General features: G+C 46.5%; 6 protein-coding genes across 8 annotated transcripts in view; 2 read left to right on the top strand and 4 right to left on the bottom strand.

Annotated features, from left to right (window-relative positions):
- EDEM2 (ER degradation enhancing alpha-mannosidase like protein 2) overlaps positions 1-13,798 on the bottom strand; it is a 24,761-nt gene extending 10,963 nt beyond the window's left edge. The window contains exons 1-8 of the mRNA XM_081255212.1: positions 13,590-13,798; positions 13,271-13,381; positions 11,402-11,441; positions 9,303-9,408; positions 6,487-6,612; positions 4,299-4,510; positions 1,963-2,104; positions 186-310 (exon numbers count right to left, since the gene is read on the bottom strand). Of these exons, the coding sequence (XP_081111338.1) occupies positions 186-310; positions 1,963-2,104; positions 4,299-4,510; positions 6,487-6,612; positions 9,303-9,408; positions 11,402-11,441; positions 13,271-13,381; positions 13,590-13,696 (969 nt within the window). The 5' untranslated portion in view covers positions 13,697-13,798. The remainder of the gene's footprint in view (positions 1-185; positions 311-1,962; positions 2,105-4,298; positions 4,511-6,486; positions 6,613-9,302; positions 9,409-11,401; positions 11,442-13,270; positions 13,382-13,589) is intronic.
- Positions 13,799-33,103: 19,305 nt separating this feature from the next.
- PROCR (protein C receptor) lies at positions 33,104-39,891 on the top strand. Of its 2 annotated transcripts, XM_081255214.1 has the most exons (5): positions 33,104-33,224; positions 33,345-33,495; positions 35,695-35,946; positions 36,338-36,616; positions 36,871-39,891. In XM_081255214.1, the coding sequence occupies exons 2-5, from the start codon at positions 33,417-33,419 to the stop codon at positions 36,987-36,989; spliced, it is 729 nt and encodes a 242-aa protein (XP_081111340.1). In that variant the 5' UTR covers positions 33,104-33,224; positions 33,345-33,416; the 3' UTR covers positions 36,990-39,891. The 2 variants fall into 2 exon arrangements, with proteins under 2 accessions (XP_081111340.1, XP_081111339.1); XM_081255213.1 differs by having other exon boundaries at positions 33,104-33,495.
- Positions 39,892-77,494: 37,603 nt separating this feature from the next.
- Positions 77,495-123,391, top strand: MMP24 (matrix metallopeptidase 24; the record flags this gene model as incomplete). Its single annotated transcript, XM_081256268.1, has 9 exons — positions 77,495-77,719; positions 98,408-98,556; positions 104,477-104,593; positions 106,256-106,560; positions 114,168-114,329; positions 116,414-116,628; positions 119,045-119,183; positions 120,595-120,861; positions 122,810-123,391. 9 exons carry the CDS (start codon positions 77,495-77,497, stop codon positions 123,145-123,147), a joined length of 1,917 nt encoding a protein of 638 aa, XP_081112394.1. The 3' UTR covers positions 123,148-123,391.
- A 1,446-nt stretch (positions 123,392-124,837) lies between these two features.
- Positions 124,838-127,115, bottom strand: MMP24OS (MMP24 opposite strand). Of its 2 annotated transcripts, none has more exons than XR_014017652.1 (2): positions 125,849-127,115; positions 124,838-125,433 (listed from the first exon to the last, which is right to left on the bottom strand). XR_014017652.1 is itself a non-coding variant. In XM_081256959.1 (2 exons), exon 2 carries the CDS (start codon positions 126,416-126,418, stop codon positions 126,188-126,190), a length of 231 nt encoding a protein of 76 aa, XP_081113085.1. In that variant the 5' UTR covers positions 126,419-126,421; positions 126,496-127,115; the 3' UTR covers positions 124,838-126,187. The 2 variants fall into 2 exon arrangements, 1 of the variants encoding a protein (XP_081113085.1); XM_081256959.1 differs by having other exon boundaries at positions 124,838-126,421; positions 126,496-127,115.
- An 83-nt stretch (positions 127,116-127,198) lies between these two features.
- EIF6 (eukaryotic translation initiation factor 6) lies at positions 127,199-133,732 on the bottom strand. Its single transcript, XM_081256958.1, has 7 exons — positions 133,589-133,732; positions 133,194-133,312; positions 132,974-133,059; positions 131,067-131,242; positions 130,351-130,527; positions 129,982-130,163; positions 127,199-127,482 (listed from the first exon to the last, which is right to left on the bottom strand). The coding sequence occupies exons 1-7, from the start codon at positions 133,700-133,702 to the stop codon at positions 127,473-127,475; spliced, it is 864 nt and encodes a 287-aa protein (XP_081113084.1). The 5' UTR covers positions 133,703-133,732; the 3' UTR covers positions 127,199-127,472.
- A 2,251-nt stretch (positions 133,733-135,983) lies between these two features.
- FAM83C (family with sequence similarity 83 member C) lies at positions 135,984-141,159 on the bottom strand (the record flags this gene model as incomplete). Its single annotated transcript, XM_081257154.1, has 4 exons — positions 140,601-141,159; positions 138,280-138,543; positions 137,939-138,063; positions 135,984-137,424 (listed from the first exon to the last, which is right to left on the bottom strand). The coding sequence occupies exons 1-4, from the start codon at positions 141,069-141,071 to the stop codon at positions 135,984-135,986; spliced, it is 2,301 nt and encodes a 766-aa protein (XP_081113280.1). The 5' UTR covers positions 141,072-141,159.
- Positions 141,160-142,615: the final 1,456 nt, after the last annotated feature.

Below are 142,615 nucleotides of genomic sequence, written 5' to 3'. Positions count from 1 at the left end.
TAAAGCTCCCCTTGGAAAATTCAGTTTGTCAGAACTTTAAATCTGTCTCACCCTAAGCCCCTCTCCTATCCCCAATCCACCCCTCCAGAAAAAAAGTACTCGAGCACTTTTTTGACTCATACATTAGAATGAGCTTGCTTTGTCGGTTCCATAGAAAAAGGACCACCCTCTCTGATCGTTCCTACCTGAAGACCAGGCCAGTAGGCCTCCAGAGACTGGAAGACTGGCATGGACACAGTCCCCTTGTACATCTGCACCCACAGGTACCAGTCATCGAAGCGGGTGTAATTCCGAATGGCTTTGTTATATTCTGCAGAGGAGATAAAATGATGGACACATCAGTGATGAGGGACACAAAAAGCAGGCTTTGGCAACAGAAGAATGGACTTAAACATTTTCAAGACCCTAGGGTGGCCCAGCCTCAAAGCAGACTAGGATGCAAGGAGGCACAGAGGAAGGAGCATGGGTTCTGGAGGCAAACTTCCAGGCTCAAATTCCAGCTCCAGCTTTACCACTTGTTAGCTGTGACGTCAGGGGAGTTTTTCCCTCTTAAGCCTCAGTCTTATTATCTGTAAAGTGAGGAGAGTAATGTTATATACCTCATGGGACTGTGCAGTCATTTATTCACTCAACAATATTCACTGAGTGCCTACCAGGTGCCAGGCACCTGGGGGGTGGCAAATAAGACAAAGTCCAGCCCTCAGGGAGCTGGCATTCTAGTGGGAACTTGAACTTTTAACTCCCCTTAGACTGTAAATCTATGAGAGCTAGGACTTTGTTTTGTTGATTGCAGAATCCCCAACATGAAGATAGTACATAATAAGTATGCACAATAAGCATTATCTGAATGAACAAAGTACCAAAAACATGCAAATAAATAAGACAATCTCAAACAGTGTTGTAAGGATGAAATGAAATAGTCCATGTTCAGTGCTTGGCACAAAACTTAACACATCAATGGTACTCAGTAAATATTTGCTGAATAAATGAATGGTAGCTGTAATTATTATTAGGTGCCCAACAATTCCTCAATATCATTACTACTAGTGTCTAAGGGCCTGAAGGGTAAACTGCTTTTATTCAACAGGCATTAATCTACAGCTACCTCCTGCAAAGCACTGTGGGGACTACAGATGAATAAGGCCTGGATGCTGCACTCAGTTAGAAGAGCTATAACTGTGATGACAGCTGACTGCAAAAATGATGCTGGGCTTCCCTGGTGGCGCAGTGGCTAAGAATCCACCTGCCAATGCAGGGGACACGGGTTCGAGCTCTGGTCTGGGAAGATCCCACATGCCGCGGAGCAACTAAGCCCATGCACCACAACTACTGAGCCTGCGCTCTAGAGCCCGCGAGCCACAACTACTGAGCCCACGTGCCACAACTACTGAAGCACGTGTGCCTAGAGCCCATGCTCCGCAACAAGAGAAGCCACTGCAATGAGAAGCCCGTGCACCACAACGAACAGTAGTCCCGGCTTGTCACAACTAGAGAAAGCCCGCGCGCAGCAACGAAAACCCAACGCAGCCAAAATAAATAAATAAATTTATATATTAAAAAAAAAAAAAAAAAAAAAAAAAGATGCTGAAGGCCCTAAAGTCTAAGGAAGAGTCAAGCTATTTCCTGGGCAAAGTGACATTTAAGCTGGGCCTTAACGGGTGAACAGAATTTGGACACATAAAGGCAGGAGAAAAGGTATTTTAGGCAAAGGAAACACTATGTGCAATGGCCAGGAAATAAAAAATCCAGGGCTGCATACAGAGAAGCCAGCATGGTTCAGCTGGCTCTTGCAGGAAGGCATGAAAAGGTGTAGTGGGCCACAAGTGGGCAGTTTAAGTCCATGGTGGTTTTGAATGCAGAGCTGATTCTGTAGGCACTTGGGAGCAACTGAAAGTTTATAAATAGACTACATGTCAATAGGGAAAACCATGGGGAAAAACCCCCTTACCCTGCCATTTTTACCTAGGAACATGGCCATGAGCTTCTTATCCTGAAGCAGGATGGCTCCTTTTACCAGGTACTCAAAGTAGGAGTCCACGCCAGCCCCGATGCCCGCGTCCTGGGCCACCCACTTGCCAGTGAGCACGTCGATGTGGTTGCCGACCTAGGAGAGAGACATGTGGTGTCAAAGGAGGACCCAAGGCCAAACAAGGATGTCCCCACACCCCTGAGTGTCCTGTGAGATACAAGGCAGGCACCGCAGTGCTTCTTGGGAGACATGCAGGCTATCGGGGTACAGGGTTGGGGGCAAGGCTGGATCATGGCCAGCTCTCTTGCATATATGTACAGTGGAGACATATCTCATGCACATTTAGGAGGCCTTAATTATACCCACTGGTCAAAAACTGAAAAAAGAACAATGACTTGGAGTGTTCATGCCCTGTCTAGAGTGAGTGTGAGCTGGGAGATGAGAACGTGTTGTTCCCACAATCTGTCTCAGACTTCTCAGCCTGAGAATCTGCATGCGATTCCAGTGTCTAAAGACCTAAGATATACTTTCCGTATTTCCATAAATCAACTTGGGAAGGACATCCAAGAAACTGATAGAGTAGTTGCTTGTAAGGAGAGGAACTGGGTAGCTGGAGGACGGGTCACAGATGTCACTGGGTACTTTTTTGTATCCTTTGACTTGTGAACCATTTAAAAATAAATTTTAAAGATTTAAATGAAGAGATATGTTGTCCATATAACTTAGACCCCGATGGAAGCTGATAACTTCGCCTGGTACTCATTCAAAGAAACAGTTAATTGTCCTGTGTTAGTTTGGGCAGAGCCCCAGCAAGGAAGACAGGAAGTAGTTGATTTGGAAGGTGAGTCCCTGGAAACTCTGGAAGAGGAGGGAAAAAGTGAGGCAGGGCAGGCAGGCAGCCCACAAAGGGTGTGCTGTCAGGCAAGTTACCACCATGGGAAACGGAGCTCCATCCCACCGGGCAGCTCTGGGAGTCAGTGTAGAGCACGAGCCTCAGCACGGTCCCACCCGAGGGCCGGGGAACAAGGGTGATTGTCCATAAACTCCCATCAGTATCAGCCACTGATTGAGAACTGCTCTGGGGTAGCATTTAAGACCTGGCGTTTCCAGCCAAGGGCAAGCAGAGCAGGATCCAGGCACCAGAAAAGGCCTGTAGCCAAAGAGACATGGGTGATGGCAACTGGAAGACAGGCCAGTGTGCACGGAAATGATAAAGGGCTGAGAGGATGTGGGCAGGGTGGTCACGGAGCCACTATGGCTCCCGAGCTGGAGAAAAAACTTCCTGTGTCGGACACTAAGGGAGTTATTCTAGGTCTCCAGAGTGGCACCTTCTTAAGGGACTGTCAAGGAGTCCTCACACAAGTTTCACTTTTCAAGCTGACTTAGAACCAGACTTTGCATAAAACGTGCCTCCACCTGAATCACTTTTGGACAACACAGTCTTTATAAGTCATAATGATTCAGCAAGGAGGTATTAATCCATCAGTATTATTGCTGAAGTAACTGCGGATCAGAAAGGTTGAGTAACTTGTCCAGGGTCACACAGTTTCAACATAGTAAGGCTGGGGCTCAGTCTCAGTTCTGACTAAATCTAGTGCTATTTCCTGGACAGCTTTGGCTCAATTACTGTTAGTTTCACTGGATCATCTAGTTTAGGAGCCGAAACCGACCTTAGAGATGATCTGGCCCAAGGTGTGTTAAATTTCCATAGGTGAGTAGGTTTGGAGGGGAAAGAAAAGCTCTGGGGTCAAATAAGCTTGTGAAACGTCGAGTTAAGCAAAGTTAAATAGATGAATTTATCATAGGATTTCATAACCTTTAACTTGCTCATGTTCATTATGACTCTCCAAAAAAAAAGGACACTATTTATAGTGTTGCCCAAATTTAACTGACCAGTAATCATTTTCTCATGGAACAGCCATTCAACATCTCTCAAATCTTCTGGTTCTAAGAAACACAGTTTTACAGACAAAAATATGTAAAAACGAGGGCCAGACAGGCTGACGATCTAAGGTCACCGAGTGAGTCAGGGGCATGAAGCATACGACCCATTCCCTAGAAATCAGAGAAGCTCAAGGAGCCAGAGCTTATCATGGCCCCTTTTCCTGCCAGAGGATGTGCTCTCATGCTCTCCTCCCCTCTGTGCCAAAGCATGAACTGGAGGCTTGGTCTACTTTCGGTGTTGTGAGCCTAAGTATTGGACCACTCCTGAGGTCACCCTTAGTTTCCTTCGGCTGGACTGCAACTTGCTGCTCAGAGCCCTGAGCCTCATAAGCAGGGGACAAGGTGGCCAACTTGAGCTAGACAGGAAGAGTGGCAGCAGACCTACCAGCCCAATATCTGACCGGCTCTCCCAGAGGCGCATCAGGGCCACTCTGGCCACATCTTCGAACACAGGGTCACCGGTGAGGCTGCTCAGGGTGGCAAATTCCACGATGAAGGTCCCAATCCCTGCTGTGCAGGTGACAGGAGTCTCTCCCGGGTTCACGCCGTGAAGCAAGTTCACCGTTCCATACGGCATGCCAGTGGGGGTCTGAAAGGCTGAACGATCGCAAAATTAAGACCCCAGATAGGAGCGGGGAGGTGGGCATGGGCGGACACAGGACCAAAGCCTGAGGCCTTGGCCAGCACTTCCCTTTTGTCTCCTGGGTGATCTGCCAGAGACTGAGCCAGAGAAGGATAAATGTCACAACTGGAGGGCCCTCAGTGGCCACCTAACCCAGATGCTGTCAAACACTGCTCCTCATGCCTTGGGCTCTTGCCTGTGGTGAGCAGGGAAGCAGCAGGCTGTGCCCTGGGGTATCACACTCCACACATGCTCACTTTAGCTAGAGCAGCTCTACTTTCACTTATTTTATATGATGCCTCAGAGGCCAGGCAAGTAACTTAGTGTGAAGCAGGCAGGGCTTAAGCCATAGGCAGTGGGGGAGCTGGTGGCACAATGAAAAAGCCATTCATCTACTTCTTAAAACACCATCCTGACCAAATGAAACACATCTGAAGACTGTAAACAGTCCCAGAGCAGCCAGTTTAAGATCTCTGCTTTAAATAAAGAGTTTCAGGGGCTATGTTTTTTTTTTTAAAAAAGGATATAAACCACGAAACTGCCAACGTGGTCCAACCCTCAATTCACAGGTAAGAAAGGTCAGGCTTGTAAAGAAGTGACTCAAAGATCACAGAGAGAGCCAAACGGAGCTGGGATGGGAATGACTATCACGTGCCCACTCCCTTCCCCCCCCCCCCCGCAACGGGCCCAGTGCCCTGTCCACCTCACCCCAGTGCCTTCCAAGTCAAGGCAAGGAACTAGACAGCAAGTCAGAGGCAGAGATTTCCTCTCCAGGCTGAAAGGTCAAACAACCCCAAAGCAGCCTGTGCGTCACCAAACTGTGAACAAAGTTGTCAAAACTTCCAAGAACCACAAGGCCCAGCAACTTTACTGTAAGAAGAGAAACTTGCTATCTGGCAGACATGAGTGGTAAGCAAGGAGGATTCAAGTCACAAGCAAGAAGGGCCCAAAGGGATAGTTCAGAAAAGTCAGGCAGTATTAAAAAGGGGGTGGGGAGGTGACAAAATCCTGTTTCTCATCGTGAATGCACTTTTCAATATGTATATTTCTCAATACAAAAAAATGAAGGGAGCAACCAGACAGAGTTCCCCCCCAGGGATGAGTCACACAGGACATGACGTTTGTAAGGAGACATTCAGGCCGTGAGTGAGACCTGAACCCAGTTCGCTCACTCTCCTCAGCTCTTCCCCAAGGATGAGAGGCAAGTCCTGGGTGAAGGGGAGAAATGAGATGGCCAAGAGGCTGGTGGAAAGCACAGTGTAACGTGTTTGGGTGTGAACAGCTCTCAGAGCCTCCACCACACCCTGAAGAGAACACAGCGTCCCGCTGATGCTGCCGAGCCCAGCTACTGCCCCTCTGGACAAACACTGCAGCTTGGCCTGCAGCCCTGGACATGGCTCAGCTACAAAACAAGTCCCTCTCGTGTCTCATTGGTGTTTGAGGTTCTCCAAGAACTTTCTCCTCTCTGACCTCATTTTACGTCTCCCCAGGGGGAGGCAGGAATTATGACTCCCATTTGATAGACTGGGAGATTGAACCAAGGAGAGGAAGAGCGGCTTGGTCAAGCTATTGGTTGTCAGAGCCGAGTCCAGAACCAGGGGTTCCGAATGCTCAGACCAAGGCTCTTCTCTGGAACCCTTTCATTCCAGTGGCGTGTGGGCCTGGGAGGGGGCAAAAGCACTCACTCAAATAAGGGCAAGAGCCTTCCAGCCACCAGGCTGGCCTTCAGCGCTCCTCACAAAACATTAATGAGGTCAGCTCAGCCATCCTAGTCTAGCCCTCAAAATGCCAGGGACTCTCCTGATTTCCAGGGTGGGCGCCAAGAGGTAGAAATACCAAGTGTTTGGGTGAGCAACACGAGCAAATAATTCTGCACAGCCACCCTCTTCTCCAGCAAGAGCAGCAGGACCTACCGGACTTCACCTCTGCCCCATCTCCATGCGGGTCTTACCTGGGAGGAGTTTCCGGGCCGCCTCCTCAGCCATCCTCAGGAGAGGTCCCGAGCAGGGCCATCCAGCCTCCACTTCTACCCCGGCCCTCTTTGATAGCAGGTGAGCAGACAGAAGTCCTCCTACTACTGCAGATGGTACAAAAAGCAAGTGTCAGAATCCTAAGGACCAGTCTTTCCCTTGTACAAATTAAACCTAATGCTCTGTTCAGTGGCTCACTGGGAAGGGGCTGGAGCCACGTAGCAAAAGAAGAGTCCTTAACCTCCCACACTGTACAGTGTTAAGCTCATGAAGTTTCTTTTTCTCTTGGTGGGTCACAAAAATAATGGTTATCGGGCTTCCCTGGTGGTGTAGTGGTTGATAGTCCGCCTGCCAATACCGGGGACACGGGTTCGTGCCCCGGTCTGGGAAGATCCCACATGCCGTGGAGCGGCTGGGCCCGTGAGCCATGGCCGCTGAGCCTGCGTGTCCGGAGCCTGTGATCTGCAACGGGAGAGGCCACAACAGTGAGAGGCCCGCGTACCGCAAAAAAAAAAAAAAAAAAGCTTTTGCACAGCAAAGGAAACCATAAACAAGACCAAAAGACAACCCTCAGAATGGGAGAAAATATTTGCAAATGAAGCAACTGACAAAGGATTAATCTCCAAAATTTACAAGCAGCTCATACAGATCAATAACAAAAAAACAAACAACCCAATCCAAAAATGGGCAGAAGACCTAAACAGACATTTCTCCAAGGAAGATATACAGATTGCCAACAAACACATGAAAGAATGCTCAATATCATTAATCATTAGAGAAATGCAAATCAAAACTACAATGAGATATCATCTCACACCGGTCAGAATGGCCATCATCAAAAAATCTAGAAACAATAAATGCTGGAGAGGGTATGGAGAAAAGGGAACCCTCTTGCACTGTTGGTGGGAATGTAAATTGATACAGTCACTATGGAGAACAGTATGGAGGTTCCTTAAAAAACTAAAAATAGAACTACCATACAACCCAGCAATCCCACTACTGGGCATATACCCTGAGAAAACCATAATTCAAAAAGAGTCATGTACCAAAATGTTCATTGCAGCTCTATTTACAATAGCCTGGACATGGAAGCAACCTAAGTATCCATCATCAGATGAATGGATAAAGAAGATGTGGCACATATATACAATGGAATATTACTCAGCCATAAAAGGAAACGAAATTGAGTTATTTGTAGTGAGGTGGATGGACCTAGAGTCTGTCATACAGAGTGAAGTAAGTCAGAAAGAGAAAAACAAATACAGTATGCTAACACATATATGTGGAATCTAAGAAAAAAGAAAAAGAAAAAAAGGGTCATGAAGAACCTAGGGGTAAGACGGGAAGAAAGACACCGACCTACTAGAGAATGGACTTGAGGATATGGGGAGGGGGAATGGTAAGCTGTGACAAAGCGAGAGAGAGGCATGGACATATATACACTACCAAATGTAAAACAGATAGCTAGTGGGAAGCAGCCGCATAGCACAGGAAGGTCAGCTTGGTGGTTTGTGACCACCTAGAGGGGTGGGATAGCGAGGGTGGGAGGGAGGGAGACACAAGAGGGAAGAGATATGGGAACATATGTACATGCATGACTGATTCACTTTGTTATAAAGCAGAAACACACCATTGTAAAGCAATTATACTCCAATAAAGATGTTAAAAAACAAACCAACAAACAAACAAACAAATAAATAAGGGACTTCTCCAGTGGCTCAGTGGTTAAGAACCCGTCTACCAATGCAGGGGACACAGGTTTGAACCCTGGTGCAGGAAGATCTCACATGTCGCAGAGCAACTAAGCCCGCGAGTCACAATTACTAAAGCCCATGTGCACAGAGCCCGTGCTCCGCAACAAAGAGAAGCCACTGCAATGAGAAGCCCGTGCACTGCAACGAAGAGTAGTCCCCACTCGCCGCAACTAGAAAAAGCCCACCCGCAGCAACAAAGACGCAACGCAGCCAAAAAAAATAAACAAATTAATTAATTAATTAATTAATTTTTTAAAAAAGAATCACTTGGTCAAAATTCATTGAAATGTGTAGATCTGTGCATTTCAGTATATGTAAATTTACCTCAGTAAAATGAATGATTCATTAAAAAAAAAAGATTCATTGGGAACCTGCTAAAAATACTGACTGTAGGACCCAACCCAGAGATCCCAATTCATTAGATTTAGAGTGGAGTCTACATAGCTGAACTTTTTTAAATGTCCCAAATGCTTCTGATGGGCAGCCAGGTTTGGAAACTAATACCCTAGACTTGCACTATGTAATACAGTAATTAGTAACCACATGTCACTATTTAAATTTAAATCCATTAAAATTAAATGAAATTAAAAATTCAGTTCTTCAGTTGCAGTAGGCACCTTTCAAATGTTCAATAGCCACATGTAGCTAGTGGCTACTGGACTGGACAACACAGATATAAAACATTTCCATCAACAATGCAGAAAGTTCTAACAAACTTTCAATAGGCAATAAGCTACAAGAAGGCAAGGATTACATCTCTCTTCCTCTTGGCTGAAAGCCTGGTACCAAATATATGTTAAATATGTGAGTAATCCTGGCATATTTCTTTTCAGTCTTTTCTCTGTCCCCTGCTCACTTTCATGTCTGAAACTGATGAGGGATCCCGAGACCTCCCTACCCAACCAGAGCTCTGTCAATCTGGCTTGAGCCAAGTGCCCTGGCAAGGCTGGCGCTTAAGATCCTGTTTATCACCTCTTGGTTTACACAGAAGCCAAAATTCCACATTCTCCTTTCTTCCAAGGGCCCTAGAAGGCAGCCCTCACCTCGGATGTTGGTTTCAAACACAGAGGCGTTCACATCAATATCAAAGTCCACGTTGTCCTGGAGCACTTCAACCACTCTTTGGAATTCTGAGACATTCCCCAAAATCTGAAGGAAAGAGAGACCTGACAGTGAGGCTCTAGGCTTGTAGGCACTGAAGATGCTAGATTCAGAGTCTAGGATCCTATGCTGGTGTGACTCCCACTTATTCAACTTCAGACCTATAGTTTCTGTTCTAGGACTGCTGGTAACAGGAGAAAACACTGAGAGCTGGAAATCACACAGACCCAGTATCAAGAGACTGGTAAAGTAAATTCTTTGGTTTCAATTTAAGAATTTTTATGTACTCATTTAAATGAAACCAATATAAAGACTGTAGACCACATAAGGAAATCTTAGCTTGACATTTACAGTGGATATTTATTGTTTTTAACCTTGTCACATTCATCCTTATGGAAAATACTGCAGGTTGGTTGGCCCAACATTGATTCTCAATCTTCTTTACCCTTGTAGCTCCCAGCCATAGAGGCTAGAAATCCACATATTTGCTTTCTCAGTCTCATTTGCTACTGGGTGATTGTGTTACCCAGTCTATTCTGAGCTTTGTAAAGTCTACTAGGGGCACTTCTCAGAAAGCTCCTGTTTTCCTAATAGAAAGGGACAAGACACAATTGGCATGGCTTTTACTCTTTTTCTTTCTGCTTTGAAAGCAGACTTGATTTCTGGAGCTGTGGTAGCCATCTTAGGCCATGAGGTACTAAGCATGAGAATGAAAGTCAGTATACTAATGATGGTAGAATGGAAGGATACAAAGAGCATGGGGTCTCTGATGGCACAGTTGAGCAGCTGATCCAATGCTAGAAATTACCTTCATTCAGATTTTCTTATACTTGAGAAAATTAAACCCTTTTGTTTAAACCATCAGTCAAATGCAATCCTGATGCCTTTTATTCTGATATCAGTGTTCCAATTTTCCCTTGAGGAATCACCCTTCTTCCACAGTCACTCCTGTAATTTAAAGAAGGTGACTCCATCCCTTCAGCTGCAAGAATGGGCACTTCACCTGGACCAGCCAACGTACTATATCCCTTGGCCAACTGATTCATTCAGGGATAGATGTGTAACCCAAGCCAGATCAGTGAGACTCAGTCCACGGAATTAATGGAAAAGGACTAATTCTCTCCACACACAGGTTACTAAATGAGTGGGATGTGAGTCTGGAGTTACCATTGGCTACCCTGCCAGCTTAAGGAGAGCCTGAGAATACAGCCAGCAAAGAAAGCAGAAATAAGAGATGGAGAAAGAGATTCCTAATTATGTTATTTAAATGTCTGGAACCAGCTGGGTTTGAGGTCAGTCTTTACCTGGACTTTTTAGTTATGTGACTCAGTAAATTTCCTTCCTGTCTAAATCAGTTTGATCACTTGCAGCCGAAACAATCCTGACTATCTCAGCATTCAAAGCCCTCTATGATTTAGACCTAATCTATCCTTCTAACCATGTCTCTCACTGTTCTTCTGTTGACTTCAGTACCCACTATTCCCTGATTTTCTGCCCTCAGACATGCTGTTCTCTCTACCAGAAATCTCACCCTATGTCTTCCCATTTCCAAATCCAACCTATCTTCGATTATCTAAATGTCACCTTCTCTAGGAATCCTTTGATTCCTCTAGCTGAAATTAACCTCTTCCTCCTTTAAAAGACTCCAGCAAGTTTATCCCCACAACTCTTAGGGCATCTAGTTCTTTCCACATTATAAGAATCTTTGCATAGGCAGGAGCCTCACTCATTCCTGCACTCCCCCAGAGGGCTGAGCACAGTGCATGAAGCAATTACTCAAAAAATGTTTGTTAAATGATGACATGAATCTTTCTCCACATTGTAGCCAGTGATCTTCTCAAAACAGGAATCTCATTTCCTACCCTTTTCTTGAAAAAATTCCACTGGCTTTCCAATGCCCCCAAATTAAAGATCAAAATGAAAGATGAAAATAAAAAGCCCAGGTGAAGAATTCATTTTTCACCCACAGTCAAGCTACCAAAAGAAGAAGGATATTGGTCATGCAATGTTGGAGAGGAAAAGGGACAGATGAGACACTTACCAACAAGGTGTCCAGGGCATCAATAAGAGTCAGAGAAAAACTGTAAAAGGACAAAAACCCCAGCTGCTTAGTAAGAAAATCAAACACCAGTTATTAAGGCTGCGCCAGATCAGAGACCCCAAAAACTAATAAGTGAAGCACAGCGATGCCTCTGCCAGTCCCACTTGAAATCACAACAGAGAAGCCATCGTGAAAATCGCCGGGAACCTCTGACCCATTTAACATACCTGGGAGGTGGGCTGATGTATAACATCTTATGCAAATAGCTCGACTGCAGTTAAACACATTGCCTATATTCTCTGGCATTCTTCTCCACCATAGGGAGGCAGTATAAGATTGTAGCTCAGAGCGCAGGCTTTCTACATCTAAGAATTTATCTCGCAGTGCACAGAACTGTAGCCTTGAGAATGCTCATGGCAATATTGTTTTTAGAACAGCAAAAAGCTAGAAATAACCCAAATGTATACCAGTTGAAGTGATTAACCAAATTGTAATACATTCAAACAATGCGAAACTATGAGGTGGTCAAAAAGATTGTTATCAAGAGTTCTATGGGCTAAGGGGAAGACATTCAAATTATATAGTTAAATGAAAAAGACAAGGTACAGAATAGGCAGTGTCGTGTGTCGTATTCTAACTGCATTTTTCAAAAAGAGACAGAAAGCAGATTAGTGGTTTTTTGGGCCAGTGGTGGTGGAGGGATTAACTATAAAGGACCACCAGGGAACTTTCCAGTGTGACAGAAATGTTCTCTATCCTGTGATGGTGGTTACTACACACTTAAAATGGGTGCATTTTATATAAGTTTCACCTTTAAAAGGTGATTTTAAAAGATACACATATACATACCTATATGATGGTATAAGCCAAAAATCCTTCTGGAAGGATACACAAGAAAGTTAACAGTGGTTGGAGTTCTAGGGTATGGGAGATATTTATTTTATTATATGATATTGTACTGCTTGAATTTGCCATTTACTTGTATTACTTTTTTCAACTAAAAAACGAAAACCAGCACAATTTGTGTTGAGCTTAATTTCTCCAGTCCTTAGCATATTCATTTGTAAAACAGAGATAACAGCAATTAACTCCTAAGGGTGTTAATTAAATGAGATGACACAAGTAAAATGCTTAGCACAGTGTTCAATCAAGGTTAGCTTCAGCTAAATGCAATGATTCTTCACTTACTCAGCAAGGAACAAGACAGAGAATTCCATCTCTCACAGATTTTTATTCTAGTGGAAGTGAGAAAGACAAACTAACACATAAGTGAAAATGACAGTATAAGAGTGAGAAGTGCTACGAAGAAAATAAAAAGGGTGGTTTGTGAGAGTGACCTGTACGGGGTGGGTATTTAGGGGAACTGATGCTAAGGTGACAGTTTGAGCTGAGATCTCAAGAAGCAGTCAGGGATGTGAGGGTAATGGGGGAAGTGGGTTTCAGTTACACTAACAACAAAGGCTCTGAAATTTCATGTTTAGGAGAGTTACATCCCCTCCTAGGCCTGTTTGCCCACTTATAACATGAAGGGGTTGGGTCTTCTGACTTTTTGAAGCCCTTCCACATATCCTAAGCCTCCAGAGATTTGCCCAAGTCCCAACAGCTGGTGTCTGTCACTGCTGTGGCCAGAGCCCGGAGGTCCAGACCACCAGGCTAACCCAGCCTTTTTCCACTATGGGAATCCAACTTTCCAGGAGGCTGGGTGGATCCTGGTGGTGCTGGCCTGAATTGGGGGGAATGCGACCCCACCCTGGCTAGGAGGTTTTTCTGGAACGGTGAGATCATGAAGCCACCAGTTCCAGCATACCCGCCCGACTAGGACCGGACTGCCAGACCCAGGCCGCCTCCTTGCTCCTCCGCTCGCACTACCTGCCCCAGGTGTCGTGCCCGTCACAGGTGAGAGGTCGCAGCTCGTCGTAGGGAAAGGCATTCTCCAGGTAGCTGTCGTAGGCGTGGTAGAACATGGCCTTGACTCGCTCCCTGGTGCGGGGTACGAGAAATAAGGCAGAGGAAAGGACAAGAATTAGGGCGGAAAATGGTAATCACCACCTGATTTCTGCGAGGAGCCCAGTGGCGGGGTCCCAGCAGGTCAGGGTGGGGGATCTGGGATGGAGGGAATGAGGAAGGGACCAGGTCTGGGATTCCCATTCCCCAACTATGGAAGGGCGGGGAGCCTGACCCCCTTCACCTGTAGTGGGCGGGGTCGGGCGCGGTGCCATCCGGGCCGGGCGCACCATGGTGCAGGGGCAGCAGCGCACACAGGAGGCCAAACGGGACGAGCAGCCGGAAAGGCATAGAGCGCGTGCCCTGTCAGCGCCGCCGCTGCAGCAGCAGCCGCAGCCACCCACACATCCTGCGATCCTCTGCTGGTTCTTCCGGGAATTAGGAGCACTGCGCCTGCGGACCGATGAATCATCCACTCACTTCCGGACTACAAGCCCCAGAATGGAATGGGCGGTGGAACCCAAGCAAAGAGCATCTTGGGATATGTAGTCTCTGAAGCGGGGATCAACGTGTCTTAAAAGATAGTGACTAGTACAGCTACTATTATTAATTAATGTTTTAGCAACAGCATTTTTTTTTTTTTTTTTTTTTTTTTTTTTTTTGCGGTACGCGGGCCTCTCACTGTTGTGGCCTCTCCCGTTGCGGATCACAGGCTCCGGACGCGCAGGCTCAGCGGCTATGGCTCACGGGCCTAGCCGCTCCGCAGCATGTGGGATCTTCCCAGACCGGGGCACGAACCCGTGTCCCCTGCATCGGCAGGCGGACTCTCAACCACTGCGCCACCAGGGAAGCCCAGCAACAGCATTTTTTTTTTTTTTTTTTTTTGCTTTATAACAAATTAAATCAGTTATACATATACATATGTTCCCATATCCCCTCCCTTTTGCGTCTCCCTCCCACCCTCCCTATCCCACCCCTCCAGGCGGTCACAAAGCACCGAGATGATCTCCCTGTGCTATGCGGCTGCTTCCCACTAGCTATCTACCTTACGTTTGGTAGTGTATATATGTCCATGCCGCTCTTTCACTTTGTCACAGCTTACCCTTCCCCCTCCCCATATCCTCAAGTCCATTCTCTAGTAGGTCTGTGTCTTTATTCCTGTCTTACCCCTATGTTCTTCATGACATTTTTTTTTCTTAAATTCCATATATATGTGTCAGCATACAGTATTTGTCTTTCTCTTTCTGACTTACTTCACTCTGTATGACAGGCTCTAGGTCCATCCACCTCATTACAAATAGCTCAATTTCGTTTCTTTTTATGGCTGGGTAATATTCCATTGTATATATGTGCCACATCTTCTTTACCCATTCATCCGATGATGGACACTTAGGTTGTTTCCATCTCCGGGCTATTGTAAATAGGGCTGCTATGAACATTTTGGTACATGTCTCTTTTTGAATTATGGTTTTCTCAGGGTATATGCCCAGTAGTGGGATTGCTGGGTCATATGGTAGTTCTATTTGTAGTTTTTTAAGGAACCTCCATACCGTTCTCCATAGTGGCTGTACCAATTCACATTCCCACCAGCAGTGCAAGAGTGTTCCCTTTTTTCCACACCCTCTCCAGCATTTATTGTTTCTAGATTTTTTGATGATGGCCATTCTGACTGGTGTGAGATGATATCTCATTGTAGTCTTGATTTGCATTTCTCTGATGAGTAAAGATGTTGAGCATCCTTTCATGTGTTTGTTGGCAGTCTGTATATCTTCTGTGGAGAAATGTCTGTTTAGGTCTTCTGCCCATTTTTGGATTGGGTTGTTTGTTTTTTTGTTATTGAGCTGCCTGAGCTGCTTATAAATTTTGGAGATTAATCCTTTGTCAGTTGCTTCATTTGCAAATATTTTCTCCCATTCTGAGGGTTGTCTTTTGGTCTTGTTTATGGTTTCCTTTGCTGTGCAAAAGCTTTTAAGTTTCATTAGGTCCCATGTGTTTATTTTTGTCTTTATTTCCATTTCTCTAGGAGGTGGGTCAAAAAGGATCTTGCTGTGATTTATGTCATAGAGTGTTCTGCCTATGTTTTCCTCTAAGAGTTTGATAGTGTCTGGCCTTACATTTAGGTCTTTAATCCATTTTGAGCTTATTTTTGTGTATGGTGTTAGGGAGTGATCTAATCTCATACTTTTACATGTCCCTATCCAGTTTTCCCAGCACCACTTATTGAAGAGACTGTCTTTTCTCCACTGTACATTCCTGCCTCCTTTATCAAAGATAAGGTGACCATATGTCCATGGGTTTATCTCTGGGCTTTCTATCCTGTTCCATTGATCTATCTTTCTGTTTTTGTGCCAGTACCATACTGTCTTGATTACTGTAGCTTTGTAGTATAGTCTGAAGTCAGGGAGCCTGATTCCTCCAGCTCCATTTTTCGTTCTCAAGATTGCTTTGGCTATTCGGGGTCTTTTGTGTTTCCATACAAATTGTGAAATTTTTTGCTCTAGTTCTGTGAAAAATGCCAGTGGTAGTTTGATAGGGATTGCATCAGCAACAGCATTTTTAAAAGCTTTCTTAAATTATTTTTATTTAAGTATAGTTGATGTGCAGTATTATATGTTACAGGTATACAGTATAGTGATTCACAATCTATAAAGTTTATAACTCCATTTATAGTTATTATAAAATATTGGCTATATTCCCTGTGCTATACAATATATCCTTGTAGCTTATTTGATATGTAATAGTTTGTACCTCTTAATCCCCTACACTTATGTTGCCCCTCCCCCCTTCCCTCTCCCCACTGGTAACCACTAGTTTGTTCTCTATATCTGAGTCTGTTTCTTTTTTCTTATAGTCACTAGTTTATTGGGTTTTTTTAGATACCACATATAAGTGGTATCATACAATATTTGTCTTTCTTTGTCTGACTTATTTCACTTAGCATAATGCCCTCCAAGTCCATCGAAGTTGTTGCAAATGGCAAAAGTTTCATTCTTTTTTATGACTGAGTAGTATTCCATTGAATACATATACCACATCTTCTTTATCCAGTCATCTGTGATGGACAATTAGCTTGCTTCCATAACTTGGCAAATGCAAATAATACTGCTATGAACATTGGGGTGCATGTATCTTTTTGAATTAGTATTTTTGTTTTTTTCAGATATATACCCAGAAGTGGAATTGCTGGGTCATTTGGTAGTTCTATTTTTGTTTTTTTGAGAAACCTCCATACTGTTTTCACAGTGGCTGTACCAATTTACATTCCTACCAACAGTTTACAGAGGTTCCTTTTTTTCCACATCCTTGCCAACATTTGTTATTTGTGGTCTTTTTGAAGATAGCCACTCCTTCGGGTGTGAGGTGATATCGCACTGTGGTTTTCATTTGCATTTCCCTGATGATTAGCATTGTTCAGCATCTTTCCATGTGCCTGTTGGCAATCTGCATGTCCTCTGTGGAGAAATGTCTATTCAGATCTGCCCATTTTTTAACTGGGTTGTTCGTTTTTTTTGACATTGAGTTGTATGAGCTGTTTATATATTTTGGATATTAACTGCTTATTGGTCATATCATTGGCAAATATTTTCTCCCATTCAGTAGGTTGTCTTTTTGTTTTCTCGATGGTTTTCTTTGCTATGCAAAAGCTTTTAAGTTTGATTAAGTCCTATTTGTTTATTTTTGCTTTTATTTCCTTTGCTATAGGAGACTGATCCAAAAAAATATTGCTGTGATTTATGTCAAAGAATGTTCTGCCTATGATTTATTCTAGGAGTGTTATGGTTTCAGGTCTTACATTTATGTTTTTAATCCATTTTGAGTTTATTTTTGTATGTGGTGTTAGAGAATGTTCTAATTCATTCTTTTACATGTAAGTGTCCAGTTTTCCCAGCACCACTTACTAAAGAAACTGCCTTTTCTCCATTGTATATTCTTGCCTCCTTTGTCATAGATTAATTGACCATAAGTGTGTGGGTTTATTTCTGGGCTCTCTATTCTGTTCCATGGATCTATGTCTCTGTTTTTATGCCAGCAGCATACTATTTTGATTACTGTAGCTTTGTAGTATTATCTGAAGTCAAAGCAAATGATTCCTCCAGCTCTGTTCTTTCTCAAGATTGTTTTGGTTATCCAGGGTCTTTCGTGTTTCCATACAATGTTTAAGATTATTTGCTCTCGTTCTGTGAAAAATGCCATTGGTAGATTGATAGGGATTGCACTGAATCTATAGATTGCCTGGGGTAGTATGGCCATTTAAAAATATTAATTCTTCCAGGCTTCCCTGGTGGTGCAGTGGTTGAGAGTCCGCCTGCTGATGCAGGGGACACAGGTTCGTGCCCTGGTCCGGGAAGATCCCACATGCTGCAGAGCGGCTGGGCCCGTGAGCCATGGCCGCTGAGCCTGCACGTCCGGAGCCTGTGCTCCGCAACGGGAGAGGCCACAACAGTGAGAGGCCCACGTACTGGAAAAAAAAAAAAAGAAAAAAATATTAATTCTTCCAATTCAAGAACATAGTGTATCTTTCCATCTGTTTGTGACATCTTCAATTTCTTTCTTAGCAACAGCATTTTAAAGGACTTGTGTACTAAGACTGTATGGGTACCTTAAATATATTATCTTTTTTTAAAACCACCTTATTAAGCATGAAGGCAGAGACCAGTGGGGCCTCAATATTTATTAGTGGATGTATTTAAAGATGGATGAAGAATGTTCAGCCTTTATCATAATTAGAATTTTACTGAGTTTCCCAAAACGAGTTCCTTGCTAATCATGTAAGATACAACTTACTTCCAAAGCTGCTACTCTCAAGATTTTCAGAAATCCCTTCAGTTCTAGGAATTCATGAAATCTTGACATTCCTTTCCTCCCATTTGGGATATGGTCACATCATCATGGTCTCTTCAGTTTCGTCCCAATGCAGAAGCTACCCCCTCCCAATCCCCTGGACCATCTCAGCCCTGCACCTCAGGGCTGCAGCCCTGTAGGTTACCCCATGTGAGAATGAAGACCTGGGACACTATAGCTTTGAGCAGGTCGTGACCCATTTTTCCATTTTCCTTCTTGCAAGTTCCCAGAGTTCTGTCAGCCCTTTGGACCATAGCAACACACATGACTTTGGGCAGTGTGATGTGCAGTAGAATCAACCCTAGATTTGAAGTGCGACCAGGACTTCAATCCCAACTTTATCACGTAAAGCCTCTATATGTGACCCTAGGCAGGGCCCTCTCCTTCCGTGAGCCCAGCTTCTTCATATGTAAAATGAGGAATTTGAACAAATGGATCTCTGAGGTCCTTTTAACCTGAGCTTTCTGTGATGCTAGGATTGGCCATCCTCTTCTCTTTGCTAAAAAATGGCAGCTCAGTTCCTTGAGCTCTAATGAAGGCATGTTTGGTCTCCTTTGGTCCAAAGTCCTTGAAAATATCCCTCAGATATATATCCTGAAATTTCGCCAGTAGACACGAGAATTAAAACCTTGACTTACCGCAGAGATCTTGAGGTAGTACAGTACAGAAGTTAAAAGTGTGGGCTTTAGATTTGAGCAGACCTGAGTTGGAATACTAGCTCCATCACCTGTTAGGAGTGTGGCCCCACCAGCTTTTCTTCTGAGCCTCATTTTACTCATCTGTAAAATAGGAATAATATTAGTATTATATTCACCTAATAGGATTATGAGGGTTCAGTGAGCTACTGCATACAAAGTGCTTGTCACAGTGCCTTTCAGAAGAGACAAACAAAAGATATTAGGATGCTTTTGGAAACTCTTCTTGGAAGTGCCAGATGGAAGGGAAAGGAGATGACAGTAAACTGAGACTTGGATAACAACACAGGGGCACGGTGTTAGTTTTCTGCGATTATGGTAACAAATTATAATTACCACAAACTTGGTGGTTTAAAGCAACAGAAATGTATTCTCTCACAGTTCTAGAGGCCAGAAGTCTGAAATTAGTTTCACTGGGCCAAAATCAAGCTATTGGCAGGCCCGGAGCCTCTAGGGAAGAATCTGCTCCTTGCCTCTCCAGCTTCCCAGGGAAAAGAGAATGTTACTGACATTCCTTGGCCTGTGGCCGTGTCACTCCAATCTCTGCTTCCGTGTTCACATCACCTCCTCCTCTGTGGATTAGTATCATATCTCCCTCTGCCTCTCTAAGGACACTTGTGACTGCATTTGGGCCCTATCTAGATAATACAGGATAATCTCCCATCTCAAGATCCTTAACTTGATCACATCGGCAAAGACCCTTTTTCCAAACAGGGTACACTTAAAGATTCCAGGGACTAGGACCTAATTGTCTTTAGGGGGCCATTTTTTTTAGCCTAGCATAGGTACTAAGCATTTTTCGGGTCTGGGCCCTTCCATGCTATGAAACTCAGCCAGGACTGAGTGTCCTTCTCTACCTAAGTCCTGTCACTTATCTTCTTGTCTCCATTCAAAACTCTCATGTGGATTAAATGTTTGCAGGGAGAGTGGGGCCAGGTTGCCTGGATTTGGTAATGATGGGTCTCTTTTGATGAGCAAGATTGAAATACTCATAATTTTTCTTTTTCTTTTTCTAGCTTGATAAAAATGTGCATTTCCACATTGTCACAGAGTAAATACAATCATGACTTATATTTTCACAATTTATATGGTTGATTTCATGATTTTTCATGAGAAAAAACTCTCTTTTTTTAAAATTTTTAATCTTTTGGAATGTATTAGGTCTCTTCCTTCCCGGCTTTACCTCTCACTCTGTGATTATCATATTAGATTCTAAAAGGTTGTGGTCCATCAGAGAAATGTCAATCTTGAATATTTACTCATGAAGACTCAGAGTAACCTTAATTTCCTGATTCAAAATCTGGAAATTGACAATGCTACAACGGATGTCTGGAGATTAAATGGGATAGTGGTGAAAATTCTAGCACAGTGACTAGAACGTATTAATTTCTTAATAAATATTCTCTTCCCTGTGCCTCATTCCTCTTTTTTTTTAAAGTGGGGGTATGTTAATTAGTTCCATTTATTGAGCACCTGCCCCTGATAATCCCAGCTGTTATAGGCAATAATTTCTGCCCTCAAGAACTTGAAGCACAGTACTGGGTATACAACGAAGATTACAAATCAAGCCACAGAACTTTCCCTTGAAGTGCCTGAAATTTTGATAGAAAGGAAAGACATCTTTTGGAGAATACCTGGAATCACAGAGTGTTCAAGTTTTCCTGTGCATATTTGGAGGATAGGCAGAGTGTATTAATACCCCAGGTCAGTATTCTTGAACTCTGTGTCAAGTGGAGCAAGCCGTGGACTCGTGGTCAGAAGTCCTTCGTTCTATTACTGGTTTAGTCATTGTCTCTGTGTGATCTTGGACAAGTCACTTTCCCTTTTGGGGATTCAGTTTCCAAATCCGGAAAATGAGAGAATGAGATTACCTTTCAGTACAAGGAAAATGTTAACAGATTCATAGAGTTATTGCAAAAAATGAAGAAGCAGAATTCAATACACATTAACTGCAGAAATTTTCCCCCAGAAACAATCATGAAGCAGAATAAAACTATAGGATGACACTCCAAATAAAATTTGATTATTTCCCAACTGAATAATAATAATAAAGAAGAGGAGAAGGAGGGGGAGGAGGAAGAGAAGGGGAAGGCCAAAATGTATTGGTAATAGCAAGAATTTATATAGCATTTACTATGTCCCAGGCTCTGTTCTTGGGACGTCAGTCCTCACCACGATCCTCTGAGACAATACTATTATTATTACCATTTTAAAGATTTTAAAATTTGAGACACAGATTTTAAAAATTGAAGATAGGTTTAGTAATAATCAACATCTCACACTGAATAAGTTGTAGAGCCAAGATTCAGACCTCGTCTATATTCTACTACATTGATGAAATTAATGACAACTGTATAAATAAAAGTCCAAAACAGAATTAAAACGTGGGGATCTGATTGACTTCGGCAGTATCCTCTAACTTTAGCTTCATGTGATTCTACATTCACCATTCCCTTCCTTTTTGCTGGAAAGTCAGAATAAAAGGTGCGATTCCCTGAAGCTGGAAGCCCAGGCATTTTAGTTCTCCTTTGGCCCAGTACTCTTAACTACTTTTAGCAGGGAAGTATCTGGAAATTCCTTTTCTAGCATCTGGAGGTCATGTGGTTCAAGCAGATTCTCTCAACTTCCAGAGCAGAGCTTGCATACTACATACTTTGGGACTGCCAAGAGATAGCTAGTTTGTTCCTGGGAAATTTCCCATCTGTTGCTTTGTAGAAATGCCCGAATTCCCCTGTCCCCAGTATATACAAAATTTAGAGCATGTCAGAGCCCTAGAACACGCTTTTAATGCTCATATTCCATGTAAGCATTCTCTAGGCTAAATCTTCCTGGAGAAACTTAGTCATCCTGGTTGTATTTAGGCAAAAGTCCAAAATCAAGAAATGACCACCCACAGATGGTCTCATAGTCTGGTTAGTCCCAGGCCCTGAGCCAGATTATAATCTTTGAGATCTCAAGCCTTGAAAATGGTATCCATCCCTCATATGCAATTCAAAACAAAAATAATCTTATTCTATAAAATAAAGGGAGGTGATAGCCAAAAGAAAGATGGAAGCAATGCAAGCATCCATCAATGGATAACTGGATAAACAAAATGTGATATAAATACAATGGAATATTATTCAGTGTTAAACAGGAAGGAAATTCTGACACATGGTACAACTTGGATGAACCTTGAGGACATGATGCTAAGTGAAATAAGCCAGCCACAAGAGAACAAATGTTGTATGACACCATTTATATGAGGTACCTAGAGTAGTCAAATGCATACAGACAGAAAGTAGAGGGTGGTTGCCAGGGGCTGGGGGAAGGGCAATGTGTTACTGTTTAATAGGTAGAGTTTCAGTTTTGCAAGATGAAAAGAGTTCTGCAGATGGATGGCGGTGATCGTTGCACAACAATGTGACTGTACTTAATGCCACTGAACTGTACACTTAAAATGGTTAGGATGGTAAATTTTATGTTATATGTATTTTACCACAATTTTCTAAATTGAAAATTTGAAAAAAAAAAATGGATAGTGGTCCCCAAAATTTCTGATGTTTTTCCATGGTGATGTTTTTCCAGACTGCCTTTTTGGAAATATCCAGTTCTTTCAAAAATATATATATATGTTCTTATGAAAGGGAAGGATAGGTACCTGCTTTGCTGATGCCCAAAGCAGATACTTCTTCTGCCTATTTAATGAGACAAAATTAGCATTACAACACCCCAGGCTGAAGGAAGGAAGAGCATAGGGTCCTGCAGGGTTCCCCACTCAGTCTACCAGTTCTGTAGGTCGCAACTCTGACGCTGGGGAGAAGCAAAAAAGCCTAACAGAATGAAAATCCTTTCAGCAAATATTTATTGAGAGCCTTATAATAATAACAACAGTATCTACTAAACTAAACTTACCAGTGTTAAGAAAAACTATCTAAAACATGTTAGTAAAGTAAAAAGATGATTATGTGACCTTTTGATGTCACAATAAAGCATTGATCAGCAAGTCTACTTAAGAGTCATCTGCCTCTGAAGAGAAATTTAACATTATTTACACAACTGATTAGGGCCCAGACATTTCACAATTCTGTTAAGTAATAGGACGGGATGATTTCCTTTTCCGTCTAGTAGAGAAGATAATCCTTAAGGTTATGGTTTTATTACCCTGTAGGACCTTAATCCATTTGAACATAATTTAGCAATATCATTTCAATATTTTTCTTTCTCCTCTCATATTATATTCTTTTGCACCACCTTCTCCCTCTATCTGAAACAACTCTTCCCCACACCTTCTGCCCTTCCCCCACTGCCATCCCTCATTTGCTCTGCAGGACCACCTTAGGCATCACCTCCTCCAAGAAGCCTTCTCTGACCCCCAGGCTAAGTTAGAGGACTCTACTCTCATAAGCTCGATCCCCCTCATGCTCCCCAACCCCAGTCCTCCACCTCCCTGGCCCTCTCTCTTAACACTTCTCACATGGTATTATCACTGTCTGCCTATACGTCTCTCTCCCCTGCTTGATTGTCTGCTTCCTGAGGAGGGATCTTGTCTGCTTCAGGACCTAGTACACAGTAAGTGCTCAATAAATGCCCACTGAATGAAAGAATGAAGCAGCCTATGAACAGCTTTAGAGGAAATAAAGGAAGACGAGATGGCTCTCAGAAGTCCGTGGAAATAGGGAGTTCCCTGTTGGTCCAGTGGTTAGGACTCAGCATTTTCACTGCTGTGGCCCAGGTTCAATCCCTGGTTGGGGAACTAAGATCCTGCAAGCTGATCCCACACGGCACGACCCAAAAAAAAAAAAAGAGGATCCTCTTAGAAAATGAATTGTGAGCAGTTCAGAGAAAGGGAAGCATAGAGTGTAGTGGCAATTGCTATGGACTAAGATAGCAAAAATACTACATGCCCGGATCTGTACTAAGTGGTTCACTTATATCATTTCATTCTCACCACAACTCTATGAGACAGGTATTATTATTCTCCCTATTTAACTGATGGGCTCAGGGAGGCCAGGTGGCATGCCCTATATCTCACAGCTAGCAAGTGGTCAAGCTGAGATGTGAGCCCAGGCAGCTTTACCCCAGAGCCCATGGCCTCATCCTTGGTGTTACACTCAATATCATCTCTGCTCTGGGTCCTGGGAGGAGAAAGCAGGCTGAGAAGAGAGCACAAAGATGCCCTCCGGGGTTTACAGTCCAGGAGAGAAGACAAGGGGATAGCAGGTGACAATATAGCTGCAATGAAGCTACCAGGGGAGGCAATGTTCCATTGGTTTTGTGAGTAGAGTGAGAAGTCAAATATAGCTGGGGGCATACTGGAAGGCTTTCAGAAGGAAGTGGTATCCCAGCAGGGCTTTGAAGGAATGGAGAGGACATGGAGAAGTCTAGAGAAAAACAGAAGAGTAAAATATATGTAACAAGGATAGTACCTCATGAAGAATTGTCTTCAACAGCGCAAGGTTAGTTTAACACTAGAAACAATGCATTTGCCACATTAACAAATTAAAGATGGAAAATCATATGATCATTTCATTAGATGATGATAAAGGATTTGAAAAACTCAAAACATTTATGATAAAAACTCAGCAAACTGGGAATAAAAATAATCTTCCTAAAGAAAAAAAGAATCTTCCTTACTCCAATAAAGGGTACCTGGTTTTTTTTTCAATATAGCAAACATCATAAAAGCCTTCCTTTTTAAGCCAGGAAAATGAAAAGAACACTCACTTATATTTCCTTCATTTCTATTCAACATTGTACTAGAGATCAGAGCCAGAACAATAAGCTAAGAAAAAGAAACTGTATAAAAACTAGAAAGGAAGGAATAAAACTATCACTATCTACTAATGATGTGACTATGCATATAGAAAATCGAAAGAATCTACAAATAATTATTGAAATAAATAAAATAGTTAAGGTTTCTAGATACAAAATCAATGCAATAAAATTATCAGTATCTCTGTATACCAGGAATAAACAGAACATGAAATTTCTTGTAATTACCATTGTCAATAACATTTTAAAATATGAAGGACCTAGGGAAAAAAATCTAACAAAGGATGGGCAAGATGTCTACAGAGAAACTCATGTAACTCTGGGAGACATCAAAGGAGATAGAAATAAATGAAGAGATATACTCTATCATGTGTTGGACAATTCAATGTTGTGAAGATGTCAATTTTCCCCAAAGCCATTAACACATTAAATGCAATACCAACTAAAATCCCAACAACTTGACAAAATGATTCTAAAATTTATGTATAGAAATTCAAGATTCAAAAATAGCCAAGACATGGGAATTCCCTGGTGGCCCAGTGGTTAGTACTCCGTGCTTTCACTGCCGAGGGCCCAGATTTGATCCCTGGTCAGGGAACTAGGATTCTGCAGGCTGTGTGGTGTGGCAAAAAAAAAAAAAAAAAAAAGCCAAGACACTCTTGAAGAACAAGGTGGGAAGACTTGATCTGCAAGAAATGAAGATGTATTATAAGTCTATACTAATTGACAGACTGTGACATTGGTGTAGGGAGATAAGAATAGGCCACTGAAACAAAAGAAACACATTTACTGTAAGTCAGAGATGTCACTGCAGATCAGTAAGGAAGGGCAGACTTTCAAGAAGTGGTGCTGGGACAATGGGTTATCCACATAAGGGAAACTAATCTTTTCTTTTTTTTTAAATTTAATTTATTTATTTTTATATAGCAGGTTCTTATTAGTTATCTATTTATACATATTAGTGTATATATGTCAATCCCAATCTCCCAATTCATCCCAACACCACCACCACCCCACTTTCACCCCTTGGTGTCCAAACATTTGTTCTCTACATCTGTGTCTCTATTTCTGCCTTGCAAACCTGTTCATCTGTACCATTCTTCTAGATTCCACATATATGCGTTAATATACGATATTTGTTTTTCTCTTTCTGACTTACTTCACTCTGTATGACAGTCTCTAGGTCCATCCATGTCTCTACAAATGACCCAATTTCATTCCTTTTTATGGCTGAGTAATATTCCATTGTATATATGTACCACATCTTCTTTACCCATTCGCCTGTGGATGGACATTTAGGTTCCTTCCATGAACTGGCTATTTTAAATAGTGCTGCGGGCTTCCCTGGTGGCGCAGTGGTTGAGAGTCCGCCTGCCGATGCAGGCGACACGGGTTCGTGCCCCGGTCCGGGAAGATCCCACATGCCGCGGAGCGGCTGGGCCCGTGAGCCATGGCCGCTGAGCCTGCGTGTCCGGAGCCTGTGCTCCGCAACGGGAGAGGCCACGACAGTGAGAGGCCCGCATACCGCAAAAAAAAAAAAAAAAAAAAAAAAAAAAAAATAGTGCTGCAATGAACATTGGGGTGCATGTATCTTTTTGAATTATGGATTTCTCTGGGTATATCCCCAGTAGTGGGATTGCTGGGTCTTATGGTAATTCTATTGTTAGTTTTTTGAGGAACCTCCACACTGTTCTCCATAGTGGCTGCATCAATTTACATTCCCACCAACAGTGCAAGAGGGTTCCCTTTTCTCCACAACCCCTCCAGCATTTGTTGTTTGCAGATTTTCTGATGATGCCCATTCTAACTGGTGTGAGGTGATACCTCATTGTAGTTTTGATTTGCATTTCTCTAATAACTAGTGATGCTGAGCAGCTTTTCATGTGCTTCTTGGCCATCTGTATGTCTTCTTTGGAGAGATGTCTATTTAGGCCTTCTGCCCATTTTGGGATTGGGTTGTTTGTTTCTTTAATATTGAGCTGTTTATATATTTTGGAGATTAATCTTTTGTCTGTTGATTAGTTCACAAATATTTTCTCCCATTCTGAGGGTTGTCTGTTCATCTTGTTTATGGTTTCCTTTGCTCTGCAAAAGCTTTTAAGTTTCATTAGGTCCCATTTGTTTACTTTTGGTTTTATTTCCATTACTCTAGGAGGTGGGTCAAAAAAGATCTTGCTGTGATTTATGTCAAAGTGTGTTCTTCCTATGTTTTCCTCTAAGAGTTTTATAGTGTCCGGTCTTACATTTAGGTCTTTAAACCATTTGGAGTTTATTTTTGTGTATGGTGTTAGGGAGTGTTCTAATTTCATTCTTTTACATGTAGTTGTCCAGTTTTCCCAGCACCACTTATTTATTTTTTTTTTTTTTGCGGTACGCGGGCCTCTCACTGTTGTGGCCTCTCCCGTTGCGGAGCACAGGCTCCGGACGCGCAGGCTCAGCAGCCATGGCTCACGGGCCCAGCCGCTCTGCGGCATGTGGGATCTTCCCAGACCGCGGCACGAACCCGTGTGCCTTGCATCGGCAGGCGGACTCTCAACCACTGCGCCACCAGGGAAGCCCTCCAGCACCACTTATTGAAGAGACTTTTCTCCATTGTATATCCTTGCCTCCTTTGTCAGAGACTAGTTGACCATAGGTGTATGGGTTTATCTCTGGGCTTTCTATCCTGTTCCATTGATCTATATTTCTGTTTTTGTGCCAGTACCATATTGTCTTGATTACTGTAGCTTTGCAGTATAGTCTGAAGTCAGGGAGTCTGATTTCTCCAGCTCCATCTTTTTCCCTCAAGATCGCTTTGGCTTTGGCTTCCCTGGTGGCGCAATGGTTGAGAATCTGCCTGCCAATGCAGGGGACACGGGTTCAATCCCTGGTCTGGGAAGATCCCACATGCTGCGGAGCAACTAAGCCCGTGCGCCACAACTAAGGAGGCTGCGTGCCACAACTACTGAAGCCCACGCACCTAGAGCCCCTGCTCTGCAAAAAGAGAAGCCACCACAATGAGATGCCCGTGCACCGCAACGAAGAGTAGCCTCCGCTCACCGCAACTAGAGAAAGCCCGCACACAGCAACAAAGACCCAACCCAGCCAAAAATAAATAAATAAAATAAATACATTAAAAAAAAAAGATTGCTTTGGCTATTCAGGGTCTTTTGTGTCTCCATACAAATTTTAAGATTTTTTTTGTTCTAGCTCTGTAAAAAATGTTATTGGTAATTTGATAGGGATTGCACTGAATCTATAGATTGCTTTGGGTAATATAGTCATTTTCACAATATTGATTCTTCCAATCCAAGAACATGGTATATCTCTCCATTTGTTTGTGTCATCTTTGATTTCTTTCATCAGTGTTTTATAGTTTTCTGAGTATAGGTCTTTTACCTCCTTAGGTAGGTTTATTCCTGGGTATTTTATTCTTTTTGTTGCAGTAGTGAATGGGAGTTTCCTTAATTTCTCTTTCTGATCTTTTGATGTAGGCGTATAGGAATACAAGAGATTTCTGTGCATTAATTTTGTATCCTGCAACTTTACCAAATTCATTGATTAGCTCTAGTAGTTTTCTGGTGGCATCTTTAGGATTGTCTCTGTATGGTATCATGTCAACTGCAAACAGTGACAGTTTTACTTCTTTTCCAATTTGTATTCCTTTTATTTCTTTTTCTTCCCTGATTGCCACGGCTAGGACTTCCAAAACTATGTTGGATAATAGTGGTGAGAGTGGACGTCTTTGTCTTGTTCCTAATCTTAGAGGAGAGGCTTTCAGTTTTTCACCATTGAGAACGATGTTTGCTGTGGGTTTGTCATATATGGCCTTTATTATGTTGAGGTAGAAGGAAACTAATCTTGACCTCTATTTCCCACCATACACCTAAAGGTGAAAGACAAAAGTATAAAGCTTTTGAAAATAAATAGGAGAATATCTTCGTGATCCCAGAGTAGGGAAGGATTTCTCAAACAAGGAACAAATAGCATGAACTAACAGAAAAGATGATAAAGTTGACCGTCTTAAAATTAGGAATTTCTGTTTATCTAAAGATAAGATAAAGAAAGTGAAAAGATAACATTTGTGTGCTCTGTGTTCAGGAAACCAGAAGGAGCAGGTTTGGCTGAGACTGGAATACGTGGAAAGATAAGGCTGGAAAGATAAGCAGGTACCAAGCCAGGAATGCCAGGCTCCCACCAGTTGCTAGACAGGCAGGAGAGGGAATCATCCTCCTTTAGGGGCTTCTTTTTGTGTTTCCTAAGTTGGGGTGTGTGAGTGTGTACAGGGGGAAATCTTGAGGAAGATTCATATCTATTCCTTTGCCTCTCCTTCAGGAAATCCTACTTAATGTCTGCCCTCCATTCTTCCTGTTGCACAGTCAGTTCTGTTTGCTGCCCCCAAAGCCAAGTTCCTTTCTTATCTCTCCCACCTACTGAATAGTACTGTGTTCTGGCACTTTGTATGAGTCATCTCATTTACTCTTTTAGGATGGCCCGATAGTTAAGAAAACATATTTGGGATACAACTCACTTGGATTTGAGATCTGTCTTTACTAGTTGGGTGTCTTCCAGCAGGTCAAGTCACTGTTCTATGCCTCTGTGTCCTCAACTGTAAAACGGGAGTAATGGCTATGTCTTCCTACTTTTCACAGGGCACTAGTGAGAATAAAACACAAGTACTCTGCTGACTTAATACCATGCTTAGCACATTGTAAGCTCTCAATACATGTTATTGTTATTATTTCACATCCTAAGGGGTAGGTGATCTCTGAAGGGACCACACTCCGCTGTTATCTGTTGTTATCTGAGTTGGCCCTGGTTGCTTCAACTGCCTCTCTTCAGTAGCTAACAGGGAGGGAGAGGGCTGGTCCTGTGAAGTCCCGCCAGGCACTCTGCCAGTCCCCAGCTCAGCCTAGCTCCTACGGCCCTGGCAGGGCCTCTCCTCACCTACTGGGGCTGCACCGGCACTGGCCCCTGCTCAGCTTCCTGTCTCCCTTATCTACCCCCAACATGTGTGCTCTGCAGTGGGAAATGCTACCACTTGCTTCCTTTACTCAGCAGGACCCTCATTCTTTAGGCCGCAGTCAAATCCCAGCAGCTGGCCCTGTGCCCACTCTGCTCAGGGGTTTTCTGCCCCTCAGCCACCCAGGCCAGATGCAGCAGAGGCTCTTCCCCCAACCCTCACCCCTGGCTTTAGAAAGGGAATGGGGACGCCCCTTAAGCTGCCCCCACTTACCAGCTTCCCCAGACCCAGTACTCTCTTTGTTCTCCCTGTACCCAACCCCATACACCCATCCTCTTTGAGTTCCAATCTCTGCTCTGAACTCCTCAACTCTGTGACCTTGGGCAAGTTAATTATGCTTTCTATCCTTTAATTATCCAATCAGTCACATGGAGACAACGAGCCTGGTGCTATCTGCCCCAGAGGAAGCGATAAAGGTGTAGCACTTAGTATAAGTTTTTGGCACATTTTATATTATACATAACATAAATATTCAAGCACGTTGGAAGTATGTGTTCAAAAATATACTGATGGAGAGTTATCTCCTCAAATTTTTGAGATACTATGTGGTGGTTAAATTCACAAACTTTGGCAGCAGAGAGATGTGGGTTCAGATTATAGCTTTTGCTATATGACCTTAGGTAAGTCACCTACCCTCTCAAAGCCTCAGTTTCTTTATTAGTAAAATGATGTTAATGAAACCCACCTGGTAGGGCTGGCATATGAATGTGAGATTATTTGTGTAAGGAGCTTAACACTGTTCCTAGCCACGATAAATGTTACCTATAATAATTGTTGTCTCTGCTATTTAATTTTCAGGACACTGGTGTGCGAGGAGGGTGCTTGGGAAATAGCTGTAGCTGCTGCCACTTCTGTCCATGACAGATCTTAGCTTGGTGGGAAAGATCGCTCTGTAATTAGCTCTGTGCATATTGGTGTGGATCCACTTTAACCCCAGTGACCCAGGCCCTATCTGCTTAGATCAAAGACTCACAGCTCTCAATTCCAAATTGGTTCAATCATATGCTTTATTACCCTCCATCCCAAAGTACCCTTCTAAGCCCCCCAGGGAGAAAAAAGGCAAAGCAAAAATGCACAAACTCACTAGGAATCAGATAAAGCAAAGTAAAACCAAAACAAAGTGCCATTTTACACCCAACCATCTGACGTCAATGGCTAGCAAGGAGGTAGAGTTAGGGAACTCTCACGCACTGCTGGGGTATAAATTGGCCCAACCTTTTTGTAAATCAGTTTGGCAATATCTAGTAAAATTGAAGGTATGCATATACCCTATGACTCAGCAATGCTACTCCCAGGTTTGCACCTACAAAAACTCTCCCACCCATGCACAAGAAAATGTTTATAAGAACATTCATACCGGCACTGTTTATAACAGCAAAAACCTGGAAAAAAGACTGTAATGTCTAACAACAGGAGAATGGATAAATAAATTGTGATATAGTCATAAGATGGCATATTACAGAGCAGTGGAAATTAATGGATCTACACGGCAACATGAATGAATCATTAATATGTCAGGTAAAAAAAGCAAACTGCAGAGAAATACGAGCACTTCAATACTATTTCTATAAAGCTCAACTTATGCAAAATACCACTATATATTACTTAAGGATATATGCATATGTTGTGCAAGTATACAGAAATGTAAGGATATAAAAAATAGCAAATTCTGATTAGTGGTTACTTTGGTGGTGGGGCACGGGGGAGAGAGATGCAGTTGAGGAGGAGTACAGAGAGGGCTGCAATTATATTGGTAATATTTTATTTCTTATGCTGAGTAGTGGGGCCTTGTATGTTTGTAATAAAATTCAAGCGTGAATTAATTCTTCAAATATGAATTATTTCATAATATTTTTTTTTACAAAAGGCAAGACAATATAATTGGCAGTGATTTAAGTCCTTTTGCTTTCCTGAGTCCCAGTCCAGGAAAACAAGGCCCCCATTCTCCTTCTAACTAGACCACTTTGACGAACTGGAAAAAACTTTGTTATTTCTATGCTGGTTTATAACAACTGAGAGGTGAGTATGGACACTCTTGCATATTTTCAGCTCAGAGACTGGGAGTCTGGTATGTGCCTAGGGTTTGCCCCAATTCTACTACGACATCTACTCTCCCTCCAAGAAACAGTACATAAAATAAAAAGTTAAAGTCCCCCCTCAGCCCTTTATCTAATCCCATTCCCCAGAGGTAATCTCTACAGATGGTACCCTTCCAGGCATTTTCCCTATGCATATATAAATACATAGATACACACATAAAGTTTTTTTAAAATATAAGGATGGAATTAAATATGGATTACTTGGACAGAAGTAAAAATTTTAAACTAAAAATATATGGAATTTTACTATATGTATCATTTACTATATAAATTGTTCTACAGTTCCTTTTTTCATTTATCAGTGTCTCATGTCAACACATCAGTTCATAATGTGTCTTCTACCACAATCTGTTACTTAAACCTCTATTTTTAATTCAACAAGAGATATATGATCACATTCTAGATGCAAAATTTTCAAACAATACAGACAGAGTGATAAAATCCTTCACAAAATAGAGTGAGAAAGCCTTTCACAAGATTGTCACCCCTAACGCATACACCAAACACACACACACACACACGCACACACACACACATACACTTAATCTCAGGCCCCTCCCTGGAGATGAACTACTGCTATATTTGACGTACATCTTTCCAGATTCCTTTACTCCCATAAAGGAATAGGTTGTTTAGTTGTTGTGTGCGTGGCTGACACATAAATGGGTCTAAACTGTACATAATATTCTGTAACTTACTCTTGGTAATTTATGCATATAATCACTATCTCACTGAGTCATCCATTAGCTGATATTTATTATTTATTATGCTATTATTTATGATGTGCACTGTTCCAGGCACAGTAGCAAATAAGATGGACAGCCTCTATCCTCATGGAGCTTACATTCTGATGGGACATTCAGACAATAAACATGTAAATGAATAAGTAAAATCATTTCAGGTAGTGCTAAGTAATATGATGAAAACAGAGTGGGCATTGGGCAGAAAGGGTTTTTTTAACAACTGCACGGTATCCCACAGTAGAGATTAACATAGTTTGGGAGAGTGACTTTCAAATTTTTCTACTTGCTTCCTAGAGTAAGAAATAAACTTTACACTGTTACCCAATATCCACCATAGAAATATACACACACAGAACCAACACACACACATATACAACTGAACAAATATTTCATGAAATAATGTTTACCCTTATTAAGGGTGATGCACTGAAAACTTTTATACTGTTCTATGTCATTCTTTTATTATTTTTTTTAATTCCTTACATCTCTCTGAGCCTCAGTTTCCCCACCAGGAACATGCTGATCTCAACATCCTAGAATCTGCTCTAAGTTGATGCCCCACCCCCTGACTCAGCGAAGGCAGGACTTCTCTCTGGCCCTTCTCCCCCTTTTCCGCTCCCTGTTCCTCAGAAGTGGCCAGGGAAAAGGGAAAAGGCAGGTCCCTGCAGGCAGGAGAGTGTGATTCAGGGTGGGGCAGAGGGAGGGAAAGAGAGAGGCCCGCCTCCTAGTAGGAAATGAGACTGGGTAAGAATAACACTTTATAAGCCTGCCGACCTCTTTCTCTTCCCATGCCCTGGCCACCTTCCAGCCTCCTCCGTCCAGTCTCCTCCCCTCCCAGACAGTCCTCACTTCTTTTTCCCCTAGGCTGCAGTCAGCCTGAGCCCCCAGCCTGCCAGAGCCAAGAGCCCAGGTGGGGTAGAGAACCTCAGCTACAGGATGTTGACAACACTGCTGCCCCTGCTGCCACTACTGCTCCTGCCCCGCTGGGCCCTCTGTAGCCAGGAAGCCTCAGATGGTGAGTCCAGGGCACATCTTGTGCCCCGGGATGGTTCTGGAGACTCTCAGCCTGTCTGGGTACACAGGCAAGACCAGAGGGGAGCTTATCCCACAGTGTCTGTGTCTGCAGCCGGCTGGATCTCTCCAGGGGGCAGGCAGGTCCTGGGGACTGGTTCGTGTCCCAAAGCCAAGGTGAGGAAGCATAGTTCAGCCCCTGGGAAGGGGGAGATGCAGGAGGCTGGGGGGAAACAAGAATGGAAAAATGGGAAAGGGGCTTGTAGAAAGGGTGAGAGAATTAGCCATGGGGAGAGAGGAAAGATGGGGAGAAGTCTGGAGAGGGAGGTCTGGGGGTGATGGTGGATGGAGGTGAGTTTAGGGAAGATGGGAAGAGACTTAGGGATGAGACGAGAGATGGAAGGAATGAGAGACACTGGGAGAACTGATGGGAGACTTGGGGAAAGACTGGGGCTGAGACCTGTGAGGCAGAAGAGGAGACTAGAGAAGGTGGAGGAAGACTGGGGGCAGCTGGTGAGGGGAAACGCAGGGGAGAGACAAGCTGCGGTTGATGGGAGAACTTGTGAGAGATCAGGCTGCCACAGTGGCTCCATTTAAGCAGGGAAGGGGAGTTACTGCCTTGCACTGTAATTGCACAGGGGCCTCGTCTCCCCTCTCCCACAGCCTCTGTAGCTTCAGTCTCCCCCTCAGAGAGGGAGCAAATAATAACCAGTATTCAGTCAGTGCTCACTATGCTTAAGACGTGTATTGACTCATTTCACTCCCACAAAATCTTTACAAGGTGGGTGATATTATTACCTCCATTTTACAAAGGAGGAGACTGGTCAAAGCAGTTAAGAACCTTGCCTGGGGGTGACCCACAGAGCAATACTCGTTCACATCTGCAGACACAGAGCACAACTTCTAAGAGGCAAACGTGGACGAGACACACGCCACCACGGAGATTTACAACGCCAGACTCATTCCCCCCTCAGACATTCTCTGGGCACCAACTCCATGCCGGGCCCTAAGTAGGTGTAGGAGGCAGAGATAACCAGACATGATTCTGTAGCCTATAGGAATGGAAGCCTGTGTGTTTGGAGACAGTTATGCAGAATCTGGGATCGCTGAAACTGACCCACTGTGTCTGGGAGGGTAAAGAGGAGAAGCATTAGGAAAACTTCTTCAAGGGGAGGGCAACAGAGCTGGGTCTTAAAGCATGAACAGAAGTTTGCCAGGAGGCACAGCAACCCTGGCATGCTATTCACATGTTACCTGAAAGGCAGCATGACGGACTCCAAGTACTTTGAGGTACTATCTAAGCACAGGGAAGAGGCCAAAAAAGGCAGGTGGGGCCCAGTCTCCGGCAGCCTTGAATGTCAGGCTAAAGACTTTGGACTTGATTCTATGGACAGATATCCTATGGGGAGACAGTATAGTTGAGTGGCTAAGAGTGCTGGGCTCAGACTGCCTGCATGCTAACCTTGACTCTGCTATGCCACTTTCACCTGTTTTCCACATGGACTGGGGTTAATAACAGTAGCTACTGCATCAAGTTAATGGAAGGAAGGCACAAATAAGATAATGATGCATGTAAAGTACAGTGCCCAGGTCATAATAAGCACCTAATGGCTATTACTATTGTTTTTGTTGATAGGGGACTGTGTCCCTGGAGGATTTTTAAGCAGAAGGACATAATCTTATTTCTGGGCCAGGTGGAGGGCAGATTAGAAGGGGTGAGACTGAAAGATGAGTGGAGGGGGGATGAGGAAGGAAGTTACTACTCCAGGACAGATGAGAACCACTAAGGCCTGAAGTGGGGCAGTGGCAGAGGAGACAGAGAACAGGAGATGGAATTGGGACTTCATTGTAGGTCAGGATTTGTTAACCAACCGGAAATGGTGGGGGGAGGAAGGGGTGAGAGAGAGAAAGCAGACCAGAGTGGCTCTTCCACTGACCGTCTGGATTATCCTGGGGCAAGTGGCTCCTGCACTTCTAGCCTCAGTTTCCTCATCTGTAAAAACAAAGATAATAACCTCTGTCCTGCCTTCCTGGCAGGGTTCCTGAGAGCGTCAAATGGAAGGAAGGGTTGGAGGGCACTTTATGGTTTAGGAAGGGCCAAGAAGGTGGGCGGCCGACCTCTGGGTGAGGAGTTATTATCTCGGGTTACACGCCAACCCCTCCCACGCCGGCCTGGGCCCGACGCGCTGACTCCTGCCCCCAGGCCCGCGGTACCTCCACATGATCCAGGACTCCTACTTCCTCAACCCCTCTGAAGTGTGGCACCGGGGCAACGCGACGCTGGGGGAGGTCCTGACGCACGTTCTGGAAGGCCCGGGCAACAACGTCTCGATCCAACAGCTGCAGCCCTTGCAGGAGCCCGAGAGCTGGGCTCTCACAAAGAACAGCCTGAATCGCTACCTGCAGGAGTTCCTAGGCCTGGTGCAGGTGGTGCACCACGAGCGGGGCGTGGCCTGTGAGTGACGCACGCAGGGGCGGGGGCTGGCGAGGGTGGGCCCTTGAGGTGGGAGGCGCGGCCTATGGGCGGGACATAACTGGGGGGCGGGTCTGTGGAGGAACCGGGCGGGGCCAAGTTCTGGGATAGGTGTCCTTGCCGGGCGTGGTCTTTTTGCCTTTGCTGATTGCTGGGTGGGAGATTGAGGCTGGAGAAGAGTGGGGGTCCTAGCTGACGTACTGTACTGTCCGTCAGGCCCTCTTCCTGCTGGCATGACCTCGGGGTATCCCCTGTTAAGAGGCCCTGTCCTGATCTACCCTGCACCCTGAAAGCTCACTTCCCCCTGGCGGACACGCCCCGAAACCTGACACCCTTCCACATAGCCCCCTGACCCTGAATCCCCCATCTACAGTTCCTCTGACCATTCGCTGCTTCCTGGGATGTGAGCTGCCTCCTGAGGGCTTGAAAGCCCGTGTCTTCTTCGAAGTGTCTGTGAATGGGAGCTCCTTTTTGAGTTTCCAACCGAAGACAGCCTCATGGACAGCAGGGCCTCAGGCACCTTCCAATGTGATCACCTACGCCATGGAGCAGCTCAACAAGTACAATCGTACTCGGTACGAACTGCGGGAATTTCTGCAGGACACCTGTGTGCAGTACGTGCAGAAGCACATCACCGGGAACAACTCGAAAGGTATGGTGGGATCGGGGAGGGTCCTGTGTGTTGGGTGGGTTCCAGGCAAATGCGTGGACCTGAAGGATGGATACCTTGAGCAACAGGAGGCCCAAGGCTGGCGGTTTGGGACAGAGTATGCACACCTTCCGTAAACTGGTGAACTAGCCCTCCCTGCCCCGCTTCCTTTGGGGAAGGAATCTCTTGGGGTTCGATTCAAACCATGGACTCCTTGGGGGTATGTTCTTCAAGCTAACTCTCCGCATGTTCTGCAGGAAGCCAAGTAGGCCGCTCCTACACTTCGCTGGTCCTGGGCATCCTGGTCGGCTGTTTCATCATCACTGGAGTGGCTGTAGGCATCTTCTTGTGCACAGGTGGACGGCGGCGGTGTTAATTACTCTCCAGCCCTCTCTGAAAAAGAACTAGACTGATGGGGCCTGGCAAAGGAAGATCTCAGCTCAGTGCAAAACTGTGCAGATTCTTCATCTAGGACATTATACTCCAGAAGATTTAGAATGGCAGCTCATTTCTTCTCCGAGACCCGCCCACCAAGAGTTTGAGGAAGGGGAGGGGAGGAGCCTAGGTAGACAGGGTAGTTGGTTTGCTAAGAACCTAAGAACTGGCACCTTCACTGAACTGGTCTGAGAAGTGAATGCTTATCTATGTTTGTGGAAAACAAATGATGGAGTTGGGGAGACGGAGGTGGTCTGTGGCTCACCCATCTTCCAAAGACAGAATCACCTGAGGCATTCAAAACACATAACCAAATAAAACAAGTCATCCACAACCCAAACAACCAACATTCAGTGCTTCTGGGTATGTTAGACTTGGGAAGGGACACTGGTATTATACAATAGAGGTAGAAATAACCAGAGAAATGATGGAAGTGTGCAATCGAAGTAATATGGGAGCAAGGAATTATTAATTAATCAATTAATAATAACATTAATAAAATTCCTTACTTATGAATACAGCATTATTATTTCCTCTACTTGGCAAAACTTTGGGGAAAGTAGCCTATACCCTTGGCTTCTGCTTCCTCACCACCCACTCTCTCTTCAACCCACTGCAATCTGACTTCTCTGTAAACTGCTCTAAGATCATCAATGACCTCTAATTGTGAAACCTTCATCTTCCATGATATCTGCAACATTTCACTTTGTGGACTAGGACTCTCTTTTTACCCCAACTTCTGAGACAGCATACTTCTCATCTTTAAAAAACTGTTCTGGCTGCTCAATCAATCCCTTTGCCTATGTCATCTTCCTCAATTTACCTTTGAAATGTTGACTTCCTTAGAATTCCTTTTTTTGGCTCCTTTTGTTCCCCTTTAAACTGTACCCTTTCTGGTGACCTACTAACTTCCATGACTTCAAATACTGTCCCTGTTTTACCTCTATGAGCCAGGCATTTAACTTCTTCAAGTCTTAGCTTCTTCATAAACGAAAGGTATAATAAAATATACTAAAAGGGTATAATAAAAACAATACCTATCTCATAGAGGCATTATAAGTATTAAATGAGATAATATATATAAGGTAACATATATATACTCAATAAAGATAGCCCTTGCTGCTGACCTCCAGACCCCCCCATTTGCCTTGCTTCTTGAAAATCATCCGCACCTTAATATTTTGCAGACATTTCAGAGTCAACATGTTCAAAATGAAATTCCATATGTCTCCCCAAACCTGGTCTCCCTCTTCTGTTTACTCTCAGTTAAACAGAATTACCATCAAATCATATCAATGTAGAGACCTCACTGTTAACCTTTATTTACTCCCTTTTTATCCCAACCTATAAAATACAATATCTGTAGAATCCTCTCCCTCCTTTCCACTCTATTGCTTTTGTTCAAGATGTCATAATTCATCTCTTTCTCTCTGGTAGGCACAGAGGTGTACCACCCAGTTCTGCCTTCAAGAAAAGATGTGCTGTTCAGCTACAGGAAGTATAGTCAGCAGATAGCCTCTAGCTGCTTCAGTTCCTTTAGGGTCTGCCTCACCCACAGAGAACAGTCCTGCACAAGGTCATGCTCATCCTGGGGCTGTCTTTATCCAGTGCCTGAACGAAGCAGGGGGTATAAAGTTTCAGCCATTCTGACCCACTGTATTTCTGATGAGCTGTGTTCATTCCAGAGCTCCTCACCAGGTTGGCTGGGTCTTTATTGGATCTACACTACAGTCTGATTTCTTCCTCTATTCAATCCTGCTTCCTCCCCGTAGTTAATAATATCTTGCATCTCAAACCCTGTCTTGGCATCTGCTTCCAGAAGGCCCAACCTGTGATTGACAATCTCGCTCTCTGTCTATCTCCAAATTGAGAAAGTCTATCAATCTTTTGACTGGACCATGGCAATAGCTCTTCCTCATTTTTCTCCTGGTCTCTAATTTCTCTAATCCTCTACATGGCAATAAAAATATATACTTCTGATCATGTCATTGTTCTGTTTTTCCAATTTCCCATATTTATTGAGCTAAATTCAGAATCTGCAAAATGACTGTCAAGGCCTTGTAAAATCTGGCCCCATCTTACTTTTCAAATTTTTTTCCCTACCACTTCTCTTCACCCGACTGTGCTTTAGATTTACCAATTTTAAAAGCATATTTTTATTTTGATTTTATTTATTTATTTATTTTTTTTTTATGGTACGTGGGCCTCTCACTGTTGTGGCCTCTCCCGTTGTGGAGCACAGGCTCCAGACGCGCAGGCTCAGCGGCCATGGCTCACGGGCCCAGCAGCTCCGCAGCACGTGGGATCCTCCCGGACCGGGGCATGAACCCGTGTCCCCTGCACTGGCAGGCGGACTCTCAACCACTGCGCCACCAGGGAAGCTCTTAAAAGCATATTTTTAAATGACAGAAGTAATACAACAACAGTAGCAACAGAGAGGTTTACAAAGAGAAAAGTGAAAGACCCCTGCTTTCCCCTTCTCCCCAAAACCTTACCTCAAAGTTATGCCAAGACTCTTAGTTGCAAGCAACAGAAATCAGCTCTGCCAACTTAAGGGGGAAATAAATATATCAGAAGGCTATCAAGTAATCCTCAGAGTTTGGGGGAAGGCCAGCTAATCAAGCTCAGAAAATAGAACCAGGGATGACAAAGTCACAGCACAGGAATGGTCTAATTAAGGATACCACAGCTGAAACCACTACCTTCATCACCACTGCATGGTGCCATCTTAAATGAATACTACCCTGTCCCTTGTGTCTTACACTATTTGTTCAAGATTCAAGGTCCTGATGGAAGCATTCAAATGGTCACGCCTAGATCATGTTGCCTTTGCCATAGTTATAAGGAGGTGGTGGGGAGGGAAATTTCAAGTATCTTTGGTTTCTTTGAATTAAAACTCATGCCTTCATGTTCTAGAATTTATGCTTTTTCTAGTCTTTCTAAAACTAAGGGAATCAGAGGAATCTGAGGGGGAAGGGGTGGGATTTGTGTATGGGTAAGATATGACCATGCACAGATAGGAAACATAGACGGAATAGCTTAAATAATGGCATAGAGTTAGAAAAAAGCAGAGTAAATTTTAGGAAGGATAACCAGCCCAGTGGGACTGGAGAATGGAAGAATGGTGGAAAATGAGACTGGAAATCAGGCTGGGGTTTCATTGTACTGGGCCGCTAAAGCCTGGTGAAAGAGTGTGTTTTTTAGGTGGTAAAAACCTGGGGAATTATTAAAGCTGGTTGGGTAGAAAACTGCTGAAGTCTTCTTTCCCCTTCCAGCTGCGTTGCGTTTTTCTTTTGGCTGCGCCCTGCTGCATGTGGGATCTTATTTCCCTGACCAGGGATGGAACCGCGCCCCCTGCAGTGAAAGTGCGGAGTCTTAACCACTGGACCACCAGGGAAGTTCTCAGCTACATTGTAAAAAAGAGGCTTCAGATAGACGGAGACCCATCGACCCCAAGCTTAAGGACCTTGCCTCAGCACTGTTCAGATCAAGACTAGACTAGGCCTGGGACTTCCCTGGTGGGACAGTGGTTAAGACTCCGTGCTCCCAATGCAGGGGGCTCAGGTTCAATCCCTGGTCTGAGAACTAGATCCCACACACATGACACAACTAAGAGTTTGCATACCACAACTAAGGAGCCAGCAAGCCTCAACTAAGGAGCCCATAAGCTACAACTAAGGAGCCCGCCTGCTGCAACTAAACCTGGCGCAACCAAATAAATAAATTAAATATATTTTTAAAAATTCTAGACTAGGCCTTCTCCCAAGTTAGGGAGCAAAAGGGAAAGGAGAATGTGGGAAGAAGTCAGCCTGGAAAAGAGTGAAATCTTGGGCTTCCCTGGTGGCGCAGTGGTTGAGAGTCTGCTTGCCAATACAGGGGACACGGGTTTGTGCCCCGGTCCGGGAAGATCCTACATGCCGCGAAGCGGCTGGGCCCGTGAGCCATGGCCACTGAGCCTGCGCGTCCGGAGCCTGTGCTCCGCAACGGGAGAGGCCACAACAGTGAGAGGCCCACGTACCGCAAAAAAAAAAAAAAAAGTGAAATCTTGGAGAGTGAGTCAGATGTACTCAGGCTCTGAAATATTACACCACCCCATTTCATCAATGCTGGAACCGCGGTATTTCAGACCTTCACCAACTCTAACTTAACCTATTAGAATCAGAGCTTACTCTCTTTTAGTCCTCTCAAAAAGTTGCCATCAGAATGTTTTTTCTAAAACATGCTAGTCTTCTGCTCAGAATTGTTTAGTTATTCCATTGTCTATAGGATAAAATTTAAACTCCTTAGTATGGAGTTCAAGACCATCCACAATCCAGCACCAACCTATCTTTTCTCTGACTTCGTCTTCAACCCCTCTGTCTTAGTCTGTTCAGACTGGGTGGCTTAAACAACAAGCATTTATTTCTCACAGTTCTGGAAGCTAGGAAGTCCAAGATTGAGATGCTGGCATATTCGGTGTTTGATGAGGGCTCACTTCTTGGTTCACAGGTAGCCATATTCTCAGTGTCCTCATAAGGTGGAAGGCAGGAGGGAGCTCTCCGGGGTCTCTTCTTTAAGGGTACTTATCCTATTCATGAGTGTTCTACCCTCATAACCTAAGCACCTCCCAAAGGCCCCACCTCCAAATATCATCACATTGGGGATTAGGTTTCAACAGATGAACTGGGGAGGTGAGCACAAACATTCAGTCTATAGTACCCTTCCTCTCTCTCAACGTACCTTCTAGCCGCTCCAAACCACCTTTGTTTTCTCCAACATACCTTGTCCTTTCTGGTCATGCCATTTCATGTCATATTTTTTTCTCTCCCTGGCAAACTCCTATTCAACAATAATAGTTGCAGAGTCCAATACTCCATTTTTAATAATGGCAGAAAATCAATGACACAGAAGACTTGAACAACACTATAAAAACCAACTAGACACATCTATAGGATACTCCATCGAACAACAGCAGAATATACATTCTTTTCAAGCACACATGGACAATTTTCAAGAACAGATCATGTGTTAGGCCATGAAACAAGTCTTAATATTTTAAAAAGAAAGTCATTAAAGGCATGTTCTCTGAGCACAGTGGAATTAAATTAGAAATCAACAATTAAAGGAAATTTGGAAAATTCACAAATTTGCATGTAAACAGCACATTCCTAAATTTTAAAATGGGTCAAAAAAATTATGAGGTAAACTAGAAAATAGTTTGAGGTGAGTGAAAACAAAAACTCAACATATGAAAACTTATGAGATGTAGCTAGATTAATTAGAGATGGGGAAAATGTATAGGTTTAAGTGCCTATATTAAAAAAGAAGAAATATCTCAAATCAATAACCTAACCTTCCACCTAAAGAAGCTAGAAAAATAGGAGCAACCTAAACCTAAATCAAGCAGGAGAATGGAAGTAATAAGAATTAGAGCAGATAAGTGAAATAGAGACTAAAAAAACAATAAAGAAAATCAACAAAATGAAAAGATGATTTTTTTTTTTTTTTTTTTTTTTCTTTTTGTGGTATGCGGGCCTCTCACTGTTGTGGCCTCTCCCGTTGCGGAGCACAGGCTCCAGACGCGCAGGCCCAGCGGCCACGGCTCACGGGCCCAGCCGCTCCGCGGCATATGGGATCCTCCCAGACCGGGGCACGAACCCGTATCCCCTGCATCGGCAGGCGGACTCTCAACCACTGCGCCACCAGGGAGGCCCAAAAAGATGATTTTTGAAAAGATAAACAAATTTGACAAAACTTTAGCTAGACTTATCAAGAAAAAAAGAGAGAAGATCAAATTACAAATATCATTACAGAAATAAAAATGATTATAAGGGATACTACAAACAACTATATGCCAACAAATCAGACAACATTGATGAAACTGACAAATTCCTAGAAAAACACAAACAATTAACACAGACTAAGAAGAAGTAGAAAATCTAAATAGACTTATAACAAGTAAAGATGTTGAATTAGTAATTTTAAACTTTCCACAAAGAAAAGCCCAGGCCCAAATTAATTCACTGGTGAATTCCACCACATTTAAAGAAGAATTAACATTAATCCTTGATAAACTCTTCCAAAAAACAGAAAAGGGAACACTCTCCAGGTCATTCTATGAGGCCAGTATTACTCTGAGACCAAAACCATATAGATAGATTATAAGACAACTACAAATATCTTACAGACACGAAAATCCTCAACAAATTCTAACAAATTGAATCCAACAACATATAAAAAGGATGATATACCGTGAACAAGGGAGATTTATATACCAAGGATGCAAAATTGGCTCAATATATGAAAATCAGTCAGTGTAATACACCATATCAACAAAATAAAGGACAAAATCAACATGATCATCTCAGTAGATGCAGAAAAAGCATTTGTTATAATCCAATACCCTGTATGATAAAAACACTCAACAAACTAGAAACAGAAGGGAACTTATTCAACCTGTTAAATGTTATCTACAGAAAAACCCACAGCTAACACCATACTTAACCTTTTCCCTAAAATCAGAAACAAGACAAGAATTTCTGCTCTCCCTACTTTTTTTTCAACATTGTACTTGAGGTTCTAGCCTGAGCAATCAGGCAAGAGTAAAATCAGGCAAGATAAAAGGCACCTGTATTAGAAGGGAATAAGTAAAAGTATATCTATTCAGAAATGACATGATTTTATATACGGAAAATCCTAAAGAATGTACTAAAAAAACAATTAGAGCTAATAAACAAGTTTAGCAATGTTGCAGGATACAAGATCAATATATAAAAACCAATTGTAGGGAAAAGAATCTAAAAAAGAATAGATATATGTATATGTATAACTAAATCATTTTTCTGTACACCCAAAACTAACACAACATTGTAAATCAAATATACCCCAATATAAAATAAAATAATATTTAAAAAAATAAAATAAAATATTGATAAAAAACATTTGTATTTCTATGCACTAGCAATAAACAATCCAATAATGAAATTAAGAAGAGAAATCTATTTATAATAGCATGAAAAAGAATAAAATACTTAAGAATAAATTTAACAAAAGGAGCATAAGATCTACACACTGAAAACTACAAATCCTTATTGAAAGAAATTAAAGAAGGCCTAAATAAATTAACAAACCCTGTATTCTTTGGTCAAATACTTAATATGTTAAGGCAGCAATATTACCCAAACTAATCTGCAGATTCAACGCAGTCCCTATTAAAATTCATATGGAAGTGCAAGGGACCCAAAATAGCTCCCAAAAATATCTTGAAAAAAAAGTTGAGGACTCACACTTCTTGACTTAAAAACTGACTACAAAGCTACAATCATCAACACAGTGTTTTACTGGCATAACAAGAGATATATAGATCAGTGGAAAAAGACTGAGACTCCAGAAATAAACCCTTATGTTGTGGTCAATTGATTTCCTACAATTTGCTAAAGTAATTCAATGGAGAAGGAATAATTTTTTTCAACAAATGGTACTGGGACAACTGTATATCAACATGCAAAAGAATGAAGTTGGGATCCCAACCTCACGCTCTAAACACAAATTAACTCAAAATGGATCAAAGTACTAAATATAAGATCTAAAGTCATAAAACTCTTAGAAGAAAACATAAGTGTAAATACTGCCCTTAGATTAGGCAATGGTTTCTTAGATATGATAAAAAAGTACAAGAAACGAAAGAAAAAAATAGATAAATTGCAATTCTTCAAAATAAAATATTTTGGTGCTTCACAGGACACTATCAAAGTGAAAACATATCCCACAGAATAGAAGAACATATTTGTAAATCATATATCTCATAAGGATCTAGTATTGAGAATATATAAAAAGCTCTTACAACACAAAAATAAAAAGACGGATAACCCAATTTAAAAATAGGCAAAGGAGGGCTCCCCTGGTGGCGCAGTGGTTGAGCGTCCGCCCGCCGATGCAGGGGACGCGGGTTCATGCCCCAGTCCAGGAGGATCCCACGTGCCGGGAGCGGCTGGGTCTGTGAGCCATGGCCGCTGGGCCTGCACGTCCAGAGCCTGTGCTCCGCAGCGGGAGAGGCCACAGGAGGGAGAGGCCCGCATACCGCAAAAAAAAAAAAAAAAAAAAAAAAAAAAAAAGGCAAAGGATTTGCATAGGCATTTATTAAAGAATATATACCAGTAGTCAAAAGCACATGAAAAGAGGCTCAACACCATTAGTCATTAAGGAAATGTAAATCAAGACTATAATGAGATACCACTTCACACCATCAAAAATGGCTAAAATTAAAAACGACAGACAATAAACAAGTGTTGGTGAGGTCGTGGAGAATGTGGAACCCTAAGATATTGCTGGTGGAAATGTAAAATGGTACAGCCACTTTGGAAAACATTTGACAGTTCCCAAAAAGTTAAACGCAGATTTACCAACTGACTCAGCAATTCCATTCCTGGTATGTACTCAAGAGAACTGAAAACACGTCTACACAGATACTTGTACATGAATGTTCATAGCAGCGCTATTCATAACAGCCAAAGGGTGGAAACAATCCAAATACCTATCAATTGATGAATGGATAAACAAATTGTGGTATATTTCTACAATAGAATACTCTGCAAGCATAAAAATGAATGAAGTATTGGTACATGCTACAACATGAATGAGCCTTTAAAACATTACAATAAATGAAAGAAGCCAGTCACAAAGAACCACACCTTGTATGATTCCATTTACATGAAATGTCCAGAATAGGAAATCTATAGATATAGAAAGTAGATTAGTGGTGTCTAGTGCTGGGAGGAGGAGGTGGTGACAGAAAGTGACTGCTAAAGGACACAGGGTTATTTTGGGGGTGATGAAAATATTCTAAACTTAGACTGTGATGATGGATGCACAATATAGTTAAAACATTGAACTACATACTTTAAATGGATGAATTTTATGGTATGTGAATTATATCTCAATACAGGTGTACCTTGTTTTATTGTGTTTTGCTTTATTGCACCTCACAGATATTGCAATTTTTACAAACTGAAGGTTTGTGGCAACCCTGCATTGATCAAGTCTATCAGAGCCGTTTTTCCAATGGCGTTTGCTTACCTCCTGTCTCTGTGTCTAGTTTTGGTACTTCTCACAGTATTTCAACTTTTTCATTATTATTACATCTATTATGGTGATCTGTGACCAGTGATCTTTTTTTTTGTGGGATCCTCCCAGACTGGGGAAAGAACCCATGTCCCCTGCATCAGGAGGCGGACTCTCAACCACTGAGCCACCAGGGAAGCCCGATCAGTGATCTTTGATGTTACTATTGTAATTTTTGGGGGCTCCATGAACTGTGTTCATATAAGATGGCGAACTTATTAAATGTTGTGTGTGTTCTGACTGCTCCACCAACTGACTGTTCCTCTGTCTCACACCCTCTCCTTGGGCCCCCCATTCCCTGAGACACAACAACATTGAAATAAGGCCAATAATAATCCTACAGTGGCTTCTAAGTGTTCAAGTGAAAGTTGCATGTCTCTCACTTTAAATCAAAACCTAGAAATTATTAAGCTTAGTGAGGAAAGCATATTGAAAGCCAAAATAGGCTGAGAGCTAGACCTCTTGTACCAAACAGTTAGCTAAATTGTGAATACAAAGGAAAAGTTCTTGAAGGAAATTAAAAACACTACTCCAGTAGCACATGAATGATAAGGAAGTGAAACAGCCTTATTGCTGATATGGAGAAAGTTTGCTCTGGAGAGATGATCAAACCAGCCACAACGTTCCCTTGAACCAAAGCCTCATCCAGAGTAAAGCCCTAACTCTCTTCAATTCTATGAAGGCTGAGAGAGGTGAGGAACTACAGAAGAAAAGTTTGAAGCTAGCAAATGTTAGTTCATGAGGTTGAGGAGAGAAGCCATCTCTGCAACATAAAAGTGCAAGTAAAGCTACCAGTGCTGATGTAGAAGCTGCAGCAAGTTATCCAGAAGATGTAGCTAAGACAATTAATGAAGGTGGCTACACTAAACAACAGATTTTCCATGTAGATGATACAATCTTATATTGGAAGATGCCGTCTAGGGCTCTCATAGCTAGAGAGGAGAAAATGCTTGGCTTTAAAGCTTCAAAAGACAGGCTGACTCTCGTTAGGGCCTAATGCACCTGGTAATTTTAAATCGAAGACATGGTCATTTACCATCCTGAAAATCCAAGGGCCCTTATGAATTATGCTAAACCTACTCTGCCTGTGCTATATAATGGAACAACAAAGCCTGGATGACAGCACATCAGTTTACAACAGGGTTTACTGAATATTTCAAGCCCACTGTTAAGACCTATTGCTCAGGAAAAAAAAAAGATTCCTTTCAAAATATTACTGCTCATTAATGCACCTGGTCACCCAAGAGCTCTGATGGAGATGGACAGTGAGATTAATGTCATTTTTTAAATATACTCTGCTTGTTGACACTTTCTTTCTTTCTTTTTTTAATTGAGATTAATGTTATTTTCATGCCTGCTGACACAACAGCCATTCTGTAGCCCATGGATCAAGGAGTCATTTCAACTTTCAACTTTATTTTTTTTAGAATTTTATGTATTTATGTATTTATTTTATTTCTTATTTATTTTTGGCTGCATTGGGTCTTCATTGCTACTCACGGGTTTTCTCTAGTTGCTGCAAGCGGGGGCTACTCTTTGTTGCAGTGCACAGGCTTCTCATTGTGGTGGCTTCTTTTGTTGTGGAGCATGGGCTCTAGGCCCACGGGCTTCAGTAGTTGTGGCACGTGGGCTCAGTAGTTGTGGCTCGCGAGCTTAGTTGCTCCGCGGCATGTGAGATCTTCCCGGACCAGGGCTCAAACCCGTGTCCCCTGTATTGGCAGGTGGATTCTTAACCACTATGCCACCAGCCAAGCCCTCAACTTTCTTTATTTAAGAAATATTTTCCGGGGCTTCCCTGGTGGCACAGTGGTTAAGAATCCGCCTGCCAATGCAGGGGACACGGGTTTGAGCCCTGGTCCGGGAAGATCCCACATGCCGCGGAGCAACTAAGCCCATGCGCCACAACTACTGATCCTGCGCTCTAAGGCCCACAAGCCACAGCTACTGAAGCCCGCGTGCCACAACTACTAAAGCCTGTGCGCCTAGAGCCTGTGCTCCGCAATAAGAGAAGCCACTGCAATGAGAAGCCTGCACACCACAACGAAAAGTAGCCCCTGCTCGCCACAACTAGAGAGAGCCTGCGCGCAGCAACAAGGACCCAACTCAGCCAAAAATAAATAAATAAATTTATTTTTTTTAAAAAGAAATATTTTCCATAAGCCTATAGCTGCCATAGTAGTGATTTCTCTGATGGATCTGGGCAAAGTCAGTTAAAAACCTTCTGGAAAGGATTTACCATTCTAGATGCCATTAAGAACATTAAAGGGATTAAGCAACATTAACAGGAATTTGGAAGAAGTTGATTCCAACCCTCATGGGTGACTTTGAAGGGTTCAAGACTTCAGCAGAGAAAGTAACTGCATATGGTGTGGAAATGGCAAAACAACCTGAATTAGAAGTGGAACCTGCAGATGGGACTGAATTGCTGCAACCTCGTGATAAAACTTGAACAGACGAGGAGTTGCTTCTGATAGATGAGCAAATAAAGTAGTTTCTTGAGATGAAATCTACTCTTGGTGAAGATGCTTTGAAGATAGTTGAAGTGACAGCTAACGATTTGGAGTGTTACATCAACTTAGTTGATAAAGCAGCGGCAGCCTTTGAGAGGGCTGCCTCCGATTTGGAAAGAAGTTCTACTGTGGGTAAAATGCTATCAAACAGCATTGCCTGCTACAGAGAACTCATTTGTGAACGGAAGAGTCAATCAATGTGGCAGACTTCACTGTTGTCTTATTTTAAGACATCGCCACAGCACCCCAGCTTCAGCAACCACCACCCTGATCAGTCAGCAGCCATCGCATCAAGGCAAGACCCTCCACCAGCAAAAAGATTACTGCTTGCTGAAGGCTCAGAGGATGGTTAACATTTTTTAACAAGAAAGTATGTTTAACATTAAGGTGTGTACATTGTTTTTTTTAGTCATAATGCTATTGTACACTTTCGAGACTACAGTATAGTTTAAGTATAACTTTTGTATGCACTCAGAAACCAAAAATGTCGTGTAACTGGCTTTATTGTGATACGCACTTTATTGCAGTGGTCTGGAACCAAACCCACAATATCTCCAAGGTATGCCTCCAAAGATGTTACAAAGCGGTACCAATTAAAAAAAACTTGAATATGAAAAAAGAAAGCAATAGATGCTTAAATCAGAGGCCAGCAAAAAAATGTTAACGATTATTTGAAAGAAAAAAAAGAGCCTCTAGAGTGAGGTTAGGGAAGTTAATTCTCTCTCTCTTTTTTTTTTCAATATTGATTGATTGATTGATTGATTGATTGATAATAGATCTTTATTCAGTGTAATTGCTTCACAATACTGTGTTAGTTTCTGCTGTACACCAAAGTGAATCAGCCATATGCATATATATATCCCCATAGCCCCTCCTTCTTGAGCCTCCCTCTCTTTATGCTTTATCAACCCACAGTCTGATTACTCTTCCTCTGAGTCCACAGGGAAAATAAAGAGGCAGAACTGTAAAATGTTATATCGTATATTCTTTTCTTTTTTTGGCTGCTTTGGGTCTTCATTGCTTTCTCTAGTTGTGACGAGCAGAGGCTACTCTTGGTTGCCGTGAGCAGGCTTCTCATTGCGGTGGCTTCTCTTGTTGCGGAGCACAGGCTCTAGGCCCGTGGGCTTCAGTAGTTGTGGCTCACAGGCTCACTAGTTGTGGCTCACGGGCTCTAGAGCGCAGGCTCAGTAGCTGTGGTTCATGGGCTTAGTAGCTCTGCAGCATATGGGATCTTCCTGGATCAGGGCTCGAACCCATGTCCCCTGCACTGGCAGGTGGATTTTTAACCACTGCACCACCAGGGAAGCCCTATATCATATATTCTTGACCTGATGGTAAAATTGAATCTGGGAGAGACTAAGCGGCTTGTTCAAGGTTCCACAGCTATCTGGTGTAGGAACTAGCACTAGAACTTGGGACTTCTGACTTTTGACCCTGAGCTAATGCTGCTACACCATGCTGTGAGAGGTGGTGGGAGTCATAAACTGTAGAAGTAATGGGATTACTTGCAGGGATTTTCTTTAAATTCTTATTCACATTCCAAAGAAGGAGAGGTAGAGCATCAGAAAAACTATGGGATGAGTAACTCTGACCTTCTAGGGAGACGATATGATCCTCATTTGTAGAAGGTTCTACACGGAGTAGAGAATGAATGGAAGGTTCATTGCCTATGCTTACACGTGAATATTTGTTCAGAGCTGTGTGACCTTGGCTAAGTCAGTGCCCCTCTGAAAGGGAGCTTATAATTTCTAAGATACTTTCCAGTTCTGATAACTAGGATTCTAAGTTCCTAAGTCCAGACAGCCGGCCTTTGGGCAAATGTAAGAGTTCTAGGAGTCCTATTCTTCTTCCCAGACAACTGCAGAATGTTTGGCTTATGCCTACCTTCCAATAGCCAGACTACTGGAGGCCAAATTTGAGTTTGCACAAGAAGTAAACAAATCTGGAATAAATTTAAACAAGTGACTCCCTAGCGTATTCTAAAAGCCTCCTTCTGGGTAGCTTGGCTTACTGTCTTCCCCATCCTTTTAATTCAGTTCAATATGTATGTTTTTATGGATCAATGGAGCAGAATAGAGAGCCCAGAAATAAACCCACTCACCTATGGTCAATTAATCTTTGCCAAAGCAGGCAAGAAGATACAAATGGAGAAAAGGCAGTTTCTTCAGTAAGTGGTGTTGTGAAAGCTGGACAGCCACATGCAAATCAATGAAGTTAGAATCCTCCTTCACACCATACACAAAAATAAACTCAAAATGGCTTAAACGCTTAAATATAAGACAGGATACCTTAAAACTTCTGTAAGATAACATAGGCAAACATTCTCTGACCTAAGTCATAGCAATGTTTTCTTAGGTCAGCCTCCCAGCAACTGAAATAAAAGTAAAAATAAACAAATGGGACCTAATCAAACTTATAAGTTTTTGCTTAGGAAACCATAAACAAATGAAAAGACAGCAAAGGAAACCATAAGCAAACGAAAAGACAACCTACAGACTGGGAGAAAATATCTGCAAAAGGTGTGACCGACAAGGGCTTAGTTTCCAAAATATACAAACAGCTCACACAACTCAATAACAACAAAATATCAAACAGTCCAATCAAAAAATGGGCAGAAGCTCTAAATAAACATTTCTCCAAAGAAGACATACAGATGGCCAGTGGGCACATGAAAAGATGCTCAACTTCGCTACTAATTATCAGAGAAATGCAAATCAAAACTACAATGAGGTATCACCTCACACTCAGCAGAATGGCCATCATTAAAAAAGTCTACAGGGCTTCCCTGGTGGTTGAGAGTCCGCCTGCTGATGCAGGGGACACGGGTTCGTGCCCCAGCCTGGGAAGATCCCACATGCTGCGGAGTGGCTGGGCCCATGAGCCATGGCGCTGAGCCTGTGCGTCTGGAGCCTGCGCGTCTGGAGCCTGTGCTCCACAACGGGAGAGGCCACAACAGTGAGAGGCCCGCGTACCGCAAAATAAATAAATAAATAAATATTTTTAAAAAGTCTACAAATAATAAAGGCTGGAGAGGGTGTGGAGAAAAGGGAACCCTCCTACAATGTTGGTGTGGGAGTATAAATTGGTGCAGCCACTATGGAAAACAGTATGGAGTTTCCTTAAAAAGCTAAAAATAGAATTCCATATGATCCAGCAATCCCACTCCTGGGCATATATCCAGAGAAAACCTAACTCGAAAAGGTACATGCACCCCAATATTCATAGCAGCACTATTCACAAGTGCCAAGACATGGAAGCAACCTAAATGTCCACTGACAGATGAATGGATAAGGAAGATGTGGTAGGGCTTCGCTGGTGGTGCAGTCGTTAAGAATCCACCTGCCAATGCAGGGGACACGGGTCCAAGACCTGGTCCAGGAAGATCCCACATGCCGTGGAGCAACTAGCCCGTGCACCACAACTACTGAGTCTGCGCTCTAGAGCCCGCGAGCCACAACTACTGAAGCCCGCGCGCCTAGAGCCCATGCACCACAAGGAAGAGTAGCTCCCACTTGTCGTAACCAGAGAAAAGCCTGCGTGCAGCAACGAAGACCCAATGCAGCCAAAAATAAAATAAATAAATTTATATTAAAAAAGGAAGATGTGGTATATACATGAATACTACTCAGCCATAAAGAAAGAATGAAATAATGCCATTTGCAGCAACATGGATGGACCTAGAGATTATCATACTAAGTGAAGTAAGTCAGACAGAGAAATACAAATATCACATGATATCACTTTTATGTTGAATCTAAAATATGACACAAATGAACTTATCTACAAAACAGAAACAGACTCACAGACATAGAAAACAAACTTATGGAGAAGCGGGGTGGGGAGGTGGGGAGAGGGATAAATTAGGAGTTTGGGTTTAGCAGATACAAACTACTATATATAAAATAGGTAAACAGCAATGTCCTAGCATACAGCACAGGGAACTACATTCAATATCTTGTAATAACATATAATGGAAAAGAATATGAAAAAGAATACATATATTTATATTCTTTTCCATTATACATATATACATCTATATATAACTGAATCACTTTGCTGTATACCAGAAACTAACACAGCATTGTAAATCAACTATACTTCAATTAAAAAATAATAAATAAATATAAATAAAAACAAAACTCACAAAAATGTGTGTTTTGATTTTATGCCTCCTGCCAGGTCTGAGGTGTAGGTTTCTGTAACTTATTCTTCTTCCAATTCAACCAGCTGTTGCTGGGGCCTATTTGATGTAAAGTATCGTGTTAACTGCTCTCAGGATGCAGAAATGGGTAAAACATGATCCCTGAAAGGAGCTCATAGTCTAGAAGGAGAGGCACACAAAACAGTTTATTTTCACACAATAGGAATGAAAAGGATACAAAGTAATTATAAGCCATGTACTGAGGGAAAGGATCTGGGAAAGCTACACAGAGGCCATAGATTCACCTGGGCCTTGAAGAAAGAGAAGGATTTCAGTAGGTGAAGGGGGGAAAGATGTTTCTCCCCTCCCAGGCTAAGATCTTTGAGGGCAAAGTTTATATCTTATTTATAAACATGTTCCTGGGACTTCCCTGGTGGTCCAGTGGTAAAGAATCCGTTCTGCAATGCAGGGGACACAAGATCGATCCCTGGTTGGGGAACTAACATCCCACATGCCGCGGGGCAACTAAGCCCTGCGCCATAACTACAGAGCTTGCCCGCACCTCAACTAGAGAGCCCCGTGTGCCGCAAACTACAGAGTCCACGCGCTCTGGAGCCCATGCGCCACAACTAGAAAAGAGGAAAAACTCCAAGCCACAACTAGAGAGAAGCCCCTGTGCCTCAGTGAAGAACCCGCGCGCTGCAAATAAACACCTTACGCAGTCAAAAAAAAAAAGTTCCTGACGTGTCCCAGCATAAAACACAACACAAGGAAAGAGTCCAGTACATGTTTGTTCAATGAATGAATAATGACTGGATTCTGGATGGACATAAAAGTATAAAGGCAAAGAGGGTGAAAGAGAACCGTATGTCTGAGGAATAATAAATGGTCTCATGTGGCTGCTCTGAGTATAGTTTACGTAAGGAAATGTCATGGGAGATAAAATGGGTCATTTGAGTACCAGATTAAGAATGCCATGCTGGGGACTTCCCCGGCAGTCCAGTGGTTAAGACGCCATGCTTCCACTGCAGGGGGCAAAGGTTCAATTCCCTGGTCGGGGAACTAAGATCCCACATACTGGGGCTTCCCTGGTGGCGCAGTGGTTAAGAACCCGCCTGCCAATGCAGGGGACATGGTCGGGGAACTAAGATCCCACATACTGGGGCTTCCCTGGTGGCGCAGTGGTTAAGAACCCGCCTGCCAATGCAGGGGACACGGGTTCGACCCCTGATCCTGGAAGATCCCACATACCACAGAGCAACTGAGCCCACGTGCCACAACTACTGAAGCCCACGCACCTAGATCCGTGCTCCACAACAAGAGAAGCCACTGCAAAGAGAAGCCCACGCACCGCAACAAAGAGTAGCCCCCGCTCACCGCAACTAGAGAAAGCCCGCGCGCAGCAACAAAGACCGAACACAGCCAAAAATAAATAAATAAATAAATAAAATGAATTAAAAAAAATAAAGATCTCACATGCCGCGTGGTGTGGCCAATTAAAAAAAAAGAATGCAATGCTAAGAAGTGATACTTAATTCTACAGGCAGTAGTTAACTAGTTCCTTTTCTAGGGAAAAAAAAACCCTTGTTCATCGTTGTAGCCTTAGTATCTAGAAGAGTGCCAGGGATCTAGAAGAGTGCCAGGGATTTAGAAGATAGACACCAAATGACTAGATGAATAAATAAATGGACAATTTTTGAGAAAGGAAGTTATTTCATCCAGTCTTCCACTAACTTTAATAATAATCCCTTTTATATATAATTTTATCATTACAGAAATATTTTATTCTATTATCTTCATTTCCTGGCAGATGTTATTAGTCTCATTTCCTGGCAGATGTTACTATTCTCATTTCCAGTATCCAAAACTCATTTCCACAGAATCCAAAACTCTGTTTCCTCTGATCTCCTCTCGTCTGGCTGAAGGACTGATGTATGTGGACCTGGATATGACGGCCCTCTCATGAGCAGCCTCATCCTGGCTCCACACCCACCAGACTCAAGACTTCTACATATTCCCCCCCAAAATAGATCCAACTCTACAATGCACGAATATTTTACTGATTACTTAATGGAGAGCCTAGTAAAAAGGTTCATCATGCCTGCCCCATACAGCAGAAACTTAATCAAATTCTCCTTTAGATATTTCTGTCCTTTTCCCCAAGATTCCTCTCCCGAGCCATCAACTCATCTTTCTTCTTTGTCTTTCCTCTCACAACTTCACAATACCTTCCCACTTACAACAAGCAACAACACCCGTGATTTTTTCAAGCCTCCCATTTTTCCATAGGTGTATTCCTTTCTGCAAAACAAAAGTCATGTCATTTTTTTGGTTTTATTCTGTTTTTTAAATTTCCTCAGGCATACGTGTTGGTGTTCTCTTTCTCTCTCTCTCTTTTTTTTTTTTTTTTGGGCCACGCCACGCAACATGTGGGATCTTAGTTCCCCAACCAGGGACCGGACCCCAGCCCTTGGCAGTGAGAGCCTGAAGTCCTAACCACTGGACTGCCAGCGAATTTCCCCTATTGGTGTCTCATTTCATCCAGTTAGAGGTGAAGAGGGAAGGATATTTGGTCTGGAAGCTCCAGAGAACAGATTAATGAATAAGAAGAAGTCATAGAGAAATAAATGTTAGTTCAGTATAGTAACTTTCTAACAGAGCAATCCAATAACAGAACTGGCAGCTTCAAAAAATAGTGAGCTCCCTGTCACTAGAAGTATTCAAATGGGTCAGGTCCAAGTTCTGACCTCCAAAACCACATGTGACAGCCCTGCATACTTTTGAAGACAGTGATCCTGTTCCCCCAAATATTCTCTTCTTTAGGTTAAACATCTCTGGCTCCCTCAAGGGTTCCTTATGTGATGTGGCTTTTCAGTATCCCAGTATTATTCTTCTGGACTTATCACGTCTTGTCAATTTATATGAGTTTATTCCAAAAATATTTATTGAGTGTCTACTATGTTTCAGACACCATTTGAGGAGCTGGGACTATAGCAGAGAACAAAATGAAGTGTCTGTCCTCATAGAACTTACTGTCTACTGGGAGAGAAGACAATAAACAAGTAAAGTTTTAAAATGTCAGTGATAATAAGTGCTATGTGGAAAAGTAAAGGAGGTGAGGGACAGTAATAAAGGGATAACATGTGCCAGGGTGTGGTGAGTTGCTGGTTTATACAGCAAAGTCAGGGCAGTCCCCTAAAATAGGATGACAGGTGAGCAGAGATCTGAAGGAAGAGAGAGAATGAACCATCATATGGCCATGGGAAGAACAATCTAATCTAAGTAGACAGAACAAATGCAAAAGTCCCGAGAGTAAGCTTGGTTTATTTGATTAACAAGGAGGCTCGTTTATCTATAGTACATGGTTGGGCAAAGGAGAGAGAAGTAGCAGGACGCTCATCCCTTACGGCCTTGTAGGCCAATTATAACTCCTTTGATTTTTATTCTAAGTGAGGTGGGAAGCCATGGGAGGCTTTTGAGAAGACGAGTGATGTGATCTGATTTTTGTTTGAAGAGCATCACTGTGGCTACCACAGGGGAAATAGGGCTCAGGGGCAAAGACACACTCAGGGAGCCCCAAGGACACATACATTCCTCTTATGAAGCTACTATAATAATATGGGTGAAAAATGATGGTGGGGTGGACCAGGGTGTTTGCAGTAGAGATGGTGAAAGTACATTGATGCTGGATATATTATGAAGATAGAGCTGATAGAATTTGCTGACAGATTGCATGTGGGTATGAGAGAAATAGAGGAATAAAAAAGTGACTCTAGGGCTTCCCTGGTGGTGCAGTGGTTGGGAGTCTGCCTGCCGATTCAGGGGACACGGGTTCGTGCCCCAGTCCGGGAAGATCCCACATGCCGTGGAGCAGCTAGGCCCGTGAGCCATGGCCGCTGAGCCTGCGCGTCCGGAGCCTGTGCTCCACAACGGGAGAGGCCACAACAATGAGAGGCCCGTGTACTGCAAAAAAAAAAAAAAAGTGACTCTAAGAAATGAAAATTAAAGCCACAATATGATGCCACTTCTTACCTACCAGAATAGTTAAAAAAAAAAAAAAAGACAGGACTAGGGAGGAAGGGAAGGGGAGAGGAGGGAGGGAAAAAAAGTATTTGTGAGGCTATAGAACAACTAGACACCTACTACTCTGCCGTGGGTAATGTAAACTGGTACAACCAGTTTGGAAAACTGATAGCACCTACTAAAGCTGAATATATCCCTCCTAGGTATATTCGTAATAGAAATGCTTACATATATCCATTGAAGAACACACATGTTTACTCATAGCAGCATTATCTGTAATAGCCCCAAACTGGACACTACCCAAACAGCTATCAAGAATAGAATGATTGTGGGGACTTCACTGGCGGTCCAGTGGTTAAGGCTCTGTGCTTCCAGTGCAGGGGCGCATGTTTGATCCCTGATGGGGGAACTAAGATCCCATGTGGCACAGCTTAAAAATAAATGAAAAAAAAAAAAAAGAATAGAATGATTGAACAGATTATGCCATATTTACAAAATAGAATATACAACGATGAAAATGAATAAACTTAAATTATGGTGATTGGTTCAAGATGGCAGAGTAGAAGGACAGGCTCTCACTCCCTCTTGAGAGAACACTGAAATCACAACTAACCACTGAACAATCATTGACAGGAAGACACTGGAACTCACCAAAAAAGATACCTCACATCCAAAGACAAAAGAGAAGCCACAATGAGACTGTAGGAGGGGTGCAATCACAATAAAATCAAATCCCATAACTGCTGGGTGGGTAACCCACAAACTGGAGAACTCTTATACCACAGAAGTCCACCCACTGGAGTGAAGGTTCTGAGCCTCACGTCAGGCTTCCAAACCTGGGGGTCTGGCAAAGGGAGGAGGAATTCCTAGAGAATCAGACTTTGAAGGCTAGCGGGATTTGACTGCAGGACTTCGACAGGACTGGGTGAAACAGAGACTCCACTCTTGGAGGGCACACACAAAGTAGTGTGCACATCGGGACCCAGGGGAAGGAGCAGTGACACCATAGAGACTGCACCAGACCTACCTGCTAGTGTTGGGGGTCTCCTGCAGAGGCGGGGGGTGGCTCTGGAGGACAAGGACACTGGCAGCAGAAGTTCTGGGAAGTACCCCTTGGCGTGAGCTCTCCCAGAGTCTACCATTAGCCCCACCAAAGAGTCCCAGTAGGCTCCAGTGTTGGGTACCCTCAGGCCAAACAACCAACAGGGAGGGGACCCAGCCCCACCTATCAGCAGAGAAGTGGATAAAAGTTTTACTGAGCTCTGCGCACCAGAACAACACCCAGCTCTATCCACCACCAATCCCTCCCATCAGGAAACTTGCACAAGCCTCTTAGATAGCCTCATCCACCAGAGGGCAGATAGCAGAAGCAAGAAGAACTACAATCCTGCAGCCTGTGGAACAAAAACCACATTCGTAGAAAGACAGACAAGATGAAAAGGCAGAGGGCTATGTACCAGATGAAGGAACAAGATAAAACCCCAGAAAAACAACTAAATGAAGTGGAGATAGGCCACCTTCCAGAAAAAGAATTCAGCATATTGATAGTGAAGATGATCCAGGACCTCGGAAAAAGAATGGAGGCAAAGATGGAGAAGTTGCAAGAAATATTTAACAAAGACCTAGAAGAGTTAAAGAACAAGCAAACAGAGAGGAACAATACAATAATTGAAATGAAAAATACACTAAAAGGAATCAATAGCAGAATAACTGAGGCAGAAGAATGGATAAGTGACGTGGAAGACAGAATGGTGGAATTCACTGCTGCAGAACAGAATAAAGAGAAAAGAATGAAAAGAAATGAAGACAGCCTAAGAGACCTCTGGGACAACATTAAATGCAACAACATTTGCATTATAGGGGTCCCAGAAGAAGAGAGAGAGAAAGGACCCGAGAAAATATTTGAAGAGATTATAGTGAAAACTTCCCTAACATGGGAAAGGAAATAGCCACCCAAGTCCAGGAAGCACAGAGAGTCCCATACAGGATAAACCCAAGGAGAAACACGCTGAGACACATAGTAATCAAATTGGCAAAAATTAAAGACAAAGAAAAATTATTGAAAGCAGCAAGGGAAAAATGACAAATAACATACAAGGGAACTCCCATAAGGTTAACAGCTTATTTCTCAACAGAAACTCTACAAGCCAAAAGGGAGTGGCAGGATATACTTAAAGTGATGAAAGAGAAACACTTACAACCAAGAGTACTCTAACCGGCAAGGATCTCATTCAGATTCGATGGGGAAATCAAAAGCTTTACAGACAAGCAAAAGCTAAGAGAATTCAGCACCACCAAACCAGCTATACAACAAATGCTAAAGGAACTTCCCTAAGTGGGAAACACAAGAGAAGAAAAGGGCCTACATAAATAAACCCAAAACGATTAAGAAAATGGTCATAGGAACATACATATTGATAATTACCTTAAACGTGAATGGATTAAATGCTCCAACCAAAGGACACAGGCTTGCTGAATGGATACAAAAACAAGACCTGTATATATGCTGTCTACAAGAGACCCACTTCAGACCTAGGGACACATACAGACTGAAAGTGAGGGGATGGAAAAAGATATTCCATGCAAATGGAAATCAAAAGAAAGCTGGAGTAGCAATATTCATATCAGATAAAATAGACTTTAAAATAAAGAATGTTACAAGAGACAAGGAAGAACACTACATAATGATCAAGGGATCAATCCAAGAAGAAGATATAACAATTATAAATATATATGCACCCAACATAGGAGCACCTCAATACATAAGGCAACTGTTAACAGCTATAAAAGAGGAAATCAACAGTGACACAATAATAGTGTGGGACTTCAACACCTCACTTACACCAATGGACAGATCATCCAGACAGAAAATTAATAAGGAAACACAAGCTTTAAATGACACAATAGACAATATAGATTTATTGATATTTATAGGACATTCCATCCAAAAACAGCAGATTACACATTCTTATCAACTGCACACGGAACGTTCTCCAGAATAGATCACATCTTGGGTCACAAATCAAACCTTTGTAAATTTAAGAAAATTGAAATCATATCAAGCATCTTTTCTGACCACAACACTATGAGATTAGAAATCAATTACAGGGAAAAAAACATAAAAAACACAAACACATGGAGGCTAAACAATATTTTACTAAATAACCAAGCAATCACTGAAGAAATCAAAGAGGAAATCAAAAACTACCTAGAGACAAATGACAATGAAAACATGACGATTCAAAACCTATGGGACGCAGCAAAAGCAATTCTAAGAGGGAAGTTTATAGCTATAGAAGCCTACCTCAAGAAACAAGAAAAATCTCATATAAAAAATCTAACATTAGGGCTTCCCTGGAGGCGCAGTGGTTGAGAGTCCACCTGCCGATGTAGGGGACACGGGTTCGTGCCCCGGTCCGGGAAGATCCCACATGCCGTGGAGCGGCTAGGCCCGTGAGCCATGGCCGCTAAGCCTGCACGTCCGGAGCCTGTGCTCCGCAACGGGAGAGGCCACTAGAGTGAGAGGCCTGCGTACCGCAAAAAAACAAAAACAAAAACAAAAAAAACCCAACATTACACCTGAAGGAACTAGAGAGAGAAGAACAAGCAAAACCCAAAGTTAGCAGAAGGAAAGAAATCATAAAGATCAGAGAAGAAATAAATGAAATAGAAACAAAGAAAACAATAGCAAAGATCAATAAAACTAAAAAGTGGTTCTTTGAGAAGATAAACAAAATTGATAAACCATTAGCCAGACTCATCAAGAAAAAGAGGGAGAGGACTCTAATCAATAAAATCAGAAATGAAAAAGGGGAAGTTACAACAGACACCACAGAAATACAAAGCATCCTAAGAGAGGACTGCAAGCAACTCTGTGCCAATAAAATGGACAACCTGGAAGAAATGGACAAATTCTTAGAAAGGTATAACCTCCCAAGACTGAACCAGGAAGAAATAGAGAATATGAACAGACCAATCACAAGTAATGAAATTGAAACTATGAATAAAAATCTTCCAAGAAACAAAAGCCCAGGACCAGATGGCTTCACAGGTGAATTCTATCAAACATTTAGAGAAGAGCTAACACCCATCCTTCTCAAACTCTTCCAAAAAACTGCAGAGGAAGGAACACTCCCAAACTCATTCTATGAGGCCACCATCACTCTGATACCAAAACCAGACAAATATACTACAAAAAAAAAATGACAAACCAATATCACTGAGGAACATAGACGCAAAAATCCTCAACAAAATACTAGCAAACAGAATCCAACAGGACATTAAAAGGATCATAAACCATGATCAAGTGGGATTTATCCCAGGAATGCAAGGATTCTTCAATATACACAAATCAGTCAATGTGACACATCATATTAACAAATTGAAGAATAAAAACCATATGATCATCTCAATAGATGCAGAAAAAGGTTTTGACAAAATTCAGCACCCATTTATGATAAAAACTCTCCAGAAAGTGGGCATAGAGGGAACCTACCTCAACATAATAAAGGCCGTATATGACAAACCCACAGCAAACATGATTCTCAGTGGTGAAAAACTGAAAGCATTTCCTCTAAGATCAGGAAGAAGACAAGGATGTCCACTCTCACCACTATTATTCAACATAGTTTTGGAAGTCCTAGCCATGGCAATCAGAGAAGAAAAAGAAATGAAAGGAATCCAAATTGGAAAAGAAGAAGTAAAGCTGTCACTGTTTGCAGATGACATGATACTATACATAGAGAATCCGAAAGATGCCACCAGAAAACTACTAGAGCTAATCAATGAATTTGGTAAAGTTGCAGGATACAAAATTAATGCACAGAAATCTCTTGCATTCCTATACGCTAATGATGAAAAATCTGAAAGAGAAGTTAAGGAAACACTCCCATATACCATTGCAACAAAAAGAATAAAATACCTAGGAATAAACCTACCTAGGGAGACAAAAGACCTGTATGCAGAAAATTATAAGACACTGATGAAAGAAATTAAAGATGATACCAACAGATGGAGAGACATACCATGTTCTTGGATTGGAAGAATCAATATTGTGAAAATGAGTATACTACCCAAAGCAATCTACAGATTCAATGCAATCCCTATCAAATTACCAATGGCATTTTTTACAGAACTAGAACAAAAAATCTTAAAATTTGTATGGAGACACAAAAGACCCCGAATAGCCAAAGTAGTCTTGAGGGAAAAAAACGGAGCTGGAGGAATCAGACTCCCTGACTTCAGACTATACTACAAAGCTACAGTCATCAAGACAGTATGGTACTGGCACAAAAACAGAAACATAGATCAATGGAACAAGATAGAAAGCCCAGAGATAAACCCACACACTTATGATCAACTAATCTATGACAAAGGAGGCAAGGATATACAATGGAGAAAAGACAGTCTCTTCAATAAGTGGTGCTGGGAAAACTGGACAGCTACATGTAAAAGAATGAAATTAGAACACTCCTAACACCATACACAAAAATAAACTCAGAATGGATTAGAGACCTAAATGTAAGACTGGACACTATAAAACTCTTAGAGGAAAACACAGGAAGAACACTCTTTGACATAAATCACAGCAAGATCCTTTTTGATCCACCTCCTAGAGTAATGGAAATAAAAACAAAAATAAACAAATGGGACCTAATGAAACTTAAAAACTTTTGCACAGCAAAGGAAACCATAAACAAAATGAAAAGATAACCCTCAGATTGGGAGAAAATATTTGCATATTCAATATTATCCAGAAAATTCTAACTAATGCAACAAGGCAAGGGGGGGAAAAGACATATGGATTGGAAAGGAAGAAATAAAGCTCTCTATCAGTAGCCAACATGATTGCCTATATGGAAAATTCTATTAACTCTACAAAAAAGTTCCTAAAACTAATTAATGAGTTTGGCAAAGTCACAGGATACAAGTCATAATATAAAAATCAATTGTATTTCTATATACTGGCAATGAACAATTGGAAAACAAAATTAAATAAATAATAATTAACAGTTGCACCAAAATAATGAAAGTCTTAGGGATAAATACAACAAAATATATGAGGGATCTTTATGCTGAAAAACTACAACACACCGATGAAGAAAATCAAAGTGATATATCATGTTCACTGATTGGAAGCCTCAATTCTGTTAAGACATCAGTTCTCCCTAAATTGATATGCAGATTCACTACAACCCCAATCAAAATCCCAGCAGTTTTTGTAGATATTAATAAGTTGATTCTAAAATTTATACGGAAAGACAAAGAAACTAGAATGCTAAAACAATTTTGGAAAAGTAGAACACTTGTGGAGAAATACCACTACATTGATAAAGATAGCATAGTACTGGTGAAAGGACAGATGCATAGATCAATGGAACAGAACAGGGAATCCAGAAATAGATTGACACAAATATGGACCATTGATTATTTTACAAAAGTGCAATGGGAAAGGTTGTCTTTTCAACAAATGATACTAGAGTAACTGGGCATTCCTATGCAAAAATGTAAACCTTGACCTATATCTTATACTTTCTATTTTAAAAACTTAGTTGAAATGAATCTTGGACCTAAATGTAAACCTACGAAACTTTTAGAAAGAAGCAGAGGAGAAAAATCTTTGTCACCTTAGGTTAGATAGAATTCTTAAATGCAACATTAAACCAAATTCATAAAAGGAAATCTTGGTAAACTGGACCACAGGGTAGAGAGAACATCAGTGTGGCCAGGGCTTAAGGGTGGGAGAAGGTTTTGGCTACAAAGGGTTAATACATGGAAATTTTTAGGGAATGATGGATCATTCTGTATTTTTATTGTGGTGGTTACATAACGGTGCAAAACTCACAGAACTATACACCAAAAAGTCAATTGTACTGATATAAATTACAATTAAGTTGTATATACAGATATATATATACATATATTATATGGATGGATGGATGGATGTATTTATGAATTTTTAAAGAAGCTTTTCTCCTCATATCAAGTCATATCTAACAGATTTTGTATTTGCACAATTATTTTTCTTGAGACCAAGATTAGGACTGCCTTAATCCCAGCTAACTTTCCATTTTCTTTTATTCTATGGAACCTAAAACTTCATCATTTTAAATTTATTCTTTTTTGAGTAGGTTATTCTGTCTCAAGAAGGTCCAACTCCTATTATTGGGAGTGGTAAAATAACACACTATCTGCCATTAGCACGTTAACAGGCACCCATTTATAGGGTGAACTAGCTGTCATCATGGATGGCAATGAGTAGGCCTCTGAGGGGCTGGGACACAGGACAGACATGCTTTGATGGGAGGAAAGGGAAAGAAAGGCCTGCAGCTCAGGACAATGATAGGGCACCAGAGGCGAGAGGTGGAGGTGGGAGGGCAGTGATCAGAGAACAGAGATACGAGCCTGCCAAGAACACACTGTGATAACAGCTTTGCCTCCCGCTGGCTATGGACTTAGGCCAGTCTCTTCCTTGAGCTTTCATTTCATCTCTTATGAATCTGTCAAGTCTCTGCTCACATCTGATCCATAAGATAACCAAGATCCTCTTCCTCTGCCTCCATTTATTCAACAAATATTTATCATAACTAACTCCAATAACACTCTCTTCTGTTTGCACTAAAGCTCTTTTATATCTGCTTATCCACAGGGAGGAGAATTAGCCCTGATTTTCGAGGAAGGAAATGGAGTCCCAGAAAAGTTAAATCATTTACCTGAAGTCACCCTTTCAATACTGAAGTGGACTCTTTCCATTATCTATACTCTGCTGCCCCCTACTGTGCACATAGCATTAGGCACTAAACTGCAGACACAACACACAGTTGCTATCAATACAATCTGACGGTTTACATTTGTTAAGTTAACAAATATTTATTGAGATCCTACTATGTGCCAGAAAAAAGACAAGCATGATTCTTGTGCTTATGGAGCTTGTGATGTAGAGGCGGGGAGAGATCATTACATAAATAATTACATAATTACAATTTGGATGAGTACTAGAAGTACAAGGTGCTATATAAGGGTACAGAATAGGGGTATAGTTAGTCTAGTCTGCAGGCTTAGGGGAATCTTGCATGAAGTGTAATCTATAGGAATAGATTATTTATTGGCTATGGAGCAGGTTAAGGATGTATCAGAGATGCCTCCCAGGCCTCTGGCATGAACTGGGCAGAAGGAATACTGTGACTCAGCTGGGGAAGCCTAGCAGAAGACGAGACTCTGACCGGGAAGAACATGAGCTTGGCTTTGGTTTTTTTCAGTTTGTAAATTCTGTGGGACCTTCAGGTATAGATATGGAATAATTAATTGGATTTAGGAGTTTGGGAGCAAGGTCCTAGGCTAGAGATAGAAATTTGGGAGTTGTTGGGATGCAGGTGGTATTTAAAATTGTGATTAATGGGGACTTCCCTGGTGGCCCAGTGGTAAAGAATCCACCTTACAATGCAGGGGACATGGGTTCGATCCCTGGTCGTGGAACTAGGATCCCACATATCGTGGGGCAACTAAGCCCGTGCACCACAACTACTGAGCCCACATGCCCGGGAGCCTGTGCGCCACAACTAGAGAGAAGCCCACACCACAACGAAGATCCCACATTCACAAATAAGACCTGATGCAGCCAAAAAAATTTTTTTAATTAAAAAAATTTTTAAATAAAATTGCAGTTAATGGATGAAATCTTTTTTTTTTTTGCGGTACGCGGGCCTCTCACTGTTGTGGCCTCTCCCGTTGCGGAGCACAGGCTCCGGACGCGCAGGCTCAGCGGCCATGGCTCACGGACCTAGTTGCTCCGCGGCATGTAGGATTCTCGCGGACCGGGACACGAACCCGTGTCCCCTGTATCGGCAGGTGGACTCTCAACCACTGCACCACCAGGGAAGCCCTGAATGAAATCTCTTTGTAAGCAAAGAAGAGGAAGGAAAAGTGTTTCTAGTGGCTGGATTATGAGTCTGGAGAAAATCACTCAATGCCCATTGGCATTTGTTTCAAGTATTACTTTCAAGGAAAAACAAAAAAAAGACTTGTTTGTTAACATAAATTGCTAGAAATAAAAATAACCAAAGGCAGAAAAAAAAAAAAAACACACACAGAAAGAGAAGAGGGCTTATAACTGCCATGAGAAGCTCTTGAATTTAAAAGGTCAATTGGAAGAGATGGGACTAGAAAAGGAAAGTTAGAATGAGGGGCCAGAGAGGTTGAAAGGAAAATCAGAGTGTGATAAAAGCCAAGGGAAGAGTGTGTTTTAAGAGGGAGACTGTCGGGGCTTCCCTGGTGGCGCAGTGTTTAAGAATCCGCCTGCCAGTACAGGGGACACGGGTTCAATCCCTGGTCCAGGAAAATCCTACATGCCACAGAGCAACTAAGCCCATGCGCCACAACTACTGAAGCCTGTGCATCTAGAGCCCATGCTCTGCAACAAGAGAAGCCACCGCAATGAGAAGCCCACGCACTGTAACAAAGAGTAGCCCCCGCTTGCCGCAACTAGAGAAAAGCCCGCGCGCAGCAACAAAAACCCAACACAGCCAAAAATAAAAATAAATAAAATAAATAAATATATTAAAAAATAATAAGAGGGAGGCTGTCAACTGTAATGGAAGTTATAAAGTAATCAAGTACAAATTAAACAAATAAATAAATAAATACGCTTTTTAAAAAATCAAGTAAAAATTATTTACCTGACTCTCCTAGTAAAATTGAAGTCCAGTTGTAGAGGCCTAGAGCTTGAGAAGCCCAGGATCTCCTAGAAAAACCTCCAGAGGCTACCATAGTGTGTTGTCTTGGACCAGTGGTCTTCATACTATTTTTTTCACATACCACCCAAAAAATTTTCATAGATGATGTAACCCCAAAATTAAAAGGTATTTCCCTGAAAACTATCAACAAAATGAAAAGGCAGTCTACTGAATAAGAGAAGATATTTGCAAATGATATATCTGATAAGGGGTTAAAATATAGCAAGAACTCATCAACTCAATATCAGAGAAAACAAACAACTCAATTTAAAAATGGGCAGAAGACCTGAATAGACATTTTTCCAAAGAAGACATACAGATGGCCAGCAGACACATGAAAAGATGCTCAACATCACTAATCATCAGGAAATGCAAATCAAAACCACAATGAGATATCACCTCACACCTGCCAGAATGGCCATCCTCAAAAAGACAACAAATAACAAGTGTTGGTGAGGGTGTGAAGAAAAGAGAATTTTCATGAACTGTTGGTGGGAATGTAAATTGGTACAGCCACTATGGAAAACAGTGTGGAAGTTCCTCAAAAAGTTAAAAATAGAATAACCATGTGATCCAGGAATTCCACTTCTGAGTATTTTTCTGAAGAAAACAAAGACACTAATTCAAAAAGATATGTACATAGCAGGATTATTTACAATAGCCAAGATAAGGAAGCAACCTAAGTGTCCATCAATAGATGAATGGATAAAGAAGATGTGTATATATACAATGGGATATTACTCAGCCATAAAAAGAATGAAATCTTGCCATTTGTGACAACATGGATGGACGTACCTACAGGGTATTATGCTAAGTGAAATGTCGGACAGAGAAAGACAAATACCGTATGATTTCAGTTTTATGTGGAATCTAAAAAACAAAACAAATGAACAAACATAACCAAACAGAAACAGACTCAGAGATACAGAGCACAAACAGGTGGTTGCTAGAGGGGAGGGGGGTGTGGGGATGAGTGAAATAGGTGAGGAAAATGAAGAAGTACAAACTTCCAGTTACAAAATAAATGATTCACAGAGATGAAATGTACAGCATAGGGAATATAGTCAATAATATTGTAATAACCTTGTATGGTGACAGATGGTAACTAGACTTATTGTGGTCACCATTTTGTAATATATAGAAATACCAAATTACTATGTTGTGCCCCTGAAACTAACATAGTGTTGTAGGTCATTATGCTTCAATTAAAAAAGGATGTTCCCCGGGCTTCCCTGGTGGCGCAGAGGTTGAGAGTCTTCCTGCTGATGCAGGGGACACAGTTCGTGCCCTGGTCTGGGAAGATCCCACATGCCGCGGAGCGGCTGGGCCAGTGAGCCATGGCCGCTGAGCCTGCGCGCCCAGAGCCTGTGCTCCGCAACGAGAGAGGCCACAACAGTGAGAGGCCCGCGTACCGCAAAAAAACAAACAAACAAAAACAAAACAAAACAAAAAAAGGATGTTTCCCTGAAACTGGTATTTTGAATTGTCTCTTTGTCACTTCCAGTATTTTTTTTTCTTTCTCAGACTATTTTATTTTATTTTAAAATTTTTATTGGAGTACAGTTGACTTATAATGTGTTAGTTTCAGGTGTACAGCCAAGTGAATCAGTTTTATATACATATCTCCATTCTTTTTCAGATTATTTTCCCATACAGATTATTAGAGAATACTGAGTAGAGTTCCCTGTGCTTTACAGTAGGTCCTTATTAGCCATCTATTTTATATATAGTAGTGTATATATGTTAATCCCAATCTCTTAATTTATTACTTCCCCCCATGTTTCCCCTTTGGTAACCATAAATTTGATTTTGAGATCTGTGAGTCTTTCTGTTTTGTAAATAAGTTCATTTGTATCATTTTTAATTAGATTCCACATATAAGTGGTATCATAAGATATTTGTCTTTGTCTGACTGGCTTCACTTGGTATGATAATCTCTAGGTCCATCTATGTTGCTGCAAATGGCATTATTTCATTTTTTTTTTATGGCTGAGTGATATTCCATTTTATATCTGTACCACATCTTCTTTATCCATTCCTCTGTCAATGGACATTTAGGTTGATTCCATGTCTTGGCTATCGTAAATAGTGCTGCAATGAACATGAGGTGCATGTATCTTTTTGAATTCACTTCCAGTATTTTGTATTGCCCCATGCAATAAATGTATTTTTAATTGCCCCAGGCAATAGATTACCATAGTAAGATTCATGTTGACCCAGGATATACCTTTCTTATGAAGATTAGAAGAATTACAATTATGAAAGAAAAGTCAGCTTGGAGCCTCAACACCAGGAACTTTCTCAGGTAGAATGCATATGGAACTTGAGGACCTGGAAATTAATGCCCTTAAAATGATCAGTACATGAGAACTCCATAGAAAGTCTTCCTATATCATAGGGGTGTCGCATACCTCCATTTGAAAGCCAGTGTTGCAAAGGATTAGAGGCAATCTGAAACTACTACCAGGTTCCTGGAATCTGGAACTGACTGGTGGGGTCAGCTGGACCTGATGAAATCAAACCCCCATTTTTAAATGCCTGAAGGGTATAAGGAGATGCAGAGATAGGGATAGGTGGCTTGGGGGATCCTCCAAAGGCTTTCAGGTTCAGGCATCTCCTACCGCTCCAGGGGACCATCTGAAACTATATCACAGCTCTTAGAATCAAGAGCTAGCCATCAAGGCTTGCTGGCCTCAGTGAAATTAGAGTCCAATCCAATTTAGCAACATAAAGGTGAGGTGTAACCATGAAGCAAAACAACTGATTATTTAACACACCCACCCAAACAGATCCACTCCAATTCATTCATTCTCTCAATTCCCAGGTCCCCAGCAACGTATGAGGTTCTAGGGTTACTCAAATAAGCAAACAAGCATAACCCATAGGCCAAGACTTTGAGAAGCTTAGAGGGAGAGATTTTTAAACAAATCATCATTATACACTGTAATAAAGAGTTAATAAAACGATGGGCAAGATCTAGGGGAGCACTGAAGAAAGAGTGTCTTGAGTGAGAGGGTCAAAGAAAACTTCCCAAAACATTTGAGTTATTTCTTGACAGGCATGTAGTACATCAGATGGTGGGGAAAAGATGTGGGAGGCGGAGGAAGCAGCATGCCACTTTGGCAGCCAGTGTCTAAGTTGGCACTCCAAGAACAAAGCCAGCTTCACGGGCATGTGACCTCGGCAGTCACACAGGTTCTCACGCTTAGAAGGGTCCCCGCACTTGTTTTAATGCTTTGCTGTCACCATCTTGGAATTTGTAATATTTTTTAAACAAGAGGCCCTGAAATTTCATTTTGTACTGGGCCTGCAAATTACACAGCAGGTCCTGCGAGGGGGCAAGATAAAGGCAGGGAAACATGTCAGGACACTGTAGCCCCAATTGGAGATAATGAGGGGGATAAATTAATCTTGTCATAACAGTAATACAGATGCACACTGTTCTTTTCAACACCTACCTAGTGTTTCTCTGTTTAGATGTAGCAGTTTCCCCAGTTGGAAAATATTTAGGTCGATTTTGATCTTTTGTAATTACAAAGAATGCTGCAGTGAATAATTTTGTACATCTGTCTGTGTACATATGCAAAGATTATCTGTCTAGGATAAATTCTCAAAATTAGAATTGATGAGTCAAAGGTACGCTCATTTTCAAGGTTGAAAGGCATGGCTAATTTGTGCTCTAAAGAAAGTCTACCAGTTTATATCCCTTCTCGAAGTAGTTTAATCGTGCCCTCTTTAACACTCTGTAATATTCAACTTTTTGATATTTGTAGTCTCGTGGGTGAGAAAGCAATAGCTCATTGTTCCAATTTGCCTTTCTTTGATTACAAATAAGGTTGGACTTTAAAACAAAAAATATAAGTCCACATTTCTGTTTACATGAAGCCCATTTTATCCTTTGCCATTTTTGAACTGGGTAATAGGTCCTTTGCTTAATGGTTTCTAAAGAGCTGTCTTATGTTAAGAAAATTAATAATAAATATTTTACCGTTCTTTTTTTTTTTTTTTTACTTTATTTCTGGTATTTTTTTTTGGCCAAGAAAATTAAGTCCTGAATTTTTGAAACTGCCCACCTAAGTGAACTGCTTTTGCTTATATCATACCGTAATAAATGCCCTCCTTTCAGGGAATTTCCTTTAGAGACTAATACACTTACTTTTTCAAAAGTTCAACTTATATTTATGTATTTTTTTAATAGATAATATATTCACATGGTTAAAAAGTCATAGAGGTATACAGTGAAAAAGAGGGAGCTCTCACCTTGTCCTCAAGCCACATAGCTCCTCTCCGGGAAGGTATTCACTGTTATCAGTGTCCTGGGTATCCTTCCATATTTGACATGTAAACAAGCAAATGCACACACACACACACACACACTCTTTTCTTCCCATCACTGCGTAAATAGTAGCATACCATATCCAGTATTCTGCACCTTCCTTTTTTTCATTTAACATCACATTTTGGAAACAATTTCCTAACAGTTCATAAAATACTTTCTCATTTTCTTAAATGACTGAGTGTGTTTTATTGAATGCACATCACTTTGAGGATGTTCTTAAGGGAAAAAAATCTAAGTGGAAAATACCTTGGAGTCATTTGAGGCTGGATTCTGAGACAGAGGCAGGGGATTGAACTGGGGCTTCTCTACATCCTGAACAATCAGACCCTTTCCTTCCTCCATGCCTTCACTCCTATTTTCTGCCAATTAAAACTTCACAGTCTTCCATTGCTTATAACTTTTAAACACATGTGTGGTAATGTTCAGTGTATATTGCATATAAAACAATTAGTTTTAAACATATTACTTGGTTAGATAGGCTCATCTCAAATGCTATTCCTTTTGGAAGCCTTCCTTGATCTCTGATTTTCCCCAGCCAGAGTGACTTCACTCCCTCTGAAATCCTATAGGACGTTGTAATGTGTTGTGGTTATTTGTCACATCTTACGTGTGCTCAGGTCTTAGCTCTTTTACCTGAAGACAGTCTCACTCGCCACAGTACCTCCCAGAATGGCAGCTTAGTAATGTTTATAGAATTTTTGAGGTGATTAATGAATGAACAAAAGAACAAGCAGATACGGACATAAGATTTAGTGTCAGACACTTGGGCTTTATTCCCACTTTTGCCATTTTCTAAGCGTATCATTGGGTAAATAGCTTCTCCTCTCACCCTTTCTTTGGAATCTGCCTCATAAGATAACTGTGAAGATTAAGTGATGTAACAAAGATAAATTGCTTTGCACATAATAAGCCTTCATTAAATGTCAGCTGCTGTAATAGGAATTCAGAGGAAGGAGAGAAATCAAGAAGTCTTTCTGAACTGAATCGTGCTCTCCAGCCTCCCATCTATACTTCCTTTCAGACCCCAAATCAGAACTTCACTCCCCTCTCTTCATGTTTTCTTTTTTTTTTAATTTACTTATTTTATTTATTTTTATTTTTGGCTGTGCGGGCTTTCCCTAGTTGCGGCGAGTGGGGGCTACTCTTCGTTGCGGTGCGTGGGCTTCTCATTGCGGTGGCTTCTCTTGTTGCGGAGCACGGGCTCTAGGCGCGCAGGCTTCAGTAGTTGCAGCATGCAGGCTCAGTAGTTGCGGCACACAGGCTCAGTAGTTGCGGCACGCAGGTCCTAGAGTGTGCGGGCTTCAGTAATTGTGGTGCACGGGCTTAGTTTCTCTGCCGCATGTGGAATCCTCCCAGACCAGGGCTTGAACCTGTGTCCCCTGCATTGGCAGGTGGATTCTCAACCACTGTGCCACCAGGGAAGTCCCTTCCCTTTTTCTAGTACCTCATATCCAATACACTGTATGTTTGGTCAACTCTACTTTCAAAATCTATTAAGAATCCAACTACATCTCACTATCCCCACTTGGACTCGGGTCCAAGCCACCATCATCTTGCACCTGATAGATTACTGCAATAGCCTCCTAGCTGGCCTTTCTGCTTATGACTTTTCACTTGTTCTCAGCAGCAACCAAAGTGCTTCTGTTAAAGGTAAGTCAGAAGATGTCTCTTCAGTTCTCAAAAGCTTCTATTGTCTTTCTCTCTCAGGGAGAGCACCCCTTCCCTCCATAACCCTCATCTTCTAATACCCTCAACCTTCTTCCACTCCAACCACACTGGTCTCCAAGATGCTCCTCAAACCTCCCAGGCGTGCTCTTGTCTCAGAACGTTTTCACTTGCTGTTCCCTCTTCTGAATTCATTTCTCTCAGATGGCTGCATGATCCACTCCCTTCTTGTTCCTTCAGTTCTTTACTGAAAACACGCCTTCTTACTGAGGTTTTCCCTGGTTATTCGATCCAAAATTACACACACACACACAGCTTTCAGCTTTCATATCCTAGCTCCCTGCTTTTCTCAACAGCTGTTACTATTTAACATACTACATATATTAATTATTTTGCTTGTTTTCTGTCACACCTAGTATAAGTTCCATGAAAGTGAGGCGTTTGATTTGATTTGTTGACTGCTCTATCCCAGCACCTAGAATATGTAGATTATATCTACTGAAAATTACCACACTAAAAATCAAAGCTAAGATTAAAAATATTTACATATTAATTCATTTAAAATGATAAATGCATCAACATAAATAACATTTTTTATGAAAAATAACTATATTTTCCAAAACGAAACAGAAAATTTAGTGAGAAGAGTGGTATTGTTTTACAGTCTTGAAAACCTGTTTAAAGTCTGCCTTAATAGGAGATAGGGCTTCCCTGGTGGCACAGTGGTTAAGAATCCACCTGCCAATGCAGGGGACATGGGTTCGAGCCCTGGTCCGAGAAGATCCCACATGCCACGGAGAAACTAAGCCCGTGCACCACAACTACTGAGCCTGCGCTCTAGAGCTGGTGAGCCACAACTACTGAGCCCGTGTGCCCACACACCTAGAGACCATGCTCTGCAACAAGAGAAACCACTGCAGTGAGAAGCCCGCGCACCACAACAAAGAGTAGCCCCCGCTCACCACAACTAGAGAAAGCCCGCGTGCAGCAACAAAGACCCAATGCAGCCAAAAATAAATAAATAAGTAAATTAAATTTTTTAAAAAAAGAAAACTCCCCCAAATCTCAAAAAAAAAAAAAAAGAAGATAGATGTCTTCTTATGTCTACTCTGCAGTCAATCTGTCGTGACATGTCATAAAGCCTCTGGTCAATCACACAGTCTACTCATGAGAAAATGAGAGTTAAAAAAATATATATATTGGGCCTCCCTGGTGGCGCAGTGGTTGAGAGTCCGCCTGCCGATGCAGGGGATACGGGTTCGTGTCCCGGTCTGGGAGGATCCCATATGCCGCGGAGCGGCTGGGCCCGTGAGCCGTGGCCGCTGGGCCTGCGCGTCCGGAGCCTGTGCTCCGCAACGGGAGAGGCCACAACAGTGAGAGGCCCGCATACCACAAAAAAAAAAAAAAAGAAAAAAAAAAAAAAAAATATATATATATATAATGTCTTAGTATTATTAGGAAGATAGTTTTGATCTCACAGACCCACTAAAAGGGTCAGAACCACACTTTGAGAACTGCTGGCTTAGAACATGAAGTCCAAACTCCTTAGCGTGGCAGTCATATATATCCACACCTTTGTGTATACAGTTCCCTTCTCACCCTACCCAGCAAATCCCTGCTGGTCATTCAAGGCCCATCTCACCTCCTGACAGCTCTAGACAGTTGTTCCCTCCTCTCTACTCTCATAATATTTTTCTCTTCTCTCTTATAGCACATACTATGTTATCTTTTTGGTGTCTATTTAAGTGTCTATCTCCTCAAATGACTATCTTTCTAAAGGAAGCAACTATAACTTAATCTCCTTTATATCCCCCAGCCCAGCTAACACCCAAAAGATATTTCATAAATATTTGTTGAATAAAGAAATAAGAGAGGAGGTAAAGGGAAGAGAGGGTTCCAGTTTCCCTACAGGGAGCTCTGGCACTGATATAAATAATGCTTCTTGATAAGATTATCAATACCTAACTTTTTCCTAACATCGGCTCAGTTAACTATATAGTTAACAACGTGAATCCCAAGCATTCACATGGTCCTCCCCATGAAGTGGAGAAGGCAGAGTCATTAGTTTTACTTTACAAATGAGGAAACCAAGGCTCAAAGAGATGAAACGACTTGCCCAAAGATGCACTACAAATTAGTGACAGCCAATATTGAATCCAGGTTTCTGACTCTAAGTCCAGTGTTTTTTCCCTGGAAGAGGAGAAAAGAGAAGTCAGCGCCCTAGTGATTCCATCTTAGGCTGTTACTCTGAAGCCTGCTAAACCCCCTCTTGGGCTGGCTTCACAATGCTCTCTAGACTTTTCCTACTAGGGACCTACCTTAGGGTTACATTTTATGAGCATCCAACCTCTTCTTTCTTTATCATCAATTACCTACAGCTACTCACATCTACCGCCTTTGGTAGCTGGCTCATGGCCACTACCACTTGAGCCCTACATTCTCATTAGCAGTTCAATGAGCATTTGGCATTAGGAGTAAGGAGATGAATAAGACAGATCTTATTCTTAGATGCTCAGTCCAGTCTGTTTCCTTTCACTCTCTGAATGTACTATTTCCTCCTTCTGGAATATACCCTCTGTGAAATCTTCTACCTTTGAGCAGTTTGTTGCTCTTCCCTCAATGTTTCCATAACCCTTTGTTCTCATCACTGCCCTAATTTATCACGTAACCAAAATGATTTGCTTATGTCCGTCTCCCTCCTAGACTGTGAGCTGTTCAATTCAATGGTGTGGGTGCCCTCTTCCATCTCTGATTTCCCCGACACTGCCAACCCCTCTCCCTCTCCTCGAAACGTTTCTCCCCCTTCCTGCATATTCCATAACCCTGATTCCTCAATCGTTTTGACCACTCTTTAGACTGAACATGTCTCAACAGGGGGCCCTCAGGCTTTTGCTCCTTCCTACTCCTATCTTTCAGTTTCAGCTATCATATTGACCTGGATGTTTCCAAAATACCTATTCTCCACCCTCCTCTGAACTCATTGCTGGACCCATCTCACGGATCTTGTGGTCACCTCCACCTCAGCAGGCCTAAAACCAAAGCCCTTGTCAACTCCCTCGAGCTGGTTCCTCCTTATGACAATGCCATTTCTGTGAAGACACCACCACCACCCATCTTTCTGGACTTGCCATTACTCCAAACTCCTTTCCCTCTTCTTTGCCCAATATGTCTTAAATTTGTCTCTTTTTTCTCCCCCACCCTTAAAAAAAATTGGGTTCTGAGGTCAGATTGCTTCAGTTCTGCCACTTATGAGTCATGGTTAAATGAGATATAATACAGTAAAGGGCTTAACCCAGTGCTCGATACATAGTAGACATTCAATAAATGCTAATTATGTTTGTTATCATCATTTCCTTGTATGCAGAAGGTTGCAGTAATCTCCCAACTAGTCTCTTTGCCTCCTCTGGTCATTATTCTATATACTGGGAGGGGAACTAATATGGAACATCTATTAAGTGCTGAGCACTTCATCCTTACAGCAACCTTATGCAGTAAAATCAGCATCATTTTATAAAAGTGAACAGAGACAAGAGATTTGAACATAGGTCCGACTCTAAAGCCTGTTCCCTTTCCACACCTCCAAATTACCAGGTAACCATAAAACATCATTTTCCACACACCATCTTGCTCAAAAAAACCTTCAATCACAACCACTCCCATTTCCCTTCAGAACATAACCCAAATTCATTTTCCTAGGGTTCACAGTCTTAGACTATTTCCCTACATCCCAGCACTTTCCTATGGGAACCCTGTGCTTCAGAGAAACAGATCTACTGCCCCAGCCATGTCTTGTACACCCTCATCTTCCTACCTGACATCATGCCCTCTCCATTCCCCTTCCCTTGTCTAAATCTGGCCTTCCCTTCAAGGCTTAGCTAGAGTTGCCGCCACCCAACCCCTAATGCCTGTCCTGACTTCTCCAGTCCCCCATCAAGCCTCCTCTGATCCCTGGAGCACCTGCCTGTATGCTTTTTGACACTTGGTGTTTGCCACTCTGTGTTTCTTTGTACTTATGCTTTCTCACCAAGCTGTAAACATCTACACTTCAGGGAATCAGCCTCTTTTTTTTTTTTTTGGTATCCAAGTAGCCCAGAGCCCTACATATATATAGAAAGTGTTCAATAAATATGGGTTGTTTTGGATGAAAGATGATCTTCCCAGCTGGTTGATGTCTCTCCCTCTGTGGGTAAGAGAATGAGCTTCACCTTAATTTCACCTAATGTCTCCAGGGCTAGCCCCCTGAAATGCTCCTCGGGTTTATTCTTTAGTTTCTCACCCTCCCTGCCCTCCCTTCTCCACTGCCACCCTCTCAGACCCTCTCCTCCAGGGCCATTTCTTTAGCTCATTCCCTTCAACCTCACCATTACCCCAGGGCAGCTCCTCATTCCCCTCCCCCAGGCCCAGACCCCCTCCTGCAGTGTCCCGCCTCAGACCCTCTCCCCCAGGACTATGCCTTTGGCTTCGGACCCCCAACCCCGGATATCCTCTCCCAGAGCCGCGGCGTGGTTCTATTTCTAGGATTATTTATTTAGCCTCTTCCCCCTCCCCCTGGGCTGCCACTCAGGCCCCCCTCCTCCAGTTCCACCCCTTTGGACCCTGCCTCCAGAGCGGTTCTTTTGGCCTCTGCGACTCCCACCCCAGCGTCGTTCCTCGGCCAGTGTCTCCGGGCTGGCCCGGAGCCGCCGGCTCCGCGGGTCCCGCCTGGGTGCTGCCCCCGCGCCCCTGGCCGTCCCTCGCCAGGGCGCGGCGCGCGGAGGCGGGGGCGCGCTGGCTGCCGAGGCGGCGGCGGCGGCGGCGAAGACAGGCGGGCCGGGCGCGTGTCCGCGGCGCGGTGACTCGGCGGCTCCGCAGCGGCTGCAGCGGGAGGACCCGGCCGGAGCCGCCGCCGCCGCCGCCGCCGCCGCCATCGCAGCCGGGCGGCCGGGCCCCGCCGCCGGGATGCCGAAGAGCCGGGGCGGCCGCGCCGCGCCGGGGCTGCCGCCGCCGCCGCCGGGCCTGGCCCCGCGCTGGAGCCTCTGGCGGGCCCCGGAGCGGCTGCTGCTGCTGCTGCCCGCGCTCTGCTGCCTCCCGGGCGCCGCGCGGGCGGCGGCGGCGGCGGCGGCGGCGGGGGCCGGGGACCGGGCGGCGCGGGCGGCCGAGGCGGAGGCGCCCTTCGCCGGGCAGGTGGGGCTGGCGCGCCGGGCCGGGGCGCGGGCTCGGGACCTCCGGGCAGGGCGGGGGGCGGCGCCGGGGCCGGGCCTGGGCTGGGCCGGGCCGCGCCGGCCGCCCGGGGCGCGGAGGTGGCGTGCCGGGGGTCCGCGCCGGGGGTCCGGGCTAGCGGCCCAGGGCGGGGGCTTGGAAGGGCCGCGCCAGGCCCGCGGGGGCCCGGAGCTGCTTCAGCACCGCGGACAGGGGCAGCGGGCGGGGGCGGAGCGGGAGGGTCGGAACTGTGGCGGTGTGGCGTGTGGCCTGCCTATGTGTGAGGAAAACCGTACAATGCCTGGGAGTAAATAGTAAGCGCAGCCAGTCTGTTGTGGTTTGGGAGAAGGACCCGAGGATGTTCAGGCTGGAGACGAGAGGACAGGGCGGGAGGGAGCGGGGGGCGGGGAGGGCGGCGGGGGACGGGGGAAGGACTCGATCACTGTCTTCGTATCTGAAGGGCTGTCACGTGGAGGAAGGACGGCCTTGCTCTGCGTGGCCCCGCAGGACAGAACTAGGGCCAACGGGGGTGGGGGTAAGGGTCGCAAGAAGGCGAATTTCGCTCAACATGAGAAGAAGTTTGTAACAATCGGAGCTGCTCATCAAAGACATGTACAAGCAAAAGCTCCAGGAGGGGACTGGATGGATGCATGCATAATACCTGCCTGGATACAAGCATAATAATAACAATAATGCCAGGTAGCATCGACTGAGCACTCACTATGTGCCAGGCCTGGTGCTGAGTTTTATGTGAATTATCGCGTTTAATCCTCGTAACTACGCTACGAGATAATTGTAATTATTTTCCTCATTTTACAGATGAGGATACAGACTCAGAGAACTAAGTAACTTGCCCAAGATCACACAGCTAGTGAGTAGTGGAGTTGGGATTCTAACCTAGGCAGGCTGACTCTAGTCTCCACATATTTAACCATGATATTATCCTATGTCATACAAGGGGGGCGGGGGGCAGTTAGACTAGGTAATATCTCTGGTCTCTTCCAACCTACAGGACTGCAATTCTGATAAGTGACGTTGAGACAGTGTTTTTTTTTTTTGCTGAGGAATATCAGAGTGATTGCCTCACTTATCGTAAGAGATGGAGTGTGTTTGTTGAAGCAGTGTATTTGTTCAGAAGAATCTGCCAGAACAGGAATTCTTAATTGGGCATGGGACTCAGGGAGTCTGAAATCTTTTGTAAAATTGTGTTTGTATGTGCAAATGGGTTTTTCTTGGAGAGGATCCCTAGGTTTCTTCAGACTCTCAAAGGGGTACATGATCCCCCCCCCAAATTAGGGTGTGTAGAAAGTCTCTGGTCCTGCTGGTAGTTTTCTTCCAAATGCCTTATAATTGCTGTTGACGTTTAGTGAAAACTTTCCCTAGCTTGTTTGTGTTTTCAGCTTTATTTCCTCTCAAAGTAATGCATTTCATGAGTTTGTACCCTATAAAAAGTAGGATTCCTTTAGTCTTCCTGAATGCACAGGGTGAGGCTGAAAGACCCTAGCCTGGGATTTAGGAGGCCTGGGCTTCTAACACTACCTTGGCTCCTGGTGGCTTCTGTGACCTTGGGCCATTTCCTTGTCCTCTCTAAGCCTGAATTTTACCATCTCTAATACAAAGAGATAGGGCTAAATGATCTCAACTCTGAAACCCTTTTATTCCTATGATATTTCAAGCATTAAGAGGAGGTTTTTTGGTTGAATATGTTAGGATTTGGAGAGAAGGTAATGCTACCCAGTCCTTATCTTTATCAGTTTTATAGGCTTTGATTATTCCACCTCTCTTAGCCTTTGTCTTTTCATACTTGTCTCCCCCTTATAATAGGCCACCTCTAGAATAGTCACATTCATCCTCGTGAATCATTTTAATTATCCCTTTCTAGATATCCTTGGGTCCTAACTTTCAATGGATGTCAACCTGACCATTCTCCCAGATATGGGACCTTGTCATCTTACACAAAGGAGGATGATTTCCTCTTTGATTTTTAGGTCCCTTCCTGCTTCTGCCTATCTCTGTCAGCCTTCCTGATCCCAACACATTAGGACACTGCCTTTAGGAAACAATCCGCAGTAGCTCCCCGATCCCTTTCCTGGGTCAAAACTGCTAGCCTGGAACACAGCACCCTATCTGTGTATTATTCTTACCGGAGTACATTGTTACCTTACATTTCCCACGTTGACATTTATCTGCCATTTTGTGTCCCACTCAGTACCTTCCTTCAGCTCTCTCTCTCTCTCTCCCCCTCCCTCTCTCTCTCTCTCTCCTTTGGCAGAGCATGTCCCTACCTGAAAGGGCTTAGTATGATCTGCGGTCCTGAAATTTTCACTTTGCTCCACTTTTTCTGGATCACTGATAAAAAATTTAAATCAGACAGGTCCCAGCATGATCTCTTGGGGACCCCTGCATTCTTAATCTCCTTTCATTTAGAGACGTGACCAGCTCCATCTATTTATTTATTTCCACCTATTTATTTATTGCCTTCTATTGTTTATTTCCTTCTACCATTTTCTCTCTGAGTTCTCAGGCCCTCATCACCCTCAGTTCCATGGTGTCTCCATTTTCCATTTCTAATATATTGTCCAAAACTTTCTGAAAGATAATTATATCCACTCCTTCTGTGGACAGTTTGCACACTATTATCCCCTCATTGAATCCTAGTGGATCACGTGATTGAAACCTTATAGAAATATTGCTGCTTTTCAGCGAGAGGATAACGTTGCTTAGTCCTCTCTCTGTCTTTTAAGGCCTCTGCAGTCTGACTCCACCGCCTCACTCGAAGCTGCCTTTTCCCCTGCTCACCCATACACATCCTTACTCCAGACAAGCTTGTCTCTCCTTTATCCTAAGATAAGCTCCCCATGTTTCCCTGGACATTTACACATGCTGTACCTCCCCCCATCCATCTGCCTCCTTTCTTAAAGTTCCAGCTCAAGCCCTGCCTCTCTAGGAAACTCTCCCTGACTTCTCTAGGCATTTATTTCTCTCTTCTCAGAAGAGCACTTTGAGGCAGCTCCAGCCAGCTTGTCATTTAATTTTTTTTTGATACTTAAACATTATTTTCAGGAAAAGGGTTGAGGTTCTTAGGCAGGGCCTTCCCCAACCAAAGTGCTTTATGTTTTTAGATCCAGCACAGTCCTCAACTCTCAATGTTCGTTGTTAATTACTCAGAAAGCCTCCAATGATTCTTTATCCTTTAGGCCAAAAAGTTACATGCATCTGAAATAGACACTCATGGGCATGTGGTCTCAAGGTGCCTTCTAAAACCCTTCTTAGGGATAAAACTTATAGCCTGCCTGTCCTTCCTTCAATGAAAATAGAGGCTATTCTGCTTGTCAGTGGTTCCACAATGACACCCTTGAGTTCTTTCATATAGGCTGTCATCAAGTGGTAGTGATATACAATAGAGAGGAATTGAGAGGTGGCCATGACCTTAGAGATCCCTAAATAAGCGCACTTAACAGATACTTTGTAAATTGCCATAAGTGAGTTGCCCAAGGTCACTAAGCCTGATAGTAGGTGATTCAGAACTAGAACTTTTCCCTGGTTTCCTGACTTCTTGGTTGAAAGTGTTTTCACTATCTTTGGCTTTGATTTCATATTTCTGATCTTTTATTACCAAAAGACAAAACCAAAAAAAAATTTGTTCAATCTGTTTTCTCCTTTGCTTTCTTCAGTCTTTCTTTTGTATTTTTCACATTGAGGGGTCCCACTGATTCTCTAATTGGCTTCCTGTGTTTGGTTTATTTAAAGCATCTCTTTCTATTATTATTAGCTGAGTAGAATGCCCCATAAATAGATTTTTGGCCCTCCTAACTTCCAATTTGATTGTGAGGAAGGTCAGTATAGGCAGAAAGAGACAAGCCAATCAGCACAGGCCACGTGAGTGACAGAGTGTGACTCCAGGACCCAGGGCTTATTGGATTCCTGCTCTGTAGACTGGTTTTGAGGGGTCTGCTCTGGGCAGATGGAGAAAGTTCCTCAGTTTGCACCTGTAGTCAAGGAAAGTTAGAGCCCTAAATGAGTTTAGGGGTGGGGTAGGCCTATTAAGAAGCACTAACAGACTCCCAAGCCAAAAATGTATTTCAATGTGATCATGGCCTCCAATATATCTTCATTCTTGTCTGAAAAAAAATTCTCACTGTTAGGAAGTTCTTCCTTTTACCTAACCTGAGTCTACTCTGCTGCATTTTTAAATCATTTTCTCTTATTACTACTATGGTTTTTCCTATCACATTAATAGCCTCATATCTGTAAAGCACTTTGCATTTTCCAGATGCTTTTATGTGCCTGGCCCCACTTGATCCTGGCAACAACACCATGAGGTGGACTAGGAGGGTACTGTCCTCGTTTTATAGAGGAGGAAACGGAGACTCAGAGAGATGATGTGGCTTGTCCACACACTGTCCAGAGACCCATATGGAGCTAATAAACAGTAAAGCAAGGACCAGAAGCTGGGTTTTCTGTCCTAGATCTGAGGTTTTCCCTATATATGAAACTGTCCTATTCTGGATTATTATAATAGCCTTTTAGCTAATCTCCTCCACTTTCAGGTATATCCCACTCCAGTCATTGAAAGAGGTAGTTTTAGAGCAAATAAATGTAAATTATAGTTGTACCAGAGAGATTAGTCTTACAGATTAAACCTAGCCTTATGAATGGTATAGTTTAGACTCAAAATCAGAGGAAGCAATTCTTAATAGACTGCAGCCAATGACTCCTCAGGACCTAGCACAGTGCCTGGCACATTCTAGATACTTGATAAATATTTTAAAATCGATTGTATTATATGTGTCCCCCACGAACTTCTTTCATAGTGCTTGGCACGCAAAAGTCCGTACCTTTTTTGAAGAAAAATTAATGTATGCTAGAGGTTTAAAGGTCTGGGGAAGCCCCAAAAGGGGAGGAGATAGGGTTGGGGAAGTTAGGGAATGTTCTAGAAGAAGGTTGGTATCGAAGATGAACCTTTGAGGGAGGAAACGGACAAAGAACAGTGAGTGAGGCAGTCCAGAGGGAAGGAAAACATGAACCAAGGATCCACACACGTGCAGGGCGTATTTAGGAAATGGTAGAGGATTTGATGTGCCTGAGGCCTTGAGTTATTGCTATTTCCAGTAAGAGTGTTTGAGAAGAGGCTGGAAAGGGAGGCTGAGAGCAGACTGTGAAATTGGCTTTTGTCCAAAGACTGAGAGGAATCATGAAAGGTTTCTGAGCAGAGAAGTGACCTGCTCAGGTTCTCAGAGCCGTGTTGAGGGGATGGAGGCACCGAGGCCTGTTCTGAGTTGTTCTAGGAGCTGGCTGCTGCCCTGGGCGCTTTTAGCTTTCTTCACACAACTCAGGTCTGTATACCTACCTGTTCTAGTGTGTGGATAAAAGTTGTGCACCCCAGCTCTGGCCCTCCCCAGCTGAGCAATTCTGGAACAAATCATTTGGTTTCACTGGCCCTCAGGATCAGTTTCGTTCAAGTCCTTCCCTGGTTTTTCTTCATCATTACTCTATGCATTCATTTTCAAGGGCAACTTGAAACTAGGCTTTGATGATTTATAGGATAACAGCAAAGCCACATTTATAAAAGGTAATATTTTCTCAAAAATCAGACACGTTGTTATAACAAGGTAGGTAGAGAAAAGCAAGGCATGGTTATTAACAACTCTGTTAGCAATAATTTTTTAAATTTATTTATTTATTTTGCTACGCCGGGTCTTAGTTGCAGCATGTGGGATCTTTAGTTGTGGCACATGGGATATTTGTTGCAGCACACGGACTCTCGGTTGCGGCATGCACGCAGGACCTAGTTCCCCAATGAGGGATCGAACCTGGGTCCCCTGCACTGGGAGCACAGTCTTACCCATTGGACCACCAGGGAAGTCCCAGCAATAATAATTTTAAAACTCACTTCTGTACCACAAACACTCACATGCATACCATTCTCTGTGCCCCAAAAGCACTGGGCCAGAAAGAGCCATCCTTCAGCTGGTCTTCCTCTCACCTGCCTCAGTAGTATCAGCTGCCAGCCCAGCACTTCCACCTCCTGAACAGATCTTCCCTGTGGCCGCTTCTCTCCACCACTGTTGCCTCTACTTTAGTCTAAACTTCCATCCTGTCTCACCTGGATTCCAGAAACTTCCCACCTGATCCGCCTCTCTTGCCTGCCTCTAATCCTTCTTCCCACGGCAGCCAGAGTGACCTTTTAAAAATAAATCTAGGTGCTCTGTGACGACCTAGATGGGTGGGATGGAGGGGGTGGGTGGGAAGGAGGTCCAAGATGGAGGGGATGTGTGTATGCGTACGGCTGATTCACTTCACTGTGTGGCAGAAACTAACACAACATTGTAAGGCAATTTTACTCCAGTAAAAAATAAATTAATAAATAAATTTAAATAAATAAATAAATCTACGTAGGGGCCAGTTATATCTGAAGCAAATATGGCAAAAGCCAAGATTTAACAAAGCCGGTTGGTGATTATCCAAGGGTTTTTGTTGTTGTTGTTGTTGTTTTTATTTTTGGCTGTGTTGGGTCTTCGTTTCTGTGCGAGGGCTTTCTCTAGTTGCGGCGAGCGGGGGCCACTCTTCATCGCGGTGCGCGGGCCTCTCACTATCGCGGCCTCACTTGTTGCGGAGCACAGGCTCCAGACGCGCAGGCTCAGTAGTTGTGGCTCATGGGCCCAGTTGCTCCGCGGCATGTGGGATCTTCTCGGACCAGGGCTCGAACCCATGTCCCCTGCATTAGCAGGCAGATTCTCAACCACTGCGCCACCAGGGAAGCCCCTATTCAAGGGTTTTTTAAAAATTATTTTTATGCCTTTCTGAATGCTTATAATATTTAATTTTTTTTAATTTTTAAACAAAAAAATCTAGTATGTGACTCCTACTCTCACCTTGCTTACAATGGCTTTTAAGGTAAAGGCTAAACTCATATTACAATACTATGGCCACTTCTCAATTTTTTTAATTTTTTTTTTTGCGGTACGCGGGCCTCTCACTGCCGTGGCCTCTCCCGTTGCGGAGCACAGGCTCCGGACGCGCAGGCTCAGCAACCATGGCTCACGGGCCCAGCCGCTCCGCGGCATGTGGGATCTTCCCAGACTGGGGCACGGCAGGCGGACTCTCAACCACTGCGCCACCAGGGAAGCCCCTCAATTTTTATTATGGAAAAATTTCAAACACACACAAAAGTAGAACAATTAGTGTCGTAAGCCCCTTGTACCCAGCAGTCCCCCAGGCTGCTTAATCAGGCCTCTGAGCCCCTGCATCACCGAGTCCTCCCACCTCTCTGCTCCCTTTTATACCAGCTTCTCAGTCAACTCCAGCTGTCCTGGCCTTCTTTCTCTTTTCTTAATAGGTAGGCTCCTTCCCATCTCAGGAATTCAATAAGCTATTCTTTTCCTGGGGCACTCATTATTTGACCTTCACCTTCACCTCTTCTGCTCATACACAGGTCTCAGCTGAGATGTCACATCCTCTGGGAGGCCATCCCTGACGTCACAGCCTAGATCTCCTGTCACACACTTTCTTTCCCAGCACCTTTTCCTTCACTTATCACCGTTGGAATGAAACATTTCGTCTTTCCATGTTTCCCTCCCCCTCGAGGCTGTAAGCTCCATGAGTAAGAGTTCAGTAGCAGTGACAGGCATGGAAACCACTATTGATAATGTACCATGAAAGATGCTGTAAGTAAGGGGTGCATATGGGAGCACAGAGGAAGTCCATTTAACCTTGGATAGTCCTCCCAGGTGAGGTGACACTCGAGTTGCATTTCAAAGGAAATTTATCTATTAGTTCATCAGGGAGAGGCCAGTATCCACGTGGGAAAGGCCTTCTAGGGAGAGGGAATGAAAAAAGGCAGAGAGGAAGGAACTTGCAAGATGTGTTCAGGCAACACAAGTAGATCAGTAGCTAGAGGAGGGGGCACTTGGTGTAGGGAATAGAAGGGTGGGGCATACAAGTCAGAGGGTAAGGCTAGAAAGGTGCATTGGCATCAGACTATGAGACTTGCTGAGTGCCATGCTGAGGAGCTTGGACTTTAAGACTAGCCGTGAGGACCAGCTCCACGCTCAATCCAATTAAGCTAAAGTAATAGAACTTTATATAATTACTTAGAGGTTATCTACTTCAGCCATCTGCCTACTGCAGTTGAGAAACTAAGACCTGACCACGGTCTTTGTCTCCCTTCTTCCCTTTTCTAAACTCATCAATAAGTTAAGCCCCATTGGACAGAAAATGATGGCAGATTTGCAGGAAGGCGCTGGAAAGGGCAAGGAAGACTAAGGCACCTCGCTTCTCAGAGAGTGAATGTGCGCATGGCTACCCTCCTGGCCATAGGAGGAAGCCTCCTCAGAATCGGGAAACTCAGACATCCCAGTGTCTGGCTGATCCAAAACCCCTGGGCATGGTGATTGGCTTGTGGTGGCCTCCTGGGAGTGGGCCAAGGACACGGTGCAGAGCGCCAGGGAATTCCCGCTGGTGCACTTTCCACCCACTCGAGAGATCGTGGCAGCCAAGAGGCAATGCCGTGCCATTAAGGTGTTTGTCAAGAAGCTAAGTTGGGATTTGTGGGCGATCCTGAGGGCCCTTTTTAGACTGGCTGTGAGTGGGAAAAGAAGAAAATTTTAAAAAGACACAGCCTTTGGAGGCAAACCAGAGCTAGCGTGGAGGGTGTAGCATGGCAGAGAGAACCCTCCCTGGGAGGCAGGGACACTAGCCTCCGTTTTCAGCTCCTCCACTAACTTGCTCTGTGACTTTGGATAAGTCATTTCTCCCTGAGTTTTATTTTTCTTTTCGGCAAAATAAGCGTGTTAAATTAGATGATCCCTAAGTATTTGTTGATGAGTGCATTTTCTAGATACCTCCATGGCTAGGCCTTCACATTTGAAGTTTTAAAAAATTAGTTATAACTCGGGTGGGTTCAGCGGCAAGGCTGGGACCTCAGTTCTGTGGGTGGAGGAGGAAGCGGAGTTTTGGTGGGACGGGAGTTGGAGGGAACTGCCACAGTGATAAGGCTGATCTCTGAGGAGTCACCAAAGGACACAGTGATTCGGTCCAGCAGTAATGACCAAAGGTGGTGGTCCATGTACTGCTGAAGAGTGTGGGAGAAAAATACAGACAATAACATTGTGAGAACGCTTACTATGTGCCAGGATCTGCTAAATGCTTTACATTCATCTATTGGCTTCTTACTGCTACTGAAACAAATTACCACGAGCTTTGGGGCCTCTAACAATACGAATTTATTTTCTTACAGTTCTGAAATTTATTAGTTCTTATCTTACAGTCTGAAGTTTGAAATGGGACTAAAGGGACTAAAATCAAGGTGTCAGCAGGGCTGCATTATTTCTTGAGGCTGCAGGGGAGAATTCGCACCTTGCCTTTTCCAGCTTCTAGAGGCCGCCCGCACTCCTTGGCTTGTGGCCCCCTTTCGACAATGGCATTACTCTGACATCTGCTTCTGTCTTGACGTCTCCATCTCTGACCCTGATGTCCTGCCTCCCTCTTATAAGGACCGTTGTGATTACACTGAGCCCACCTGGATGAGCCAGGCTAATCTCCCCACCTGAAGATCCTTAACTTAATCATACCTGTAAAGTCTCCTTTGCCATGTAAGGCAACATAGCAGGTTTCGGGAATTAGGATGTGGACATCTTTGAAGGGCCATAATTTTAGCTAGTACTGAATCTTACTGAATCATCATCTTACTGAATCCTCCTAACAACCCTTCTTTTAATATCCTCTATGTAACGGATGAATAAAAATGATGGCTTAAAGAAGTTAGGTCATTTGCCCAAGGACACTCAGCTGGAAGCAGCAGAGTTAAGTAATATTTGGCATGTGGTGGCATCTTGGTCCCAAGTGACCTGTCTTTTCAGATACAACCTCACTCAGCTCCCAGGTGTGTAGGGACTAGAGTGTCACTCTCTGGAGGACACTGAGAACCAGGCAGGGAACATGAGGTCCTGAGAAACAGATGAGCGTCCTTACAATCTCAGTTTAGGACCTGAGTGCCAGCCAGGGAAACTGAGGCCAAAACCCACCTGTAAGGGCTGGCTGAGGAGACAGGCGGGTGAAGGACCCAGGGATGAGAGCAGAGCTGAGGCACAGAGGGCAGGGGCTGGCTTTTGAGCCAACTTTAACAGCAGGCTTTCCTAAATGGCAACATGCTTCCTGTCCTCGCAGATCAGAGGTGATACTGAACGTAACATGCCCGTTCTTTGTGGCACAGGGTCATCAACTCCCAGCCGTCCTAACTGCAGTGGTTCTCAAACTTTGGTAGGCAACAGAATCACTTTAGGTGCTCTCTTTTCTTTTCTTTCTTTCTTTTTTTTTTTTTTTCAGGTGCTCTCTTTTTAAAAAAGCAGATTCCGGGCTTCCCTGGTGGCACAGTGGTTGAGAGTCCGCCTGCCGATACAGGGGACACGGGTTCGTGCTCTGGTCCGGGAAGATCCCACATGCCGCGGAGCGGCTGGGCCCGTGAGCCATGGCCGCTGAGCCTGTGCGTCCGGAGCCTGTGCTCCGCAACGGGAGAGGCCACAACAGTGAGAGGCCCGTGTACCGCAAACAAACAAACAAACAAACAAAAAAAACACGCAGATTCCTAGTTCCCAACCTCAGAGGGTCTGATTTTGTAGGTCTAAATTCATGTTTGGGAATACGTACTTTTAACAAGTTCATTGGATGATGTGATGCTGACAGGCCATGATGCACAAGGACTGCCCAGTGAGAAACACAGCCTCAGTGTTTGGGGCTACAGTGCAGTGAGGGCTTTAGAGTTGTTTGTCACCTATCAGGAAAATAACAGCCATTATTATTGCTATCTTTTACTGAGCACTCAATACCCCGTATTATGTTATTTAATCTTTACAACCCCTCCATGGGGCACATGCTAAGGACATTATGCAGATGGAGCTTGATGTGAGCAGTAGCGAGGCTGAATAATTTGCTGAGGGTTGTGTAACAAGCAAATGGGAGAGTTAGGATTTGAGCGCAGCACGGTGTGTCTCCAGAGCGTGTACTCTTAACCATACCCGAAATGTCCTCTCAAGCTGCCTCGCTCCTCACTGCTCTCCACGCCTCACTACCATTCATGTCCACCTGCTCAGATAAGGAAACCAGCTCTCCTTCTGAGCCCCATCCTAGGAGGCTATTGACTGAATGCCTAGTGCTTTTCCTAAATGCCTAGTGCAGAATTTAGGGTTGAAAGGACCCTTAGAGAATACTCAAGGCAGCCCTATATGGGAATCCCTTTATAATAGTAGTTCTCAACATGGGACAATTTTGCCCACCGTCGAGGGAACTCTTTGGCCAATGGAGACATTTCTGGTTGTCACAGCTGAGGGGGTGGTGCTGTTGGCATCTTGTAGAAGCCCAGGATGCTGCTAAATGTCCTACGATGCACCAGACAGCCCTGCTACAACAGAATTATCTGGCCCAAAATACCAGTAGTGCCGGAATTGAGAAACTCTGTTCCATAGCAAAATTTGACCAGCAATCACTCATCCTCTCCCTGAGCACTTCAACTTGTTTTATTCAATAAAGAGGTATCTGTGCTGGCCCTGTGCTAGGTGTGGGGATACAATAGTGAAGAAGACAAGACTATGGGCCCCGCCCTCGGGCATTGTGTAGTCAAGCAGAGGAGACAAGCAATTCCATTGCAACACTGTGTGATAAGAGTTGTGATAAGGAGAAGGATGGGTACTGACCAGGGATGTAGAAGGAACTCTTGAGTTAAGGGGTCAAGGAAGGCTTCCCCAGAGAAAGAGAGAGGAGCGTGATCTAGACAGAAGGAACTATTTATGTCAGGGTCTGGAAGAATTAGAACACACTAGAACACAGAGTGCTAGGTGGGGAGTGGTAAAGGAGGCTGCAGAGGTAGTCAGGGACCATATCATAAAGCCTCTTGGTTTTTTTAAAACCACTTTATTGAGGTATAATTGACATACAAAAAGCTGCACATATTTACTGCATACAACTTAATGAGTTTGGAGCTAAGTATACACCTGTGAAACCATCACCACAATCTATGCCATAAAGAAATCCATCCCCTCCAAAAGTTTCCTCCTGCCCTCTTTATTTCTACCATCATCATCACCACCACCACCATCATCATCACCTTGTGCTAAGAACTTAAGGTCTGCCCTTTTAGCAAATGTTTTAAGTGTATAATACAGTATTGTTGACTACGGGCACCATGCTGTACAGTGGCTCTCCAGGACTTATTAATCTTGTGTAACTGAAATTTTGTACCCTTTGACTAATACCTCCCATTTCCCCCTCCCTCAAAAGCTCTTGATGGGAAGACTTTGAAGCTGCCTCAGGGTATTTACACTTTCTGTTCCCTCTTCCTGGAACTCCCTCGCCTCCTTCAGGTCTCTTGCTCAGATGTGACTTCCTCACAGACGTCCCCTGACCATTCTCAATAAAAAAAGTTGTCCCATCACTCTCCATCTCCTTACCCTACTTTATTTTTCATAGCACTTATGGCAACATGGTTCATCCATTAGACTGTAGCTAGAAAGTAAGGAGAGTGTTTTTGTTCGATGTTCTATCCCAGAGCCTAGCCCACAGTGCCTGGACGTCGTAGTAGGTCCTCAATAAATACTTATTGAATGAATAGACAGAAACAGATTCGATGTTTAGGAGGTAGAGCCAATAGTTCTTTGGTAAAAGACAATGAGGACCAAGGAGAGCAGGGAGACGTGTGTCATATGAAGCTTCTGGTTTGATAACTGGGTGGGGGGTGGCGTAGGAATCACAGCAGAAGGGTATTGAGCTCACTGTGATCTGAGATAAGGTACAGAAAGGAGTGTGAGCTATAGAAAGTCCTGTGAGGGGAAAGGGATGCCTGTCCAGTGGTCTGACAGTGTGAAATGCCTGGTTTCAGAGACAACTGGGTTTGAATCCTGCTACTTACTAGCTTTGTGGCTCTGGATGATTATTTAACCTTTCTGAACCTCAGTTTCTTCAGCTGCAAATTGGGGATCATAATTCCTACCTTGTGGGGTCGTTGCAGTCTAGACTGCCTGGCACAGTGCCAGGTATGTAGTAGGAGTTCTAATAATAGTAGCTATATCCTTGTTACTATAATTAGAACATCTCTGTTAAAAAGCTGTTTATTTGAGTGAGTCAAGATCTATGTCCTGTGATCTCCTGTGCTGGTCTTAGCTTGGCCGTCTGCCAACCAGGATAAATCTCCTTTATCCATAGCCGTTTGGCCTTTTTTTTTTTTTTTTTTTTTTTTTGCGGTACATGGGCCTCTCACTGCTATGGCCTCTCCCGTTGCGGAGCACAGGCTCCGGATGCGCAGGCTCAGCGGCCATGGCTCACGGACCCAGCTGCTCCGCGGCATGTGGGATCTTCCCGGACCGGGGCACGAACCCCCGTCCCCTGCATCGGCAGGCGGACTCTCAACCACTGCGCCACCAGGGAATACCCGTTTGGCTTTTTGAAGACAGTCATGTCCCCTGCAGTCCTCCCTTCTCCAGCCTAAACATCCCTCATCTTTCCTCGTGGGCTATGGTTCCTATGAATGACTCCCTCACTCTCCTGGCCACTCTCCCTTAGTCATGCTCTAGCTTGTCGCTGTCCCTCTAGAAGTGGACTTGGACTTCCCATGCATGTTGAGGTCGATGCCTTGTTCCTGTTACATTGTCACCCTAGATTATGACCTCAGCTGCCCAAACTCTTTGATCAAGATCTTTGATTCTTTCTTTCTCATTCCAGCCCATGCTTCCAAATTTAACACCTTCCTGCCTGTCCCTTCTTTGTAGACTTCGCCTCTGGCCTTTCTGACATTACCTTCAGACCCACTGGATTCCTGACCAAACACCAGATCCTAATCATTCCCCTGCTCCTTCTCCAGGCCTGTACAGTCTGGTTTGGGCTCACACCCAACCAGATGCAAATGCTCCTGAACAGCCCCAGGAGACGCTGTTTTGACCGATCCATCTCTCTCCTCCCCCATGGCCATCTCTGTTTTCCAAGAGCAAACGGCAGCACACCAGTTGATCTGCTACTTGCCGCCTCCATTGACACTTCTAATCTCACCACCGCCTCTGCTGTCTGCCGCTCTCTTCCCTCTTCGGGCCACTTTTTTTCTCCTTGTTATTCTCCGCTCTCTCCTTTGCCTGCCGCTGCAGCTAAACGTCTCAGCTTCGGCTTCTCGGGAACCAAAATCCCGCCTTCTGGCCAGCGGACCAATCACGCGGTGTTGTTGGTAATCTCTCCATCTTCGGTTCAGCCCAGCTATTTTGGTCCCTGCTCGCACTCTGAGATCTTTCTCACTTTCCTCTGGGTTTACACCTTTTTCAGCACTTAAAGGGTGACAGACATCTTAGAGTTGGTTAACTGAGCTGTAAAGGTTAGAATTCTGACACGGCTGGTGATTGATTAATGGATCCAGGTGTAAAACGATGAAAGGTAGGTCATTCTGTTTAGAAGTGAATGGGGCTTTTTTTTTTTTTCCTTTAGTGGATTTTATCTTTTTTCAAATGGGACAGTGGAGCCTCTTGCCTCATCAGGCAAAGAAGTCAAACCACAAAAGATTGAATTTCAGCAAACGGTTTTTTCAGTCCCTAATAGATACCGAGGATTGTGTTTGGTGCTTTCACGTGTATCACTCATTAAACCTTCCCAAGATGGAATCCCTTCGTTGGTACCCAGACAGTACCTCCTAGACCAACTGTTTTGTTCACTCATTCATTCCTTCCTTCACTCATTCATTCAGTGATTACTTATTATGCCAGGCACTGCGCTAAGTACTGTAGCAGATATAAAAATAAATATGACAGTCTCTGCTCCTTGGGAGCTCAATCTAGTGGGGAAAACATATCAACCAACAGGTGTGATACACCGTGGTAGTTACGTTTAGAGCGACGTTTAGAGAAGTAAGCACTGCAGGAGTAAAGAGGGTGCCCCCTAGCTCTGCCAGGGAGAGTTAAGGAAGGTTTTCCAAAGGAGGTGACATTTCAGCTAGATTTTGAAGGATGAGTTTGCTAACATGCATAAAGAGAATGGGCTCTGTTGGCAGCAGGAACAGCCTGGAAGTGTGAAAGGGCAGGGAATGTTCTGGACTTGGGACGACTGGAGTGTAGAAGACTTCCTTCAACATCAGGAACTTCTGCTCAGAGAAGTCAGAGGATTGCCTGGACCACAGAGCAGGTGAATGGCAGAGACAGGGTTAAACAGCAGAAGTTGGAACTGTCTGGTACCTAATGCATAGTCCTTAGCCTCCCACCCTGTAACACACACACACAGACACACACACACACACACACACACACACACACGCACTCACGCACAACCCAGGTCCAGTCTCAATGCCCTGTTCCCTGGCTTAGAGCTGTCCTTTGACCAGTTCCTCCCCCTCCCATTTCCCCTCTTAAGGGTCTGCCCCTGAGCTCCTAGTGAACTTGGGAGGAAAGCAGAAGCCAGAGAAGGCTGATCCATTCCAGTGTTTGGCCCTGAACTAGACATTTGCCTAAGACCTGAGTCCTTAGATCCTAACTCCTGACACTGCTGAGAACTTCATAATGGATCCTGATTGGCTTTGAGATGCTCCTTGCTTGAGTATCCAAAAACAGGAGCTGGTAGACCAGGTTGCCCTTTACAGAGGAGGAGCTACTTTCAATTCCCCAAAGTTTTAGAAGGCGGAAGAGAGATTATGCCAAAAATTCCCTGTTCCCTATCTCCTACCATATGTAGTAATGAGGGCAGGAGGGAAGAAGATCCTTAAATTCCATACTAGCTTGGAGGTAGGTGCTCAAAAAATACTCAGTGGGTTGACTGGTTTGTCAGAATTATCTGTCGAAAGTTCCCCAGCCATTTCCCAAATGCTGTAATTCATCCTAATTGGATTTTAAGAGAACTGAGTCCACAGATAGGGAGGAATTGGATTTTAGTTTGTACCACGCCTCTTTTTGGAAGGGGTTGAGGCAGTTTACAGAGTGAAGCAATGTTTTTTTTTTTTGTTTTTTTGGGTTTTTTTTGCAATACGCAGGCTTCTCACTGTTGTGGCCTCTCCCGTTGCGGAGCACAGACTCCGGACGCGCAGGCTCAGCGGCCATGGCTCACGGGCCCAGCTGCTCCGCGGCATGTGGGATCTTCCCGGACCAGGGCACGAACCCGTGTCCCCTGCATCGGCAGGCGGACTCTCAACCACTGCGCCACCAGGGAAGCCCATGAAGCAATGTTTTTAAGTAAGATTTTTAAGGATGAAACATAACTTGGTGGTTGGAAAGATGAAAAAAGTAATAGCTACTTCCAAGCATCACCATGTTCAACACTTATGCTATAAATTTGACTGAAAGATTTCAGGCAGAAAGGCCAAAAATGGAAAACCACTGGGTTACCCAGTGTGCATTTTCTGAAACCAGAAAGTATGCAGAATCTCCTGTAGGGAAACCGTTTTCCTCAAGCTAAAGCTTGATAGAAAGTGATTGTGTTTGGTCCCAATAAAGCTGAGCGACAGGGCGAAGAGAGCAATTCAAGTCAGCTGTCATCTCTCTGCCTGCAGTGTTCCCAGTGCTGCGTGAGAGACGGTCATAACCATAGGTCACCTGAGAGCAGGTAGACTTGACTGTGACAGATGCACTACCCTCCATAGGACCCACGAGGACTGGCTCTTGGTCCAGGGGGAGGGTAGGATGACTAGATTTCAAAAGGCAGGGAAGGAGTCAAAGACCATGTTTTCCACGTTGATTTTACAAAAGGTAACAGAGACACCATCCAAAGGGATAACAAACGAATCACTTTTGAGTGATTACATGTCAGGTACATTTGATCATTTCATCTTAACAGCAATACTGTGGAGGAAGGTCATTGTTTACATTTTACAAAGAGGGGAACTGAAGCTCAGTTTGTCCAAAGTCACACAGCTGGCAAGTGGTGAAGCTGGGATTCCATCTCAGGACTGTGCGCCTCTTTCCCACTTATACCGCCCTGTTTATTCAACCCAGCAATTCTTTTTTTTTTTTTTTTTAAAGAAGATGTTGGGGGTAGGAGGGTTTTTTTTATAAATTAATTAATTTATTTTTGCTGTGTTGGGTCTTCATTTCTGTGTGAGGGCTTTCTCTAGTTGTGGCAAGCGGGGGCCACTCTTCATCGCGGTGCGCGGGCCTCTCACTATCGCGGCCTCTTGTTGCGGAGCACAGGCTCCAGACGCGCAGGCTCAGTAGTCGTGGCTCACGGGCCTAGTTGCTCCGCTGCATGTGGGATCCTCCCAGACCAGGGCTCGAACCCGTGTCCCCTGCATTAGCAGGTAGATTCTCAACCACTGCGCCACCAGGGAAGCCCTCAACCCAGCAATTCTTCATTGAAGTTTCTGTAAAGAAAGAACGGAATGTGGCATGCTGGCTGGGAGGGGCTGAGGAATACTGTGCAGGAACTTAATGCTTTGATGACACAACTGACCTGGGAATAGAAACTGGAGCTGGATGAATGGACAGGCAGCTTGTCAGTTGCCCTATCATGTCCATTTCCAGATGCTTTACTTGAGCTTTTTGGCTGATCCAAGACCACAGTCAAGTCACAAGTGATTCTCTGTAAGTTGCCCACTTTGTGAACAGATAATTAATGGCAAATCATCTCTCCCCACTCCCCTCCTTTCCAATCCTCTCCACTCATCACCACACTCTTCTCCCGCAAGTTCCAGCCATTTTAAATACCGCTCAGAATGTGCTATGCATCCCAACACCTCCAGGCAATTGCACATGCTGTATCCTTCAAGACTTAGCTCCACCTGGAAGCCTCCCCTGAGTTCCCCCCTTGCTCCCCATCCCCACCCCTTCATGTGGATAAGGCCCCCCACCTTTGTTCTCCCATGGAACCCTCTACACACCTGATTTTTAGTGCTGTATTTTCATGGTGGGTTTACTTGTTGGTCTGTGAGCTCCTTGTTCATCGTTGTATCCCCAGAGACGTGCACAGTGCCTAGCAGGTAGTCAGTGCCCAGCAGGTAGTCGGTGCCCAGTAATGTTTGTTGAATGGAGACAATGATCAGCTACTTTGTCAGGCACTTCCTGGGCACCGGATATAGAGAGATGAGTAAAACACAGACCCTTCTCTGGAGGAACTCAGGGTCTGATACATAAAGTAATGATTAGAGCCCAATGTTATAAGAGCTATCTATACCATCTGTAACAGGGGATTTAGGGAGCACAGAAGAGGAAAAAAATAACAGGCTGAGGAGTGAGACAAGTCTTTCAGAGGGAGTAATTTATGGACTGAACCTCAAAATAATGAAAGATTTTTGCCAAACTTAGAAATATGCCAGGCATAGGGACTTCCCTGATGGCGCAGTGGTTAAGAATCCACTTGCCAGGGCTTCCCTGGTGGCGCAGTGGTTAAGAATCCGCCTGCCAATGCAGGGGACACGTGTTCAAGCCCTGGTCCGGGAAGATCCCACGTGCCGCGGAGCAACTAAGCCTGTGCGCCACAACTACTGAGCCTGTGCTCTAGAGCCTGAGAGCCACAACTACTGAGCCCACATGCCACAATTACTGAAGCCCGCATGCCTAGAGCCCGTGCTCCAGAAGAGAAGCCACTGCAATGAGAAGCATGGGCACTGCAATGAAGAGTAGCCCCGCTCGCCGCAACTAGAGAAAGCCTGCGTGCAGCAACGAAGACCCAACACAGCCATGAATAAATAAATAAATAAAACATTTCTAAAAACTAAATAAAATGGTTACAATGGTCAATTTTAGAAAAAAAAAAAAAAAGAAATATGCCAGGCAGATGGGGGAAACAAACAAAGGCATGAAAGAGATTCAAAATTTGGGAAAGTGCAAGAAGTATTGAAATCCTGTGCCAAAATTGAGAATGAAAAACAGGTTTTGGATCTCAAACATGAAAGAGGTAAGGTTGTCACTCTGTTGTGGATGTTTTAAGACTTCATTATTCTATTTTGTTTTGGGGTTTTTAAAAAATATTTAGTTAGTTAGTTTGTTGTCTTAGTTGTGGCAGGCAGGCTCTTTAGTTGTGGCCCATGGGCTCCTTAGCTGCAGCAGGCAGGCTCCTTAGTTGTGGCATGCAAACTCTTAGTTGTGACATGCATGTGGGATCTATTTCCCAGGCCAGGGATTGAACCCGGGCCCCCTGCATTGGGAGCGTGGAGCTGTACCACCACTGTACCACCAGGGAAGTCCCAGGACTCTTTCTTTTGTTTTTACTCAGTCAGATGGATTTCATCACAAGGCAGTAAAGATGTGATAGCCACCTGGGATGAAATAAATAATAATTTATTTATAGTTTCTGGTCTGCCTCCTTCCCAAAATGGCTTGATCTAACTTGGAACAGATGCATCCACAATAAGACTGTTCATATAGAAACAAGAAACAAAACTATAGATAGGAAGGACATAATACAGCTTCCTAAGATCTTTTTGCTTCATTAGCTTACTTGGTGTTCAAGATAATCCTCTGAGGAAGAGCAGCAGGTCCTGTGTGGTTTAGAGACCAGTGTGTAGGTGTGCTCCTTATAGGACATGCTTGCGGATTCCATAGATATGTGGATATTTCCCCCATTTTCCAACTGGTGCCACAGATATTTCCTGGTGCTGTGATTTCTTCTGATTTCTTCTGTTTCCATCCCTCGTGCTTGTTGGTGGAAATAATCATCTTTACTTTGCTGTCCTTCAGGTTCATTGTTTGTTTGAGCTTCATCCAAGCTACTTTCAGACTCTCTTGCCCTTTTAAAGTTTTTCTCCTTCTTTAAAAAAAATGACTCCATGCATAAAACTTAGAAAAGCACAGAAAAAATTCCCCCAAGATACTATAACAAAGGATATTCAAATTAATTCTTTTTTTACCAAAAAAAAATTGACATTATTTTATACTTCCAGAAAAGTTTTCAAGAACAGGACAAAGAATTCCTGAATATGTTTCGCCCACATTCCCCAACTCCTAACATTTTACTACATTTGTTTTTTTTTTCTCCCTCTCTCTCCTCTCCCTCTTTCTGTTTTTTCCCTGATTCTGTTGAAGAAAAAGTTGCAGACACCGTGTACCGTTATGTAAGCTGAAATACTTCAGCATGTATTCCCTAAAAACAAAGAATTCTCTTACATAACCATACTATTATTATGTTATGTGCGCCCTTCTAGGCTTTTTTCTATGCATATATTTGTGTACTCATATTTAAATTAAATAATATGTTGTTTTGCTTATTTTGTCTATATTTATTTATAATGGCTTGCTCTTTTTGGAGGGATTAACAATAAAGACCGCAGATAATCTCATGCCTCTTAATATTCTACAACATGATTCTTCAGCAGACTCTGCCTTTGGACACAGTGAGTTTCTGGGTGGCACAGCGTTTTATCAGGCCAGTCTGCTTCCGAGAATGAACTGTTCTGGTGCTCTTGCATGTCTAGTCATATGTCAGTGGAAAACACATACATGGTAAAGAGGCAGGGTACTGGAAAGCCTGGAATGCAATTTAATCTTTATTCTGCAGCCAGTAGAGATCCAGTGAAAGTTTTATAGCAAAAGAGTCAGCCAACAAGAGCTGGGCTTTCTGGAGGTTAATTTGACAGTGTCTGCAGGAGGGAATGAAGGAGGCAGGAATCAGAGGCTGAGTCCATAAGTCCCTCTGGTAAAAAGATCCCTGGTTTCAAGGGCAAATCTCTGCCCAAGTAGAACAGAGCCTTCTCTCGAGTAATGCATCCTTTTCTTTTCATATGTCTTTCAGAACTGGTTAAAGTCATACGGCTATCTGCTGCCCTATGACTCACGGGCATCTGCGTTGCACTCAGGGAAGGCCTTACAGTCAGCAGTCGCCACTATGCAGCAGTTTTACGGGATCCCAGTCACCGGTGTGTTGGATCAGACAACAATCGAGTAAGATTTGTATAGGACATTGTGCCTTTGAACTTTCCAGACTTACATTTGGGTTCACATTTGTCATGGCCTCATCTGTATATCATGCCCATCCTACCTTCCTATCTCTTGCCCCTGCAGTGTCATCCTGGGAGGGAGTACCCCAAGGTGCCCTTTCCTATGTGAGCTGGGGGTGTGCTCTGCCGTAAACTTGCTGTGTGACCTTGGACAAGACTCTTAACCCTTCTGGGCCTCAGTTTCCTTATCAGCACAATAAGGGGTTTGGTTATAGATGGTCTTAAATCTCCTCTGACACTAATAACTTGTGGGTCTGTGAGTCACCCCTCTGGCATTCCTGAGATGTACACATCTCACTTGATACAGAGAACTCTAGAATAATAATGAGTTGGCAAGTCTTATTCCACTATTCCCATTTAACAAGTGTTTGCTGAATGCCTGTGTGTGCCAGGCACTGGGCTTGGTCCTTTGATCCCTGCCCTCCAGAGGCTCCCCATTTAGCGAAAAACACCATCATCTAGCTACACTGGTCTAGAACTCAGAAGGAAACACTGAGGTTCGGGGAGATACTTAGGAGGTAATGACAAGAAAGCCAAGCTACAGGGATGGTTTTATACTCAGGGAGAGGATAAAGAGGAGGGAGAGAAGAGTGCTGGGGATGGAACTCACAAAACAAGCCGAGAAGGAGCAGCCTGAGAGGTGAAGGAAGCCCAGGGCAGGGATGCCATGGCCTTGAAGGGGGATGGTCAGCAGGGTCAGCTGCCATGGTGGTCCAACAGGAGACTGAAAGGTGTTTGCTTGCTGAGTTTGGTAACAAAGAGGCTGGCCGTTGAAACCTCCCTGGAGTGGTGGCAGGAAAGTCAGATTGCGGTGGGGAGAAGGGGAGATGAGGAGTGGAGATGACAAAGGTAGGGACAACTTTCAAGAAGCTGATCCGTGGGAGTTTCCTGGTGGCCTAATGGTTAGGATTCTGGGCATCCACTGCCGTGGCCGGGATTCAATCCCTGGTCAGAGCTACAGAGGGATGAATTTTTGTTTGTTTAAGATGGGAGAGAGTTGAGTATATTATATATTTTTTTAAGGAATAACCATGAAAGTTATTAAAGCTGTTTAAGAAAAGCCATAACTGCCACGAAGGCACGACCAAGAGCTGGAGTGAGTTTCCCAAGCAGTGGGGGAGGGACAAGAGCTCGCGCTCAGGTGGAAAGAAGGAGCGGGGCTGGGGGAGGATGCGGGGAAGTCAGTGGGTGGAGAACAGGAAATCTAGCCAATTGTGGATCCAGGATCAATCCATCCCTTGGGTGAGTCGCTCCTTGAGATAAGCATCTCTCTGGGCCTCATCTTGTTCATTTACACAGGGGTGGGGGGGGAAGTGTTGGAGTTTTGACTCTTACATTCTAGATTCCATTATTCTAAGCTTTTAAAATTTAGTGAGTCTGGGTTTTGTTTTGTTTTGTTTTGTTTTTTGGCTGTGTCGGGTCTTAGTTGCGGCATACGGGATTTTTCGTTGTGGTGAGCGGGCTCAGTAGTTTTGGTGTGTGGGCTTAGTTGCCCCGCAACATTTGGGGTCTTAGTTCCCCGACCAGGGATCGAACCCATGTCCCCTGCATTGGAAGGCGGATTCTTTTTTTTCTTTTTTTTTTTTTGGCTGCATTGGGTCTGTTGTTGCTGTGCGCGGGCTTTCTCTAGTTGTGGCGAGCGGGGGCTACGCTTCGTTGCGGTGTGTGGGCTTCTCATTGTGGTGGCTTCTCTTGTTGTGGAGCACGGGGTCTAGGCATGAGGGCTTCAGTAGTTGTGGAACACAGGCTCTGTAGCTGTGGCTCGTGGGCCCTAGAGCGCAGGCTCAGTAGTTGTGGTGCACGGGCTTAGTTGCTCCGCAGCATGTGGGATCTTCCCGGACCAGGGCTCGAATCCGTGTCCCCTGCATTGGCAGGCAGATTCTTAACCACTGTGCCACCAGGGAAGTCCGAGTCTGGGGTTTTATGATACTAAAATTCTGTATGAACATTTTCTATTCCTCAGATTCTCTGATTGTGAGATTGTGAAATTCTGAGATAATACATTTGACCGCTCCTGTGATGCTGTGAGTACAGTGGACTCCTTGGCCCTGTGGCCTCACGAGCCAGCTGGTCAAAGAGAGCCTGACCGCCTTTCAAAGGGGAGGTTATTTTGAGGGCTTTGTGCAGGCCTCATGGCAGTGCATCCCGGGGCAGGAGCACTGGTGTGTCTGCTGAGGCACCACCTGGCCTTGGGTTTCGCTCTGTTCCAGAAGCCACAGGCCTGTTGGACAGGCTTCAGAGAGTGGCAGGTGGCAGCAAGAGAAGGAGGCAGAGGGAAAGATCTGAGGAAGGAAGATGGCATTTCCCACTTGCCGCTCTGCCCCCAGCTCTTTGTAGGAAGGCGGGGGAACGCTGTTTTGGAGGCTTGGGAAGGAGAAAGATGCTCGCACTTAATCCCAGACCTGATGCGGAGGGTGTTTGCGGGTAGAACTTGGAGACCTTAGTTTTGGCTCCAGCTCTGTGACCTTGGGCAATCGCTGCCTCTCTCTGGGCCTGTTTCCTCCCTGGGGGCCCTTCCAGGTCTAGTTCAGCCTCCTGGAGGTGCCTCCTGGGTCTCTTCCCAGGGACTGTCAGTGAAAGGAAGCTAGATTAGCACTTTAAAGTAGTATTTTTGAGTGCCTACCTTGGGAAATGTCACACATTATTCACTCCTTCATTCATTCAACAAACATAGTTCCTCTAACCCAAACTTGTATTAAGCACAGAAAAGAAAAGCCCCAGCTTTTTTTCTCAAATTGCATTAATAGTTCATTCATTCATTCAACAAAGTCCCAGTCCTGCCTCACAGTTTGCTATAGTTTGCAAGTTACTCAATTTATCTCTGTACCTTTTCCCTCCTCTGTAAAATTGGGATCAATCATTTCTGATTACCTCACAGAGCTGTTTTGAGAACCAAATTTATTTATTTATTTATTTATTTATTTTTAATTTTTTTTTTTTTTTGCGGTACACGGGCCTCTCACTGTTGTGGCCTCTCCCGTTGCGGAGCACGGGCTCCGGACGCGCAGGCTCAGCGGCCATGGCTCACGGGCCCAGCCGCTCCGCGGCATGTGGGATCTTCCCGGACCAGGGCACGAACCCGTGTCCCCTGCATCGGCAGGCAGACTCTAAACCACTGCGCCACCAGGGAAGCCCCCAAATTTATTTTTTTAAAAAAAGAAAGTGAACACTGTGAAAATGATAAACGTTTATACCCATGCATGTTATTGTTATTATTTTGTCTTTTGTTATCGACTTCCGAGTGTGGGCATTCTAGGTGATGTAAAGCATACAAAATGAGTAAGACCTGGTTAAGTCCCTCAAGTCCCTTAATATTTGGTTAAAAGAGTCTCTGTCTCCTTTTCTCTCTGTTGCCAAAGGCAACTGCTTTCAACAACTGCAAATAAGGCCAGACTGTTTTTCCCCCAGCGATCTCAATCTATAGTTCAGTGAGCTGGTCATTAGGGCAGCACAGAGACATGAAATGCAAGGATGGCCCATCCAATCAGCCATGATCTTTTAAATCTCCTATCCTGGCCCCTATTTTATATCCCCAGTGAAGTCCCAGGCTCACTGTTCCCTAATGCAACTTAACCTGACAACAAACAGTTACCAGGATTTACTTAGTTCCAAGCACAGGGCTAGCTTCTAAGGACACGATGATGAATACAAAACAGTTCCTGTTCTCAAAGAATTTACTATTTACTAGAGACAACAGACTAATAGATTTCAAATCACAATACAGTGTAATTAAGTGCTGCGGATAATTACACTCCAAGTCCTACAGTTGTTCAGCCACTTTTTGAACACCTGGAGTGAAAGAGAATTTACTGTCTTCCAAGCTATGCCTTTCCACCATGGGATAGTTCTCATTCATTCATTCAACAAATCATTCTTGAACACCTTCTGAGTCAGGCACTGTGCTGACACTGGGGATACAGGCAAGGTTCCTGTCCTTATGGAGTTAGAACCTGGTAAGAGAGATAAAGAATAAACAAAAAGCTAAGATATGATGTAATTTCAGACAATGATAAAGGATATACAGAGTGAAGTAAGTCAGAAAGAGAAAGACAAATACCGTATGCTAACACATATATATGGAATTTAAGAAAAAAAAATGTCATGAAGAACCTAGGGGTAAAACAGGAATAAAGACACAGACCTACTTGAGAATGGACTTGAGGATATGGGGAGGGGGAAGGGTAAGCTGTGACAAAGCGAAAGAGAGGCATGGACATATATACAGTACCAAACGTAAGGTAGATAGATAGTGGGAAGCAGCCGCATAGCACAGGGAGATCAGCTCGGTGCTTTGTGACCACCTGGAGGGGTGGGATGGGGAGGGTGGGAGGGAGGGAGACGCAGGAGGGAAGGGATGTGGGAACAGATGTATATGTGTGACTGATTCACTTTGTTATAAAGCAGAAACTAATAAAAAAATCAAAAAAAAATATTGATAGCTATCTTTTGGTAAGAATATTACTCATAACCAATATCTGTCTGTAATAAATTATCTCCCCAATCTTTTTTTTTTTTTTTTTTTTTTTTTTTGCGGTACGCGGGCCTCTCACTGCTGTGGCCTCTCCCGTTGCGGAGCACAGGCTCCGGACACACAGGCTCCGCGGCCATGGCTCGCGGGCCCAGCCGCTCCGCGGCATGTGGGATCTTCCGGGATCGGGGCACGAACCCGTGTCCCCTGCATCGGCAGGCGGACTCTCAACCACTGCGCCACCAGGGAAGCCCCCAATCTTTTAACTACCCAGAAAAATCCTCTAAGGATCATAGTCTCATTGAAAATAAATTAAATTTGAAGCCAAAAAAAAAAAAAAAAAAGGATATAAAGAAAAATTAAGCAGGATAAACAGATAGAGGTGGGATGGGGAGGGGGACATTATTTTAGGGAGGGTGGCAGGGAAGTCCTCTTGGAAAGGGTGACATTTGAGCAGAGACCTTCATGAAGTAAGGGAACAAACCGTGTGAAGAAGGGCATGGCAAGCAGAAGACACAGCAAATGCAAACCCTGAAGCTGAATGATCTTAGCATGTTCAAGGCGCAGCAGGGAGGCCACTGGAGCTGGCGCAGAGTGCCTGTGGGGAAGCAGGGGGTGCCGGTGTCATCACGCGTAGGTGGGGGTTAGATCGCGGATCACGCAGGGGCTGTGGGCCAACGTGAGGAGTTTGAGGTTTTTGTTTTTTGTTTTTTTTTTGCGGTATGCGGGCCCCTCGCTGTTGTGACCTCTCCCATTGCGGAGCACAGGCCCCGGACGCACAGGCTCAGCGGCCATGGCTCACGGGCCCAGCCGCTCCGCGGCATGTGGGATCCTCCCGGACCGGGGCACGAACCCGTGTCCCCTGCATCGACAGGCGGACTCTCAACCACTGCGCCACCAGGGAAGCCCGAGGAGTTTGAGTTTTATTCTAGGTGATTGGGGAAATCATTGGAAAGTTTTAAAGCAGGGAGTGACGTGATCTAATTTCATTTACAGAGCATTTCCACGTGCATTCCCTCCTTGGAGGCTCCCCACAAACTAAGACCAGCGAGAACTAGAATTCTCACATTGCCGATGAGGAAACTGAGGCTCACATTGACTCAGTCGCTTGCCCGGGCTCCTATGATTAGTGACGGAGCTGGAACTAGCAAGCCCGTGTCTCCTGACTCGCAGTCTCTTATGCAGCAGCACTTCTTCATATTCAGTTAGGAGTGAATGAAGTGATGAATCGAGCAGTCGATCGTGTTCCTTTCGGGGATCCCATCAGAGCCAGGGGCCCAGAGTCTGGGTTGAGTGTGCACGTTGCCATTCAGCCTGGGACCGGGAGCTGCAGTGCCTTCCTAGAGTGTCCAGGGACCACAGTGTTGGTGTGTTTGTGTGTCCTCTCTCTGCCCAGGTGGATGAAGAAACCCCGATGTGGTGTCCCTGATCACCCGCACTTGAGCCGAAGGCGGAGAAACAAGCGCTATGCCCTGACGGGACAGAAGTGGCGGCAGAAGCACATCACCTACAGGTGCCTCAACTCCCTCTCTTCCTCCTTGGCTTTGGCTCCACCCTCACTCTGATTTTTCCTGGCCTGAGTTTCACACTGTAGGTGGGTCTGTAATCAAGGCCAGGCTCTGAGACCCCATGACTTTGTTCTTGTAGCGTCCAGAGGATGCTACGTCTCCAGCTTCAGGTTTGTTTGGCCCTTTAGGGGCTCATGAGTTATGCTCTGTTCAGATTCCTAGAGTTTTTAGTTACGGGAAGTGGGGTATGTTTGGTAACTTTGACCTGGGATAAAGAACCATGGCTGAACCCATCCTCCCTACCGCTGCTTGCCAAACCCCACTCCCTCTGATCTGGATCCCTTCCCCACTTAGCCTGATTGATGGACTTCAGCCGAGATTCCCAGCACAGAGTTCCAGTTGTTTCTTAAGGAGCATAAAGAGCTGGGAACTGAATTGCAACACTTGTCATCCCTTGACTGTCTGGGCAAAGCAGGATCAGGCTCCAAGTCAGCCCAGTGACCAAGGGCAGGGATGACGGAACCCATCACAGCAGACGCAGACATCAGGATTCAGGTGGGGTGGGGTCAGGGCCAGGCATAGGGCAGGCTCAGCTGGGCCCTGTTTTGTACCTCTCAAGTCTCTGATTCCATCTCAGGTGGATCCCTGGGTTCAGGATTAGGATCTGAGACAGAGATCCTTTGGGTTGAGCTAAGGACTCTCCTGCTCACAAGCTGTAGAGACCAGAACAGGATTTTTTCAGAAATCTGACAAGAGGAGGAAACTTCAGAAGAATCTGGGTTAGTAACTGCATAGACTTAGAGTCTCCTCAAGAGTAGAGTTAGAAGTGGCTTCTAACCCAATTCTAACCTTAACTTCTATCACGCAACCTCTCTGGGCTTCAGTTTCCTTACCTGTAGAATGGGTGAATAGTCTTTGCCCCAGGTGTTCATGGCGCAGAGCAGCCAGAAGTGGTGATGCTCCATCGTGGAGAACCATGCAATATGGATACAGTAACCTTACGTAGTTAAACCTATAACTGATTTAATCACATGCCACCCTATACCAGCTTCTATGTAGACAAACAGTAGTAGCTGGTGCCAAAGATTTTTTTACAGGATATTTGACTTAAACTCTCCACTGTTTAAGTGGGTTTTTAAAAAATATTTATTAATTTAATTTATTTATTTGGTTGTGCTGGGTCTTAGCTGCGGCTCGTGGGCTCCTTAGTTGCGGCAGGCGGACTCCTTAGTTGTGGCATGTGAACTCTTAGTTGCGACATGTGGGATCTAGTTCCCTGACCAGGGATCAAACCCGGGCACCCTGCATTGGAAGCATGGAGTCTTAACCACTGCACCACCAGGGAAGTCCCTGTTTAAGTGTTTTTATAAATTTTATAAATGTACATTTTTATGTATTGGGAGAAAAACTTAAAATTTAGGAAATGCCATGCACAACTTAATTTTTTTTCTACAAATTCAACACAAACTTTTTCAGAGATCAAATATAAAACACTAAGTAAAAGGCAGGGGTGGGGACCCAGAGCCCTGCCCACCCAACCTCTTTATCAACCCCTGAGGTACCTCAGCAGAATTCTAGGCCCACATGGCCTCTGGTGTTCCTTTTAGCTCTGCTGGTCTCTGATTCTTGGTCTGTTCCTCCCTATCAATCCTCCCCTCTCTCACCAGCATTCACAACTACACCCCAAAGGTGGGTGAGTTAGACACGCGGAAAGCTATTCGCCAGGCTTTCGATGTGTGGCAGAAGGTGACCCCGCTGACCTTTGAAGAGGTGCCCTACCATGAAATCAAAAGTGACCGGAAGGAGGCCGACATCATGATCTTCTTTGCTTCTGGCTTCCATGGTGACAGCTCCCCGTTTGATGGTGAAGGGGGATTCCTGGCTCATGCCTACTTCCCTGGCCCAGGGATTGGTGGAGACACTCACTTTGATTCAGACGAGCCATGGACATTAGGAAATGCCAACCATGATGGTAAGGTCATGAGGGGACAGGGGGTTACTTGGCTGTCAGGGAAAGAAGCACTGAGGAAGAGCTTGGAGGATACCACAGTTGAGTTTCCTGGTTTCTAGAGCTTCTTGTCCAAGAACTAAGACCCTAAGAGGGTGGGAACTGTGGTCTCTGATAATATTCAACAGCTGATTCATCAGGGCCAGGGCCAGGCAGATGGGTCAGATCACTTAGTAGTAAATGGTCTAATTGGACTGAGTTAGGAGGAAAGTCTAGGCCATGAATAAGACGATAAAGTAATGGATCAGAGGCTGGAGGAAAAGGTTAAAAGGCTTAAAGCTGAAAGTGGTAGGCTCTGGCCTGACTGATGAGGGCTTCAAAGGCCATGCTGTGGGAAAACATGACAGACTCTCTCCCTTATGTCAACCTCACAAGTGAATAATAGGCCCCGTAATTACTCTAGCATCCTCTCTGCAGTAATCGTAACAATACTCCTCAGGTTGCAAGAGTTCCTCATCAGTACTTACTTGCAAGGCAGCTGCTTAGTAAGTAGGCAACTGTACACCATTATGCCCTTTTCTAAGATGAAGAGTTTGAGGCTCAGATGGCATAGCTGGTAGGCAGCAGTGCCAGGGCTCAGGCTGTAGTTCAACCACTGGCCATGTGACGAGGGGTGCATCATTCACCCTCAGTCTCCTCATCTGTCAGATGAGGGGCTGGATTAGGTGACTTCTAAAGTCCCTTCCGACTCTAATGGAACATGATGCACGTGTTTGAACATTTAAAAAAGACACAGTCTCTGCCCTTTGGAAGTCCAGAGTCGAGTTGGGGAGACAGATGTATACATAAGTCACCCTGTGGCAAGGCAGACTGTACTGAAGGACGCAGCAGAAGTACCAAGAAAATGCAGTAGGACTCTGGAGGAAAGAGGGACAGAGAATCCAATTCAATTCTATTTTAGATTATAATAGATTAGAATTAGTATGTTAATATTCTAAGGCCCATGTCAAGAGTTTTCCACATACTGTATAATATGTATATGTTATTATCATCCCCATTTTACAGATAGGTAAACTGCGGTGTAGAGAAACAGTAAGTAACCTACTAAGGTCCCACAGTTGGTGAATGGGGAAATACATTTTCGAACCCAGACATGACGATTCCAGAGCCCATACTCTTTGCTACCATGCTGTTTCCATGGCTCTCCAACTGCAGGGTACACCAGAATCACCTAGAAACCTTTTTTAAGAATTCAGATTCCAGGCTCCAGGCCCCTAACCTCTTGCTATTCTGATTCTCTGGTTCTGGGTTCAGGCCTGGGAATCTGCACGTGGTCTCATAAATTCCCCAAGTGCTTCTGGGGCAGGCGTCCATTACCTTGAGAAACACTGTCTTAAGCCCCAGAGTTTCCCTAACTTGCCTGATCATAAGAATCAACCAGGGGGCTTCCCTGGTGGCGCAGTGGTTAAGAGTCCGCCTGCCGATGCAGGGGACACGGAATCGTGCCCCGGTCTGGGAAGATCCCACATGCCGCAGAGCGGCTAGGCCCGTGAGCCATGGCGCTGAGCCTGCGCGTCCGGAGCCTGTGCTCCGCAAGGGGAGAGGCCACAACAGTGAGAGGCCCGCCTACTGCAAAAAAAAAAAAAAAAAGAATCAACCAGGTTCTTGTTATAAACATGGATTCCCAGGCCCTTACCCTGGAAATTCCAATTCTTAAGCTTAGGCAAGTTGGGGAAACACTAGGCCTTCTTTTTCCTTGGCGATGCTTCAGGCTGAGAGCAGACTTTAAAGGCCTGTTTCCTCAGAGGCTGTGTCTGCTGTCTGTAGGTGAGGACTGCCTCCTTAAAAGCATTTCATATCATTGCATGGATCAGGGATCACGACTCTTGTCCTGTCTGTCAAAGGGTGGTTCAGGAGGTGATGTGGCCAAGGCTCAGCCTAGGCAAAGTTATGAAACTGCTACATTTCTCTTTGTCCCCCACCCTCTTCTTTGGTCTTCTTTCCTATCCAGCTCCATTTCCTCAGCCCAGGAATCCTCTCCCTTATGTCTTGGATGTGTTTCCTGGCTTTCTGAACACCTATTCTTTATCTTGTTCTTATTCTTGGATCAGTGTCAACCAGTGGAGGTCTGTACTAACTGATAAAGTGTGACGAGAGGAGAACTAACATTTTTGAGCCACTGTTATGTGCCAGGCACTGTTAGCTGATAACAGTCATAGCCCTGATAGAGATACATGAATTATTAAGGACATTCCTCCTCTACCCTGCCTTTCCCAGCTCTGGGTGTTTACTTCCCACAACTGCTCCTTGCTGGTAGAGACCTTGGACCAGTCTCAAAACCCTGAGAACTTCTGGTGGTGTGTGTGGGAAGGAGCTGGGACCTGTGGATGGGCACCATCCCAGCACCCTCTCATCTGTCCCACCCCATCCTGACGAATGACCAAGAATTCGGATAGAAATTCCAAGATAGCTAATGTCTTCTTGGACGAGAGTCAGGACTTTGCTCTGGAAAACCAAGCAGAACTCTATCCAGATGCAGCTCATAACGCCAGCAATAGACTGCTAGGAACCGGAAGGCAGCCATTGCCATTGGACGGCCTTTGGAAGGAGAGGAAAGGAACCAAGATTGATTGAGCACCTATATGTTATCTCATTTAATTTCCACATAAACTCAGCGAGAGTGTGAGCGCAGCCTCCGGGAATTTTTTGTTTATTAGCTTTCTTCTCTATTCTAAATTTCCAGTATGGAAAATTTTAAACTTACCAAGTAGGGAGAATGATCATGTGAACGCCCCCAGGCACCCATCACCCTGCTTCAGCAGTTATCAACATTATGTCAGTGCTGTTTCATCTACCCTCCCCGACCCCCTTTATTTTTTGGTGATGTATTTTAAGGAAAATCTCAGGTCTCACCTCTAAATACTCTAGTACATACCTCTAACAGACTATCTTTAACACAACCACAAAATCATGACCTACCCGACAAAATTAGCAATAATTTCTTAAAATCCAATACTCAGTTTGTGTTCATTTTCCCAAATTACCTCAAAAATGTCTTTAATGGTTGTTTGCTTGCATCAGGATCCAAAGAGCATCCACACATCATTCGTCTCTTAAGGCCCTTTTCATTTACAGCAGTCACCTTGCTTCTCTTTTCTCCCTGTATTTGTTGAAGAAATTAGTTATCTATTTTATATATAGCAGTGTGTATATGTCGATCCCAATCTTCCAATTTATCCCTTGCCCCTCCTTACTGCATGGTAACCATAGGTTTATTTTCTACATCTATAACTATGTCTGTTTTGTAGATAAGTTCATTTGTGCCCCTTTTTTTAGATTCCACATATAAGCAATATCATATGATATTTGTCTTTCTCTGTCTGACTTAGGTTCACTTTTACCATGTCTCTCTTCCCCATATAGCCTGAATAGATCTACAGGCCTGACTGGATTGACTTTTTTGGCGAGAATGCTTCCCAGGTGGTGCTGGTCCCCCCTGTTGCATCACGTTAGGAAGCACGTGTGACACAGGCCTTCCCACTCTTAAGTGACGTGAAGTTTGAGCAGTAGCTTCAGGTGTGTCAGCCTGACCCAACCACTATAAAATTCCCGCGGGGGACTTTATTTTAAAAAGGTTGCCTAAGCCCTAACCGCAAACTCCTGAATCAGAATCCCCGCCACCTGTGTGTTGAAAAGGCTCTCCTGGAGAACCACTAGAATGTAAAGGGGATTCTGATTCTCCACTTCTTTGGGGTCTGTGTGAAGGGCGATCTGGCCCACCACACCTTTAAGCTGATCTCGGGGAGTCTCCCAGGCACCCTGTGTCCTCATCCCTTTCCAATGGGTCAAGCAGTGAAGTCAGCAGAATTCACTAAGCTCTGCTGGGGAGGAAGCCCAGCCCTGGGGAAGGTGACAAGACGGGAAGCGTCATGGGGACCAGCCCTTCACAGGGGACAGTCCTTCCGCAGTTACTACAGTGATTCCTCCCCACCCTGGGAGCTAGACTGGGCAGGGTGGTGAGGAAAGGAAAGTTCTGAGTGGTTGAGACGTTCGCACAGTAAGCGGCAGAAGAATAGAGAAGAAAAGCCAACAAACAAAAATTCCCGGAAGGCTGCATCACGCCCTCGCTGAGTTTATGTGGAAATTAAACGAGATAATATATAGGTGCTCAGTCAATCTTGGTTCCTTTGCTGTCCTTCCAAAAACCATCCTAGGGCAATGGCTGTGTCCCAGTTCCTAGCGTTCTATTGCTGGGGTTATGAACTGCGTCTGGATAGTTCATGCTTGGTTTTCCAGAGCAAAGTCCTGACTCTCATCCAAAGAAGACATTAGCTGTCTCAACCACAGGACTCTGAATTTTTAACAATCACCCCAGTTGGTTCTGCTGCAGATGGTCCAAAGACAACACCTGGAAAAATACTGAACATTTGGCACTGTTCCATCCTGGCTTGTCCAGCACAGAGCTTTCCCTCAAGGAGCTCATAGTCCTGGGGCAGAAGAGAGTGTGTGCTCCTGGCTATGATGTAGGGTGGAAAGTGGTCAGGGCCATAAAGATGGTACAGATACTCTGCTGGGAGAGTGTATAGGAGGAAGCAGTCATTGCTGGTTAGGGAAATCAAGGAAGGCTCCCTGGAGGATATGGCATTCAGCTGAACTTTGAAGGAGTAAGGATATTCCAGGCAGAGGGGACAGCATTGGCCAAAGAATAGAGGCAAAAGGAAATGTAGTAACCTTTGGGAGGGTTTCAGGAGTCAATGAGATGGGACTCACCAAAGATGGAGGTCCCAAGAGAAGGAAATGAAGCAGAGACAAGATACACTGGAGTAGCCAAGTAGACTGTTGGGTGCTTGCTAGGAAGCCCAAGGACTTGAGCTCCCAGCTCAAGGGAACTCTCCCTGTTGAGGATGCTGGTCCTTCATACATAGCTTAACGTGAACTTGCTAATTAGCCGTGATAGTTCTGTGCCTGGAGGTGGTGTGAGTGCTTTCTGTACCTTGCCTCATTAATCTTCACCCCATTCTTGTGATGAAGGTACCATTAATCCCTTTGTTTTACAGAGGAAGAGATTTAAAATGTCACACTGCTAGGACATGGCAGAGCCGGGAGTCACGGCAGTCAGACCCCCAGGGACTACACTTCTGACCACTCTGCTTCTCTGCCTTTCACCCTCTTGGGTGGTGAAGCCCTTACCAGCCTCCTGCCCATTAAGCATGTGGGTCTTCTCCATCCCTCTGCTTTTTCTGGAGTTCTCCTGCCCCTCCCCACTCTTCTTCCATCTCCCCAGAGCAGCCCCCACTTAACAGGTCTCTCGGGTTTCTGTGCAGTAGGATGCCAGCTCCCCAGCTCTCCTCTGCCTTTTGGTCCCTGGAACAAACCCACAGACCCCTTTCCTTCAAGGGCTTACTCCTGTTCTCTGCAGAGACCCAGCACAGAGGCTTACAGAGTAATAGACACAGGCTGAGGACAAAGGTTTAGAGTCCAGCCAGGCGCTCAGAGCCCTGCTCCCTGGTTCTCAGCTGAAATCCCTGTGGATGCTCCCTGAGGAAGAAGAGCCTAGTCAGGAGACAGAGGCCCAAACAGCTTGTCCCGGGTCACAGAACGTGCCAGGCGCAGAGCCAGGACCGGACCCCAGGAAGCAGGGCTGCCTTCCATTGGCGCTAGCAGCCACCTTTGTTTGGGATGGAGCTCAGAGATGAGCTCACCCTTCCCTGCTGCCAGAGGGGCCAGGACCTGAGGAAGGAACTGGGGGCAGCCTGGCCTCCTCATGCCAGCTTTGCCCTGCCCCAGCAGAAGGCCAGCCCCAGGCTCTTGGCCAAACTTCCCCTGATCTTGCCCGTCCCCCCTTCGCTGAAGGTACTGGTGGTGTCCGCAGAGCGGCAGGCATGCATGTGTGTGACTGAGTCCGCCCCATAGGGCTCTTCTCTCTTCCCAAGGCCTCAGCCAGGAAGGCCAGACACAATCCCCAGACTCATCTGACCCTCGTGGGGCCCTCAGCCGGGCTGGGGTAGGGCAGCTTGGCCAGTGCCACTGGGGCCAGAGTGAGCACTAGGACTCCTGACCACCTCCTGGGCTCTTGGCAGCCTCCCCTGCACTTCAAGGTGGCAGGACTGGACTGTGACAGGCCTTAGGGCTGGGCAACAGAGGCAGGGCTCAAGGGACATTCAAATGCCAGAGGTCAAGGCAAGCAGGAGTCTATAACTGGACATAATATGAGTCAGGACTGTTGATTCGACGGCCTGCTCAACTCCCGGCCCCTTGCATTTCTTTCCCAAAGCCAGGGCTGCTTAATCCCCCCAGAGTCAGGCCTTGCACTGTCCCAGGCCTGACCCAGAAGTTCAGGGGAGTTGGCTTTAAGAGGATCTGGTTGCTGGGACCCCAAGTGCCTCGTGCTTCTTTTCTGGTCAATGGGCTTGTTCCAGGGACCAAGCTCCTATCTTATGCATGGTGACAACAGCTGCCATGCAGCATCATGCCCTTTACACATCTTATCCTATCCAGTCCTCACACAACCCTCTGAAGTAGGTATGACCTCCGCATTGCACACATAAGGAAATTGGGGCTCAGAGGAGAGACCTTCTGACCGAATTCACAAAGCTCACTGGGGTAGAGCTGGAAATGAACGAGACCTGTCCTATTCAGGGGCCCAGGCTCACGACCACTCTGCTGTGTTTCTGCCTCAGCTTCACCCTCGGGACCACGTGTCCCACTTCCAGTACCTGGACCTTTCGTCTTCACTCGCATTTGAATCCCTGTGTTGATCTTGGCCATAGTTCAGTCCTTTCAGGACTGAGAGCTCCTGCACGACCAAGGCTCCGCCTGCCCCGGGGTCTCTGAAGATGACCGCCAGCCTGCCGCCCCCAGGACTCCCCTCTGCCCGTCGCACCCCCTCTGCCTTGGCTCAGACTCTTTTCATCTCTCACCGGGACCCTCAAACTGGCTTCCAGACCAACCCCACTGATGCCCCTGCCTCTGGTCTCATCACCCCCTAATCCTTCCTCCAACTGCAGCCAGAGTGATTACATCATGTCACCACCGGCCCCCCCGCCCCTGACACCAACCTGCTTAAACCCCCCACTGGCCAAGAAGCCAATCCAAATTCCTTTGCATGGCATCACAAGCCCTGCTTGCCAGCCTGGCTGACCTCATCTCCCTCCGGCCCTCCCCTCCTGCTTTGTTCCGGAGCCAAGTGGAATGAAACTGCTTGTCCCTGGACGTTGTTCATAGCACTCTCTCAGCCAGGAATGGCACCCCCGCCCCTCTTCCTCTCCTTCCCACTGAATCCATTCTGCTGACTAACTTCTTATCTTTCTAGACTCACCTTAAGCTTCACCTTCATGAAGCTTTCCCTGAACATCTTCCTTCAAGCGTAAATGACTCCCTCCTCAGAATCCTCACTCGACCCTTATAGACAGCTGTAGAAGCACCTGGAACACTAATTTCACTTATTTTGTTTCTCTGTCCCTATCCACCACTATATAGAGAGTTCTGGAAGGCAGGGGTGTGTATGTCCCAGTGTCCGGGACAGGGCCTGGCGCAAAGCTTATGCTAGGTGTTTGCTGAAGTAATGGATTGACTGACTGACTGACGCCTGAGTGGGTGCCCTGGGCACCTCCCCATCTCCCCCTCCACAGGGAATGACCTCTTCCTGGTGGCTGTGCATGAGCTGGGCCACGCGCTGGGACTGGAGCACTCCAACGACCCCAGCGCCATCATGGCACCCTTCTACCAGTACATGGAGACACACAACTTCAAGCTGCCTCAGGATGATCTCCAGGGCATCCAGAAGATCTACGGTGTGTGGCAGGGGAGAGGGGCCACCGTTCCTTCCTTGGGCTGGGCCATGACTGCCTGCCTGTCGGGGCGGGGGGTTGGGGGGAGGCCGGGGGCCTGGGTCTCTGACTGCTGTCTGCAAGGCTCCTCCCCCACCCCCCTCCTTCCCTGCACACTTGGGAAACCTAGGGGAGGGTCTGAGCTGCAACTGGGAGGGACAAAAGTGAACAGAGAGCCTCCCACTCCCCCTACTCTACCTGCCTCCCCCCTCCACACACCTCCCTCTCACCTCCTGTGGTTCCCTCTCAAGGGGTCCCACCTCTAGCCAAGAGACTCACCCATCTGCCCAAGTAATGGTGATACAGTAGGATAAGTATTCTTACCAGAGCTTTTCTCTTAGACAAGAAAAAGACAAACTAGGCTGATATCTTGATAAGATTTGAGGGGCCTGCTACCATGCCACCCCGTTCTCTGTTCACACTGGTGTGGGAAGTTCTTGTTCTTGTCAAGTCGCTTGAGATGGGAAGACCAGTGTATTGCGGCAAACGCATGTCCACGTGGCACGGCCACTACAGCCCCCGGGCTGTGGAGTGCGGGAGGAGGGCTCTCCTGGAGGCCCTGAGGACCTCACAGAGGAGGTCGCCCCACCCAAAGCCTGGAGGATGGGCAGGATCTCCACAGGTGAGGCAACAGAGGACTGGACAGGTAGTGGGGACTAGGAAGTATTTTGAAAATAAAATGGAACTTATTTGCTGATAGATGAGACACAGGGGTGAGGTTCCTGGCTTTTGTAATTGTGGAGCAATAGATTGACCTCTGTAGCTCAGAGATCTGGGCTGGAATATTGATCTGGGATCTTTGGTGTTCAATATGGTAGCCACTAGCCACATGTGGCTATTTAACTTTACATTAATTAGAATTAAATAAAATTAAAATTTCAGTTCTTCTGCCGCACTAGTAACTAGTCGCTCATTTCAAGTGCTCAATAGCCACACGTGGCTAGAGGCTTCTGTATTGGACAGTGAAGATATATAGAACATTTATATCATCACAGAACGTTCTATGGGATGGCTTGAACAGAGGTCTTTAAAGCCATGAACCTGGAAGCGATCACTTCGGGTAGTGATTCTCAACTTGGCAGTGCATTGGAATCACCTTGGGATTTCAATTTTAAAAAATACTGATACCCAGCCTTCACCCCCAGAAATTTGGTTTCAATTGGTCTGGGGTGACTTCTGAACATCAGGGGTTTTAAAAGTTCCCCGGGTGATCCTAATATGCAGCCCAAGTTTAGAAGCACTGACCTAGGGACCAAAATAGAGAGAGAAAGACAGAGAGAGAGACAGAGAGAGACAGACAGACAGACAGAGAAGGGGAGGGGAGGGGAGAGGAGAGGACCCAGGGGCATACCGACCTTTAGAGCTGGGTGGATGAGGAAAGGCTGCCAGCAAAGCAGGCTGAGAAGGAACAGTACACGAGGTAGGAGGAAAACCAAGAGAGTGCAGCGTTCTGGAAAAGAGAGAAGAGTGTTTTAAGGAAAGTGTTTGTATGATCTTGCTACTCAAAGTGTGGGCCTCAGACCAGTAACTCTGGCATCACCTGAGAGCTTGAAGAAACACAGAATCTAAGGCCCCAACCCAGACCCTCTGAGTCACAATCTGCATTTTATCAAGATCCCTGAATGATTCATATGGACATCAAAGTTTGGGTCAAGTAATGTTGGATTTGGCAACATGGAGGTCATTGGTGATCTTGACAGCAGTTTCAGTGGGTGACGAGGCAGAGGCCGTACTGGAGCAGGATAAAGAATGGGGAGAGCAGACAGAGAGGGTAGGGGACACTGAGCCTAAGAAGGGACATGTCCTCTCTCGTAACAGGAGAGAAGAAAGAGAAGATACCAGACTTGGGGGTGGAAAATGGGAGTTCCCATTTAATGGCTCTTTTCATGGATTTTCTCAAAGACTGGGGGAGTAAACAATGGGAGAGGGGGGACAGGAGGCTGGAGTGTGACAGGCTTGTCTCAGAGCTGCCGGGGTGAGGATGAGGCAATGGCAGCGGGGGGCAGGGCATGCCTGGCCCTTCTCTAAGATGCAGAACCTCTCTCCAGGACCCCCCGCGGAGCCCCTGGAGCCCACAAGGCCCCTCCCCACACTCCCCGTCCGCAGGATCCACTCACCGTCTGAGAGGAAGCATGAGCGCCAGCCCAGGCCCCCTCGGCCGCCCCTCGGGGACCGGCCAGCCACACCAGGCGCCAAACCCAACATCTGTGACGGCAACTTCAACACGGTGGCCCTCTTCCGGGGCGAGATGTTTGTGTTTAAGGTAGGACCTCGGTGCTCCCCTCCCACTCCTTCCCCCACCTGGGGCAGGAGAGAGCTGCTGCTCTGGGATTAGGCCTGCTGTGGGGCCTGGAGGGGAGCTAGCCCAGCGGCCAGGCCATGGGGTCTCTTCCTGGTGCTGCTGGGTGAATGGACTTGTTTCCAAGAGGGAGGCGGGAAGTGGTGACCCTGCCCCTTCCCGAGGGTTAACGCTGGGGGAAGAGTGCTGGAGACCGGCCTCTGCTCTGTGACTCTGAGCAAGTCGCCTCCCTTGTCTGGACCTCAGTTTCTCCATCTGAGAGCTGGGAGGGTCACTTCTCTAACGAAGGGTGTGTGCAGATCAAAGGAGTCATGGTTGTGAAGACGCTGGCTTGGAGTAGGGGCTGGCACAGCAGTACCTGGACCTTTCGTCTTCACTCGCATTTGAATCCCTACGTTGATCTTGGCCATAGTTCCTGCCAGGGCTGGTTCAGAGGAGCGCCTGACAGGAAGCTGGCCAGGCTACATCTTGTCCCCTGGTCTGTTCCTGTCCCTCTAGCCATGGGCTGCAGGGTGGCAGCCTGCTCAGTGTGTTGCAGTTGGGTTCTCAGGGAAGCAGGCTCTGGGACAGTGTTTGGGATGCAGGATTTTGACTAGGGAGCACCTTTGGGATCCACATCTGTGGGAAGGAGGGGTGGGAAGCACGATGGGGCAGGAGAAGATAAGCAGGAACTAGACCCACCGCAGACCCGGCCACGCCCATAGCGAGTTCTGGAGCTAGAATGGCCCATCAGAGTTGTCCCGTGTTGGGCCCCAAATGGCTGGAACTTTATTCAGTCAATGGGTGGGGGGGGGCATGACCTTGGGGGAGCTCTCTGGAGCTAGGTCATCCCCAGCGAGGTTGACAGTTGAAAACTGCCTGCTGACCACACTCCCGGCCACCAGCACAAGAGGCCCTCTGCTGACAGCGTGTCTCTGTCACACTGGCTGGTTGTGGAGAGCTGCCCCACTCACCTTGTGGAATTCTCCCCAGCAAGCTTTGAGCTCTGACCAAGAATCAGGCGACAGGGGTCAGCCCCAGTCCTGCTCTCACCGCGTGGCTCAAGGAGAGTCACTTGGCCTTCCCTAAGACTCTGTGTATCTCAGATCTACTTAACAGGAGTTGTGAAAGTCAAAATAAGGTTTAAAAAACTGGATGTGAAAGTGCTTCGTAAAACACCTTAAAAAAGAAAAAAACTTTTCTAGCTTTTGTACCTTTTTTTTTTTGGCTGCGTTGGGTCTTTGTTGCTGTGCGTGAGCTTTCTCTAGTTGCGGCAAGTGAGGGCTACTCTTCGTTGCGATGCACGGGCTTCTCATTGTGGTGGCTTCTCTTGTTGCAGAGCACGGGCTCTAGGCAAGTGGGCTTCACTAGTTGTGGCATGCGGGCTCAGTAGTTGTGGCTCGTGGGCTCTAGAGCGTAGGCTCAGTAGTTGTGGTGCACAGGCTTAGTTGCTCTGCGGCACGTGGAATCTTCCCAGACCAGGGCTTGAACCCGTGTTTCCTGCATCGGCAGGCGGATTCTTAACCACTGCGCCACCAGGGAAGCCCCTGTACCATTTTTATGTATCATGTTCTTTCTTCTGCACCCTTGGATCCTCCAACTGAACGGTTCCTAAGCGAGTCTGGGTTTTATCATTCCCATTCACACATAAGAAAACCGAGGTCCTAGAAGGTTACAGGTCTCGCCCAGACTGCCTACCAACCAGGGCTGTAGTGGGACCAGGCACCAATTTGAGGAGGAGGGCTTTTTTCACATTCTTGGCCTATTGAGCTGCCATTTACTTAACGTTGACTATGTGCCCTGTACTGTTCTAGGCACTTCACCTATAATCTCTCATCTGACCCCCACTATTACCCCCCTTTGCAGGTGAGGCTCTTTAAGTACTGAGTCCCAGGTCATGCAACTGTAAGAGGAAGAAACTGAATTCACATCCGGGGCTTGGGGGAATTTCCACGGCTTGCTTCCCACAGACCTTACCCTGCTGGCTGGAGCCAGCCATGAGGAGGGCACTCTGACCGGGATCAGTGACCAGCCCCTGCTTCCCACCAGCCTGGGGAGGGGCCCTGCTGACGTCGGGGACTCTCTGCTGCCCTCATGTGGTCATCCCAGGCCCTGCATCATCCCTTCCAGCTCCCCCCCACGCCTCCTCTGCCCACCAGGCCTGTCTGCTGGCCCTGTCTCATGGCCCCTTGGGCAGCAAGAGCCATCAGGAGCCTCATGTGAAGAGAGTTGATGGGCATTTTATCTTCCTCATTGGGCTTTGAAAGATAGAAGCAGACTTCAGGGAGGGTTGCAAGGCTGGGCCCAGGGGAACGTGTTGGGTTTTTGGGGCCTGAGCCCCAGGGCTGAGATCACTGGGTTCAAAGGCTATGCCTCTTTCTTTCCTTGCCTTAACCCCCAGGATCGCTGGTTCTGGCGCCTGCGCAATAACCGGGTACAGGAGGGCTACCCCATGCAGATCGAGCAGTTCTGGAAAGGCCTGCCCGCCCGCATAGACGCAGCCTATGAAAGGGCTGATGGAAGATTTGTCTTCTTCAAAGGTAACGTGGCCTGTGCAGAAGGACCTGGCACGCTTTCCTGCCCTTCTCGGGACCCCCCTTTTCCACCTGTAAACTGGAAGAGGCAGGGTGGGAGGCAGATGAGCTGCAAGGGTCCTTCTAGCCCTAACAGAAGCACTGCCATCTGACAGGACAGATCCCTACAGGCAGGGGAAATTAAGTCAGGGAGTGATTGTTGAGGGTCTGTATGTGCCGAAGTTGGTGGGGTGACAAGCCTCACCCCCACAAAGTAGAGGGTGGTGCAGACAACTGAAGACCATCCAGTGCTCCATGGAAAGCCACCCTGTGAGCTCTGTAGGAGCCTGGAGGGGGGAGGTCACGCAGGCTGGAGGGGCCAGGGGAGGAGGGGGAACTAGCTGTATGGCAGGCCCACCCTGTGCTAGGTTGTTTCACTTCGAATATCTCGACTTGGGCCAGGCCTCAGAAGAGTAAGAGTCAGAGAGTGAGGAGTGAGAAAAGCATTCCAAGAGGAAGGAACAGCATGGGCAAAGGAGTAGTTCAAAGGGCTTCAGGAGACCACCAGACAGCCATGGAGCCCCACCAGAGAGCTGTGAGAAGTGGCCTGGAAAGGTAGTTTAGGGGAGAGTCCTGAGGAGCCCTGGCTGCCCAGCCGGACTGTGGTCTTAATCCATCAGGGCAATGCTGGAAGTTCACTGTTTGTTTCTGAGCAGCAGAGAGCCAGAGGGCAGGCGGCAATGCAGGCAGAGGCAGGAGGCCGTTTCTGAGACGGCTGCTGGAGTTGAGGAGAGCGATGTCTGTAAGGCCTGTTCCAGGGAGGAGCAGTGAGGCTAGGAGGCTGGCAAGGCCTTGTGAGAGGCTAAGTGCTGAGAGGAGAAGGAAAGAGAGGGTGATGCCACCTTCTTGGGGACCCTGGGAGGCAGACAGGTGGTGAGGGAGGGAGCCCCTGGGGTGGAGAGGAGGAACTCCGGACGCCGACCTGGAAATGCCCAGAGGACGGTGGGCAATCAGGGTCCTGGGCCTGGTGCCCAGGTCCACTGGGAGAGCGGCAGCCTCAGAGTTGGGTGTCACTGGTAGAAGGTTGGGGGAGTCCTAGTTGTGTGTGAAGCCATGAGAGGCTGAGGTCACCCGGAAAGGAAAAAGGAGCAAGTCACACGAAAGGAAAAGAGGGTGGGGCACGGAGCCTGGGCAGCGTGGGGCGAGTTGCCCAGGATCTGAGACTGGATTCTGGCTTCTTGCCCCCTAAGCTCTGCCTGGGCCAAGGGGCCTCAGCCTCCTCCGCCACAGGGATCAAGCAGGACCAGGGCCGTCTCCCCCTGACACTGGCTCCATGAATTCGACTTCAGTCCCAGTGGATGATGGGCAAGTGGCTCTATCCACAACCTTCAGCATGAATGACCGGGGAAGGCTAATCCTGGGTTCCTCTTGGCCACAGGTGACAAGTACTGGGTGTTTAAGGAGGTGACGGTGGAGCCTGGGTACCCCCACAGCCTGGGGGAGCTGGGCAGCTGTCTGCCCCGAGAAGGCATTGACACAGCTCTGCGCTGGGAACCTGTGGGCAAGACCTACTTTTTCAAAGGCGAGCGGTACTGGCGCTACAGTGAGGAGCGGCGGGCCACGGACCCTGGCTATCCCAAGCCCATCACCGTGTGGAAGGGCATCCCCCAGGCTCCCCAAGGGGCCTTCATCAGCAAGGAAGGATGTACGTAAGAACCCGGCTGGGTTTTGTGAGGGGGGGTCTGATTTCACGTGGGTCTCACCGGGGCCCACGGGCATACTCTCAAGGTATCCAGGTTTGAGAAACACTGCCTGGTGGCAAAGGCAGCTGCCTCATATCGACCCATGTTCACACAGTAAATTAATCCTCTCTGACCAGCGGCCAAGTCACAATTTCTCATCTGTAGGGATCATCCGCAATTGAGAGATGTTTTCATAGACTGACTTCATTCCCTCAGATAGCATTTCTCAAACAGTGGTCCTCAGGTGTACTCTAGGAGTCCCTCAAGTTATCAGATCTGAAATGATGGATGTGGTGGTTCAAAGGTGCTTTTTCACAGGACTTAAAGATAAGAGAGAAGCATTTTCTAATTATGAGACATTTCCTAAGCTCCTCCTGGAGGCCAGGCTGACTCACAGCCTCTCTCCGCTCCGGACTAGAAGCTTCTCAAGAAGAGGGGCTGGGACTTACCAGGTGCAGAGTGGCTATCCATGGATATTTGCTGAATCCATCTCTGCTCATCTGGTCAAAAGCACACACCCTGGAGCCAGCCTGGCTGGTTTCATATCCCACCTCCACTGCTTAGTAGGAGTTTGTGCAAATCACTTAAGTTTCTTCAGTTTCTTCACCTATAAAATGGGGATAATAATGGTACCTACCTCATAGGGCTTTGTGAGGATTAAGTAAAATAAATTATATAGAGCCCTTGGCGCATGCCATGTAAATTTTAGCTGTTATCATCATTATTATCTTGTTGGGGTGTTTTAGTTTTTATGGAATGACAGGTGTCATTCATTCACTCCACAATAATTGCTGAGAGCCAGGTTGTGTGGGAGGGCTGGGGATGGAGCTTAGAACAAGACTTGCCTTGCATCCCTGGCTCCCAGTCTAGAGGCAAAAAACAAAGTGGCAACAAATGCAATAAGGGAAAGCATTTGCAAGAGAGCATCTAGGCAGAGGGCCATGTGAGAGAGGGTCGTCAGGAAGGGCTCTCCAAGGAGATGTCACCGGTAAGAAAGCCAGCAGCCACAGGGGCAGAGCTGCTATTTGGTGGCTCTCTTGTGCACCTGATGCTTTACACACATGGTCTCACTTTCCGGGGAGCCTCAGAGACAGGTGACATCAAGAACTTCAGCCAATGAAAACCCCAGCCAAGGTGGGGAGCCGGCCAATAGGAGAGTGTGAGTTGCTCTGTGTCTGTGGACTGGCGGGGCGATCAGGCTGCTGCAGGGAGCCTTGTGGTGGTTGCCAAGCCCTGCTGCCTCTTTTCCTTCCAGCCCCTCCCCCAGCAGGGTCCCAGCGACCCTGCAATCTGTGTTGCACAGTCACGTGTGCCAAGCCAAAAAAAGTCGACGATAACTGGGAAGAGGTGGTGCCCTCCGTCAACAGGAGAAATCTTGCTCCCTGCCTCCCTTGGCTCAGGCAGGAGCTGGCTCAGCCCTAGAGCTATGGAGACAGGGCCGTCCAAGCCTTAAGTTGGGGACTTGATCTGACTCACATGGGGGAAGGGGGAGGCTATGGGCACAGGATGGCAGAGCTGAGACCCAGGGCTGAGAAGAGTCCTGTCTGGGAAGCACAAAATGAGCTTACCAATGCTACTTCCAGCTCCTCAGTGGCTTCCCAGCACCTTTGAGATGACAGGGTGGGCTGCTCCAGGTCCCAGGTGCCTCTCTGCAGCTGGGCAGGTCATCCTCCACAACCAGCCACACCACTTGCAGGGTGTGCGAGGCACCGCACGCCTACCTCCAAGAGTTGCAACACGCCCCCACCACGTCATGTGCCCACCCGCCTTTCAGAGCTCCTCTTGGGCTCCCCCCAGGTGGGAGAGGCGCCCCTCCTCCACGCTGCCACAGCACCCTGGGCCCTCTCACGCTGGCGCAGAACAGGTGCAGGGAAGTGTCTGGGGTGGTGATGATGGGCCGTGTTTCTGCAGATTACACCTACTTCTACAAGGGCCGGGACTACTGGAAATTCGACAACCAGAAACTAAGCGTGGAGCCCGGCTACCCACGCAACATCCTGCGTGACTGGATGGGCTGCAACCAGAAGGAGGTGGAGAGGCGCAAGGAGCGGCGGCTGCCCCAGGACGATGTGGACATCATGGTGACCATCAATGACGTGCCAGGCTCTGTGAATGCAGTGGCCGTGGTCATCCCCTGCATCCTGTCCCTCTGCATCCTGGTGCTGGTCTACACCATCTTCCAGTTCAAGAACAAGGCAGGCCCTCAGCCTGTCACCTACTATAAGCGGCCAGTCCAGGAGTGGGTGTGAGCAGCCCAGAGCCCTCTCTGTCCACTCGGTCTGGCCAGCCAGGCCCTTCCTCACCAGGGTCTGAGGGGCAGCTCTGGCCACTGCCCACCGGGGCCAGCATGGCCCTAGGCCAGGGGTCATGTAGCTGAAGTGATGGTGCATTGGCCTAGGCTGAGCACGGGGCAGGGCGTGATGGCAGCTGTGCCCCAGGGTGGGTGTCTGGCACCCAGCTGCCAGCCTTCTGTCCTGGGTAAACTGCTCCCTACTCAAGGGAATAGGCCAGGCCCCATCAGGAGGCAGGGACCATGCCAGGAGGAGGCCCATGGTCACTGCGCCCTGTGGCGTCCACGAGGCGCCACAGCGCCATTTGTACCTGGCTGGACCCAGCACCTCCTGTGGGAAGCCAGCGCTAGCGCTCTCAGCCCCATGTGGGAGATGCCACCAGTCCTGGTCCCCCATTGCCAACACCTGCTGGTCAGATGTCCCCCCACCCCTACCCCACTGTCCTCCAAGGCTACAGGACCCCTGCTGCCGACACAGTGGGCAACAAGCCTGGGTTTCCTCTGCTGGCAACAGCAGATCCCTCAGGAAACCTGCTCCACATGTCAGGGTCTCCTCTGAGACCCAGGATTTAGGGTCACATGCTGCAGGCAGGGCTGTGGCCCAGCTGGGTCTGACAAGGACCCAGCTGTCATGTCGTGAATATTTCAATGTCCTGTCACTATTGTTTAAAGTCCCATTCTGCAAAGGCTGCTTGAGGCTTTAGGTGAATTAGAGGTGACTGTCTTGGTGATGAGGCCAGCCCTCCCCCCAGCGATAAGGACCAAGGTGCTGTTAAGGCCACTCTAGTGCCCAGACACGCCGGGAGCTGGGCCCTGCTAATGAGGCTAAAGGGCTGGAGCAGGAGCTGACACCATCTCGGAGGCTGATCTGAGTTTGTAGCTCTCCTCCACTCTCCCGTTCCTCTCCCCATCCCCCAAGTCCCTGGCCCTGCTCCAGCCTGCCGCTTGTGGCCTGAGGACACAGCCTGACTAGTGAGGTGAGACGGAAATAGCTCTGGGCCAACATTCTCACAGCCTTGGGTTAAGGGGCCCAGGGCAGCCTTCTGAAGTGCTCAGAGCCCACACCCCTAGCTACCCTGAGACCAATTCAATCTCTCAGCCCAGAAGCAGTGTTTATACCATGAGCTTGGCCCCTGCTAACCCAGCTCTCTGGGCCCATCACTCTGCATTGCTCTTCGGAAAAGAGCAGCCACAACTGGTAACAGCCCCCAAGCCTAGGGGCCCGCCCCTGTCTCTGGCAGGAATTCCGAGGGCTCGGCTTGCCTCACCCCAACCCAGTAAGAGGCAGCCCTGCTTGTCACTATGGAGCCGTAGGCAAAACCAGTCGGTTCAACTATGTCCACTGGCTCCCTGCCAAATCCAAGCAGAGGTGTCAGTCTTCAGGGTGCCGGCAGGGTCTCTGAGCCTGCATGGGCCTTGCCCCCACCCCGTGGCCTCTGGGCTTTGAGTCTGCTTAACCTGTAGCAGACAGGGACTCTGGGAGCTGTCTTGAGCAAAATCTCTCATCCCAGAGACACCTATATGGGTCCACTGTGTTCCCTGTCATCATCCTTCTGTTTTTTCTCATTTTGGCCAAGGGCGGGCTCCCTGGGGCGGGTGGGGAACAACTGCAGAGATATTAGTGATTCATAGGTTTGTACAGTGTTTTATACTTTGCAAAGCACTTTATTAGCTCACCCCTGTCTGCTCACATGTAACTCATGCAGTCCCTGGGAGGCCAAGGATAACTCTCACTGTGCCCTCAAATGAAGCACAGAGAGGCTGTTACTTGCCCAGGCCATCCAGTGGGCTTGCTAGACCCCTCTAGGGTCCAAGATGAGATCAGAAGTGTCTCTTTTATCCATGTTTTCTTGGCCTCCCTTCTCCCCTTCCGGGTCCCTCTCCACTCCTCAGGTTGGTGCTCTCACTTCTTGAAAGCTCTAGGCCCCCCAGGCTCCCCACTGGCTCCTGGTACTACTGAGGTCAGCTGAGAAAGAGCAGGAGATGGAGGCAGGCAGCCCAGGCTGCAGATGTGAGGGATGCAGGGCCAGGTCCAGAGAGGGCTCAGCCTGGAGGCTTCCAATCATGGATTCTCCTGCCTTGTGGTCATCCGTTTGTCCATCATCCCAGGACAGGGCAGACAGAGGGGCAAAGCACTGGGGGTCCCAGAGCCCAGCTTCCCCTCAGTCTGGGGAACATCACAGCATTTCAGTGTCAGTCACATTTTAAACTGATCAGCCTTTGTATAATGTTTTTTAAATCATTTCTAAATAAAACAAAAATATACAGAGTGTGTCATTTCCCTGGGATGTGGGAACAAGGATCAGGTTCTGGGTGGCCTTAAGAAGCTTCTGGGAGACAGGGTGCTTTGGGGTGTCTGCGAGCCGCCCCATGCATCTCATCTGCCAGTCCCAAAATCAGATGCCCCCTCTCTCCAAAAGGCTGGCCCTGGAGGCCCTCTGTTACTGGGGTCTCAGGAAAACAGCCAGATAATGCCAGGGTGGCACCCAGGATGGCGGAGCAACCCCTCCCAGGAGAGATATGGGCAGGTTCACTGTGGCAAGGTCTTTTCTGAAGTCAGGGCACATGGTGCCATGACCAAGGACAAAAGCAAGAGCCCAGTTCTTGGCAACAGGGAAAAATGAGGTGAGATTAGGTCAGCAGCCTTGGGGTCTTCTTACCAAGAGCCCTGGCCTGGTTCTGGAAGCCAGTGACAGGGAAGGCTGCCCCAGCACCCAGACGGCTGGAGAAACTGTGGGGTGGGGATGAACATGAAGGTCTGAGCTGGTCTGGGTGCAGGCTGAGAAGCCAACGAATCTGGGGTAGCGGGAGGGGCCAGAGGCAAGACGGTGACCCAAGGCGAGGCTGCGGAGGAGGCTTCCTTCCAGTCCCCAGCGAGCTCCCCGACTCTCCGCGCGTCTCCGGGGTGGCGGAAGGTGGGGAGAGACGACAAGGACCCGAGCAGAAGAGGCGTACGGGATGACAGGAGGCGGCGGGCGGTAAGTGCGGAGGGCGACGAGTCAGTACCAGGAGGTGCAGACGATAAGGAAGCGCACGTCGTCCAGAGGCCCCCAGGGGCCGGGCTCTGGCCAGGGCCGCCCAGGGCCCTCGGGCGCCGCGGGCTGGGGTTGGGGATGGGCCTGAGGTTGGGGTTGGGTCTGAGGTTGGGGTTGGGGCTGGGGCTGGGGCTGGGGCTGCGCGGGCTGCACCGGCTGCGCGGCGCCCTGGCCACCGCTCAGCTGAGCTCCCATGTTCTGCAGGACGAGAGGCCCGTCAGGTACGGGACGGGCCGCACGCCACCCCCGCCCCGGCCGGGCCCGACCCTCACCTTGCACCGCCCGAGCCGCCGGTCAGGAGAATCCCAGCGCCACCCTCCGCTTCCCGCTCGCCTGCGCAGCGCCGTCTGGAGCGACTGGCGTCGTGACGTCACGGCGCACAAACCCCGCCCTCTGACCGCCAGCGAGGAAGGTTTCAGGGCACAGGGGCGGGGCCCAGCAAACCCGACCCACCAACCAGCAACCGGCCACACCCTCCCCGAAGTCCCAGGGCCCCGCCCCGCGAGCAGCTCGGAGACGCTTGCAGCCGCCCCAGCTACCCTCGCCTCTCCAGCCCGGCTCCGCACCCACCCAAGGCCCTAAAGGAAAGGGCCTACCGAGACTGGTCTGAGGCGGTCCTGGGCACCTAGCAGCCAGGCCAGCAAACCTCCATCCACCCTGGGTGAAAGAGGACAAGACTGCCCTGTAGCCAGGTGCCCCAGAGCCCTTCAGGATCCTCACACTGGCCTAGGAGTCGAAACAGACTCATCTTTGAAGCCAAAAGTATGAGGCTGAAGTTGTGTGGAAAATGGGAGAAGTACAGTGGAGAGTGCTGCTTCCTCTTGTCCTGGGATGAAACCGCCCACCTGGTGATGGGGGGAGAGGAGTGGGAGACTGTAGAACTAAGGGGTGTGTGTGCATCCTACCCCACCTCCCCCCTGGAACAATGGTGGGGGGCTGAGTGCAGGCTGAGGTCCCCAAAGAACACATTCAGAATGACCGGAAGAAGCTGCCCTTTAATGGGTTGGCACAGACAACAGAGCTCTCAGCCAGAAGCCATAGGACCTGCTGGCCAGCATGATGTGGCAGATTTTTGCAGTAACTATGGGTTCAGGAGATGGGCACAGGTGAAGAAGGGCTGGGCATCCAGCCACTGAGTCCAGGTGAGCTCTCGGCCACGGCCCTGCCAGCATCCACGACAGACTGGGTGGGGCGTGGAGACGGAGCCAAAGTCCAGAGCCAGAAGCCCATGAAGAGTATGGAAGGTGACTCAGGTGAGGCTAGAGAGAGAAAGAGCATTGTCAGTAGGTGCTTCACAGAGCACAGCTCACCCTCCATTCTCAAGGTGCTTGCCTCCACCCTTACTCCAGGACCTCTGTTCCAGCTCAGCCCCGAAGAGCCACACACAGAGGGCCTTCCAGATTCCACTGCTCCCACAAGTCACAAATCCAGTCTAGCACTCTCAGTGCTTAAAAACTAAAAGTAACTCCTCCACTCGGGTGGGTGAACTCAATAACTTATTCAAATCGTTATTGATCATAAATCAGAGCCTCACAGGTCAAGCCCAACAGACAGTAGACAAGGGAACAAGGTGGCTCAGAGAGGGGAAGGGACACGTCCAGGCCCCAAATCCTCTAGTGGCAGGGCTGCAGCCAGAACATTCTTCCTGGAGGTGATAATCATGTGCACGATTATAAACATGAAGTACGTTATTTCTTTTTTTCGGCCGCCCCTCACGGCTTGCAGGATCTTAGCTCTCCGAACAGGGATTGAACCCAGGCCCTTGGCAGTGAAAGCACCAAGTCCTAACCACTGAACCACCAGGGAAATTCCCTTAAGTACATATTTCTTGTTTGTTTTTCTTTTGTTATCTGAAGTTTTTATTTCTCTCTTTAAAGTACTAAAGAAGTTGGATTCTATCTTAGTTTTCCTAGGATTGGCTTTTCCTCATAAAATCTTAAATAGGAGAAATGAAAGAACTTTGGGGAAGCTGAGGTGCATATTTCTAATCCCCTACCTGACACATTCCTTGTGAGGTCTCATGGGCACCTCAAACTCAACAGCTTCAAAACCAAAGGAGGCTAATGAGTTTTGTCTCTTCTTTTCCAACACCCATTTCTTTATCTTAACTACAATGCTGACCAGGGCTGCTGACTGTAGGCAGTTCTGCCTGGCAGTTTCTGAAGTTTCACCATTAAATACAACATTGGCTGTAGTTTAGTAGGTAACCATTATCAGGTTAGAGAAATTTCTTTCTGTTCTTAGGTTGCTAAGAAGTTTTTTTTGTTTTGTTCTTTAATTAAATGGTTATTTGTGGAAGTACTATTTTCTTTATGAGGTTCAATGTTCCAAAAGGGGAGGAAGGGTACATTTTATTCGTCACCCCATCACTACTGTCTGGCACATAGTAGGTGCTCCAAAAAAAGTTGTTAAACAAATAACAAAACCACTGGTACCACTTTCCTGTTCAGACCCTTTCAACTGCTCTCCAATACTGACAGCAGAGTTTGTCAGTGTGGTCTCCAAACTGCCCTCATCAGAATCACCCAGGAAAGATTATTAAAACAACCACACATGGTTGGGTCCCACGCCAAACTGAGGGAATCGGTATCTGAGGGGTGATGGCAAGAAACTACGTTAACAAGTATCCGAACATAAACCAAAGGTCAAAACACCTACAGTCAAAACTTCTTGACATGGGCATTCAGAGTCCTCAACACGGGGAATAAAACCTTTCCCCTTCACACCTTCCACACTTCCCCATCCCGGGTTCTGTCTGAAGTGCTCCCCCACCCTATCTTCGCATATTCAATTACCTACTCATTCCCTGAAGCCCAGACTAAATGATCTGTCCTCCCCAAAACCTTCCTGGATTCCAGAAAGTGTATCACAGGAGCTTCCAAAACCACAAAAGGCACCTTTTACTTCTTTGAAGGTAGCTAAGTTATATATGGCCACTACATCTTCTCTCCCCTGCTACAATCTAAGTCCCTCTCAGAGGCAGGATGTAGCACTAAGCTGCCTGACTACCCCACATGGGGTCTTGTCTATAGGGTTTAATGAACATCAAGCAATTGAATGAATGAAGGAGGGAAAATGAAGGGAAATTCTGCCCCTGTTAAGTAGGGAGTCTGCTACTGGACACTTGCTCTACTGTGGGATTTCTATCCTCATAAAGACTCCTGTGCTAGCTAGGTATGGCGTGCCTTGAGAAGGATCCTAAATGGGGGGGGGCACTAAATATCCAGCACCTGCTGCTCTTCCAAAGGAAGAGATTCTAGAGCCTAACACCCCAGAACCTTCCAGGGTTAGAGCCCAAGAACCCACTCTTGTTTTAAACCCACAAAGCCCAGATGATGGTGGTTCTGATGCATTCCCCACACCCCCAAGTCCCTTAGGCACCTGGGTCTCCTCAGTTCCTAAAAGCAGCCTTCCCTCCTTCCTTCAATTAAAAAGCTCTTTCCTGTCTCAGGCTACTGGCTGGGGACACTGATACACAGGCAAATACAAACTGCAAAAGAATGTGGTCAGTGATAAAATAAAAGACAGACTACAGAAGGGATATACTGAGCCAGCGTCTTCAAAGATGGCAGTGGGCAGATACTCAGGAAATGCTTGTGGACTGTACCCTGTGCTTGCTCAGCAGTGTGCAGATGTGGCCTCACACGCAAGGAGAACCTACCAGTATAAGTACAGTGTGGCTCCCATTACAGGTGGCATCTCCCTCCCCTCCCCTCCCCTCCCCTCCCGTCCCCTCCAAAGAAGAGAGGCCCAGATACCTGTCAATGAGGGAATCCCGCATGCTGGTAGCAATGGTGCTAGGCTGGGCTTCATTCAGCTTGAAAACACTCTCCACCACTGACAGCTCTGTGCTGGTTGTGTCCAGGCCACAGAAGGCACACCAGTCGTTCACTACCATCCCAGCGGCGATCACCTCGCTGCCTCGGTTCACAGTGCCCGCCTGCCAAGGGACGGCTCAGTGTGGATTGTGGCACCAACAGCCAAAGTCATGAGGACTCTCCCCAAACCCTTCTCCCTGACCCTCAGCCCAAACCCAAACTGTGACAGGTAATAATCTAGATTCCCGAATACTGGGCAAAGGGATCTGCTCCAGCAGGAGAGAGAGCTCAGAGAATAAGACTGCTTACCACAAGGGGGACCTGAAGGAGAGAGGACAGCTCATCCTGGTCTTCAATTGAAGTCTTGGGATGCACCAGCCCTCCCTGATTGCTGAAGACACAGTAACTTCCTACCAGCACATGGTCAGCTACTGTCTGTCGGAAGACTTCCACCTTTAGCACATCAGCCAGGATTTCTTCTGTTTCCTGTCAGCCAAAGGTACTGTGCTCAACGCCCAGAACAAGCAGATCAAAGAACCCAGGACCTCCACACCCAGACCCACCCAGGGCATGACTCCCTAAGCTCATTCCTCTGCTATGTAGCTGCATATGGAAGCTTCACCCGCAAAAAGGAGGGAATACAGCTTGGAGCAGAGTCTAGACCAGCTACGGAGCCCCTAATATCCATGCATGCCCTGAAGAGCCAGAGGCTGGTCTCCACATTACCCTCCTTTCCTCTAACCCACAGGCAAGAGCTCACCTGTCAATCTTCTCTCCTAGCCCTGGCTTCAAGACCAGATGGGTCAATCTCCCTGATTCTGAAGGACTAATACACTCCCTAGCTTCTTTCTGACACTGATCACACCATGGAAGGCCTCTGTTCACTATTCCAACCAATGTCTGAACTGCAGGAGCCCAGGTATAAAGAGAAACCACAAGAGATGCCCCTAATTCCTGTCTGATGGGCAAGAATGGTGGCTAACCACTGACTCGGCTAATATCCTGTGACTCCTGGGCCGCCTCACCCTGTCCAGGTCTGGGTGGACTAAGGCCACGTAGTCGTTGCAGGTGGTGACATTGCCCAGGGCTGAGAGCCGCTCCTCCACCCGCCGGATCTGCACTGAGTCTGGGAGGCAGTTGCGAATGTGTTGCAGCTCCTGGTCGGTGGCGTTGCTGGGCACCAGGAGGCCATGCCTGTTCCCTGGGGAGACCCAAGTTAGGGAAGGTGGGACAAGGATGGACCATGAATACACAAGATGCCTGCTGAGCCCTGGGGGCTGGGGATACAATCCAGCCCAATTAGCTTCCCCAGCAAAGCTTTAGACCCAGACCCCAGTCCTCCAAACCACTGATCCATACAACACCCGGGGGACCAGGAGTCCCACTGGGCAGGCCAGAGATGGCCTAGGAGTTTGTCCCAACACATCCTGCCCAATTCGCCATCATCAGCCAGGAGGAACCAGGACTAACAGGAAGCGCTCTTGGGCATTAGTTGTATTCTAAGAAACTGAAGTAATACTCCGTACCTACCAGAATGGCTAAAATTTTTAAAAGAATGTCAATACCAAGTGTTGGCAAAGATATATGGAACAACCCACAGGAGTATAAACTGGGCAACCACTTCAGATAATTATGTGGCATCATCTACTACATTGAATACCCAGCCATTCCTCTCCTAGGTATTATATATCCAATAGAAATACATACATTTGTTCACTAAGAAATATAGCAGCAATACTCATAACAGACCCAACTGAAAACTACCCAAATACCCACTATCAACAGAATGAATGAATACACTGTGGTATACTTACACAAAACACAGTACACGGCAACATGAATGAACCACAATTATCTTGTGACAACAATGACTAAACCTCTGCCTAACTCTGCAAGGACACAACTCTGAACTTCTCAACTATAAGTTTCTCCCATTATTAAAAAAAAACCACCAAAGGTCAGGTTAAGATCTCCCTTGTTACATAAGAACTAGCTTCAAGTCCAAATGTCATGGTTAGGGATAAGAATGTTCTGCCTGAATAAGAAATACTCAGAGTCCAAGATCATCAGGCTTGATTAAAAATAAAGGAACAAACTCCTATTTGAGCAAAACTAGAAAGAAGGGGAGGCAGTAAAGGCAGACAGATCCAGCTCAAAGAAAGGACAAATGGCCAGAGTCAACCGTGCTGAGAGATACAGGGGTACGTGGTAAAGGGAACTGAAGATCGAAATGCGTAACTGAACAGTATGCCCCAGAATCTTAGCTTGTCTTTTTTTTTTTTTTTTTGCGGTACACGGGCCTCTCACTGCTGTGGCCTCTCCCGTTGCGGAGCACAGGCTCCGGACGCACAGGCTCCGCGGCCATGGCTCACGGGCCCAGCCGCTCCGCGGCATGTGGGATCTTCCCGGACTGAGGCACGAACCCGTGTCCCCTGCATCGGCAGGCGGACTCTCAACCACTGCGCCACCAGGGAACCCCAGCTTGTCATTTTTTAGAGGCAGAAATAGACGCTCAGAAAGTGGAAGCAATTTGCCCAGAGTCAGTGGCCAGGGAGAGATGACAATCCAATCTTCCCTCACACCAGGTGTGGAACTGGGCGAGTCACTTGGGTTGAGTCTCAGCTTCCTCATCAGTCAAATGAGGCCAATAATTCTGACCTCCTAGGGTCTTCGTGAACAAGGACTGAAACAAGGGTAAAAGTGAAACCCCTTAATGTTATTTGTGTTTACAATGATCCAGAAGGCTTTGCCAGAGGTTGTCCCTGATCTGTTGACACTTAGGGTCCAGCACAGGTCTGAGAGATTCTGTAGTCCCTGGAAATAATGGATGAAAGCCCAGGCATCCCTGGGTCACCCGGGGTCCCTTCTAGGGGTATAATTAAAGGCGCTGGGAGGCTCCATTTCCTCCCTCGGCGACTTCCAGCTAGCTTACCCACACACATGCGCCCGATGATGCGGCAGCCGGCGATGGAGGCGTGCACCACAGGGATGGTATCAGCAAGCTCACCCTCGAACACACTGTAGGGACAAGGACTCGGTGGTCACGGGACTGGGGGGCCTGAGCCCTCCCTCTGCCCGAGCCCCAGACTCCCAAGTACCCCGCCCAGCCACCCACCCACACGCTGCCCGCGGGCCCGGGGCTCCCGCCGCACCTGTAGAAGTTCTCTGACCCTCCGATGGCCACCAGGCAGTAGGTGTTGGTAAGTTTAGCAAAGCAGCCGATCTCACAGTTGTTCTCGAACGACGCTCGGACCGCCATGAGGCCTAGGGGCTGCGGGACAGGGAGCTCAGGGCCGGCGGATCCTCTCCCGGGACAGGGTGCCCCGGCTTCGACCCTGGGTCCGGGTCCAGGTCCGGGTCCGGGTCCGGGTCCCGCGGCCTCCACGCCTCAGGCCCCGCCGCGACCCCGCCCCTCTCGGCCGCCAGCCCTCGGGGCCCGCCCACTTAACCCTTCCAGACACGCCAGCCCCGAATCCTTCGGCCCCCACCCCTCACGACCCAGGGCGCCCGGAGCTGACGCTGCCGGTGTCCCGCCACAACCGCTCACCACGTAAACGCAACCTCCCCACGCGCAAGAAGCCTCCTCGGCCCTCGGTAGGTTTCCGTTTCCGTCTCCTCCCTGGGAGACTTCCGAGAGAACGCGACGCACGCTGCCACGCATGCGACCACTCTAGCGCCAGCCTCTGGGAGGACTCTATGGCTGCAAGTGGTCCGGTCTCTACCCCGCCTGGCCCCGCCTCCAGCAAGCTCGCATTCATTCATTTATTCATTCAGTCAGGAGCTTTGTAGGAGATAATATCGACCCAGACCTGTGCTGGTTGGCTATGAGGCATCAGAATGGAGGAGCCAGGGATGTCTCGCAGAAGATGGGTTGATGATGGAGTTATATCTTAGTTCCCCCACCAGGCATCGAACCCGCGCCCCCTGCATTAGAAGCGGGAAGTCTTAACCACTGGACCTTCAGGGAAGTCCCAGACGGAGTTATACCTTGAAGTAAAGCCTGAGGAGGAAGAGCAGGTGTGGGAGAGGTGAGGGACAGAGTGAGGTGTGGGACAGATGCCCAGGCCGGATCTGGAGCCTAGGGGAGACTGAAGGGCTGAGATGTGGAGCTGAAGCCTGGGGTGGATGAAGTCACCCACGGAGAAGGTGTCCATCAGGGAGAAGTAAGACCACGACAGAGGCTGGAGAAGGAGGCGCGGCCAGAGGAGGAAAGGAAACCATGCTGAAGAAGGTATTGGAGAGGAGAGGATGGACGAAGCGGGGTGTTAGGGAGGGTCCAGAGTGGGCAAGGGTGTAGGGGCTGATGGGCAGCCACTTTCTGCCTCCCTCCCCCACCCCCGACCCCGCCCCGCCCGCAGATGGTGGCAGTCAAGAGACCTGCTCTGGTGGACGGATGAACTTGGCCCCCATTTTGTACAAAAGCCCCAGGGTCTCGCAGAATGTCACTCTCAGCGAGGGCAGAGGGAAGCTTGGAGCCCCTTTCCTCCTCACCCCCCAGCCCTCCTGCAGCCGTCCATTCTCCTCCAAGGACCTCTCCATAGTTGGCCTGAATGGTGCCCTTCCCCTGTCGCCAACCTGCAGTTTCATAACTCTGCCTTCTTCAGGATACACCAGGCTGCTGCTGGGTCATAGCATGTCTGCTTTTATTGATTTGTATCACGTATACTGTCCCAGGCAGGTCGCAAGCTCAGGAAAAGGACCTACATCTGACAGAGCCTATACTTCTAGGGACACTCAGAAAAATGATGCTGGGGTGTGTGTGTGTGTGTGTGTGTGTGTGTATCCACGTCCTCTCCATCCTCCCAGGTTCATCTCAGACCCACTCATTCAGTCCTCTCCATGGTCTCTCTTCAGCTGGTTCCCTCTACCAGGAATTCCTCTAACCCTCGCCTCCATCTATCCAAGTCCTTCCCACCCTTTGAGGCTTGGCTCAAAGGCTGCCTCTTCTAAGAAACTTTTCTCACCACTCCATCATCACCACCACTTGCTGGCCTTCATTCTCTACCACCTTCTGTCACTGGGTAGCCTTTAATTAGATACACCAGTCATTTATGCATTGAATCCTTGTCTCCCAGGGACTGAGTCTGATTCATTTCTCAACCGTATGGCATGTCCGGCACAGGACTGGGTACACAGCTTAGGTACAAAAAGATACTGGTTGGTGCATGCATGCCTCTGTGTGTGTGTGTGTGTGTGTGTGTGTGTGGTTATGTGCATATTTATGGTCTGTGGATCCTAAGGGGTCTACGGTGTGCACCGAATGTAGCCATTCATTTACCCAAATGACATTTATTGAGTACCTATAACTCGAATCCTGAGTGTTTTGGTTTATCACATGGACTGCATCTGTGGGTGTAGTTTGTGGATGTGAACCCTGTCAGTGTGCAGTGTATATTGTGCAGGCATTTGGAGCATCTCTATTATATGTGGATTTTGTGTGCATGGGGACATGGGAACTGTTGATATTGTGTGTCCTGTCTGTGCAAAAACACGATCTTAAGAAATTAAGAGTCAGAGACACAGATTTGAGCCCCTGTCACTTACTCGGACCTGATTCCAAGCAAGTCATCAAACTCACTGGGTCCCAGCTTCTAAATTTATATTATAGGGAAGATAATATCTGTGATCCTAGAATTGTACACCTACTAGAGCTCTATCTCGTAGGGTATTGTGAGGATGAAGGATGAGAAGTAACTGATGAGAAGGGCTCAGCACAGTGACAAACGGCAGGTGCCCAGTAACTGCGGGTTCCATTTCCCCATGTGTGTGCATGTACGTGTGTGAGCAAGAATCCCAAGCCCAAGGAATGCCTAACCTGGGCCTCTAGACTCCCTCTCCTCCCCATAAGGCCCCTGCTCGAGCTCCCGCCCCAGAGTCTGGGACCTGAGCCAATCTAGAGTCACAGTGGATGGAGGATGGACATGTCCTTTCTGGAAGCAGGACTACAACTCAAAGCGGCTTCGGAGCAGCTTGGACTTGGACTTGTGGTACTGAATAATGAGGTCCAGTTTGCTGTGGCCCAGGGTCAGCCATTTCTCATCCCCAGACAGGCCATTGCTACTGCCATTGCGCTGGCCACCTGTGGGGCCCCTGGGGAGGCCAGGCTCAGGTCCCTGCCTGGTGCCCTGTAACTTATGATACTTGGTGATGAGGTCCAGCTTGCTGTGGCCCAGAGTCAGCCGCTTCTCATCCCCAGAGTCCATTCCAGGCTTTCTGGCAGAGCTCGGTCTGGGGAGATCATTGGGCCCAGGCCCCTCACCCCGGAATGGGCCAAACTTCATGATGAGGTCCAGCTGGCTGTGTCCCAGGGTCTGCCGTTGTTCATCTGGACCCTGCTTGCCAGGCCTGGCCAAGGAGTTGGCTTCAGGGGGCACTCTGGAGCCCCCAGCCTTGGGGGACTGTACCTGGAGGTCCAGTTGGCCATGGCTGTGGTTTGGGGACAGCCTCTTGTCCTCTGGGGTCCGATTGCCAGGCCTGGGAGAACCTGACACAGGGGGACCCCTGGCATCCTGGGCCTGGGGCAGGAGATCCAGCTGGTTGTATCTCTGATTTGAGGCCAACCTCCTGTCCCCTGGGGCCTGCTCACTAGGCCAAAGGGAGCCTGAGTTGGGGGTCACCCCAGAATCAGGGCCTCCTGCTTCTCGTGCCCTGGGGAAGGGGACGAGGAGATCCAGCTGGCCATGGCTCTGACTCAGAGACACCTTATTCTCCTCCGCTGCCTCCAGGGCTGTGCCGGGTACCCAGCGGCTTCGTGGGGGGCTAGGCTCCTGGCTTCCTGTGACCCCATTCTCTGGGAGCCGGGACAGAGCTGAGACACCCCGGGGAAAGGAGAGGAGGGGGCGAGGGTGAGCAAGCAGAGGTGACCCCCCTTCCGGGGTCACAGGGCTGGTGCTATTGGGGTTGAGGGCAGGGTGGGACTGGGACCAGGGGGACGCCCCCAGCTTGCTCAGGTTGGCCCTGTAGGGCCCAAGCAGGGGGCCGTGGTTAGGGTCTGACAGCTGGCACTGCAGGGAGGGCTGGCCATCGGCCTCACAGCGGGCAGGGCCCGGGGAGGAGGATCCCATAGCCATGTCACTGCAGCCTCCGCCTCTTGGCAGAGCGGGGTAGGAGGAATGACCCATGTGAGGTGAGCACTTGATGCTGCTGAGGCTGGTGCTGGAGTGCGACAAGGATGTGGTGCTGGGGATGCCGGGCCCGAAGGCCAGGGCCACTGGGGGAGGGCACGGTGCCCTGGGAGACAGGGGATCTTCACCTCCGCAGAAGCCCTCCACGGGCCGGGACTCGGCATAGAGACAGCGGAACTCCCGGTCAAAGTCTTCCACGATGCGGCCCCTCAGCTGCAGCACCATGCTCGTGTGGGCCTGGCTGCAAAGCCAGGTGAAGCTGGGGACAGAGGGTCAGGGTCAGGAGGCAAAGTGCAGGACCTTGGGGCCAGGCAGGAGTCACAAACAGAGGAGCAAGACAAAACCACCACCACCCCGAGGGCCCAAGTGAGGGGGCAGAGCTCTGACTCCGGAGTCTGTTCTAGCCCTAGCTCAGCTTAGTGGACTTCGGCACGTGGTTTCGCATCTCAGCCTCAGCTTCCCCGTCTGTAAAATGGACCAAGGGCCAGGTTCCTTGAAGTCCCTCCAACTCCGAGGTGCAAAGAGTTATTTTCTCTGCCAAGGGCATTAAAGTAATCCTTCCACAGAGTGAGCTCCTCCAGGGCCCAGCCCAGAGCTGTCTTGCTCCCCACACTGGCCCCTGGGCCCTGCACCATGCCTGCCACATGGCGGCTGCTCAGTTCAGGGTGGAAAGTATGGATGAAGGATGGAAAGTTCAAAGCTGCCAGGTCCCAGGCACCCTCGCAAGCCGGCGGCTCAGCCCCAGGCACCCTCCCCACCATCCACTTGCTCACCTGTAGCTGCCTGCCACCACCTGCTCACCGTCAATGATGACGAACTTCTCCAGGGCCTGCCCCGTGAAGCGGCGGCCTGCCTTGCTGCAGTATGTGTCCCCACATGTGCTCCGCACACGCATGTTCTGGGCCAAGGAGGGAGGGAGGTTGGGAATTACCTTTAGAGGATGGGGCTCAAGCCATGTCTGAATCCCCTGGGGTCTCTGACCCAAAATAGCTATAGGAGAACCCGGCCTCCCACTCCCATTGACCCCCGATGCTCACGAACCACCCGACTGACTCTCCTGCCCTCCCTGACTCCTCACCCCACACCCCAATTCCTGCCCCCGTCCCTTGCTGACCCGTAGGTGCCCTCCATTGAGGTCCATCTTGTAGCACATCTCCAGGAAGTGCCTCAGGTGTTCCTCGGCCAGAAGCAGGTAGACGGGGACACCACGCCAGCCCGAGGCCTCCATGAGGTCACACAGAAGCTCCATGTCGGTGAAGATGTCCATTACCACAGCCACCACCTGACGGGGGCGGGGCGGGGTGGGGGGGAGCTCAGCCCTGCCCGGGGCACTGCTGAGGCCAGGGGCAGAGGCTAGATCCCCGGAAACAGCGCTGGACTGAAAAGCAGGAGGCCAGAGCCCGTGAGAACACCTGAACTGGGAGGGCTTTTAGTGGTGACCCAGCCTGGGGGTTCCTGACTTGGAAGCTGGGGGGTTTCACTGTCTTGAAGCCCAGAAGGCTGTTTGAAAGTTTTTGTGTGCATTTTTCTAAGGACGGTTTGTTTATCTGCCATCTGATTCTCAAAGAGGTCTGTGGATCAGCTGTACCAATCTAAAGGTCTACTCTACAGATGGGAAGACTGAGGCGCAGAGGGGGAAAGAGAAGCAAAACCCAGACCCCACTTCCCAGGCTAGCACCTCACACTCCCCCCCACTAGCTCAAGCTGTAGCTCTGGCTGTCTGTCTGAGTCTCCCTTCTCACGGAACAGAGCTGCAGGCCAATTACTGGGGTCTTCAATGCCCTTTGCTAGACCCACCTGTTTCCCTGAGAAGCTGCAGAGATCTGCTGTGACCTCTTACAACTGGGACCAAGTTCTCTGCTCGGTGGAGAGGCGGTGCTTGCAATATCTGCCGTGAGAACCTCCTCTCCCAGTCCAGGCTGAGAGGCAGGAGGTGTGGAGCAAAGCACTCCAGCTCTGGAGCCAGAAAGAACTGGGTTCAAACCTGCACTCTGCTACTTCCTAGTGCTATGACCTTAGGTGAATTCCTTCACCCCTGGGAGCCTCAACTTCCTCATCTGCTAAATGGAGATAATGATAGCTACCTCTCAAGAGTTATGGGGAATTTAATGTGAAAATACTCAACACACAACAGAAGCTCAATAAATGTTCCTCTCCTGCTGCTTCCTTAACAAAGCCATTGGGCCACAGGGGGAGGAAGCACTTCCCAAGATCACTCTGAGAGTCAGTGACAGCCCAGAGTGGAAGCTTGGCTCCTGGCCCAGAGGTGGAGGGTCTAGAAGGGAGGATGAGGAACCAAAGCACTGAGGGATGCCCTAGTCCATGGCACAGGCCTGGCCACGGGTGAGGGGAACAGCACAAGCAAGAAAGATCAAAGGGGCAGGGGTGATGACAGCGGCCATCTCACTAATAACCCCATTCCCTGTGCCAGTCAGGTCTGGCCCTCCCCTGCCTGGGACGTAGGTAGACTTGCCAGCGAGGCTCTGGAGGTACCAGCAGGATCCCAGCATCCTGGCTCCTAACATCTGCAGCAGGTACCCTCAGGGCTGCTCCCCTAGCAAGGGCACTGAGTCTAAGCTACCCCAAGCCCTGCCTAGGGTCGTCTGATCCATCTCCCTGCCTCCTGAGTCAGAGGTCAGGGCTCCAGGAGTGAGGCTGTGCTAGTCTGTAGCTGAAGGCTTCCCAGGTACCAACACCCCACCTGCTCTGCCGCTTCCCTTTCTCCTGAGCCCTGCTCCCCATCCTTGAGCCCAGCAGCTTCCGCTCCTCTTTCCTTTGGGTGCAGAGCTAAAAGCCCAGCCCTCAAGGCCATGCTGAGGCCCAGGCACCAGTGCCCCTTCCCCTGCTTCAGGCCAGTGGAGATACAGTGCACAAAGCGAGGTGCGGTTGGGACCATTTGTCAGGAGGCAGGGCTGTGCCTGGGGCCTGGGGCCTGAGTCTAGAGCCCTTTCCCTCTCCCTGAGCCCCGGGTTCCATTTCACCAACTGACTGGACCTCCTGAGTAAGTCCCAGTCCCTTTCTGGCCTCAGTTTCCTCCCCTGTAACTCAAGGGGGTGGCTCAGATGCTCACCAAGGTTGGGGTTCTTAGTTTGGGGACACAGACCTTTCCGAGAATCTGATGAAGCCCATAGGCCCTCTCCCCCAAAAGAGAGAGGATCCCCCTCTGCAATGAGCACCACTTTTCACGTGTTTTCAGGGTGTTTGTGGAGTCCCTGAGGCCCATCCCCTGTTCTAAGCTTGTTCATGATGTCCTCGGGTGTCAAGAGGTTACCAAGGTAAACAGAACACGCCCACACTCTAGGAGCTTGTGCTCTGATAGGGGGCAGAGGTTCTCCTCCCGTACTGCCCCCAAGCTGCCCTGTGGCCACACTTCCCCTCCCTGGGCCTCAGTTTCCACATCTATGAAATGAATGTCTGAAGAGACAAGGCCCTTACCGTGCGGGCCTGGCTGAAGAGGAAACGCAGAAGGTCCTTGATGCTCTTGGCTTTGTCCCGCTGGAAGTGGATCACAGCCTGCGTGGGCCTGAAGCCCGTGGACCGTGGCACCTCGGGCCAGCCCAAGTCCAGGTCCGGGGGGTCTATGTCAGAGGCCAGGGGGAAGTAAGTGCCGGAGGTGACTTCGGAGAGCAGGCTGAGGGGGTCAGGCCCGGCAGCCCCTGGCCCCAGGGCCTCGCCTAGCTCAGAGCCCCCGCGCGCATGGCTGGTCATGTAGTCCACATCCAGAGGGCTCAGGAAGGGCAGCTCCCGCTCCTCGGAGAGGACCCGCAGGTAGGCAGCCTCACCCCGCTCCAGGAGGGCATCGGCCGCCAGCCGGGCGGCCTCGCTGTGCTGGAGCACCCGCGGCGAGCTCTCCCGCCACCGCTGCCGCTTCAGCTCCTCCACCCGGCACCGCAGGGGCCCCGCCATGCCCTGAGCTCCCAGGGCCTCCGAATACGCCTGCCCACCGGCTACCCTCACCCTGCAGCAGGCTCCATGGCCTGCACCCCGCGCTGGCCGCAGCAGGAAGAAGATACCAGGAGAAACTGCCTCCCGCCCGCCTGCCTGCCCCTTGTCAGAGCCACGCTCCACCCCGTTGCCCCCGGCCTCGGGAACCTGTTGGGTCAGCCTCACCTGTCCGCCTGCTGTTGGGACTCGCCCATCCGCTGCCCGGGGAGAGGGCAGGTCCTTACTCAGCACACACTCCCTCCGCCACCCCGGCGTCACCTGCTGCATCCCCACCAGGCTCCCAGCAAGTTTCCTCCAAACCCTGCCCTTCCAGAGAGTCAGTGAAAAATGCTGTCTCACCCCTGAAAAATTCTGTTCCCGATGTCTGCGTTTCCACCACCCTCAGCTCTGGGGAAGCTCTTGACCTGGTGGCGCCAGACCCCAGCCTTTCTCCCCTCCTCGGGGCTGAGTATTAAATGGTTAGTGAGAAAGTTGGTTGAGAGGATCGGGGGACGCACTGCATGGTCCGGAGGCAAACAGCAGGCCAGTTTCCGTTCTCTGCCCCCATCAAGGGCCTTAGTCCCAGAGTCCTCAGGAGCAGGGTGAGGCTTTGCGCTGGAGAAGGGGGCTCAGCAGATGGCAGCTAGCTGGGGAGGCAGGCCGGGCAGAAGTGGTCACAAGGGTGCCAGCCCCACCTTTCTGTGGAGAGACAAGGTCCCATGAGGGTGGCCGGGACAGCAGGAGACCTAATGCCATGTCTCAACGACCCCGTTTAGTACTGGCTGCACCTGCTTTAAAAGATCTGTGATCATGTCCAGATCAGACACAGGTTTCTCTATGTCCACAAAGCTTCACTTGGGGCCCAATGCATGCACAGCAGGGCTGGTGCTGGCGAGGGGATTTAGGGGCTCCCTGCGTCAAGCTGGGCCCTGGGACTAAAGACGAATGGGGCTTTGTCTTTGAGGATCCTAGAGGGGCCCAGGAGGGGCAGGAGCAGAGATCAGAGCCCCCGGTACTCTAAGGAGGCCCTTCCCTGGGCGTGGGGAGGCTGCGTGAGGGGCAGGGGGAGGAGTAAGCAGAGCCAGACTGTGGGAGGGTAACAAGCCACGGGGGTAGCCGAGGTGGCAGGGCCTTATCTCTGGATTTGTTTAGGGGGAGAACAGGGGCCGTATCTGGGTCAGAGAAGCACTCCTGGGAGGGGAGGAGTCATGTTTCTGTGTTGCTGAGTTCCTGTGTTTATCCCTCAGTGTGTATATGTCTACCTGACGGAACATATTTTTGGATCTTTTTAAAAATTATTTTTAATTAACATAAAGTTTACCATCTTAACCATTTTTAAGTGTGCAGTTCAGTGCTATTAAGTACACTCATATTGCTGTGCAACCGTCACCACCATCCATCTCCGGAACTTTTGCATCTTCCCCAACTGAAACTCTGTACCTATGAAAGGCTAAGTACCCTGCTCGCCCCCTGATAGCCACCACTGTACTTTCTGAGTGTGAATTTGACTACTCTGGGTACCTCAT

Source organism: Mesoplodon bidens (genome assembly GCF_964165515.1).
Source record: "Mesoplodon bidens genome assembly, chromosome: 15".
Classification (NCBI taxonomy): domain Eukaryota; kingdom Metazoa; phylum Chordata; class Mammalia; order Artiodactyla; family Ziphiidae; genus Mesoplodon; species Mesoplodon bidens.
This window is presented reverse-complemented; position numbering and strand designations above follow the sequence as displayed.

What these genes read in the sequence shown, in the direction of transcription:
- EIF6 (XM_081256958.1), bottom strand. Translation starts at nt 133,702, where the DNA reads ATGCGTGGCAGCGTGCGTCGCGTTCTCTCGGAAGTCTCCCAGGGAGGA. An exon ending in CATCGGGCGCATGTGTGTGG is followed by an intron (nt 131,243 to 132,973) that starts GTAAGCTAGCTG and finishes GGGTCTCCCCAG; the next exon opens with GGAACAGGCATGGCCTCCTG. An exon ending in TCCACCCAGACCTGGACAGG is followed by an intron (nt 130,528 to 131,066) that starts GTGAGGCGGCCC and finishes TTTGGCTGACAG; the next exon opens with GAAACAGAAGAAATCCTGGC.
- MMP24OS (XM_081256959.1), bottom strand. Translation starts at nt 126,418, where the DNA reads ATGGGAGCTCAGCTGAGCGGTGGCCAGGGCGCCGCGCAGCCGGTGCAG.
- PROCR (XM_081255214.1), top strand. Translation starts at nt 33,417, where the DNA reads ATGTTGACAACACTGCTGCCCCTGCTGCCACTACTGCTCCTGCCCCGC. An exon ending in TAGCCAGGAAGCCTCAGATG is followed by an intron (nt 33,496 to 35,694) that starts GTGAGTCCAGGG and finishes TCCTGCCCCCAG; the next exon opens with GCCCGCGGTACCTCCACATG. An exon ending in CACCGGGAACAACTCGAAAG is followed by an intron (nt 36,617 to 36,870) that starts GTATGGTGGGAT and finishes CATGTTCTGCAG; the next exon opens with GAAGCCAAGTAGGCCGCTCC.